General features: G+C 43.3%; 1 protein-coding gene and 1 pseudogene across 1 annotated transcript; both read left to right on the forward strand.

Annotated features, from left to right (window-relative positions):
* The first annotated feature begins 22,267 nt into the window (after positions 1 to 22,267).
* Positions 22,268 to 95,508, forward strand: LY86 (lymphocyte antigen 86). The gene is made up of 5 exons (XM_058285192.2): positions 22,268 to 22,436; positions 61,146 to 61,232; positions 62,473 to 62,601; positions 90,883 to 90,935; positions 95,083 to 95,508. The coding sequence occupies exons 1-5, from the start codon at positions 22,313 to 22,315 to the stop codon at positions 95,164 to 95,166; spliced, it is 477 nt and encodes a 158-aa protein (XP_058141175.1). The 5' UTR covers positions 22,268 to 22,312; the 3' UTR covers positions 95,167 to 95,508.
* A 31,356-nt stretch (positions 95,509 to 126,864) lies between these two features.
* LOC101429702 (RNA polymerase II elongation factor ELL2-like) lies at positions 126,865 to 129,335 on the forward strand (annotated as a pseudogene).
* The last annotated feature ends 14,844 nt before the right edge of the window (positions 129,336 to 144,179 follow it).

Genomic DNA, 144,179 nt, shown 5'->3' on the forward strand with positions numbered 1-144,179 from the left:
GTGGCAGGGTAGGGGAAATGGGGAGTTAATGCACAATGAGTGTAGGGTTTCTGTTTGAGGAGATGGGGAAGTTTTATGAATGGAAATTGGTGAGGGTACTGTGACATTGTGAATGTGATTAATCCCATTGAATGGTATACTTGGAAATGGTTGAGAAGGGAGTTTATATTGTATATATAGTCAACAATTTTAAAAAAGAAAGAAAGAACAACTAAAGAGACCATAACAGTTAAATGCAATACATGACCCTGGGTGAGATCTAGTAGTGGAGGAGAAGAAGTCTCAAAAGAACCTTATGGGTTGTATTAGTCTGCTGGGCTACCAAAAACAACATACTAGAATGGAGTTTTAGCTAAGGTCCATTCTCAGCATTTCCAAGACTGAAAAAAATTTCCAAATCAAGACATAAGCAGGTAATTCTTTCTTCCTGAAGACCAGCTGCCAGCAATCCTGGACTCCTCTGTCACATGGCAAGGCATATGGCGGTGTCTGCCATCTCTCCCCTCTCCTTCCGGCTTCCCTGCTCTCACTTCTTGCTTCCATCACTTTCTCTCCTTTCTCTCTGAATTACATCCTCTTATAAAGGACTCCAATAAGAAGTTTAAGACCCAACTTAATCATAAGGTCCCAATACAGTAGGTCCACACCCACAGGAATAGATTAACTTTAAGAACATAATATTCCAGGGTCCATTCAGCTTCAAACCAATACATGGATCATATGAAAAAAATTCAACATAGATTGTATGCTGTATATCAATGTTAAGTTTCATGAACTTGATAACTGCACTTAAGATAGTTACATAAGTGAATATCCTTTTTCTTAGGAAATATAAATGGCAGTATTAAGTGTTAAGGAATAAATTTGTGAGACTAACTCCATCTTCCCTGAAGACTTTGTGGTTGCTTTTCTCTGTTGGTCAGATATTACTGTGGGAACTGCTGTCATGGAACAAAGGAGCCTTAAACACTCTGGGGACAGTAGTATTCCAGGACAGCTGAAACCAAGTGGCAGCACTTAATCACCAAAGACAAGGTGTGTGTGGCTACCACAGTGAAAAGCAGACTCAAAGCAGCAATCAAAATAGTCTAAGTTGCATAGACCTATGGCATTGGCTAATAGATCATAGGGTACCTAGGAGTAAATTAGATAGATGGGCAGTCTACTAAATTCCTACTTGGTCTGTATAAGCAGAAGAGTTGTAGGTCAAATGAACAAAAGCCTAACCTGAATTGCAGAAACAGAGAGTCATGGCCCCTTTAATCAATTCCCAGAATTGAGACAGTTTAGAGACCAGAGCCCCTTGAATGAGAGGAAGGCCAGATCCCCTTGGGGAATGGCCCTGTTCCACTGCCAAATATTTATACTGTTAATCTTCCTCCCAGCCTTTCCCCAAGAGGAAGCAGCTATACACTGGGGAAAAGGAAATGTTCAGATAATTTATGGATTATTAGACACTGTCTCAAAAGTTACATTAATTCCAGGAGACCCAAAATGTCCCTGTGGTCCACCAGTCAGAGTAGGGGTTATGGAGGTCAAGTGATTGATGGAGTTTTAGCTCAGGTCCATTCTGTGGTTATTTTCCCAGTTCCAGAATGCATAATTGGAATCCCCACATTGGTTCACTGCTTTGTGGAGTGAAGTCTATCATGGAAAGAAAGGTCAAGTGGAAGCCACTAGAACTGCCCCTACCTAGCAAAACAGTAAATAAAAAAAAAAAAAATAACAGATTCCTGGAGGGATTGCAAAGATTAGTGCCAACATCAAGGACTTGAAGGATGCAGGGCTGGTGATGCCCACCACATCTCCATTCAACTCTATTTGGCCTGTGCAGAAAAAGGATCTTGGAAGATGACTTGGACTATCAGACTTAATCCAGTGATGACTCCAATTGCATCTGCTGTTCCAGATGTGCTATCATTGCTTCATCAAATCAACACAACCCCTGTTGTGCAGCTATTGATCTGGCAAATGCTTTTTTCTCAATAGCCATTAATAAGGACTCCCAGAAACAGTTTGCTTTCAACTGGCAAAGCCAGCAATATACCTTCACTGTCCTACCTCAGGGGTACATCAGTCCTCCAGCCCGATGTCATAGTAATATTGTCCACAGGTACCTTGATCATTTCTCCCTCCCACAAGATATTACACAGGTCCATTGCCAACTAGGTAGCAATACCTTTCAGGGCTGGAGCATTGTTATTCCCGGAGGCTGTGTACGCTCTAAATCTGTATCCACTCTATTGTGCTGTTTCTCCCATAGCCAGAATTCTCAGGTCAAGGAATCAAGGGGTGGAAATGGAAGTGGCATCACTCGCTATTACCCCTAGTGATCCACTAGGAAAGTTTTTGCTTTTGTCTCTGCAAACTAAGTTTTGCTGGTCTAAAGGTCTTAGTTGCCAAAGGAAGAGTGCTTCCACCAGGAAACATAACAATGATTCCACTGAGCTGGAAGTTGAGACTGCCACTTGGCCTCTTTGGACTTCTCCTATCTCTAAATCAACAAAGATGGGAAATATTATACTGACTGCGGTGATTTATCCTATCAATGGGAAATGGGACTGCAACTACACAATGGAGGCAAAGGAGAATTTCCTAGAATACAGGAGATCCTTAGGGCATCTCTTAATACTGCCATGCCCTGTGAGTAAAGTCAATGGAAATCTGGAGCAACCCAATCCAGGAAGGCCTAACAATGGCCCAGAATCTTCAGGAATGAAGGTTTGGGGCACCCCACCAGGCAGCAGAAGTGCTTGCTCAGGGTAAGGGAAACATGGAATGAGGATATGAACTTCAACTATGTGACCAGTTACAGAAATGAGTATGGTAATGGTTATGAATTATTTCTTCCTTGCTTTGTTGCAAGCCCCAGATTTGAGTCTCCACTCTGCCTCTATGTGACCTTGGACAAATAACTTATTCCTCCAAACTTCATTTTCCTCATCTGATTAATGGGTATTACAATGATACCTACTTCAAATCCATGTACAACACAGTGACTCAAAAGGGTAAACTCTGTATGATTGTGCTATTATGAACTAAATATATTGTGTAAACTCATGGAATTAATAATAAGAATATAGGTTATCAGAAAATAGAATAATATAATAGCAGAGCTATTATATTGGTATGACGGTGGTTGAAAGAGAAAGTCTAAGATCATGTAAATTACTAGAAGAAAAACAAAAAAATGTAACATGTGACTGTATAACAGTGAAATGTCACGTAAAATATGAATATGGATAATATTACACATATAATATAGTTTTTACAAGATATAAATACAAATACACTAGAGAGAAGGAAATGGAATAGCAGCTATATACAACAGGGGAAGCATAGAGAGATTGAGAGGTGATGAGCTTTGTTCATTTGTTTGGTTGGTTTTTGTTTTTTATTGTCATTACTGGAAAAATGAAAATGTTCTAGAAATGATTGAAGTGATGAATGCACAACTATATGATTATACTGAATACTATTGATTATGCACTTTGGATGGATTTATGCTTTAATATGTATCAATAAAATTGATTCATTTAATTAAAAAAGAAACAATAGTTTAAGCTTAAAAAAAAAAAAACCACAGTGACTGGCATCTGGATTCCCTTAAAAGAAGTTTCATTGTCATGGTCATCATCATTACTTAATCAACTAACTCTAAGGACCATGAACTACAGCCAGACATTGTTCAAGGCAGCAAGAACTCAAAGGTTAATGACGTTGCTAGAGTCACAGGGAGAAGGAGGAAGAGATGTGATATGGGGGCATTTTTGAGATTTGGAGTTGTCCTGAATGATATTGCGGGGACAGATGAAGAACATTGTATATCCCGCCTTAACCCTCTGGATGGACTGGGGGAGAGGGTCAATTACAACGTAAACTATGGTCCACGTGGCGTGGCAGTGCTCCAGGTGTATTCACCAGATGCAATGAATGTGCCTCACTGATGAAAGGGAGGTTAATGTGGGCGGAGCGGGGCAGGGGGAGTGGGGTACATGGGAACCTCTTATGTTTTTTAACCTAACATTTTGTGTGATCTGTTTATCTTTTTTTTTAAAGACTATTTTAAAAAAGGTTAATGGCAAAGATCTTTTCCTCAACAGAAAAGACAGATACATAGAATGGGAAAGACAATATCTGACTGTCTACTTTAAAGAGGTTATTACCAGGTTTAAGCAAGAAAGTATAAGGAAGCAGCCAGGGAAAAGCATAAATGTTGCTGTGTAAGTGTTCATATAGTGAGGTGTAATATTTTTTCTTTGGCAAAATATAGCAACTTGGAAAAATCATGAAAATAGTTTTAATCCAGTCGTTCTCTCCAAAAACTAGGTCTCATTCTACCACTCAATGGGAATTATTCTCATTTAACTTAAAATAGCAGTTTTCTGCTTGTTCACCAGGAAGCTCAAGCCATCTGAATCTTACTCGGTTCTGTTAGGAACTGATATATTACTGATATTTTTCTTCAGTAGCATCCTTTCTCAAAAGTATTGTGTATACTCACATATATGAGCCTGCCGCTAATTTAGAAAGTGAGAGTAATGGGGGTTACCAAGTTTTTAATGCCAAATATATAATCCATTTCCTTTTTTTTTGGAATTTTTAAATTGATAGATATTAATAAAGTGTACAATTCATCCAAAGCATACAATCAATGATATTTGGTATAATCACATAGTTTCATTTATTTCAAACCTAATGCCTAGGTTTAATAAGCTTCATTTTACAGATTAGCGAGTCTGTGACTGGCCGAGATCACAGAGTGGCCAGGGGTGGAGCTGCGTGCAGCCTCCTGTCTGACTCCACCCACCTCGTGCAATCTCTTGCTGACGGAGGAGGTTCCTCTCCTGGCAGGTGCTTAGAAGAGAGCAATTGTTGAGCAGAGATATTTCCTGTTCACTTTGATTACGCATCTTCAAGTGCTCTTATCAAAGCATTCATTCCAGAATCTCTAAATAGCAGCTGCAAGAGCAGCAACATTCCAGAATCCCGTGTTGGCTGTGAAAGAGGCAGAGGGAGCAAGGAGCCTTAAGAATTCTCCTTTTCCCACATGACCTCTATCTTAATCATCTACAAATATAGATAAATCCCGGGAGCAGATATAATATATATCAAGAATTCATTTTATTTTTATTTGTGTATTATAAGCACTGTATCATCTGCGTCATCCTCAGAATAAACCTGTCTCAAATTTCCTAGCAGGGTTTTCCTTACCTGCCCCCAGACCAGAACAAAGTTTATTCAAGGGTAAAGAGCCCTGTGCAAAACAGAGGTAACAATAAATGCTTGTTGAGTTGGATTGTCATGAAAGTTTAATTTCAACAGTCTCTTACCTTCCATATCTTTTTTTTTTTTCCAAATTGAATGTCATAACAGTAAAATGGGCAAAGCCATGCACAGGTATTTGCAAAGAAAGAAATACAAATGATCAGCAATGACATGTGAAAAAAAATGTTCAACCATTGCAGTGATGAAAGGAATACAAATAAATGGGAAGAGAAACTAATGTCTGTTAAATTGACAAAAATATTGTGAAATGATAATGCCTAGCTGCTGATGGGACCATTAAATTACTCAGTGTTTCTGGGAAACAATTTGGTGGCATGTATCAAGAGCCTTAAAAATTTGGTCATTCTTGTCACCAAGAGTTTCCTTTTAGGAATTTACCATGAGGAAAGAAGCATGGCTGTAGACAAAGATAAAACAGTAAGGAAATTCACTGTAGCAGTACCTCCTATTATTTCGCTATTAATAACAGTCTAAATGTCCCAAGTATAACCTGATAAATACATCATGGTCCATCAACAGAAGAATACAATGCAGTCATTAAAAGGCATGTTGTAAAACAATTCTAACTGGGCAGGAGCACATGGTCCTTTCTGCTGGTGCATGTATATGTGTGTATCTGCATCATTTCCACATATAAAAAATCACGGGTAATTCCCCTCATCATGATCCTTCTACTCTTTTCATTTGAAGCTATAATTTCAACATACCTGATAAGTATCTTTCTCAGATTTGTAAGTTTTCAGATTGTTCGTTTGCTGGTTGAGCCCTGAAACCCAGCAGAGTGGTGTCCTTCCACCATGACACAAGCACAAGGTGTGCATAGACCACCTCCCTGAGTTGGCCAATGAATTGAGACTTCCTGGCCATGGCGGACCAACACTGTGGTAGGTTGAATTACGTTCTTAATCTTAATCCCATTCTATGGGTGTGAACCCATTGTCAACAGGGCCTTCTGAAGATGTTATAATGTATTGAGTTAAGGGGTGGCCCACTGAAGCACGTTGGGCTTTCATCTGGATTCCTGCAGCCCTTTATAAGCAGAATGAAATTCAAGCAGAGTCATGGAGAGGAGCCAGAAGCTGGTAGTCAACAGAACCCAGGAGAGAAAGAAGAGGATGCGGCCATGTGCATTGCCATGTGATGGAAAAGCCGAGGATCGCTGGCAGCCAGCACAGAAAGCTCCGCCTTGATGACACCTCAGTTTTGGATATCTCCTAATCCCAATACCCTGAGCCTGTAAATCCATGCTGTTTAAGTGAACTCATTTCATGGTATTTGCAATCGCAGCCAGGAAACCAAGACAGCCCCTGCTAGTGAAGCTGACCTTGCTCGGTTTCTTCTCTGTGTGAGCAAACATTGCTCCATTTAGTGTCTGTGCTTTTTTGGTAACCCCACCACTGTACTGGAGTAGGCTGACATCAGTTTGGTGTCCCTTCTGACTTATAGTTTGGTGCAGGGAGCAAGACGTCCACAACATTAATTTCCAAGTGGGGAATATTTGTTTTGGTGTCCTTAGAGGGAAAGATAAGGAAGTCTAGAAACACAGTTGAGAAGAGGCCCTTATCAGCGTTACAGTTGTCAAAAGCTCAGGTTCTGGAGTCTGCCTGGCTTTCAACTTGACCCTGCCATGTGTGTGATCTTGAAAAAAGTTACTAACTGGCCTCCATTTCCTCATCTGAAGAAGGAGGATCATCAGAGAACAGGTGCAGAATCCCTTATCTGAAATCCTTGAATACGGATGTGCTGGAGAATTTAGAATTTCTTGATTTTAGAAAAGTAATAGAGTTTATATTTCATAACACCTCCCCATGGGGGTTGTGCAACACCCACCAATTGCATTAATATTTCTGCACTGAAGCAAATTAATATTCACCAAGGTGGAATAAATTAAGGCTATAAATAGTCTCATCAGAGGGGGGCGGGGCAAGATGGTGGCTGAGTGAGCTTACCTGACGGTCTCTCCTGCAAAGAAGTGGCTGGGCAGCGTTGGAGGTTCTCCGGGACCAGCTGTTTCGGGATTTTTGCAGGGCAGGAAGTGTCTGGACATCGATTTGGTGGGAAGGTAACAGAGAGGATTAGTCTATAAGATATAATTGAAACTCTATTGCACGGAGGTGAGAGCTGCGCACTTCGCTCCCTCCTGGGGTGGGTGGAGCTGCGGAACTGGCGCTTCGGCCCCGCTTTTTGGAGGCTCTGCGGTACTGGGGAATTCGCGAGCCCTGGGCAGGCTGTTAGGGGGTTGACAGGATGGGATGCCTTTGCGGACCGATTTGGGGAGAGAAACAGAGGTTTTGTTGCCAAGCAGGGAATTTTTGATTGCGGACACAAGTAATAGCGCTTCTGCCTGGAGCCCCCCCCCCCCCCCCCCCCGCCCCGCCCCGCCAAGCCTGGCTGCCGATCTGCAGTGGACTTAGATTGCTGGCAATAAATGGACGTAACCGGGAGGCTGTTACGGAGTGTGGGGGCGGGGACGGGACACGTCTGGAAGCCGATTGGGGGAATATTTTGCGAAGCGTGGGAATTTCGGGTTTGGACTCTGCTGTCGGCGTTTCTGGCTGGAGCCCCACTCCCGGGCCTGGCTTCTGATCTGCGCCATTAAATTGGCTGCAGTGTAGAGGCGCCCTCAGGTGGCCATTCCTGGGACTTACAGGGTGGGAGGTATCCTGAAGCCGAATTGATGATACATCCACAGAATAGACCCCAGTGAGTGAGTGAATTGCGGGGTTCAGACACATAAGATAGAGTTTGCGGATCTGAATTCCCCCATAGGGCTGGCACCCAGCTGCAGGGATCCCTGAAGGCTGTGATGCACTGTGGTGCTCCCAGGCTCCCTGTTGACCAGATTTGAGGTTGCCAGGTCTGAGTCCCCTAAACCCTGGTGGCCCACACCCCAGAGACTCACACCTCTTGAGTCTTCAATATCTCAGATTTTCCATCCCTGAATCCATCACGCCCTGAGGTCCATCTGAGGTCCTTGAATGTCCTAGCCCTCAACGTTTGCGTTTTTTCTTTTTTGTTTTGTTTTGTTTTTATTTTCATGTTATCTTATTTTTTATTTTTTTAATGTCCTGATTGCTAATATTGCATTATCCCCTAGTCTTTTCTCCCAGCGTATCCCCCAAAGTCTTTTTTTTTTCAGTTATTTAGGGTTTTTTTTTTGGTTGTTGTTGCTGTTGTGGTTGGTATATATCCTTTTTTTCCTTTTCCCTACCTGTTCCCCACCCTTTACCCACCCCCTTTTTTTTCTTCCTTTCTTCTCTTTTTTTTTTTTTCCTGTTTTTTCTCTCTCTCTTGTCCCTCATTTTCTTCTTATTTTATCTTAATTATACAATAGGTGCTGCAGGGAACACCTCATATTTGCTGGGTTTCCTCATCCTCCACTGCCTCATTACTGTGTGAATTGATTTTGGCTACCTACACTATCCCCTTTCCCCTACATATTGATGTCCTCCATCATCTACTGTCTCTCCTAGATTCTACCTCCCTTTCTTTGATCCACAAAGTATCTAACTCTTAATTTCTAATACCTTTGTTTTGTTTTCTGTCTGTTACCCACTCTTGAAATTATTACCTTTCTTTTCTCTTTCCCTCTCTCATGAAAATACTGGCTTTTTAATTCATACCATATTCCTCCCATATTCAGTCGACTACCTCATTATAGGTACTCTACCTACTGCTATAACTCTACACAACTTACATGAATCTAATATCCATCCTCCCATATCTCATATTGTTGCTCTGTTAACATTTATCACCAATACTACTTTACACTTTTTCCTTGCTTACACAATTGCCCTTCCCTGGCCCTAATACTTTCCTTTAAAGTGAACTCAACCAGCAATAAGAAATTAGAATAAGAAGAACAAAGTGACAAAGAGAAGATATAACACTTACGCATAAACAACTGCTAATTAATCCCCAAGACTAGACAAAGAAGCTAAGGAACTGATTAAACCCGTCAAGATAAAATGATGACCAAACAGCAACAAAAATCTACAAACCAAACCAGTAATCAGGAAAACATGGCTGAATCCAATGAACAAACTAAAAATAAGGAAGGGGAGCAGAACTTCACACAAGTAATGAAAGACCTCAGAACATTTATCAATGACAAATTTAATGAAGTAAAGGAAGAGGTTAACAACATGAAGACAACACTTGGAGGGGAAATTGCAGACATACGCAAAAAGATAACAGATATGATGGGAATGAACACCACAGTTCAAGAAATCAAAAATACACTTGCAGCAAATATCAGCAGACTAGAAGAGGCAGAGCAGAGAATTAGTGATGTGGAAGACAGTACATCGGAAATCAAACAGATAGTAGAATTGGTCGATAAAAAGATAGAAAAAATCCAGCTAGGACTTAGGTACCTGAATGATCATGCAAAATGCTCAAACATACATATTATAGGCATTCCAGAAGGAGAAGAGAAGGGAAAAGGGTCAGAAGGAGTGTTGCAGGAAATAATGGCTGAAAACTTCCCAAATCTACTGAAAGAGACAGAAGTACATATCCAAGAAGCACGGCACACCCCAATCATCATAAACCCCAACAGGCCCACCTCAAGACATATACTTGTCAAATTATCCAACACTCAAGGCAAAGAGAAAATTCTAAAAGCAGCAAGAGAAAAGAAAACCATCACATACAAGGGAAGCTCCATAAGATTAAGTGCTGATTTCTCATCTGAAACCATGGAGGCAAGAAGGCAGTGGTATGATATAGTCAAGGTACTAAAGGAAAAAAATTTCCAACCAAGAATACTCTATCCAGCTAAACTAGCATTCAAAAATGATGGAGAGTTCAAAATATTCACAGATAAACAGAAACTGAAAGAGTATGCCAACAAGAAACCTCCCCTTCAAGAAATTCTAAAAGGAGTTCTGCAGGAAGAAATGAAAAAACAGGACAGGCAGAGTTGGAGGAGAGTGTAAGAGCAACAAAAAAGACAAAAAGAGAAGGGAAAAAAAATCAAACAAAATATGACAAACACAAGTCCAATCAAAATATGGCTAACACAAATAATTCCTTGAAAGTAATAACACTGAATGTCAACAGATTAAACTCACCTATCAAAAGATTCAGACTGGGACATTGGATAAGGAAATATGACCCATCTATATGCTGTCTACAAGAGACACATCTTAGATCCAGAGACTCATGGCATGGAGGTTGAAAGTGAATGGTTGGAAAACAATCATACAAGCAAACAATAACTAAAAAAAGGCAGGAGTAGCTATATTAATATCAGACAAAATAGACTTTAAATGCAAAACAATTGTGAGAGACAAAGAAGGATACTACATTTTAGTGAAAGGGACAATCTGTCAAGAAGATCAAACAATCATAAATATTTATGCTCCTAACAAGGGCGCCTCTAAATACGTGAGGCAAACGCTGGAAAAACTAAGTGAAAGAATAGATGCATCTACAATTATAGTGGGGGATTTTAATACACCACTATCAACTCTGGACAGAACATCTCAAAAGAGAATTACTAAAGAAACAAAACATTTGAACAGTATATTAGAGGAGCTGGATCTAATAGACATATATAGATCATTACACCCAAACACAGCAGGATATACATTTTTCTCAAGTGCACATGGATCATTCTCCAAGATAGACCATATGCTAGGTCACAAAGAAAGGCTTAATGAATTCAGAAAGATCGAAATCATACAAAATAATATCTCTGACCACAGTGGAGTGAAACTGGAAATCTGCAAGGGTCAGAGGCCCAGATTTCACACAATTATTTGGAAATTAAGCAACACACTCTTAGAAAAACAGTGGGTCAAAGAGGAAATCTCAAAAGAAATCAACGGCTACCTTGAAACAAATGATAATGATAACACAACATACCAAAATTTATGGGATGCAACAAAAGCAGTACTGAGGGGGAAATTTATAGCCATAAATTCATATATCAAAAAAGAAGAAAGAGCAAAAATTGAAGAACTAACTGCACATTTGAGGGAATTAGGAAAAAAACAGCAAAGTAATCCAACAGGAAGAAGGAAGGAAATAACAAAGATAAGAGCAGAATTAAATGAAATAGAAAATAAGAAAGCACTTGAAAAGATAAACAAGACCAAGAGCTGGTTTTTTGAGAAGATCAACAAAATTGACAAACCTTTAGCAAGACTAACAAAGAAAAAAAGAGAGAAGATGCAAATACACAAAATAAGAAATGAGAAAGGAGATATCACCACTGACCCCACAGAAATAAAGACTATCATAAGAGGATACTTTGAAAAACTATATTCCAACAAAAATGACAATTCAGAGGAAATAGACAAATTCCTAGAAACACATAAGCAGCCCATATTGATGAAAGAAGAAATTGATGATCTCAACAAACCATCCGACAAGTAAAGAGATAGAATCCATCATTAAAAACCTCTCAACTAAGAAGAGACCAGGACCAGACGGCTTCACAGGTGAATTCTACAAAACATTCCGGAAAGAACTAACACCAATCCTGCTGAAACTATTCCAAAAAATCGAAACAGAAGGAACATTGCCTAACTCCTTCTATGATGCCAACATTACCCTAGTACCAAAGCCAAACAAAGACACCACAAGAAAGGAAAATTACAGACCAATTTCTCTAATGAACCTACATGCAAAAATACTTAACAAAATACTTGCTAATCATATTCAACAACACATTAAACGAATTATACACCACAACCAAGTGGGATTCATTCCAGGTATGCAAGGATGGTTCAACATAAGAAAATCAATCAATGTAATACACCATATAAACAGATTGAAGGAAAAAAAGCACATGATTCTATCTATAGATGCAGAAAAAGCATTTGACAAAATACAGCACCCTTTCTTGATAAAAACACTCCAAAAGGTTGGAATACAAGGAAATTTTTTGAACATGATAAAGAGTATATATGAAAAACCTACAGCCAACATTGTTTACAATGGAGAAATTCTAAAATCCTTCCCTCTAAAGTCAGGAACAAAACAAGGATGTCCATTGTCTCCCCTTCTATTTAACATTGTCTTAGAAGTACTTGCTCGAGCACTGAGGCAAGAACCAGATATAAAAGGCATTCAAATTGGAAAGGAAGAAGTCAAACTTTCATTATTTGCAGATGACATGATCCTACACATAGAAAACCCTGAGAGATCTACAACAAAGCTTCTAGAACTCATAAATGAGTTTAGTAAAGTTACAGGTTATAAGATCAATGCGCAAAAATCAGTAGCATTTCTGTACACCAATAATGAGCAAGATCAGAAGGAAATCAAGAAACAAATACCATTTACAATAGTAAATAAAAAAATCAAATATTTAGGAATAAATTTAACTAAAGATGTAAAAAACTTATACACTGAGAACTATACAAGACTGCTCAAGGAAATCAAAGAAGACCTAAATAAATGGAAGAATATTCCTTGTTCATGGATAGGGAGACTAAATATTATTAAGATGTCTATCCTACCAAAACTGATCTACACATTCAATGCAATCCCAATAAAAATCAACACGGCCTTCTTTAAGGAACTAGAAAAACTATGAAATTTATTTGGAAAGGAAAGAGGCTCCGAATAGCCAAAGACATATTGAAAAAGAAAAACGAAATTGGAGGAATCACACTACCTGACTTCAAAACATACTACAAAGCTACAGTAGTGAAAACAGCATGGTATTGGCATAAGGAGAGACACACAGACCAATGGAATCGAATTGAAAGTTCTGATATAGAACCTCATATATATAGCCATATAATATTCAATAAAGCCACCAAACCCTCTCAACTGGGAGAGAATGGCCTATTCAACAAATGGTGCCTGGAGAACTGGATATCCATATTGAGAAGAATGAAAGAGGATTACCATCTCACACCTTATACAAAGATCAACTCAAGATGGATCAAAGACCTAAATATAAGAGCCAAGACCATAAAGACCTTGGAAAGCAGTGTAGGGAAACATCTACAGGACTTTGTAATAGGAAATGGCTTCATGAATATCACACCAAAAGAAAGAGCACCAAAAGAACTAATAGATAAATGGGACTTCCTCAAAATTAAAGCCTTCTGCACCTCAAAGGAGTTTGTCAAGAAAGTAAAAAGGGAACCCACACAATGGGAGAAAATATTTGGCAACCATATCTCTGATAAGAGACTTATAACTTGCATATATAAAGAACTCATATATCTTGAAAATAAAAAGATAAACAACCCATTTAAAAAATGGGAAAAAGATTTAAACAGACACTTCTCCAAAGAAGAAATACAAATGGCTAAAAAGCACATGAAAAAAATGCTCCAAATCTTTACCTATCAGGGAAATGCAAATCAAAACTACAATGAGATACCATCTTACTCCCATAAGATTGGCAGCTATGAGAAAAACAAAGAATACAAATGCTGGAGAGGATGTGAAGAAAGGGGAACACTCATCCACTGCTGGTGGGAATGCAGAAGGATCCAACCATTCTGGAGGACAGTTTGGCGGTTTCTCAAAAAATTAACCATAGATTTGCCATATGACCCAGCAATACCACTGCTGGATATATACCCAGCAGAACTGAAAACAAGGACACAAACTGATATATGCACACCAATGTTCATAGCAGCATTGTTCACTATCGCCAAAAGTTGGAATCAACCCAAATGCCCATCAACAGATGAGTGGATCAATAAAATGTGCTATATACATACAATGGAATACTACTCGGCTCTAAGAACAAATACACTACAAACACGCGTGATAACATGGATGGATCTTGAGAACCTTATGCTGAGTGAAGCAACCCAGGCATTGAAGGACAAATACTACATGACCTCAATGATATGAAATAAGCAAGGTGCCTCAGAGAGCTAGAGACTGGAAGATAGGCTTACAGGAAATCGGGGGGTGGAGGAAGGATGTGAGCCGACGTCTGCAGGGGTGGAATCTATGATGAGCTGGCGGTAAGTATGAGCACAAAGAAGAGATAAAATGGGGGCAAGGGGTTGCCTTTGGGTGGGTCTTTGTGGGTTTGAAGGGGGCTGGGGATGGGCGGATGGGTAATAGTGCCCAAAAAATTGGGGGGAGGGAGGGGCAACATATGAACATAGGAGAGTGTCAGATGTTGGTTGAGAGTAAAATGCTGAGAAAACTGTATCAAAATATAATTAAGAGGGTTACCTGTTTAGGATGCTCAGAGGGGATGGTCTGATGTGGAACGGACTCCTGGGGAATGTCTGAATGCTCATTTTGCCAGAGTGGGTTGTACCATTGGGTAGAGACCCAAGTAGTGAGAGTTGGGGTGGACCCACATCCTGGGGAGGACTAATGCCATCAATAGAGGGAACTGTATCTCTCAAGAGAAAGGATGGCTCCCAGGGCATTAGGGCAGTTGAGCAAGTCAGGCCCTGAACACTGTTGCAAGTATCTCTGGATGTGGCTCCTCGGGAAATGGAGATTGGCTGTCGCTGTGGGCCCCAAGGGGAGGGGAAAATGGATGTTGAATGGATGGAACCAAGGTAAATGTGGGGGTAAGAGAGGAGTTTCGCGAGAGTACACAAGGATGGATATAAAACATGTAATATTACACCAAAAACATATAGGGGACGACAGACTAATAATGTAAACCATAATGTAAAACATAGGATAGCTAAAAATTTAGAAAACTGTATATCCTAAAGTATGGACCACAATGTAAGCACAGATGTCATCTTGTTTGAAAGCTATTGTCTCAGAGCCTGTACATCAGTTTAAATAAATATGATATGAATAAGTTATAAGAATATCGCTGTGGAAGGAAATAGGTTTTATGGTGGATGTGTGGGAGGGAGCACTGTATATTGTATATATGAATTACTGTGATCTAAGGCTCTTGTGAAGAGAAGCTCAATAATTAGGTAAAAAGAAAAGAAAAAGATAGGATGTAGAATTTTTCCAAATCAATACATATTCTATATCTAACCTTTAAACCCATCGCTATATTCCATTCTACTAGTAAGGGATCCTGACATTATATTGGGCTTCACTTTTCAGGAAGTTTTGGATCACAGAGTGGTTCAACAATGGCAGCGGAGGAATACTGGTATAGGATGTTATTGACAGGTGATATATGGTTGACAGGGAGCTATACAGGGTATATGTCCAGGGTACATGGTAATGTTTGGATATACTCATAGTGGCAACAATTAAAAACAGCAGCTGGGGGTTACTGGGTTCCTGGCTGGGGGTGCTCTGTCGTGGTCCCTAGGGGGAGCAGCAGCAGTCCCCCAGGTGCAATGGTAAGGACCAGGAAGGAATGAGGGTCCAACAGTGAGCCCCTGATACTAATGACTATGCTTGTGAGCCTATACGCCTGAAATAAGAACAAGGCCTAGAGCAGCACTGTGCCTAGGAGTTCCCTCCTGACAGCCTTCATGTTACTCAAATGTGGCCAGTCTCGAAGCCAAACTCAGCATGTAAATGCAATGCATTCCCCCCAGCGTGGGACATGACACCCGGGGATGAGCCTCCCTGGCACCGAGGGATCACTACCAAGTACCAGCTGATGATGCAACTAGAAAATGACCTTGGAGTTGTCCTGGGTGGTGCTTCAGGGACAATTACTGGACATTGTAGATCCTCCCAGGGCCCACTGGATGGAACGTGGGAGAGTATGGGCTATGATGTGGACCGTTGACCATGAGGTGCAGCGATGCCCAGAGATGTACTTACCAAATGCAATGGATGTGTCATGATGATGAGAGAGAGTGTTGCTGTGGGGAGAGTAGTGGGGTGGGGGCGGTGGGGTTGAATGGGACCTCATATTTTTTTAATGTAATATTTTTTAAAAATGAATAAAAATAAATAAATAAATAAAATAAATCACCAAGTGCTAATTAAAAAAAATAAATAGTCTCATCAGTTTAGATTAGGGTTTTCTATCAGTTAGTGTGGCAGTTTGGAGATTTCCTAGAAGATGCTGCTCTTAAAGCAAATCCATTCCTGTGCATATAAACCTATTGCAGGTGGAATCTTTTGATTACATTACTTCAGTTAAGGACCTTTGATTCAGTTGCATGACCCAGGGTGAGTCTTAATCCTCTTACTGGAGTCCTTAATAAACAGAGGAATTAAAAAGCTGCAGACACAGAAGAAAGCTGCAGAGACAGAGAAGAACCCAGAAGCTGAGAGGAAGCCACTTTAGCCAGAAGCTGAAAGTAACGAGGCCCGGAGAAGAGAGGAGAGAAAAGAGGACACTGCCATGAGCCTGATCGCCCACAGCTGCAGATCTGGGAGAATGTGAGAATGCAGGGACAGGCAGATGCTGCCATTGTGCCCCGCCATGAGCCTGATCGCCTGCAGCTGCAACTCAGGGAAGAGCATTTCCTGATGATGCCTTGATTCAGATACTTTCAGGCCTCAGGTCTGTAAGCTTTTAACCTAATAAATTCCCATTGTAAAAAACAACCCATTTCTGGTATAGTGCTCTCAGCAGCTCTTAGCAAACTAAAACAGTTGCAAAAATCAAAATCTCTCCCTTTTCAAAGTTTTGGGGGGATCTCAGAGTTGCAGGTGTGGGGATTATGGCCCAGGGCTGCCTTATAAGGCTCTTAGGAGGATTAAATAAATGCATAGTTTCTCACACATAATAGGAACTCAGTACATTTTGGCTATTCTTATTTATTCCAATAGAGAAAAGCATACAGACTACCTTAAAGATAAATATTTCTGTGCCAAAATTACTGCTAGGTCAATTTGCTACTTCAGGGAATAGAAATCTCTCCATCATACCTCTTCAGCAGAATTCTGATAGATCCAGCAGACACCACCAGTAGAGGGAAGCCAAGAAAATATACCCAGGGACCTGACCTAAAGAATGGAAAAGTTATTTTATTCCAACTACCACCTGGCAGTCCAGCAAAATGTACACTCAAATAATTTGCCTTACACGTGACAAGTGCAAATCCCATAACTAACAGCTGGAAGTCCGTGAACCAACTGGATATGGAGGAATATACTGAAACCTGAGCCTAGGGTGTAAGCTACAACATGAAATTAGGATCCTCTCTTCATAACATGTAATGAATTCCCTCCGTTCTTTACCATACTTTTGATTTCTTCCCTAATGTCTTTCCTTCAGCTTTTTAAAATCTCTGCAATTTTATCAAGATGAAATCATGAAAGCAATCTGATCTGAGGAAGAAGTTAAATAAAAGGTGCAATTTTTTCCCATGCTGCAGGGAAATTTTATACAATGTGTGTTGTTCCTTTCAAACTAGACTTTCCCTCTCAGAATCCCTGAGCAATTTGTTCTACTTTAATCAGATACTGCAATTTGTTGCCCTTTTCATCATGGGGAAATTGACCAGAATGATCTACAGAGCCCACCTCTTCCCTAGCATACATGGTCTTTAAACAAACAAAAATAATTCTGCTTGTAGTTTATCATAGAAGTTATAGATCCATTTAGAAACCATGTAATTTGCATATTGTGTCTCCAGAATAACTAAGCATTGGTTGTGATAATAAAGAGGGAAACAAGGATAGCAGATAGGTCTACTGCAACTTGCCCATTGAAGCAATTATTTGAAAGTCTTAATATCCTATCAATCTGCATCGAATTTTTAAAAAAGAAGGGAAAACTTTAGTGTCCATATTCAACAGTTGGCTGAAAATATTTCAAAAGTCTAGTCCATTTTCTACATGAAAGCCAAGCAATATTCAGAAGCAAAGTCTTTTTTCTTTCATTAAACAATTATATTAACTAAGTTGTTTATTGTCTCTCTCCTCCCTCAAGAAAGCAAGCTTCATGAGAATAAGACTTCGTTTTGGTGTAGTCCCAGTTCTTAGAACTGTATCTGGCAGGTGCTTAATAAATATTTGTTGAATAAATTAATGAATGAATCTGAAGCAAGTAGATAATTTTTCCCATTTCCTACAAAAACAGCAGGAAGCTGGGTTTCTTTTCCTTTCTATCAGATATACACATAATATATGATAACAAGAACTCAAGGACTTTGTAGGCATCTCACACTTTCCTTGGGGTGAGTCTTCCAGAAACCTGGGAGATGGTGAGAAAGACTCAACTGGAAAGCTCAGTAAGCTGGCTGGCACCAGCTCTGCAAGATGCAAGGTGGTCTTGTCCACACAGCAGGGTGTGAAAAAGGTGAAACCCTAGCTGTCAGCCAGGGAGAGGTTAAATGGTTTTACACAGGAAGTAGCATGGCTTCCTGACTTCCACATAACAAGGGAGCAATTTCCAGGTTGCACCCAATCTAGAAGACAAAGCAAGAGGAAATAAAACCTGTCTCTTCCTACTGTAGTGAGGCAGAAACACAGAGACCAGACACAGGCAGCAGTGCCACGTAAAGGGAAAGCTTTGCCCACTATAATAAATGACTAAAGGACATTAGAGGAAAGCAGCCATGGTTGAACACAAATGATGATAACGAAACATTTGCCATTGGAGATGAAAAGTGATATATCCTCAGTGCTCCGTGTTAAAGGAGAGCACTAAATGTAACTGTGGGGCTATTTGTCACCCGCTGGCATGTGAAATGTAGATAAATGGCCTGAACCCCCTTTCAGGCTCTGGGGATGTGCAGAGCCCTCCCCAAGATTGAATCACATTCCAAGGAGCTGTATTCCCACACTCTCATCCCTGTTGACACTGCATGGAACAGACAAGAAAGCCTGCCCTTTGCTAAGCTGTCCTGGCACACGTGCATGGGTAAACTCATGCATTAACACGAAGCATTCCTGGGCATACTGAAGTCTCTACTGAATGTTTGTAGGTCACAGGATAGGTAGGGATGTCCCATTGCACAGTCTCAACAAACATTTAGAATCTGTCCCAAAAAAGACTTCTCCCCCACTTTGGATAGGTTTGTCACTCCTCTGTCCCTCCTCCTCTCCACTCCTTTCTCTTCTCTTCCCCTCACTCTCTGGAGGAGAGCCCGCTCTTATTTCTCACGGGAGCAGCTTAGTCCTTTCTTAGCTTGCTTGACTCCTGCCCTCCGAGTTCCACCTTGAATTCTTAAGGTATCTCCTTAAACAAAGGAGTTTTCTTCTTAAGAACACTTTTAGTAGCAGACAATAAAATTTTTACCCTGCAAGAAATGGAAAGCAACATTCCCAAGGAAACCTCTGTGATAAGACCAGAGTAACACATAGAGAAAGATAGTTATAATTAATAATAATAATAATAATGAAAGAGATATCTGGACCAAACCAGCCCAGCATCTTCTCTATAACTCACTAAGACTATCAGGATTAGAAATAAACATCAGAGCCCTACATTGTATTTGGTTTCCTTTTACATGTATATGAAACTATATTTTTACATTCCTGTATCATCAACTCCTTCTAATTTTATCCTAAGATAAGAGCACAGGAACTCGCTAATGAAGGCCTTTGCTATCTTTATGATGCTTCTTGTTAAAGAACTCCTTAAGACATCATGATGCATTGATTCCTGAAGCAGGTGGGCCGTGGCTAATGATGTCAGCCAATTCCTGGTACTCACTCGGAAGAACAAATATCTTGAACTCCTTAGAGAAAGTGACTTACTCCTTATTTCTGCATGGGTATGCCGCATGTTCTCAAAGGTGCTGCCATGGGAAGCGGACTTGGCCCAGTGGTTAGGGCGTCCGTCTACCACATGGGAGGTCCATGGTTCAAACCCCGGGCCTCCTTGACCCATGTGCAGTTGGCCTGGCACATGTGCAGTGCTGATGCGTACAAGGAGTGCCCTGCCAAGCAGGGGTGTCCCCGCATAGGGGAGCCCCACGCACCAGGAGTGCACCCTGTAAGGCGAGCCACCCAGAGTGAATGAAAGTGCAGCCTGCCCAGGAATGGCGCTGCACACACAGAGAGCTGACACAACAAGATGATGCAACAAAAAGAGACACAGATTCTCATGCAGGTGACAACAGAAGCAGACAAAGAAGACGCAGCAAATAGACACAGAGAACAGACAACCAGGGCCGGGGGAGGGGGGGGGGGTGAGGAGGAAGGGGAGAGAGAGGAAAAAAAAGGTGCTGCCATATAACAAAAGAACATTTTATTAAGAAACAAGAGCAACTTAAAAAAAAAAGTGCACTTGCAACAGACCAAATCCTATAATCTAGAGCAGACCATTTGTGGCCCCAGACCATTTCAGCATCCCCAGGGAACTTGGTAGAAACACGAATTCTCAGGTCTACTGGGAATGGGGCCCAGCAACTGGCATCTTACTAAAGCCCGCCTCCCTTTCATCTCAGAACCACTGCTCCAGGGTCCCCCCACCCAGTTTCTCCACAGCCCATAGTGGATATTTCCAAAAGCCCCTGCTATCTCTGCATCATCCCCTTCCCTCCACCTTTTGAGCCACAAAACTCAGGGCCCCGGGCCTGCCGTGCCCACCCACGAGCTGGCACCTGCTCACAGCTCTGCGGGAAGTCTGCTCCGCATTCGCCTCTGGGTGCCCCACTGGAGGCTGGTCAGTGCTGGGCTCTGCGGGCTGGAAGTCCTTTCCTGATTGCTCTCCTTCCCTCACAGGTTCAGCACTCTCTCACCAACTCCCAACGCATGCCCCGTGTCCCTCGGGGAAGTCTCGACCCTGCCGGTGGCTCCAGCTTTTGCACCCGGGCCCTCAGCTCCAGCCATAAGCACTGGCTCTCAGGCTCCAAAGCTTTGGAGGGAATCGTCAGTTTACCTAGTGTGCTTGGAGAAATGTTTTCCCCCTGGGGAAGCAGTGTTCTCCACCGCTCCTAAAATCTGCTGGCCTTAGCCCTGACTCCAGTTCTCTAAGCTAACGTGAAGTTGGGATGGAGGAAGGAGGGTGGACTCGGGATTGGGAAGCCTTGCTGTCACTGTCTGTCATAAAGCAGGACAACAGGACCACATCGAGAATCGAGGAGCCCAGGGGCAGCTGGTGGAGCTCAGTGGGTGAACCTCTACTTTGCGTGTGTGAGGTCCTGGGTTCAATCCCGGTACCTCCTAAATAAATAAATAGATGGCCCAGTGGGCTTGAAAAAGAAGTGCCAAGTGGCATTAATAATCTCACCAATGACTGAAATAATTAAAACACTCTTAAAGGGATGCCTCCTCTGCCCCTCGCAGCCCCTGCACCCCATCTTGGGAGCCCACATCCTCTGCGCCCCAAACAAGTGAAGCAGGCTGGTAAGATAGGGAATTAACAGCTGGATCTGGAACCTGGAAGAGTCCACGTGGACATCAGTAACCCCCAAGAGGGCTGCTGGAGGACCTCCACCCCAAGATTCTGCTATTCAGAATGAAGACTTCTGGGAGAAAGGAAAAGCCCTGGATGTTCCCTAGGGACTTTACCATTAGGTCCTCACTAGGGGATTGATGGGTGGGTGATCAATCAAAGCAGCAAACAGCTGGAACCCCTCCCCTGCCATTAGCAAAGGAGTGGAATAATTACTAGTTTATAAAGCAAACCATGGGGCCTGAGTATGCCCTGCTCTCTTGCCTCTGGACCCATTCCTGTCCTCTGTGTGTTGCCCTCACCATTTTTCCTCTGCCACGTGGCCACACAAGTAAACCTGGGCATTTATCATCTATAATGGGGAATTGTAGCCTGTAAATCAGCCCTCTTCATCCCTTTTCACCCCCTTCCTCTCCACCTGGGACACCTGCTCTGTTATTTTCTCCCTTTTCTCTTCCCTCCTTTCTTGAATAAATTACTGACCTAACTCACCCAGCATGCTCTTGAAATTCATTTCTGCAGCACAGCCAAGAACCTAGACACAATCCAGTAACACAAGGCCCACCCCCACAGCTGGACAGTCTGCTGTGAGACCCCCACTCTACTCCTGCTGCCCCTCTACTTGTGAAATCAGAGACAGCATCCAGACTCCCCAAGATTCACCCCGCCTACAGATTCATGCTCCGAAGCCCCTCTCTGGAACAATATTCAAATGCTGGTGCTGACCGCCCTTGGCTTCTGGCCGTGGTTCCCAGGAGCATCAAACGTGAGAAGTGAAACTGGGCGGGGAGAGGAAGTGCCCTTGCCAGGGGCCGGCTCTTCTCTTTCGGCCCCACACGGCCCTGCGCCATGAAGGGCTCCGCGGCCGCCTGGCTGACCTGGGCTCTGCTCTCAGCTGGTGGCGGCGGCGCGGCCTGGCCCACGCACACGGCCTGCAAGGAAGGGGGCTTGGAAGTGCTCTACCAGAGCTGCGGTAAGCGCGTTAAAAGGTCCGCGCGTGCTTCTGGCGGGCAGAGGTGGGCACCTTAGTTGCTCGGCTGGGGCAGGGGAGGAGAGAGGCGAGCAGCAGCCGGGGGGGTGGTTCTCCACCCACAGCAAGGGCCCTTGGGAGAGAGAGGGGTGGGAGTGGGGGAGACGCGGATGACAGAGGTGCAGAGGACAGGAAATAGAAATCAAGAGCCTAGATGCAGCAATTCGCTAATATTGCAGAGTCTAAAATGGAATAAAACGACCAGTGGGGCCTGCAATCTCACCAGGTCAAAATGAGGAAATGATGACTCCAAATGGCAAAAAAGAAAGAAAAGAAATGTGCCCCTGAGCTACTTTCTCAGGTTTATTTAGCTTGCACATTGAGTGACAAGATCCCTGTCTCTTCTCCTATACGACACTTCTAGATCTTTAGTTGCAGCGGGAAAACTCAATGGCTCAGCATCAGCTGGTTCACACACACGCCCTGGGCAGCCAGCCGTCCCAGGTTTTTCTCTAGTGCTAGGGAGAGTCAAAAGGAATGAGCTGCACTCGCTATCCCAGGGAGCAGCTACACGTGTCAACAGAAGAAACTGCCGCCCCGTGAGTAGAAGGCAGGTAACTGCTGCGATTGGGTCTCAGCCAACATTTGGGCACATCTGAGAAGGGAAACCCAAGGACCACATTTTGAAGGAAGATTAGAGGGTCTGCTGGTGAAAAGACGTAAAACTGTGAAATCTGACACTTTGGGGGTAGAGAGGACCAAGGGGTCCTGTCTTTGCCATTGAAGCTCCAGTGTAAGCTTTAAGCTTGAGAGCCTACAAGGGACCCCCAGCCAGGTCACATGGTCAGTCTGGCCTGCGGGGCCATCCATCTGGCTTGCCTTCACTTCTTTAAAATGAAGGCTCAACTGAAGCTCACAATAAATAAGGAAATAAATAAGGGTGAACAAATGGCTGGCTGCTAAGGATGCTGGTCTCACCCTCTCCTTCTCCCCGGGGGACGAGAACCGGGGACAGCTGGCATGCCATTCATTTTAGGTGCATGATGAGAAACAAGACCTGCGATGAATGAACTGGTCGAATTTGTTTGTCCGATTCATCCTCACATAAAGGGTTGCCGTGGCTGGTCTGTCTCCCAGACGCACCGGCCCACAGCCAAGCCTGGAGGAGCCAGGGGGTTTGATGGATAACGGGAAAGTACGGGAATATTCCACCACCACTCCACCCCCCCCCCGCCCCAGGCAGAATAAGGGACGGGGGAGGCACAGCTCTCACCAGGAGCCTTGGGAGGATCAGACAATAAACAAGGTAAATGCTTTGCAGGAAGGACCTTAAGGGAGGCAAATCCGATTAATGTCCGAAGCTGCAAGAGGGAGGTTGGAGGAAGGTCTAAATGTAAAGGGGAAGGACTCATCCAGCTTGTGTTCAGGACTGGAGGATGATAAAAGCAGGAATGGCAATATCTCGTATTGATGGAGGGTTTGTGCACCATGGAATCTCTACAAAGTCTCCTCATTTTACAGATGTGTAAATGAGGGTTAAAGAAGATAGGCAACTTTTCCAAGGTCACAGAGCTAACAGTGGCCAAAGTACATCCCCTTTGACTCAGAGAAGGTGCTGAATAATATTTGTGGAATGAAAATGAACTGACCCGAGAACTATCTGCTTCCAGAGCCCATGCTTTCCATCTGCCTGCTCACCAGACAGGAAGGAAGGAGAACTTCCGGTCCCGTGGGCAATGTGGCCAGATGAAGGATGGCAGGGAGTGTGGAAGGGCTAGAGCCTGAGGGAGTTGGGGGCTGAGGGTCCAGCTCTAAGGTGGGAATGTGGGCAGTGCCCAGGAGAACAGAAAGTTTTGGGCTGCCTCCTTTGGCAATGAGAAGACTGAATTTTAGAAAGCCTTGGGCATGAGTAGAAGCATTGATGTTGGATGGACAACCGTTTGAAGATGGAGGCAGATTTATAGGCAGGATGAGCACAAGTCCAGGAAAGAAATGATGAGAACCTGAACTAGCATTTTCTCAACAGCCTTAACATCAGGGGGGATCTTTACAGTCAGCAGAAAAGAAACTGGTGTCTTGGGGGTGTCTCCAGGGATGAGCCCTGACCCATCTCTTGGGAACTATTGAGCTATTGAGGTCTGAAAGCCTGCAGACCACCCCTAACCTGAGATAGCCCCCCTTTTGCTGTTGGATTCACAGGGAGCCAGCCCATGATTGGCCTTCACATTGATAAAGAAGTGCATAGGTGTATGTTGTGATAGTTTGTCCAGCCCAGATGCTTGGACATCCCATGTGGAAACGGGAGGGCCGTCTGGCAATATACGGTCCATTGTTTCCTGGGTTAAGTGCTTGGATTTTCTCCTTTTTTTTTGCTTTGTAATTTTAGTGTTGGGGGGTGTGAATTAATTTCTTGGGGCTGCCAGTAATAATTGACCCCAAACTAGGCTTCAAACAACAAGAATTCATTCTCTCGTGAAGCTAGAGGTCTAAAATCAAGGCTTTGGTAGGACATGGCTTCCTCCAAAACCCATCAGGAGGTTCCTTCCTTGTCTCTTCCAGCTTCCAGTGGCCTCTGGTGTTCCTTGGCTTGTGGCAGCATCACTCCAATCTCTGCCTCTGTCTTCAAACAAAATCCTCAGTGACAAATATTTACTGAGCATGTAGCATGCGCCATGTACTTTCCATGTAGTCCTTTCTCCCCGCATAACTCCATCTGCAGGATGCATTCTTCTCTCTGTGTCTGTGTATCTGCCTCTGTGTTAAAATTGCCACGTCTTAGCAGGACACCAGTTGACCCTACTCTAGCATGACCTCATCTTAATTAATTGCATCTACAAAGACCCTATTTCCAAATAAGGTCCCATCCTGAGGTTCTGATAGACCTGAATTTTACAGGAACACTATTCAACATATTACTGGGAGAGGAGGAGAACTTAGGCTAGAAATTGTTCTGAATCATCCAAAACTCCTTGATGAGAAAGAAAGAATCTCATAAGGCAGTTGCCAGGGTCCGAATACTGACCAGGAAGTGAGCAACTTTTTCTGAAAAAGCAGAAGCCCTGTCTTGCCAGATTACTATTGTAGTAAATAAGAAAGCAACATTCTTTACAAAGGCAAGGAGGGGGGGAGGAGGTACAAAAGCCTTTCTTTGTTAAATCACATAGCAATTTCTAGGGCTAGACAAAGCCCAGGGACCCCTCCCATGATACAACAAATGTCCACCTTTGTATTTATTTTTACACTGCCTCTCTGATACAAAGATGTGAGCTTACCAAAATGCATATGAATGGGAGAAGAAAGGCGAGGGAGGTAAAGGGATGGGAATAACAAAGCCAGGGGAGGTCAGGGCACAGAAATGGGGATAGCATATGAGGTGGCATGAGGCATAAGGGCCTCATTCCAAGCCCTGTGCAATACTTTCTAGGCCTCATGTTCTTTGTAAGTAGGTATCAGTCTCCTATGGTTGCTATAACAAAGTACCACAAACTTGGTGGCTTAAAACCACACACCTTTATTCTCTCACCGTTCTGGAGGCCAGAAGTCTGAAATCAAAATCAGTTTCACTGGGTCAAGATGTCAGCAGGGTCATGTTCCCTACAGAGGCTCTTTATCTTTTCCAGCTTCTAGAGCTGCACTCCTTGGCTCCTGGCCCTTCCCCTTTCTTCAAAGCCAGCAGAATGTATCTCACTTCAGTCATCACATCACCTTCTGTGTCAATCTCCCCCTGCCTCCTTCTTATAAGGGAGTGTGATTGCCTTTAAAGCTCACCAAATTGTCAAGGATAATCTCTCCGTCTAAAGATTCTTAATTTAATCACATCTGCAAAATCCCTTTTGCCATATAAGGTAACTGTATTAGTCAGAATACTCCAAAGAAGCAGAACTGACAGGAGGTATAGATATAGATACTGAGGATGATATAGACAGATACAGATATAGGTATAGATATATATATATAAATATAAATATAGGTATAGATATAGATATAGGTATAGACGATGTTATAGCTATAGATGATATGGATAGAGATAGAGATACAGAGACATGGATGTAAATATTAAGAGATTTATTATAGGAATTGGATCACGTGACCGGGGGGATTGGCAAGACTGAATTCTGCAGGGTAGACTGCAAGTTGGAAAACTCAATGAAGGTGACAGTGAATTCCCCAGGAGAAGCTGGCTGTCTGGAGTAAAGATAGAAATTCTTCCTTCTAATTGCTGAAATCAACAGTTCACAATTCAAGGTCTTCAAGTGATTGGGTGAGGAGGTTCTTCTCATTACTTAAGGCAGTTTCCTTTGTTGGTTGTAGGTGTAACCAGCCAGAGATGCAATCAACTGACTAATGACTTACATCCTTCTATGAAATACCCTGACAGTAACAATCAGGCCAGTGCATGTGTGACTAAACAACTCAACCCCATAACCTGGCCAAGGAGGCACATGGACTTGACCATCACAATGATATTCATAGGTTCTGGGCATTAGGACATGGATGTCTTTGGGGGCCTTATTGTCAGCTTTTCATAGGAGGTTACTGTATAATAATTTGACCTACCTCACAGGGTTGTGAGAGAAAGAAGTGAAGGGACTTCATGGGAAATACTCGGCACATACCACGTGCTCAACAAATCTTTGTTGCTGGTGATTTTGTGAGGTATTTTACAGTTGCTAGTTTGCCTATGAGCTTCCTTGAGGCCAACTCAAATAAGGAAATGCCATGCTGTGTAAAATAAAACCACATCAGCTTTTTAGGAGATATCTGGCCTTTCCTGATAGATGGATAGATGGAATTCCTCCCTTGTCCTGATAGAGGACATGGTGTGGCAGAATACACAGGCTCCTGGGCAACATCTCATAGGATGAGCCCAGTGACTCACAATTGCTCCTTCTCACATGGCCCTTGGTGTGGGCGGAGGACTCATCACCAAAATGCAGCTCAGATGGATTCTGAAAAGGTCAACAGGAGAAGTGTCCATGAATGCAGCCCTCGCAGGTCTGGCTTAACCAGGGGAAAGTTAGACTGTCTATTGGAATGCTCAGGCTGCATGTCCTTCAGGAAGTCATCCATAAGAATTACTATTGTCATTATTATTGTTGTTGTGGGTTTTTTATAAGGGTTAGAGAGCAGAGATCTGGGTTGTAGTTTCTGGCACAGGCCTGGCATGGAGACCTCAGTATTGTCAGTTAAGGGCAGATCCACAACTATGACATCAACTGGGCATACAGAGTGGTCATAAAAGTTGAGGGACCTGGGACACATGCCTCAATGGATTTGCGTCCCTTTTTGGTCTCTCCGTCACCCAGTCAACCTGACCGTAGAAAATGTTCCTGGGAGGACTTTAGCGAGGAGGTTGATAAATGCAGCTGCAGGCCAAATCTGTCCCACTGCCTGTTTTTGTATCACCCATGAGCCGTACCATGGTTTTCTGCATTTTTAATTGGTTGAAAAATTTTTAAAAAGCAGTGTTTGGTGGCATATGAAAATTGTATGAAATTCAAATTTTTGTGTTCATCAGTAAAATTTTATTGGAAAGCAGCCACTCTCATTTATACATCTTCTGTGGCTGCTCTTCAGGGTTGAGTAGCTGTGATAGAGGCCGTGTGGCACATCATACTTAAAATATTTACTATCTGGCCCTTTACAGAAAATGTTTGCTCATCCCTGGTCAAGGGTAGGAAGGAAACTTCTGGCTCTTCACCAAATCAGATCCTCATGTTCTGGATCTTCTGGATGATTCCAGCCATCAAGAGAAAGATGCATGGACAGTCAGGGTGGCAAGTGGATTTGATGCCAAAACCATCATGATTGCCAGTAATTTGTAGGATCCCTTTGGGAAAATTATCAGTGCCATAATAATCCTTTACTTCTGCATAACATTTTACAATTCATAAAGTCCTATTTATAAAGCCTCATTTAATACTCACAAACAAACCTATGAGATAGGTACTATGTTTATTTTTGTTTTCTGTATATAGAAAACGAGTCACATCAATATTAAGTGTCTTAATAATGTAATATACCTGAGCCTCAGTACTATAATGCTGAATATACCTGAGCCTCAGTACTACATGCTGATACCAAAGTGTTCTGGTGTTAAGCCAAGTGACTTGATGCTGTAGCATGGAATTCTAAACCTGGAGAAATCCATCCCATCAGATCCCAGAAACACAGCAAGGGATAAGAGAGTTGGCATAGCTGAAAATACAAACCTTTAGGTGAAAAGGTGAAACCTTAGGCATTCTGTGAAGTAGCAAAGGAAGAGGAGAGAGAGAGAGCGAGAGAGAGAGGATGTGTCTTGATTAGTGGATTGTTCCCCTCCTTCCTTGACCACTTCTCTTTCCTGCCACCTTTCTCTGGCCTCCCACTTTCAGACACATTCAGAGTGGGGCCGGTTTTGCTCTTCCCAAATGTCCATCAGAGACTCATTGCAGCTGTAGAGGAGAAAAAGCCCCACATCTACTTTTTTACAGCCATACGTACCAAGATCTCCTTTGTTGCAAGGTTATCTGGAAGTAATGTCTTCCAAATTTAAAAAGCAAATGAGGGAAGTAGACTTGGCCCAGTGGATAGGGCATCTATCTATCTACCACATGGGAGGTCCGCAGTTCAAACCCCGGGCCTCCTTGACCTGTGTGGAGCTGGCCCATGTGCAGTGCTGATGCGTGTAAGGAGTGCCCTGCCATGCAGGGGTGTCCCCTGCATAGGGGAGCCCCATGCACAAGGAGTGCACCCTGTAAGGAGAGCCGCCCAGTGTGAAAGAAAGTGCAGCCTGCCCAGGAATGGCACCGCACAACAGAGAACTGACACAACAAGATGACATAATAAAAAGAAACAGAGATTCCTGTGCTGCTGACAGCAATAAAAGTGGGCAAAGAAGAACATGCAGCAAATAGACACAGAGAACAGACAACTGGGGGGGAAGGAGAGAGAAATAAATAAGATAAATCTTTAAAAAAATAAAAACTAAAAAGCAAATGACGTATTTTGAAAAAGCAAATGATTGGTATAAAGCCAGTGGTTGGCGGGAGTTCAGAAGGGAGGGGGAGGGACGAATGGGATGAACACAGGGCACGGTTGAGGTGGTGGCTTCTTCTGTATGATACTGCAATGACAGACGTTGGGGTTGCTGTAGGCCTGTGGAACTGTACAGGACAAAATGTAAACTGTGGTGTAAACTAAAGACTTGGTTAGTAGCAATGCTCCAGCATTGCTTCATCAACTGGAACAAATGTACCACACTAATCTAAGATGTCAATAATAGGGGAAACTATGTGTGGGTGCAGGGAGGTAAGTTATACGGGAATTCCCTATACTTTGGGTACTCCTCTGTAAATGTAAATCTAAAACTTCTCTAAAAATGAGGCATCATTCAGCCCCTTCTTTGTGTAGGAAAACCTATTTCCCACACCCACGAATAGTGAGTAGTGGGAAGGAGCAAGAGGGGCCCTAGCTCTGGCAGTACAGTGAGAGCCACCGGGAGTTCCTGGGGTCAGAGTTCGAGACGTCTGAAACCGTGCTTTAATCCATGACATTCCTATCGTGCACCTGCTCCCCTCCCCCGGGAAAGGACAAGGAGCTCCGCCTTCTCCACATCTGCTTCAGGAGGTTTCCCATGTTTCTGAAGTCTGCTGCAGACAGGCTCTTTGACCCCCCAAAAGTGCCTTCATTACAAGGTCTAAATCAGGTCAAGTGCACTCAAATAACCCATCAAGGTCATCAAACAGGACAATTAATCAGACTTTAAGAGGGCCAAACTACGCCAGCAACATCAAAACAGAGGGGGCACTGCAAGTGACCTAGCCGCTGAGCCAGTCATATTGATCAAATATTCACAGAAAACTTTTTAAAGGTTGCCCTGGGAACAGAAGGAGGGGACACCTACTTTTCTTGGAAACGAGTAAGTCTGTAGTTAATTGAGCATAAAACAAATACAAAAAAAAAAAAAAAAGACGTCAGGAAAAAGAAAGCAAGAGAGAAAGAAAGTCATAAGCCACTTAGTCGTTTAGCAATACTTTCAAATATTGCACCCAGAAAGCAATTTCTCTCTTTTTTTCCCCCAGATTAACAGGGCTTTAAATACCATCCAATTTAAAGAAAAACAAACAAAGAGCCAGAGAGATAAAGATGCAATTGCTTGGGCTCACAGAATTTAACAGTTTGGGCGGGGTGGGGATATTTTGCCCAAACCTAAAGACAGGAAATTGGTAAAGAAATACTAGATGTCAACATTGAGATGTAGATTTAAAAATAGAAAGTGAAAGTGGGTGGGAGCTGGAGGGAAGCGGCCCATATACTAGACCCAAGCTACCAAACCCCTGGGGCAGCTCCAGTTCCATTTGGTTATTACCATTTTCCAGCTAAACCTCCCAGGGGAGGTGAACTCTCCTCCCAAGCACTTTTTAAACAAGATGCTAAGAGACTTAGTAAATAGGGGCTGTGGCGGGAAAAGGCCAGAGTCTGTGGTTCTAAAGAGGCCTCTTCTGTGCAAGGAAGAAATACCTTCCTAAAAGCTGTTCACTTCTCTTTCTCTCCTCGGGCCAAATGGCACGAGCAGCTTTGCTCATATTCTGGAAAGAGAATCTTTGGAGAGGTAGAGATGGGGATGGGCTGTCCTCCAGCATCACAGTTATTTTTGAAACTACAGGCACAGACAAACCCGTTCCCAGAGCAGCGGCTAGTGTGATGTGCTCAGCAGAGCAAACCACACCTGGGCACGGCTTCAGCCTCAAAAGCCTGCAGGCAGCGAGCGGGGAAACTAAAACAGCTTTTTTCTCCAGATGCCAAAGAAAGCCAAGGGGAAGAGCCCAGACCCGCTGCAGCTTGGCAATCCGAGCACCTGGCAAAGCCCAGCAGGCACAGGTTCCCAGTGGGAAGGAGCATACGGCTGGCAGAGCCCTGACGGATGTTGGAAAGAGTGTCAGAAGGCGCAGAAGCAGGGGCAGCGTGGGGAATGCATAGGGGAGGCCCTGCTCGGAAACCCAAACAACGGGAGAGAAGTTTAATTGAAAGAAAAGGGTTACCCTCCCAGGCACTGCATCCCATTGAACTTGGCATCTGCTCCTTTTCTGGGCTGCCTTGTAAGCTGATATTCAGGCTCCTGATCTGGTAGCTTTGTTCTACAGTTCAGAAGAAGTATCTTGGGTCTACAGGGAAAGAAGTATTTGAGCATCCATATGGCTGGGGCTGATGGATAATTCATGCCCTGTGGGCAATGTGTTAAGTGAGCACGTGCCAGCCATCCTGGGTGGGCTAGAAGAAGGCATCATTGTTTGTTCCTTCTTGAAATTCTGAGCCAGCTCCACCTCTAGTGTCTCTTTGCCGTCAGAACAGGAGTAAATGGTAACCAACCAAATGGCTAGAAGGAGAAAGGAAAGAATCCCCAGCCTAGCAATCCCACTTTCCTCTTCCAAGCAAAATTTATAGCCTAAAATTCACGCAGGCTGTATGCTCAGCCAAAGTGCCATCAATGGGCTCCTTATTTGAAGCTGACATCTCTCTCTGGCCAGATGGGGAGTCCAGAGTAGAATGATTAGGATTCCCTTTACCTATTAACCATCAGACCCCTTTCCCATATGATCCCATATGGGATCTTCCATATTCAAAGGACTTCTTACACTGTATTTAAAAATGTTTCTTTTGGGAAGTGGACTTGGCCCAGTGGTTTGGGCGTCTGCCTACCATATGGGAGGTCCGCGGTTCAAACCCCGGGCCTCCTTGACCCCTGTGGAGCTGGCCCATGCGCAGTGCTGATGCGCGCAAGGAGTGCTGTGCCACGCAGGGGTGTCCCCGCATAGGGGAGCCCCACGTGCAAGGAGTGCGCCCCATAAGGAGAGCTGCCCAGCGTGAAAGAAAGCGCAGCCTGCCCAGGAATGGTGCCACCCACATGGAGAGCTGACATAACAAGATGATGCAGCAAAAAGAAACACAGATTCCCGTGCTGCTGACAACAACAGAAGCAGACAAAGAAGAGCACACAACACACAGCAAATAGACACAGAGAAGAACAGACAACTAGGGTGGGGGGGTGGGGAGGAAGGGGAGAGAAATAAATTTTAAAAAAATAAAATTAAAATAAAAATGGTCCTTTAAACAATTAAACACTACTTACACAACTAATGTATCAAGATTTGTAAATTTAACAAATTAAGTTTTTTGTAGACAGGTATACCTTGATAGCAGATTTATAAACAGAATTGTCTTAAGCATTTATTCGAATACAGCAGACTTTCTTAAATGCTTTAAGATCTTTAAAAGCAGGCAAAACACAAATCATGAAAATTGTGAACTAGTTTCAAATTTTGATACCATGGGCTTAAATTCCTTTCTTCATCACGTTTATCCTAATACTTATTCCTACCTATACTCGCCTGCCTTCTTGCAGCTGTAATACTTATTTCAGCATTTTCCTAGGAGTATAGCATCATTCAGACCAAAGATGAATACAGTCATTTCAGCCCAGACAAGGATGTGGGTTTGAGTTAGAACCAATTTATTCTGGGTTGGTGGTCAGTCAGCAGATTGAGCTCTCCTACCCTGAACTTTAACTGTTACATCCTGAAGACCCTTGAGGTCCCTTTCTGTCACAAAGTTTCCTTGTAACCTCATGCTTTTTCCCAAGTGGTGCGCTCTTTAAGTTCTGCTTGGGCATTGTCATGTAACTCATTGTCCCACCGTTATTGCCTATTGACATGGTTTCTAAGTATTGTTGGAAACTTAGACCTGCCTTGATAATATCAAAATATAATTTGAAGGGTCACTTAGAAGTTTCATCTCCCAGTAGATGATGGATTTTGTCTACACAGTTAAGGCTCATTTTTACAACAGTTAGCTCATTTGTCATCTTAGAACATAGCATTGAGCTCTCTTTCTTCTCTACTTGCATATTCTGTGTGCTTGCTGGTGTTGACTTAACTGTTGCCTGACTTTCTACATGGATGTTATACAAGAACCCTTGAGCTGGATCAGTCTTCTGTTCTATTTTTCCAGGGCTATCAGGCTCATTCACAATCCTTTTGAACTTATCCCTATCTCTATTTATAAAGACGGAGAAAAACCACATAGCTCTCTCTGGTCAGTCCATATGGATGAAGACACTCTGAATCTCTAAATAACCAAGAATGAGGCTTAGTACTCGTCTAGTCCTTGAGCCATCAGCCAATTTCCTTCCTGTCTTTGTTAAACGTGCATCACCCAGACATGCCTGCTCAAATCATTCTTAAAATCAGAATCATGGGATGGGGTGATGGTACAGTTCTGCTAACGGATGATGATGGCACTGCGACGTTGTGAATGTGATTAATTCCACTGAATGCATGTTTGGGAGTAGTGGAGATGGGACATTTATATGATATATATGTTTCTACAGTTTAAGCCAAAGTAGTCTTGGAGGACTTTGCCTTTCCAGTTGTGCCTCCCAATGGCTGGCTTTGGACGCTGCAAACAAGGAGTGGAAAAGCATCGATGTGGGGCAGAGACTCCGTGGCAGCTCTCGGGCGTCACCCTTGTGCTCTGCGAAGACAAGTGGTGAGGGCAGACTCTCGGTAGTCTGCCTTATAGGGGCTTAGGAAACACTTGGTTCCCAAAATTGGGCTGAGGGATGTTAACTGGCCCTGAACAGAGCTAGGCGGGCTGGGACTTTCACACAACTCCCTTTTTCTCCTTAGGACTGTGCCCTGCAGGCGTGTGGGGAGGGGTCTGCCTTCTGCCAGGCCTTTCCCAGGGCTCACAGGGTAGACAGAAGGTCTTTTACAGAACTGGGAAGTGTGCAGGCCAGACAGAACCTCAGGGTCCAGAAGAGGAAACTTGGAGCCAAGAGTGGCATGCCGTAACCACAATCACAAATCTAGCCTGCGGCAGAACTGGATAGAACCCTCCCAAACAAGCCTGGCCTTCTCTCTCAGCATAAAAACCAGGCTACACACTCACCCCGTTTCAGGTCAAAGATAGCACATGGACCAAGAGCAGACCCTCTCCTTCATACCTACATCCCCACAGGACACAGAACCCCCTGTCCAGGCAGCCCTTCTCTTTAAGGCAATTTGCCCACATCCTTTCTTGCCCAGCCCTCTGTAAAGCAAGAGCCCTTGTATACACAAAGCTCTAAGCGAGCTTCTTTATATAGTGAAAGGATCAACAGTTCCATAAATTTACAATCATTACATATTCATGTAATTTAATTTATGTAATATTATTATATATTATGTATGAAATGGCAGTTTCATAGGGCAGTGGAAGTTAAGAGCTTGTTTAGAGTAAGAGCTACCTTCCTTCTGTGATATGAGCCTCATCAAGGACCCTAAGAGTATTTAGTAAATAAATAACCATTAAAAACCTAATTTCAAAGTCCCTTCTCTTTATTTTTTTATTTTTTATTTTTCATGTATTTCTCTCCCCTTCCCTGCCCCAGTTGTCTGCTCTCTGTGTCCATTCTCTGTGTGTTCTTCTGTGTCTGCTTACATTTTCTCCATGTGTGTGGCACCACCCTAGGCAGGCTGCACTTTTTTCGCACTGGGCAGCTCTCCTTATGGGGCTTACTCCTTATGCGTGGGGCTCCCCTATGTGGGGGACACCCCTGTGTGGCACGGCACTCCTTGCATGCATCAACACTGCACATGGGCCAGCTCTACATGGGTCAGGAGACACGGGGTTTGAACTCTGGACCTCCCCTGTGGTAGGCGGATGCTCCATCTGATGAGCCAAATCCTCTTCCCACCCTCTCTTCAAAAAGGAGTGAAATATGACAGGTAACTTGGCCTTAAAGCTGACAACTTGTACAGAACTGACCAGTGATGCTAACAGCTCAGCAGTCTGCTTCTGGTCTTCTTCCCATTCTTGGAAAAACTCACCCAATACCACCTCTCTCCACCACCATGTAAATGTCATCATCCCTCCACCCTCCTCTGCCAGGATCATCTGCCTTGGATCTGGCTTACTGGATGGAGGACATACAAAAATGAAATCCTAGGAGCCTCAATTCTTCTCAGACTCTAAATTCCAGCCTGACCTCAACTGAGTTGTTTGGAATCCAAGTTGAGTGGACAATGAGCAGGAAGCTCATTTTTCCAGGGTAAACAATAACTTTTCCACCTCACACTAAGCTTTGGCTTTAAGGAAATTGAAGAGCAATTTGTGTGTGGTAAGTATGTGTGTTTCCAGCAGTGCCTGAAGAGAAAATTGCCTTTGGGTCTTGGTTTATTTGAATCAGCGGTTGAACAAAGCACAGGCCTGCTAACAAGTATCAAGATACCTAACAAAAATGTGTCTAAGGTTTTAGAATCACTCACACAAATAATGGAGCAGGAGGCTCCTTAGGCAAACACGGCCTGATCTTCAGGATCTAATCAGAGCTGCCTTTCTTGGGAAGCAGTGCAAGAAGAACAAGCAAGACAGAGAAGGCCACAATTACCTTCTTGCAAAATCATAGGCATCGTCCTAAATCTCACCCATTCTAGAAGATGGAAGAGGAGGCGTCAGAAACTCAAACATCCTCATGGAAGAGGCAATAGTGAATGAAGTGGGTTAGCTGTAACTAATAACAGAAAGTGGTAAGAACTATGGCACTCATATCACCTTAAAACAGAACTACTGTTCATTCCACCTGATTGGCCCAAGGGATAGAAAGATCTGTGAAGCTTCATCATCTAATTTGTCACAAGAAACTGTAGAGTTCCTTATCTATAGGTACTATCTCCTAATTTATAAATATGACAACTAATCTAAGTGTTTTTTTAAACAATGTGCAGGCCAACAAAATGTATCTGAAAGCTAGACGCAACCCAGGGGCTGGCAGTTTGCAGCATCTGCTGTAAGAGGCTTAAACTCTCTGAGAATTTGGTCTGGTCAAGTCCTTTTTTGCCACCCCTGCCTTACTACCTTCCCCTTCTATACTCACAACATTTCTGGTATCAAAGTGGCATCACCTCATGAATTCCCAATATATAATATTTCTGTATTTACTTGCTCAATTTGGAATATTCTAGAAACATCATTAAACTGTGTATTTCTAAAAGATAGCAAGACAGCAAGAATCCAAGGATGTCAGTTTCTCTGGAGATGAAATCACATCTGATTTCTGTTTGACTACACAGCATTAACAGTAAATACACATAGTCATTACTCAGTATGAATTAGAGAATTGATTAAAATATTGTTTAAGATTCAAGTTTTCTCAGAAGCAGTCCCTGAGACAAGGAATTGCGTAGAAGTTTATTTGACAGACGGTCTCAGGACCCACCAGTAGGAGAGTGGAGAAGTGAGAAAGAGAAGAAAATGAAACCAATATAGAAGCTTAGCTTGCCAGGCTGCTGTGACAAATGCCACTGAGGGCTGGCTTAAGCAGTGTGAATGGGTTGCCTACTGGCTTCTGAAGCTAGGAGGCTTGCTTCCTCTGCTGGTCAGGAGACGTTGGGTTCCTTGGTTTACTGTCATATGGCAAAGTCCTCTCCTTCCATGTCTGAGATCCCACTGCTTTTCCCCGTGACCTTCTCCGTCTTAAGCCTCCAGAAATCTGGATTAAAACCCACTTCAGTTCAATTCACCATACCTTAATCAAAAGTAACATCTTCACAAGGTGCTGCCCATAACGGGTTCACAGCCACAGGGGAGATGATAAAGGTTAAGAGCCTGTGCATCGTTCAATCTCCCACACCACATGACCGCTGTGGACAGCTGGGGCTCAGGCCTTCTGGGGACCTTTGAGAGACTCTGTGAAACATGCTTCAGAGTTGACACAACTGAGGGGGGAAAAAAGTGGGGTATTGTAAACTCCCATGTCATTGGGTAAGAGCTGTTTGTTCCTGGGAGCATTAACTTCTTGCTTGACTGTGCATGGAACAAACTTATTGCCATATCCAGGGAAAGCCCACAGGCAGAGAGTCACAGGTGGTGGCAGGAAGAAGTCTTCAGGCAGAATAAATGTCTCCTTACAAGTATCCTTGTGCATTTGAATCTCTAATGGACTTGGAAGCATCCATGATTTGGACACTGGTTAAAGACAGATCAAGATAACCCACAAAAATTGACCTGTATGCTGAGGGAAACTATAGGCAGTGGGAAATCTTTTGGTCTGTTTTCATGAAAAATTGTCTTGCTGTGAAAATGTGGCATCAATATTTTTCAATGCATAGCTGAGCTTGCAAGAATGTGCAGGAGGGCTCCAGAAGCCAAACCAAGAGGAAGTCAAAAAGCAGAATATGGAAAGCCAACACTGGAACTGTGTCTGCCCTCAGAAAATTTGTGAATCTCCATGAGCTAGGATTTTGGTTTTAATAGTTGTGCAGGAGTCAGGAAGCAATATCTTTCACCATGCAAAATGGAAAATTGATTCCTCCATGAAGCTGGGAACTTTGAAAAGTTAAATCCACAGAAAAATAAATAAATAAAAGTAGATAAGGAAAAAAAAACACTATTTAGCAAAAGCAAAAAACAAGGAAACTCATCTAACTCTGCCTGGACTCTGGAGAAAATAAATCTTCCTTGAGAATTAGTGATATCACATAGCCCAAAGGCTTACTGTTTTCCTGGTCCAGGAAATCTAAAGCTTACAAATTAAAGCTCTTCTTGATTGAGAACAACACGGGGCACATGTGGTGATGGAATGGTAAATCTTCTGTGGAGGGGCACATACCCTCAATTCAGGTTTCACAGGATTTCTAAAGACTAAACTATAAAACATTTTAAAACCAAAGGAAATAAATCACAATGAGGGAGTGTTTGCTGAAAAAAACAAACATATCCCAAAGACATTAGATTTTTAAAATATAAGATACAAACTATAAAATAAGAATATGCAATTTGTTTAAAGAAATAAAAGTGAGAATAGAAAACATGAGTAAGGAAAAATATATTATCAAAAATAAGCAGAGAAATTTGAAAAAGAATTATCTATGATTTCTTAAAGTCAAATATTTAATTGTCGAAGTAAAAAAAAAATGAGTGGGTAAAGTGGCAATTTGAGATTATTTTATGAATCCAAAAAAAAAGAAAGATTATGTTTGTAAACTATTCTTCTGGCTGTGATACCATTTGATTGCATTGAATTCAGTTGAGGAGTTTTGATTAAGTTGCTTGAGATTGCTTTAGAACTTTTGATTGGACTACATCAGTGAGGCGTGACTCAGGTTGAGTCCCCGCCCCCTGGCTGGGACTGATATAAATGGACTCACCCCCGCAGACACAGGAAAAGGAAGCCACCATTTTTTATCCTGCTGTGTAAGAGAGAGGATCACTTATGCACAAGCCCCAAGAGGCTGGGCCCGTGGAGCAGCTAAGTAGAGATGGTGAGCCCAGAGGGGAAGGTTGAGATATCAGCAGGGATCGGCAGCCATCTTACTTCACCACGTGGCAACACTCCAGGATCAATGGTAACTGACTTTGGTGAGAAAGCATCTGTGATGGTACCTCAGTCTGTACTTTTCACAGCCTTGGACCTGTTAGCTTTTACCCCAAATAAACCCCCTTTATAAAAGCCCAAGCATTTTCTGATACTTTGCATCAGCTGACCAAGGTATGGGGCAGGGCTCCATTCATCCCAAGGCTTGATGGGGGACTGTGTGCTTCAGAGCCCAGTCTCATGGCTGAATTCAAGTTCTCACTGGGTGTTGATGAGATACATCAGCTCAGTGCCATGTGGACCTCTCCATAGGGCTCCTCAGTGCCTGTCAACTTGCTTCCTCCAAAGTGAGGACTCCAAGAAAGAGAATGGGAGCGAGTAAGCAAAGCAGACTTAATAATCTATGTCTTAAAACAAGTCGCTAGCTCACTCAACGGGAGAGGCTTCCACACAAGCAAGAGTACCAAGAGTTGGAGGTCACTGGAGCCCTACTGCAGGTGCCTAACACAAGGGAATAAAACAGAGCAAAAATACCAGATAATAACAGCATGTGGGGGAAGGCGCTAGTAAGTGACCGTAAAGCATTCTAGTGGCTTTGTCCTTGTGCTTTTTGCAAGAAGAAGATAAAGATAATGTTTCAGGTTGATTAAGTAAAATATTCAAGTAAAGAACTTAAGAGTAACTACTAAATGACTGGGAATAAAGTAGGTAACTTCCAAGATAATAAAAGAAAAAAATGATTAAAATATGTCAGTCAATCCAAAATGAAGGGAGGAAAGGAACATAGAAAGCACAGAGAAAGAAAACTCAAAATAAGATGATTAAAAATAATTCCCCCAATTTTGCAGATCCTAATAAACATAAATTGGATAAATTAGCCTGATTTTAAAAAGAAGCCAAAGAATTCCAGAATTTATTATAAAAAATCAGTCATCTGCACTTTATAAAGAGGTACACTGAAAATATAGATCTACAGTGAATACGATTTTGAATGGTGAAACATTGGAAGCATCCCCTTTAAAATCAAGGTTGAGATAAAGATGTTCACCATCACCATTTCTATTAGCCATTGTATTGATGGTTCTAACCATCATAGTAAGACAAGGAAAGTGAAATGTTTAAGGATTTGAAGGAAGAAACAAAATTATTACTATATACATGCAATGTGACTGTCTACACATGCACAAAAAAAAGTCTACAAATTATTGGAATTAGCAAGATAGCTGAATATAAGATCAATATACAAAATTCAATTGCATATCTACAAATGTAATTTTAAAAAGATACCATTGAAAACAACAAAAATATAAGGTACTTAGGAATAAATCTATAAAACTATGTAGGAGTTTTATAGAGAAATGTATCATATTTTATTAAAATAAATTAATGAGAAACTATATGCATATTGTGTTTATTAATAGAAAGTCTCAATATCATAAAGCTGTCAGTTCTCTCCAAGTTAATCTAAAGATTCAAGCAATTCTAGTTAAAATCCTAATGGTTTTATTTTTTCCTTTCTATTTTCTGCATTTTAAAAATTAAAACTCAATGAGCTGACTCTAAATTTTACGTGGAAGAGCCAAGTGTCAAGAGTAGCTAATGGGAAGCAGACTTGGCTCAACAGTGAGAGTGTCTGCCTACCACATGGGACGTCCGCGGTTCAAACCCCGGGACTCCTGACCTGTGTGATGAGCTGGCCCACACGCAGTGCTGATGCACGCAAGGAGTGCCGTGCCACACAGGCGTGTCCCCCGCGTGGGGGAGCCCCACGCACAAGGAGTGCACCCGCAAGGAATGCCACCAATCGCGAAAGAAAGTTCAGCCTGCCCAGGAATGGCGCCGCACACATGGAGAGCTGACACAGCAAGATGATGCAACAAAAAAGAGATACAGATTCCTGGTGCCGCTAACAAGAATAGAAGCGGACACAGATGAACACACAGCGAATGGACACAGATAAGAGACAACTGGGGCCGGGGGGAGAGAAATAAGTAAATAAATAAATCTTAAAAAAAAGAGTAGCTAAGGCATTCCCTAAAGAGAAAAAGGTACTATCACGTATCAATACATATTGTAAGGTTATAGTAATTGCTACTGGTATTAGCATGGAGATTCACAAATAGATTTATGAAACAAAAACTGTCCAAAAATAGAACTCACAGACATGGAAACTTGTGTAGCATTGTGGTTTGGTGGGGGGAATGGCACTGGAACAATTGGTTATCGACATAGAAAAAGAAAATTGAATTCCTGCACCGCAAGCCATATGAAAAAATTCCATTCACATTAGGTAAGATTAAAAAGAATGCTTCCAAACTCTTTAAAGAATTTACAGGAGACCATCTCTATGTCCTTGATACAGTGGAAGGGTTTTTTAACAAGACACAAAAAGCAAACAAAAGACTGATAAATCTGACACATTAATTTACTTTTGTTCATCAAACGACTCAATAAAAAATGTGATAAGCCATAGAGTAAAATATATTTGCCAAGCATAAAGCTTAAAAAGACTGTGTCCAAAAGTATAAAGAACTCCCACAAAGCATGTAAGTAACAGACAAATGCCCAATTTTTTTTTTAATGGGACAAAGATAGGAACAGGCCGTTTACAGAAGGAGAAGCATGGGTGACCAGTAAACGATGAAAAGTTCCTGTCTCACAAGTAATCAATCATAGGTGAAAAGGAGAAGCAGAGCCAGATGCAATTTCACTCCCAGCAGACGGGAAAAATTTAAGCCTGCTAATAATAAATGTTAATGAGAACTATCACACACCACCCATAGGCAAGGAAGCTGGCAGAGGCCCTTTGAGGAGAAATGCACAATAGCTAGTAAAGGTGATGACATGTGTTCATCTGACTCATAATTATTCCCCTAGTGAAGATCCCCAGAGCCACACCTACATGTGCCCAAGGAGACATAAATAATAGACGGTCACAGCAGTTTATAATTGTGAACAATTGGAAGCAACCTAAGTACTCATCAAAATGAAAATGGATGCAATTATGATCTTTTACATTTAATGATATACTACACATCAGTGAACGTAAGTTAACTAAAGCACCACATCCCAATATGGGTGAATCTCACAAAATAAGGATGAGTGACAAAAGCAAGTAATGGATGATTATACAAAGGATGATACCATATTTAAAGTAAAAAAAAAAAAAAAAGGATAGACGTTTGTTAAATTATTCTTTATAGCTTTGTATATGACAAAGCTGTTTGTTTTTTATGTCTCTTCATATCAGAAAATGTTTCCCAGCTCCAGGACTTTTCTTTCTCCACTTTTTGGAAGCTTAAGTCCGGGCAAAGGTATTTAGAGCAGCTACTCCAGTTTCACAAGTTTTGCCTTGTAATGTTTCCATTCACACTGAGAGTTTTAAAATGTTATGTTCTGAAAACACATGAACAGATGGCAGGAAACGGCTGAACAATATCCAAACATTGATGGCAACAGCGTAGAAAGGAAGGTCAAAATGCTTGCAGGCCTCCCTGAAACTTTGCTGGGAAGCTGAGGATAAACTTGTGCGTGGCTTTGAACTTGTGTGTGGGGTCAGAGGGGAGCAGGAAGGCTGTGGCTATTTGGCAGGTGCACTGTTCTCATTTATTAATCCGAAGCCAGGCTTCCCATCTTAATTTTCAAGGCAGCTTGCTGTCTTTCAATGTGATTCTTTTTTAAATTTTTTTGAGAAGTTGTCAGTTAACCATACATCGATGCATACCCTACATTGCCCCACCACCTCCACCTTACCTTGTTGTGACACAATTGTTACAAGTGATGAAAGAACATCCTCATATTACAGCTATCTATAGACCATAGCTTATAGGTGGTGTGTTTTTCCCACAAACCATCCTATTATTAACACGATGTATGAGTATTGCATGTTTGTTACTGTTCATGAGAGAAGGTTCTCACATTTTACTGTTAACCACAATCCATTATTCACCATGGGGTTCGCTGTGTTATATGGTCCCTGCCTTGTTCCATCCACCCCAAAGTGCACACTCAGTGGCTCTGTTTCATCACAGAGTTGTGCTGTCAATCAGCTCATTCTACTGCAGAACATATTCATTAATCCAAAAGGAAAAATCTTATACCCCGTTTTATATCCCATTATTGACCCTTAGCACTGATACAGTGCCTCCTTTGTCATTGCTGTAAAAATACTACAGTATCACTGTATACTATAGTCTGTGTTACCTGAGTTGTATTTTTCTCATGTATCTACATATTCTTAACATCTAGTAAAAGAAGTACATTCTTGTATTTGTACTGTTTGTTTATTTTAAGATTTATTTTTATTTATTTCTCTCCCCATGCCCCCTCCCCACGTTGTCTGCTCTCGTGTCCATTCGCTGTATGCTCTGTGTCCGCTTGCATTCTCGGCACCACCAGGAATCTGTGTCTCTTTTGTTGCGTCATCTTGCTGCGTCAGCTCTGCATGCATGCAGCACCACTCCTGGGCAGGCTGCACTTTTCACACAGGCCGGCTCTCCTTGAGGGGCGCACTCCTTGCACGTGGGGCTCCCCTACGCGGGGGACATCCCTGCGTGGCACGGCACTCCTTGTGCGCAGCAGCACTGCGCGTGGGCCAGCTCACCACATGTGCCAGGAGGCCCTGGGTTTGAGCCCTGGACCTCCCATATGGTAGGCGGATGCGCTATCAGTTGAGCTACTTCCACTTCCCTGTATTTGTACTGTTAACTAACGTCATCATCCACCACTGAAATCACTATATTATAAACGGTCCCTCAATTATCCTCTAGCTTTCTTTCAATTGACATTAACTAGACTACTACCCCTTTCAGCCACAATCACTTTTCTAAATCAGCAGTGTTAATTATACTCATTATTTTGTTACCATCTATATGATTCTTTTTATATTTTTAGAAAAAGTACATGTATGACCTACACTTGCATATTTAGATTACTTCCAATTGTTTACAACTATAAACCACTGTGAATATCTGTTTTTTATGTCTCTTCATATCAGAAAATGTTTCCCAGCTCCAGGACTTTTCTTTCTCCACTTTTTAGAAGCTTAAGTCTGGGCAAAGGTACTTAGAGCAGCTACTCCAGTTTCACCAGTTTTGCCTTGTAATGTTTCCATTCGCACTGTTGATTTGGCCTTGTTGATTTGGGAAGCAGGGAAACAGGTCCTTTCCTTGGTTAGGAATTTATTTTGCTGGCTGAGGACCCAAGCCTACGGCAGCTGGCCCTTTTCTCCTCCAGCATCGGCCTGTAGGCATTCGCAGTCTCTAGCATTCATACCCGCCATTTCCTACTCCCTGATGATCTGTTACTTAAAGGACTCACGTGCCAATGGGAAATGCAGATTCCCAGGGAAACAGCTCCCTCCTTTCTGTCCGGAAGATTTTTACTGCAGAGCTGGAATCTCCACGGAGCGCTCCTGGCTCCACCTCGATGCTGTAGGAGATGCAGGGTCTGAGGTGGTGAAACCGTCCTGGGAACAGGGAATTCTGCTTCCTGGACTTCTGTTCAAGACACCTGGTGGACAGGCCCGTCGGGCATGCACGTGGCTTCCTCAGGAAATCTCCACGGTACCTTTAGGTAGAGCCGGCTTCTCCTGCCTCCCATTCCCTGGCAGAGAAGGAGAGCTGCGATCTTCCTGAAACCAAGTGCGTCTCTGCTCACTCATCCTTCATCAAGGGTCATCACATTTCAGAAGCAGTTTGACTCCCCGGTCCCTTTGCTGACATGTTCACAGGAAAGACGAGGCTCTCTAGATGCCAGCCCTTTCAGCAGCATGGCTTCCTAGGAAAAGCATAAATTGGATTTTCTCTCGTGGGTCCAAGGCGGGGATCAGAGGCGGCAGTGGATAATTCATTACCACTCCACACGTGTGGGGAGAGCAGTACCGAGGGGAAGAAGATGTTAAGTGGCTCTCATCCTAGAAAGCCTTTGGGAACAATCTCAAGAATTAAGGCTTGTGTTCAAAAAAAAAAAAAGATTTGATCTTCAGACCAAGGTATGAAGGAATGTGGCCAGAATTGCCTCAGGGGCCCTGAACGCAGGCTGAGAAGAAAGGGGTGGCTAAGTCAGGACGGTGACCACGGTGACGCACCTGTCCCCATCCCCCACTCTGTAGTGACATTATAAAAATACAGTAACTGCTGCGCATGCCCCTCACTGCATCCGCTGTTTGAACCACTTCTCATTTCAAGAGGGAGTCTTGCCATAACATCAAAACAACTTTATTTGGGAAGTGGATTTGTCTCAACTGATAGAACATCCGCCTACCATACAGGGGGTCCAGGGTTCAAACCCAGGGCCTCCTGATCCGTGTGGAGCTGGCCCACGTGCAGTGCTGATGCGTGCAAGGAGTGCCCTGCCACGCAGGGGTGTCCCCCACATAGGGGAGCCCCATGTGCAAGCAGTGTGCACTGTAAGGAAAGCCACCCCATGCGAAGAAATTGCAGCCTACCCAGGAATGGTGCCGCACACACGGAGAGCTGATATAGCAAGATGACGCAAGAAAACAGAGATGCAGTTTCCCAGTGTCGCTGACAAGAATACAAGCGGACACAGAAGAACACACAGCGAATGGACACAGAGAGCAGACAATCAGCAGGGAGAGAAGGGGAGAGAAATAAATCAATAAATAAAAATAAATCTTTAAAAAAAAAAAACAGCTTTATTTATAATAACCCCAAACTGGTCCATGTCCTTCCGTGGGTGAGTGGTTAAATAAACCGAGGTACACACGCACCATGGAATACTACTCAGCAATGAAAAGAAATGAACTACTGGTCCATAGAACAGCCTGGATGGATCTCACGATCATTATGTTGATTGAAAAAAGCCCATTTCAAAAGGTGACCTACTGTACAGCTCCATTTATACGAGATTCTCAAAATGATAAAAAAAAAAAAAAACAGAGAACAGATTAGTGGATGTCAGGGGTTAGGGATGGGGGTGAAGGGTGGTTACCAAAGGGGCAGCTCCAGGGATCCCCTGTGGTGATGGAACAGCTCTGTGTCCTGAAGGCGGTGGCGGCTCCCGGTGATAAACCGCACAGGACTCCACACACGGGTGCACGCACACTTACGCAGATGAGGGCAGGTTAAAGCTGGTGACATCAGAATATGCTCTGCAGGTCGTCCCAACCTCAGTTCCCTGGTTTTGATGTTGCACTGCAGTTATGTAAGAGGCTGCCATGCCAGGGAAGCTGGGTCACGGGTGAAGGGTGCACCAGACCTCTCTCTACTCTTTTTGCTACTTCCTGTGTGAGTTAATCATTATTTCTAGATAAAAAGTTAAAAAAAAAAAAAAAAAAGTCATGCCTGTAGCCCCTGAGCCTAAGGCCCTGCATCTTTCTTGTGTAGATACTGGACACACAGGCCTGTGCCCCAGAAACCCTGGTCTCCGGGGCAATCTAAAAGCTGGCTGGCCCCAGAAGGGATTTTAAAAGCCTCTAATGAGACCACATTCTCATCATGCAGGGGAGGAAACAGAAACTCAGTGGAGCAGGGTGACTGCCAGCCATCACCCTGATTTAATTTCTGGGTTAAGTAGAAGCTGCTGTCCCTGGGGGCGCCTGAAGAAAAGTGAGACAGGGCTGGATTTGTTGGTTTGGGCGGTAGGTGCGGGGAGGGTGTATCCATCAAAGGATACAGTGATTCCCCTGTCAAACTGTAGGGATCAGTGCTGCGGTCATTTAGTTCCATGTGATGGGAAGAATGTTTATGTGCAGCAAAGCCAGTAAGTCGGGGCTCTCCCTGCAAGATGAGGACACATGGTGACAGCAGAAACTCTTCCTAACCCCAACAGTCACAGAATTACAAATAGTTTATCCTCCCCCACCCCCACCCCAAGACGGCTCCCTTGTTGGTCTGCTCATCGTCTTCTCCTCTTCTTTAGGAGGCACCGGGAACCAAACCCGGGGCCTCCCGTGTGGGAGACGGGCACCCCATTGCTTGAGCCGTATCTGCTCCCCTGCCAATGGTCTTTTATTGCCCAAGTTGCAGAACCTTGTTTGCTGAATTCTTAACTGATGTAATGCCAAAAATAGGAGTTCTTAACTTTTATTTCTTTTTCTTGTATATCGTGGGCACATTTAGCTGTCTGTCGAACATTTTTGGAAATGCTTCTGAGGATAATGTTTTAAATGAATGAAATGCAAAGACTACAAAGGGTGAAAACAGCACACAATTCTATTCTATTGCAGTTGTCAAATGATTTTAAAAAATAAGTTCAAGATTGATGTAAAAAAATGAAAAGTCAGGGGGCTATGTCTAAAACTAAATAATCTTTTTTCCCTATTGCCTAGTACAGTTTTCAGCACCAAAAAAGGGGTTCAAAAATGTTTGTAGGTGCAATGGATGTGTCATGATGATGGGGGAGAGTGTTGCTGTGGGGGGTGTGTGGGGACCTCATAGTTTTTAATGTAATATTTTTAAAAAATGAATTTTTAAAAAATGTTTGTAGGGAAGTGGACTTGGCCCAGTGGTTAGGGCATCCATCTACCACATGGGAGGTCCAAGGTTCAAACCCCGGGCCTCCATGACCCGTGTGGAGCTGGCCCACGCACAGTGCTGATGCTCACAAGGAGTGCCGTGCCACACTGGGGTGTCCCCCATGTAGGGGAGTCCCACGTACAAGGAGTGCACCCCATAAGGAGAGCTGCCCAGTGCTAAAGAAAGTGCAGCCTGCCCAGGAATAGGCGCCGCACACACGGAGAGCTGACACAACAAGATGACACAACAAAAAGAAACACAGATTTCCGTGCCGCCGACAACAACAGAAGTGGACAAAGAAGAACACGCAGCAAATAGACACAGAGAACAGACAACTGGGGTGGGTGGGGGGAAAGGGGAGAGAAATAAATAAAATAAGTAAATCTTTTAAAAAATATATTTGTAATTGTCTCATTGTGTTGATTTGAGTCTTTTGTAGGCCCCAAAAAGTTTTGTTTTTAAAGTGAACCTATTGTGAACCTTTGATTAGATCACATCAGTTAAGGGCCATTTGACCAGATTTTTCCAGTAGGGCATGGCCCAGGGCAGGTCTTAATCCTGTGACTGGGTCCTTTATATGTGGAGGAATGAAAGCCACAGGCACAGGGCGGGAAAAGGCTGCAGTGGTAGAGGAAAGTCTAGAGAAATCAAGGAACCTGGGGGAAAGAAAAGCTACAGGTGGAGGAGCCCGACGCAGAGCTAGTGATGAGACCTGGAGAAGGCTGAAACTTCAGGGCCACCATTGTGCCTTGCCCTGTAGTAGGAGTCCAGGATCATCAGCAGGCAAACTTCAGGGAGACAGCATCTCTGATGATGCCTGGATTTGGACGTTTTCCCAACCTCAGAACTATAAGCTTTTAACCCAAGAAATTTCCATTGTAAAAGCCAACCCACTTCTGGTATGTTGCATTGGCAGCCTTTAGCAAGCTAAAGCACCCAGTAAACCATGGCAAATTAGCCTATCTCCCTCTATTTTCTCTGCATCTACCAAAAATAGGAAAAATCAGATTGCTGCTATGTTCTGATATCTGTTCTGACTTCATATATGTCTCAAATGTAATCTAACTGCAGGAACATTTACCCCTGAGCCTGAGCAGTGACTATTCTGAGAAGAAAGGTGATCTTTAATTCCCCTAGTACAGGAAAGAACAAATTGAGGTTCAGAAGTGTGTTGGCAAAACATTTGAGGAGATAAAGGAGCAGATGGGCAATTTCCAAAATTCAGAATAATTCTGCTAAGGGGATATGGTCCCTTATGGTCCCTCTGTCTGATTGTTTACTGACATTCCTTCATTCACTCAGAAAACATTTTTCTAGCATTTCTCATACAGTACAGTGAACCAAACAAAGTATTGTCAGGGTGAAGAACTAAGAAATAGTAAAAGCTTTTTTGTAGTTTAAAATTCTTAAGGAGAGATTGCTTAAAGAGTGTAGAGTGTAGAATTCTTCTACCTCCCTCCAAAAAAGAGAAGGCTATTTCTGCCCCTGTGCCCAAGAGCAGAGGCAGACTCTGGAAAAGAAACATAGTGTTTGGGACACAAAGATGATGCTTTACCCCTACAGGCAGTGGATGTTTGTGAGGATACACCAGGGACTCAATATAACACTCTACCCAAGTCCCCGCCACAGCAAAACTGATACGCAGAGATCCCGAGCGGGTGAACACTGGCCAACTTTATGAACAAAGATCAATCTGACTGGGCTGGAAAGGATGCTTCTGGTGTCCTATTTCTTTTATGAAGCCCCAAATGTCTTATTTATCATTACAAGCCCCACCCCTTTTGGGTTTTTTGTTTGTTTGTTTGTTTGATTGTTTAATTTCAGGGATTGCTTACGTTGCTGTCTGCCTAAGGTGGCGCTCTGAGTGAGCCCAGCAGGTAGACCAGGAGTCCTGAGCAAGCCTGGGCTTTTCAGGTCTCTCTCCCAGGCTCACCCAGCCCCACATCTCCCACACACGTCTGCCAAAACACTGCTGGCTCTTCCTCATTCTTCTCTACCTTGGGAGTTGTTGATGGACGTGTCCTGTGTTATGCTCCCAACCCTTGCTAGCTCTCACGGTTCATCTTTTTAGCTCTAACCTCTTCGTCTTTGAGCTCCCATCTCAAACCCCTCCGTATCCTGCATAGTGTATGTATAGTTGATGCTCATGAAGTGAAATAGAGGAAACTTTCCTTTCCAAGGGGCTGTTCAAAAAAGTTCTGTGGAAGCAGAGACCTGCCTTTCCTGAAAGAATTCCTTGACAAGCTGCTTGGGTAGAGGTTCCAGGAGGCTTGGGTGTGAGTCCAAGTCAGCACTGAGACAAGGGGAAGCATTTAGTTCTTTCTCTGAAGAAAGAAGAAGTTATAGAGATGAGAAAAGAATTAAGGGTAGAGCCAGGAACAGAAGAAAGCAACGTGGGGGGAGGTTATAGCTCCTTGAAACCCCCTAAATCTTCATAAATCCTATCAAAACCATGAAATAATATGTAAGGAGAGTTCTTAGGAACTCTAGGGAGGGGCTAAACTTTGAGCCTGGAGCAATGCAGAATCTATGAGCCAAGCTAATGATTGTACACCCAAGGCATTAGTCAAAAACTTGGTGTGGTTTGTAACAGTGATTTTCAAACTAGGCCATGCAAGAGAGTTACCTGGAGAGCTTTTAAAACTTCTGATGCCCAGGTTTCACCCAGACCTATTAAATCAGGAGCTCAGGTGTTTTTTGGTTCTTTGGTTTTTTGTGTTTTTTTGGGGGGGAGGGGGTATGTTTTCTTGGCATTTAAAATTTATTTTTTTAATTAGAGCCGTTATTGGTCTACAGAAAAAATCATGCAGAAAGTAGAATTCCTATGCACCCTTCTCATACATGAAGTCTTCCCTACTATTAACAATCTGCATTCATGTGGTATTTTTATTATAACTGATAAAACAACACTATTATAACTATATAATTAACTATAATCCATAGTTTACATTAGGGTTCATTCTTTGTATTGGATAGTTCTATGTTGTTGTTTTGCTTTTATACTGGTAACATATATGCAACTAAAATTTCCCATTTTAACTACTTTCCAATATAGAATTCAGTGGTGTCACCTATAGTCACAATATTGTGCTACCATCACCACCATCCATTGCCAAAACTTTTCCATCATCCCCCCAAAAAACTCTGTCCCAATTAAGCATTAACTCGTCACTCCACACCCCCTCCCCTTCCCCTGGAAACCTGTATTCTAGATTCTGACTCTGCGAATAAGCTTATTTTAATAACTTCCTGTCGGTGAGATCATACACTATTTGCTCTTTTGTGTCTGGCTTATTTTACTCAACATGGTGTCTTGAAGTTTCATCTCTGTCGTAGCATATACTAGCACTTCATTCCCTTTTATGACTGAATAATACTCCATTACGTGTATATATCACATTTTGTTTGTTCAAGGCTTGTCTCTCTCCCTGGGGCTCCAGCGTCCCAAACTAAACTCTGCGTTCTCCTTGTCTGTGTATTTACTTCCCTGTCTTTGGTTGAGCATCCATTTACATTGCTCACAAAGGGGGCATAGTCAGATAAAAGCCCTAATCTTGATTTAATAAAGTAAAAGTGAAACCTCTGAATCTAATACAATCTAATACACTCAGAGGAACAGACCAGTTTACAGACACAATCCAAAATCTATTTTTGGAATTCATCAACAGTACCAAACTGCCACACCGGGGCATTTGGTAATTCTATACAGTATTTAACTTTCTGAGGAACTGCCAAACTGCTTCCCACAGAGTCTCGGTGTTGGTGGTTTTTAAAAGCTCCCCAGATGATTCCAACGTGCAGCCAAGTTCAAGAACCAGTGCCGTAGACCATGCCCAGCCATTGGATCGTGTTCAGTACAACCCTTCTCTTATCTCAAGGGCCAGGGTATCCAGGTTTTACTTAAGAACTATCTACTGAATTTACCTGAATTATCTTTGAGTGCTCTTACATTAAAAAAGAATTTTTTTAAAAAGTCTTGCTTTCATTTTCTGCAATGTCAATTTTGCCCTTCTCTCAGAATCCACCCTCTCTCTCTTTTTTTTTTTTTTTTTTTGGCTCAATTATTGAGTGTTACTATGTGCCTAACACTGGAGTAGGTGTTTCTCATATATTATTCCTCTGGATTCCTACAAAAAAACAAACAATAACCACCAAAAATACACAAAGGGAGCTATACAGGCATACCTCGATATTTCAGGTTCAGTTCCAGACTGCTGTAACAAAATTAATATGGCAATAAAGTGAGTCACACAAATGTTCTGGTTTCCCATATAAACATTGGGTTTGTACTATACTGTAGAATATTCAGTGTGCATAGACATATTCAGAGTGCATAGACATTTTCAGCATTGTGTCTTAAAAAATGTACAAACTTTAATTAAAATGTGACAGTTTTAATTAAGTGAGCATATGCTGTTGGAAAATGGTACCCACAGCCTTGCTTGACACTAGGTTGCTACATACCTTCCATTTGTAAAAAAATGCCATGTCTGCAAAGCGCAGTAAAGCAAACCATGATAAAACAAGGTATCCCTGTAATTATTCTCATTTTATAGATGTGAAAACTGAAATCACTTAGATTCTAAGGCCTCTGCATTGTCTTCAGCTGCCCCTTTGCAGAGTCACAGTGACCTGTGCTTGGAAACAGTCCTAGTGAAATGGGGAAGCTGGATTCATCTTGTCCTTCCTTGTAACCAATGAGAAGCTTCAGAGGAGCAGGGCCTTGGAATATGTGCTTGGACTCATTTGGGCTCTGTCCCCAGCTCTGCTTCTTTCCTTTAGTTGCACCACCTCACATACAAGTCCTCTCTTACACACAGCCATGAGAGCTGAGAGCCACACAGAAGGCAGTACAAAGCATGCTGGGTCTGGACACCTTTGGAAGGTCACTTGTCTCTCTTGTTGCAAAGCAGGGATGTTAAGACCTGACACTTAGGAAGCGGGCTTGGACCAGTGGTTAGGGCATCCGTCTACCACATGGGAGGTCCGCCGTTCAAATCCTGGGCCTCCTTGACCCATGTGGAGCTGGCCTACGCACCATGCTGATGCGTGCAAGGAGTGCAACGCCACGCGGGGGTGTCCCCACGTAGGGAGCCCCACACGCAAGGAGTGTGTCCCATAAGGAGAGCTGCCCAGAGCGAAAGAAATTGCAACCTGCCCAGGAATGGTGCCACACACACGGAGAACTGACACGACAAGATGACGCAACAAAAAGAGACACAGATTCCCATGCTGCTGACAGCAACAGAAGCAGACAAAGAAGAACATGCAGCAAATAGACACAGAGAATAGACAACTGGAAGGGGGGCAAGGGGAGAGAAAAAAAAACACACACACAAAGAAAGACCTGATGCTCTGGCTACTCATGAGGCTGGTGAGAAGATCGATAAGTCAAATACCTTTTTTTTTTAAGATTTTTTTTTTCTCCCCTTCTTCCCTCCTCCTCCCAGTTTTCTGCTCTCTGTGTCCATTTGCTGTGTGTTCTTTTGTGTCCATTTCTATTCTTGTTAGCAGCCCCAGGAATCTGGGTCTCTTTTTTTGTTGCATCATCTTGCTACATCAGCTCTCCGTGTGTGCAGCACGACTCCTGGGCAGGCTGCCTTTTTTTGCACAGGGCACACTCCTTGTGCGTGGGGCTCCCCTACATGGGGGACACCCCTGAGTGGCATGGCACTCTTTGCACAGATCAGCACTGCATGTGGGCCAGCTCACCACACGGGTCAAGAGGCCCTGGGTTTGAACTCTGGACCTCCCATGTGGTAGGCAGACACTCTATGAGTTGAGCCAAATCCACCTCCCCAAATGTGTTTTAGGTCTTCTTGGTACATTTGGTTCAAATACAGTTCTATAAATGAGCAAAGACAGGGCTGGTTTCAGACGCATCTACCACCCAGGTTACCAATACCTGCTCACTTGTCCATTGTTTTCCATGGTACCAGGAGCTAACAACAAATACCTTAGCTTTTTCTTTTAAATCATACCCAGTTAACTATTTTGAAAATAAGGATACTGTTATGACTTGAAACCATGTTCTTAAATCATGTTCTTAAAGCTAATCCATTCCTATAAGTGTAAACCTATTTTTGGTAGAGCATTTTGGTTAGGTTTCTTCTGTTAAGGCCTAGCCCAGGGTGAGTCTTAATCCTCTTACTGGAGTTCTTTATAAATGGCATAAATATGGAGGGGAGGGGAGGGGAGAGAGAGAGAGTGACCCATGGAAACAAGAAATTGAAAACAGCAAAACCTAGAAGAGAAAGGAGAGACCAGCAGATGCCACCATGTGCCTTGCCATGTGACAGAAGAGTCCAGGAGCACTGGCAGCCAGGCTTTAGAAAGAAAGTATCACTTGATGAGGCCTTGATTTTGACATTTTTCTCAGCCTCAAACTGTAAACTTGTAAGGTAATAAATTCCCATGGTTAAAGCCAACACATTTTGTGGTATCTGCTTCGAGCAGCTTAGCAAACTAAAACAGGAAGGTATTCCTTGTCAGCACGCCCAGCATTTAAAGAAGAGTCACAGAGTTCATCTTCACATCTACACACACCGTCAAGTAAGCCTCTCTGTTCCATCATGCCCTGTTCTTGTCCTCCCTTCAAAAGATAAGCAGACGTGAAGAAAATGTAGAAAGGAAATGTGACAGGTATATCATGGTCTGTCTCTGTGTCACTGCACACGGATCTGGTTCCTGTGATTCCCAAGTAAAGGATTGTATGTAGAAGGGAATCTCTTACAGTAGACGGCTGAATTAGTCAGCCAAAGGAATGCTAATGCAGAACACCAGAAATCTGCTGGGCATTACAAAGGGTATATATTTGGGATAGGAGCTTACAGATACCAGGCCATAAAGCATAAGTTACTTCCCTCACCAAAGTCTATTTTCACGTGTTGGAGCAAGATGGCTGCAAGGGTTCAGGCTTCCTGGGTTCCTCCCTTCCAGGGTTGTACTTCTCTCTGGGCTCAGGGTTTCTCTCTTCCTGGAGCTGGCTTCTCTCTCCTCTGTGAGCTTACTTCCTGGGGTTCCAGCTTAAGGCTTCTAGCATCAAACTCCAACATCAAAATTCCAACACCAAAAGCCCCCAACTCTGTCCTTTGCCATGCCTTTTATCTGTGAGTCCCGACTCAATGCCCTAATGACGTGGCCCAATCAAAGCCCCAGTCATAACTCAGTCATGCCCAGGTACAGACCAGATTACAAACATAATCCAATAGCTATTTTTGGAATTCATAACCATTTCAAACTGCTACAATGGCCTATAAGTAAAATTCAAGTCTGTACCCTTCAGATGTAGGAGAGGCAGATCCTAAAGGCGAATCTTCCATATGAAAGAACAGCAGGCTCACTTTTTAAAGTTTTTCTGTTCCAGATGGCTCTGTTGGGGATTGATGGATGTCCCCCACAAAAAGACACCTTCAGGTTTTCCTTCACTTTCCTGTGGGTGTGAACCCATTTGTAAATAACACCTTTGAAGGAGCTATTATTAGCTTAGGTGTGGTCTCGTCAGTGAATAGGGTCTTGGAATATCCTATTTAGATAATGCCAGATTGAACCAGACCGGCCTTAATCCAGGTGACTGGAGGCTTTATAAAGAAAGGAAATGCAGGCTCACTCGGTACAACCCAGAAACCAGAAGAAGCCATGAGAATGCAGCAGATTCCCCTGTGTGGGAGGCCGGGAGGCGAGCCGAGGAACCTCAAGGCTTGTGGCAAGTCAGCACTAGAATGCTATAGACTCTGGAAGAAAGCACTGCCTCTTAAGAGCTTGATTTGGATTTCTGGCCTCCAAAATCATGAGACAATAAATTCCTGTTGCTTAGGCCAACCATTGTGAGGTATTTGTCATAGCAGCCCTACTGAGCCAGCAACCTGAGGCATGGGTGGGCTCCAGATTAATAACAAGCGAAACAACCATGGCAACCAAACAGAAGAGGCACGTTTTCCTGAAGCCCCACTCGTCTGGTCACTTAAGCAGCCACAGAGCTGTGGGAAACTGGTCTCGTATAGACTTTTTGCCACTTTGTTCTCCCCACAGCTAGCAGTGCCTGACACATATTAGACAGTAAATACTGTTGAAAGAATGTGTAGTAACACTCCCACTAAAATCGTGTTTAAAATGAAGAGTGGCTAAGCCACGTGATGCGCGGTAAATCCATAGAAGACTTGCCTTGCACCTAGGAGGCAATCAATAAATCTATGTCGACTACAAAACAAGCGACTTTGAGTATACATGCATCTTTTACCGAGTGTATTATTTGATTGTGTAATATTAACCTAAAGGAAGAAGTCAAACATAGGGTGTGACTTTTTTCAAGGGAAGCACTGCTATGAACTTTGTTTTGTAATAATATAACACCCTTCTAGAGTAGGTCTGTTTTCTACCAACGGCACGAAGGAGACACAATCGTAGCTCTTAAAGTAATGTGGGTTTCCAGAGATTGAACCCCAGGGTTAAGTTGTGTTAGAAGAAAAGTCAGTGTTCTGAGTCTCACCGTGTAGCCTGACCTAAATATAGGAGGAGGGGGGCAGAAAAAGAGAAAGAAGGAGAAAAAAGAAGAGACACAAAGACACAACCTTCCCGGAGCAGAAAGGGACCTGGACAAGTCGATGGGGTGGGTGGGGAAGGCGGTGGGGCTCAGGCTGGAGGGGTACCTGCCCTTTCCATGGTAACGCTGGTGAAAGAATTCTGCCCTCCCGCAAGAGCAGGGAAGCCAGCGCTTCACTGACTTGGCCACAGTTTTTAAAATCCAAGCCATAGAACTGGGTGAAGGATGCATGGACTGCTCTGTGCCCTTTTTGCAACTTCCCATGAGTCTATAATCATTTCAAAATAAAAAGTTAAAAAAAAAAAAACTCAAGCATAGCTACGAAATCTGAAAAAGGGGATTTGTTTACCATATGAGAGCTGCCCCCACCCCTCTATCCCTCAAGTCACCCAACTGGCAGAACAGAAGCTGCAGGGGTTGTGCTCCATCCACGCACACCAGGATTTAGGGTGACGTCCATGTAAGCACAATGATTTGCCTAAAACCAAACTGAGCAGGAGGGCGCAGCACAGCCCTGCCCCGGGGAGCCATCAGGTTTCCCACAGCCTCCCACCGGCCTTTGGGGAGGGACTGCAGCTCCCAAGGCTGTGCTGCTGGGTTTTGTTTTCTTCCCGCTGATCGCAGTGGAAAGCTCAACACTGGCTAGATGTTACCAAGGCAAACATTCTTTTTCCTCCTCTCCTGGACCACCGCCTGGTTCTAGCCCAGCCCAAGAGAGTATGCAGAGCATTAATTGAGCTCAGCACAAAAAAAAATGGTGCGGGAGCTGAGCTTTGTGGAGCCCCTGCTCACTTTAAGCCCTGAGCATTTGCCCAAGTCTACTCTCCTCCACGAATGTGCAAGGAAGCTGCCCTGGGGAATGGATTGGTTGCTGCAGCCTCCAGTATGCAATTCAGCTGCTGCTGGCTGCCTTCCCGGAGCGTGTTTTCCACCACCGCAGGATTTACAGAGTTGGTTCAGAGAAGCTTGATTTCCACGCACACACGTCCCAAGGGGATGGGGCCAGTTTGGAGGGCAGCCTGGGTGCACTCACAATAACTACTGCCCTCCCTTTGGCTCCAGCAATAGACGGTGACGAGAACAGAGGGCAAGAAGGGGGCGACGACAGAGAGGCTGGGGAAAAAAAAAAAGTTTAAAATGAGATATCGCTTATATTTCATGGTGAAGTTTTTACTTCTTTCCTCAACGCATTGGCCACTATACAATGGAGAGTCTGGAGGAAATATTTGTCGCTGCCATCGAAGCTCTGGAATACCGACTCTCATTAAATGTTCAGCTTTATGGTTTCAGAAGATCCAGATGCCAATCACTCGATTTACAGGTCTTAAAAATTACCCGAGGCAAGTGTCCATAGAGGAAGTTTCTCCTCTCCACCCCCCCCCCCCCGTCGAGTCTTATAAAATGGAAGAACTACTTCAAAAATATAACCCACCACCTTTTATTTGGGGGGTGTTTCTGAAGCATTTGCAGTACAAGTGAAGCCTACTCATTGAGTAAGTAATTCTTTAAAGCAGCAGTTCTCCACCAGGGCTGACTTTTGTCCTCCAGGGGACATGAGACGATGTCTAGAGACGTTTTTTGGTTGTTACAACTTGGGGGTGCCGGGGATGCTACTGGCCTCTAATGGGCAGAAGCCAAAAAATGCTGCTAAACATCCTACAAAGTACCCAGCAGTCCTCATCGCAAAGAATCATCCGGCCCAAAATGCCAAGAGCGACAAAGCGAAGGAACCACGCTTAAAAGTTCTCAAGAAATTTGCTACCAATAACCTTCATTATTCTTCAGCACATACTTATTGGGAATTTAGGATAATCTTAAGATATATATGCTAGGCCCTGGGGCTGGGGACCCCACCTCCACAGCATCGAGTAGAGGGATGACAAAGGTAGATAAAAACATATAATGTAATACAAAGTGGGCTGAGTGCCTGCCTGGAAGTCCATTTACATAGAGGGAGGGATACGAGTTTGTGAGGATGGACTTGGGGACTGGGCAGGAGCTGACGCCCTTTGCCGAAACCACATGCTCACTCTCAAAAACATCGCAATCAAATGTGGAATTGAAATAATTGCTAGGAAAGATCACCAACCTGTGAAGCATGTTTAAAGCAATCTTTCTGCTTTTACCCACACACGCACACATCTTTAGAGAAAAGAGACCTATTGCTTTCTTTGTGAATTTGTTCCTTAACAATATTTTCCTAACAATAAATGTTTCTCCTGCATCAAGGAAATGCTTTTGTTCTTTATTTCCTTCTCCTGCCCTTGGTTTACTCCTCTTATCTATCTTTTAAAATGTTGATAAACATGCAGAGAAATTCTAATTCACTAAGTAATTCATACTGAGCTTCTTTTATCTTTCCTCAGAATGCACCTTATATTTATTCATTAATTTGGGGCATGCACTCTCCTACATGTCCCTATCTTTTTCAATACTATGATGCAAGTATGTGGCAAAAGCTATTGTCTTCATACCCCCCACCCCCGCTTTTATTTCACAAACTGATAGAGGTCGTGAATTAGAAAAATGTTGGGATGGCACAAAGATGCTTACAAAGGAATAAAATGAGTGTAAGAAAAGAGGGCTTTTCCTCCAGGAAAATCAGCGACCAGATCAAAGGAGTTTTGATCAAACAAAAGTGCCTCTACATTAGATTTGAGAGGCTGAAATTGCCTGGGGATCGTTCCCATGGCAAATAGCATAGACAATTATGTATCTTCCGGGTCAGCGATGTGGGTGATAAAACTGTCTGGAACAATATCAATGGCAAATGTGAGCTCGTAGCAAAGCTGAAACTGAAATATGTTATGAAACAGTCCTACCAGATGCCATATGCCTGCACACGAAACTAGACGATATTCTGGGCAATCTCAAAAGTCAAATAATAAACATACGCATTTGAGCCTCTGCTCTGTGAATTCTTCTGTGCAATAGCAGGCAGCATTTTTATCAGTGCTTTTATTTATATTAAGTCTCTGTTTGAATCATCTCTCTGACATCTTCTAGTCCTGAGACCTGGGCAAGCTAATCTAACCTCTCTGAGTCTACCTTTTCCCAGCTGTAAAATGTGGACAATCATACCTTTCTCTTAAGGTTGTTATTTGTTGTATCAATCTGACTCTGTCTGGGGAAAACAGAGACCATGTCAATTACTTTAAAAGAGAGAATTTAATATAGGGAATTAGTTAAGCAGCTGTTACAAATCCCCTCACCGCCCCCCTGCCCCCAACACACACACCAAAAGCAAAAAAGGGACACTGAGGGAGCAGCCACCACCCCTAGAGCTGGGAGAACAGAGAACAGAGATTGGGTTATTAGAGCTTGGAGGCCTACTGGAAGGGTCTTGGGAAATGGAGACTAAGGCTTCTGAAGAAGAAATACCAGTCTCCGGGATGCTATAATCTCAGAAGCATAAGAGGCCTGCAGAACTGAGCCTCAGCTGATGCTGGGGGTTCCAGAAGGAGCTGGCCACTGGAACTGCCTCCTCCTGCAGAGTGGTGGGCCGTAGAGGATGACACTCTTAGGGAACAGTGAGTGAGCAAGACGGAGACAACTTCTGCCTCATCTCCTTCTGTCATCTCTGCTGGCAGATGTCAAAGCAGAAATGTGATTGCAAAGATCCCAGCTTCACAAAGTAGAGAACAGAAGGCTGCGTTTGGTGCTGAGAGACAAGAGCTTTCCTATATGGTACATCATTCATCCACTATGAATATTCATGGTATGTGTACTATGGGCCAGACTATGTGGCTCTGTGTTAGGTCCTGGAAAGTCTGGAAAAGTAAGTGGAAAATTTTTTATAAAGTACATAGCTCAGTGGCTAGCACAGCGTAGACCCTTAGTTAAAATGATCTCTCCTCTCTCAGGCCCAGGGGGAAGCATAATGGAAAAGGAAATGGAAAACAAAACAAAACAAAAATCCAGCGCCTGTCTTTAAGGAGTTTCATGTTTAGATTAAGTGTTGTGGGATAAGCCAAACAGCCAAGTATAAAGTAATACATGTTTGCATGCTCTAAAAATATTTCAGATGGTAACTTTTTCAGAAAAGCAAAAGAATACTTGGCAACTCTTAGGGAAGCCTTCATAAAGAAGATGGAAATGGAGCAAGTTCTTAATATTTAAGCGATGGCCAAAGGGGTAAGACCACTTGGGATGGGAGAAAATGCGTGAGCGAATCAATGACAGTGGGAATTTGCTGGATGTGCATGTGACCACCCCAGGCTCCAAGAACGGGGATGGATTCGTAATGTGGAATTTGGAACAAGAGACAGTAGGACATTTCTGGACTTTCTTCTGAGGCATAGAGGAAGCATCGGAGCCTTCTGAACGAGCAGGATAATGCGTTATAAATATTGTTTATTTGTGTAGTCCATATTATACCTAACACAATGCCTGACAGATAGTGACTCTGAAAAAAAAAATTACATGGGATAGGATGGAAGGGAATAGGGTTGCATGAGATGGCATGAGATGGAGCTAGGTCCTGATTTTGAAACTCTGCATTTATCTCCCTCTGTTTTAGTGGCTATAATAACAAAGAAATACATTTATGAAATGTTCTGTGCAATCAATAAGCAATTTTATTTTTTTTAAAGATTTATTTATTTATTTATTTCTCTCCCCTTCCCCTCCCCTCCCCCCCCCCCAGTTGTCTGCTCTCTGTGTCCATTCACTGTGTGTTCTTCTGTGACCGCTTCTATCCTTACCAGCGGCACTGGGAATCTGTGTTTCTTTTTGTTGCGTCATCTTGCAGTGTCAGCTCTCCTTGTGTGTGGCGCCATTCTTGGGCAGGCTGTACTTTCTTTCGCGCTAAGCGGCTCTCCTTATGCAGCACACTCCTTGCGCATGAGGCTCCTCTACGCGGGGGACACTCCTGCGTGGCAGGGCACTCCTTGCGCGCATCAGCACTGCGTGTGGGCCAGCTCCACACAGGTCAAGGAGGCCCAGGGTTTGAACCATGGACCTCCCATGTGGTAGGCGGACGCCCTATCCACTGGGCCAAGTCTGCTTCCCCAATGAGCAATCTTCATACCAAAAGTTCAGGAACTAAATTCAAATGATGATGAGAATTTTAACAAGTAGAGCTGTAACCTACCCACCCACCAACAAGCCACTATGCTCTTCTCCCAGGTGAGACCCTAACATGAGAGTGAACCTGATAAAGATCAATGTTGACCTTGGACAACCTGGGAGGGGCTGGTTAAAAATGTCCTGGGCTTATAAAAAAATTGCTGGGCCAGTATGTTTTTGAATCATGTTTTCATTTATGTAGAAAAAATAAAAATTGGCGCAAATTTTGAATATGAGTTTGCAGCATATACAATATACTCACAGCTGAACTGTTGTTTTCTTCTTGGCAGATCCATTACAAGATTTTGGCTTTTCTGCTGACCAGTGTTCCAAACAATTAAAACCAAACCTTAATGTTAGGTTTGGAATCATTCTGAGTAAGTAAAAATTATTAAATTGAAATAAAGGATTGCAAGACCCTCCATGCTCCACACACCCAACGAGTTGTATTAATTACAGTGGCTAGCTAAACTACTCTATACCACCACTGTCTGGAATTAACTCTATTTCCATCTTTGTTTTCAATTCCCTCTCTGGGTAATATCCAGAGAGAGGAGAACTCTCATTTAATGCTGAGCTGTTGTACTAAAAAGACTCTAGGCACTCATTGGGACGATATAAACACCTGGAATCAGTATACCCAGCAAAAAAGAACATATTTTGAGCCTGTATATTGATGTCTACCAGGAGAGAGCTTGTGCCTACTTATTTCAGCAACAAACAAATCTACTACCAGCAGCTTGGTTTGTCATTTGCGTCATTTTGTTTTTCCCACATAGCTAATATAAGTTTTTAAACCTGGACACAGCAATAAAGACATGTGATGTCTTCTCCCTCTCCCTCAGTCAATGAGCTAAAAACACCTGATTGTTTAATTTGCATATGATTGTGCCATTATAGTCAGTCAATATATTTGTTGTAGTTGCTAGAACAACTTCTTTTTAAAAACAGTTTTATCAAAACTGGAGTTGAAGGATTTAATAAACTTAGCATGTGGAATCATTCCAAAGGAATGGAGGGAACTTTCCCAGAGGCCAAGGGCTCTCATGGATCTTTGCTTTTCCAGAACCTTCCACAATATCTGACTCTAGCCACAGCTCAGTAAATATTTGAGGAGAGAAAGTGAGAGATAAAAGAGGAATGGAAGGAGGGATGAGAGGAAGATAAAAGTGAGTAGCAAAGAAAAAAGCAGAGAGTATCAGAAGCCACCACTGCAGCACAGCCAGTACCTTCCTTGTAACCTCAGTGGACTATCTGCCCAGCAACAGGAGTTTGGTGTGTGTAGTTCTGACCACGTCCCACTGCTGTAATGTGGAATATAGAGCTGAGACATTCTAGAAGCCAGATCATCAGACATTGCACTAGGGGGCCCCAGCATCGGGATAGGGGAGTGCAGCAGACTACCTGAGGCAAATGTAGGGCCCTGTTTCATTCTCAGGGCTGTGATCAGAATCCTCTGTAGCATTGCCTCAACACTGCTTTACCAAGAATAGAAGATAACTTTTCCCCAGACCTCTAAAAGTGAAAGGTCCTTTGGCTCAGGCTGCTGTAACTTTGAGTGTGTTTGAATATACAGCAAAATACATACTGTTGGTAAGCTCTTCTCTTTCCCTTTAGGAGAGGACATCAAAGGGCTGTTTCTGGACATAGCTCTCATCAGTAAAGGATCACCTATCGTGAATTATTCCTATCCCATCTGTGAAGGGGATCTACCCAAGTTTACTTTCTGTGGAAAAAGGAAAGGGGGTAAGCTGTCCATGTTGCTAACGGCTTGCTAAGGCCCGGAGCGAAATGGTCAAGGGCTTGGATCTGGGGTCGGCACACAGGTGGAGTCCTGGCTCCACCACTCACCTGTGGACAAAATGAGCTTCCCTTAAAGGCATCTGTGAAATTAAAAATAGGATATGGCCCAGCCCACAGAGCCAGCCCTACAGGGCTGAGGCAAATATTAAGTGAAGTGACGCATCTAAGGTGCTTTGCACACGGCAAATTGTTACGGTTGGTGATTAAAAGGGCCGGAAATAGAATGAATCAAGAGCTTCCAAAAATCCATGGAGATCCAAAGGTTTTCCAGCTTTCTCCTCAGGCACCCCTTTCATGGCAGGCTCTCCCTGAGAGGATGATGGACTTTGGAGGAAAAAAAATCAGCTTACTAAATGTCACCGTTTTCCTGTGGTCTTTCCCATTTGGATCATTGGTTAATAGGGGCATCAGATAAGTAGACACAAAGTATAGAAGCAGAAAATCCCTTCTTCTTATCTCTCCCCTCCAGTTCACTAACGCCATGTCCTCCTGCTGCACAGATCCAAAGAGCGGAGGCAACCCGCCCCGGCCTATCCCTGCTTCTCCTCCCCAACCTGCCCTCCATCTTGACCAAGGTCCTGGGATTCCTTTGTTAATTTAACTAAAACGTGCGTCTGTTTTGTGACTGCCCTCTTCCAACTGCTCCCACAGTCTCCTTCCTACTCCCACTGGCCAAGGAGAAGCATAACCCACACCCTGTTCTAGTCTGGTAGGCTGAAGTGCAGATGCCATAGATGGGTTGGCTCTTAACAAAGGGGATTTATCAGCTTATAAGATTATAGTCTCGAGATGAAAAAATGTCCAAATCAAGGCATTATCGGGTGCTGCTTTCTCCTCAAAGACAGGCTGCCCTCAATCCTGGACTTCTCTGTCACATGGCGAGGCACGTGGTAGCACCTACTGGTCTCTCCCTTCTCTTCCAGGTTTCGTTGTTTGGCTTTCTCTCTTTGTCTGAATTTCATTCCCTTACAAAGGACTCCAGTAAAATGCTCAAGACCCGCCCTGAATGAGTGGGTCACCATCTTAAGATCCTACACACCAAAAAATCCTCCTTACCACAGGAATGGATTAACTCTAAGAGCAGACTTTTCTGGGGTCCATACAGCTTTGAACCATCACACACATGCTAGTTGGTTCCCCCGTTCAAGGAAGCTAGGATTGAAAAGTCACCTGTGAAATCACCCAATTATCTTTCCTAAACAAAGATCTGGAAGAAATTGGAATCCTTCCCCAAACTGAGGAATGCAGATAAAGGAAATTTGTCTGTGCGAGAAAAGAAAGCAGGGAATTCAAGAGAGTATAGGTCAGATGGAAGAGCAAGCTTTTCTGAAAGGTGGGACTCGGCTGGGTTGAGGCGGGTGCACTTTGCTGTGCTCTGCTGAAGTCTGGCCTCAGCCCAGCTCTCCCCCTCCCCCCTCCTCCCTGCTCCCTTGAAGGGTCTGTGTGGTGTATGTTACTCTATTTTCTTATTTGCCATGTTGGATAAACATTTATTTCTCATTTGTCAACCCCTCTCAACTATGAGCTTTCTCAAGACCAAGGTAGTGTCATCTTCATCTTCTTTCCCAGTATTTTGAATGTGCTGATACACAGGGAATGTAAATACAGGTGCACAGGTGGAGTAAAGTAGTTAACATCTATTAAGCGTTTGTCCCAGGCCTTGTTCTAAGAGCTTTACCATCCACCAACCATTTGCTTCCCACCACAACTTCATAGGTTCGGAAACCGAGACAGGATTTAAGGAACTTGTGCCAAGTCACAGAGCTGATAAGGCATCTGGGATTCACATCCAGGCAGTTTGGCTCCAGAACTTGTAAGCTTAGCTCCTCATGAATGAACCAACAAAAGAACGCACAACAGAAAGCCTGAATGTGCCTTGTGACCAGGACTTTATCAAAAATTGCCATTTAAGAGCTCTTTCTGGTCATGATCTGACTTGGTTTTAAATCAGGACAGTGTCTTCCCTTCTTAGCTGACCCACTCAAGAATTATTAGTCAGTTTTCCTCTCTGAACTTATGGGAAATAGTTCTGATTAATCAAGTTGTCTATGCATTTCCTTACCACGGTTAACTATTTGTTGGATGGGCCCTGTTTAACCTTTCTACCTGCCCTCTGACATGTCTATCCCCAACTCTTCACCCCTCAGTCACCCCGTCATTCCTTCTTTCCTCCCTTCTGCCCTTCTTTCCTGGGTTTTGTTCCAATGGTCTCCTCATCTCTACTACCCATTCCCTATTTCCCTTCCATCAAGACCTAGCTCGAAAGTGCGATTCCTCTCAGCTGCCTACCTGCAACTCCAGTCAAAAGACTAGCCCTCGTCCCCGGTTCTCCTGTAGTGTTATATTCTCACTTCCATAAGAAGCCTGGATTGTAATACATCCTTTAGATAACGTGCCTGTGTCTCCCCCATTAAACTGTCAACTCCTTAGGGGCAGGAATATTTCTCTGCCTCTAGCAAAGAGAGCCTGGCACAGAGTAAAGACACAATGAACAGTTGCTGAATTGAATTTGCATTTGCTGAGTTGAATTTGCAATATGAACATATGATGGATCGGAGTACTAGTATATCAACCCACCTCAAAAGGGACTATCTAATGATGTTTATGCTTGGCACAAAGACAAAAATACATCAAATCCAGCAAATAGTAAATTTCCTTGATCCTCCAAGTTTCAGAAAGCCTTACAATTTTTCCCTCTTTGTGTGGTTTCTATAGAGTTTTAAAAACAGAAGAGATATAGTTACCCCACCACAATATGAGTTTTAGCAGCTCAAAAGCCTGGTGCTTACCTTATCTGAATACTGAGCAGCTCTGCATCCTTTTATTTGCTTTATTGCTGTGAAGATGATAACTGCATAGGCAGGCTGATAAGGTGGCACTTGGGGAATTGCCAGGAAATTTCATATCATATAAAACGATCTGAAGAGTGATACACAAATGCTGCAAGAACAAGTAATTATGCAAATTTTGTAAGCTGGAGAAACTAAAATCCTAAATTTGGAGGTTTCTTGGATTATTAAATTTTTTCAACCACCCACAAACCTACTGCAAGAATAATTCTATACCCCAGAAATGATTAATATTAAGACCATGAGGGGGAAAAATGGCCGGGAAGGGAGCTGAAGTCGATCTGAAAGCAATCCCAAGCTGCTGCATACATATTAAGCACAAACCCTAGTCCCTCTGGAGCTTGCCTAGCAAAGGAGTAAGAAAACTCTCACTGAGGTGTGGTTATGGTATGAGTTGTGTGATATTAACTTCTGTGGAATTAATATGCATTTCCCTGCAACCCAAACTCCTCTGGTTCTTCTCTAAGCAAAGAAAAAACTATAGGATGGGTCAGGCTTAGTGACACATTGTATGTATGATTTTATTTTATTTTCCTCTGCTTCTTCCTCAGCCAGCTGTCAGGTAAGAAATGCATTGGATTAGAAGACCACAGTGATGCTATTTTGGTGTTATCCCTTAAGGCATAATTGACAATTTGGGGGAAATAATGTGCATGTCCAATAGTAGGGGATTGACTAAATTGATCATTGCTAATCCAAACAAAGGTACAATATGCTGTGATTGGAAATGAAATAGTAGGATATTATTCAATTAAATGAAAATATATTCACATGAGAATGTGGTTAAGTGAAAAGAAGAGCATGTTATAAAAGAGTCCTCACTATTGAATCCTGTTTTTGACAAAATATTTATATATAGGGAGTGGATGGGGCTCAAGAAGTTGAGCTTCTGCCTCCCACATTGGAAGTCCTGGATTTGGTTCCCCATACCTCCTGAAAAAATAAAAACAAATGAAAAAAAAAAAAAAGACTCAAGGGAGCCAATGTGGCTCAGTGGTAGAGCGCCAGCTTCCCACATACAAGGTCCCAGGTTCAATCCAACATCTAAAAAAAAAATTTTTTTAATTGTGTGTTTGTATATACCAAAAAACTATGAGAAACTAGACACCTAGGAGTTAATAGTCGTTAACTCTAAATGGTAGGCCTGCAAATTTTTATCTTCATCTTTTATGGAAATCTGTTTTATAATAAATTGACAAGGTTACTTTTGTTAACATGTTATTTGATCATTGCAGGCAAGAATAGAGAGGATAAAATGTCTTTCTCTGTGGGGTAAACCTAAGAGTTTTCAAAGGGAATCATAGCCTAATAGTCAATGACATGTTGAGAGAAACAGAAGGTTCTGGATCAAAGAGTTGTGTAGAATGTTGAGGGGACATCTGGCACCTGCTCTGTATACTTTCTGTGGGATACCCACCACCCCCTTATCAAAACCATCACTTCATTGCGAAGGAGCCAAAATGGGTCTCTGTTTACTTGTATGTTGTTAATACTACTCCGGGGGAAAAAAAGCTGCCACTCACATCCCTTTTCCTCCTCCAGTAGCATCCCGTCATAGGGACACAACTGCTTCACTTGATCTAGATGCTTTCAAATTGGCTCCATCCACTCTGTAGGAATTTTTAAGACTAATTTGGGATTAAATTGAATTACCTTCATGGCCATACCAAATTTCTAACCCTGATGCTAAGGAGTGCAGCTGCAGTAAACTTCCTTAATAATCAAATTAGGACCGGCAATGCGGGTTAAATCCCCATGTAGTTAGCTAGCTTTGGTTTGGTCCAAACCACCAACCCTGCCCTTAACCCAGCGGTTCTCAGCATTAGTTAGCGCTATTCTAGGTGATAGCCATATCCACAGGCCACACATGGCTGCTGAGCTCTCAGAATTGAGATGCACTGTAGGTGTAAAATGCATACTGGATTTCAAAGACTCAGTAGTGAAAGAAACGTAGAATATTCAATAATCACTTTATTGATTATATGTTGATAATGATAATATTTTGGTACATTGGGTGAAACAGAGTCTATTTAATTAATTATCAATAATAAACATATTATTGAAGTTAATTTCCCCTTTTTTAATGTGGCTACAAGAAAACTTAAAAGCACACAAGTTGCTTTCATTCCATTAAGACTTCTATTGAGCAGCACTAGATAGTAGAATCTCCTGTTAAGATTTGACAGTCTCAACACTCAGCCCACAGTCCAGTCCTATTAAAGCAGAATCTCTGGGGTCAGACCCAAGCCAGATGACTCCTCATTCCCCCAGTACCTGAAGGACTTCTAAAGCAGTTTGGAAAGCAGGCCTTGGAGGCAGTCTAGCTTCTGTAGCTCCTGCTGCAAACTCCAGGTAGGGCCTTCCGTAGAAAGCTCGAGGCCCTTGAGGATTCTAGCAGCTCATCTGGCAACCAGGACACTGCTCACTCCCTCCTCCGTCTGTCCTGCATCCCAGGTTTCCCCATGAGTTCTGCCTGAGGAAGGTTTTCACATTTATTTTGTTCTATTCTGTTTTGTTTTTCTCCCCTCACTCTAAAGTCGACCTCTAAAGTTCTCATTTTCTGCCCCCTGAATGGGCTCTTTCCCAGAATGGGTGGCAGTGGGAAATGTCCACTTCCTTTGGGGGCGACTCATAGAGTGCACTCTGTCTCTATGACCCCAAGACTATCCTATAATAATCTGACATAGGGGCTTCTCCACAAGTCTTTTTCCAACTCTAGTGAAGACCTCACAAATGAGATACTCATACCCCACCTGGCTTGGATCAAGTCAAGTTCAACCCAGGCCCTTTCAATCTCTTCTGATATATCAAGAATTCAACACATCTTGATGTCCAGGGTTGGTTCATGTTTCTGCTGTCTAGAATATTCTGCTGTCTAGAATATTTCTATATAGAATAGGTCTATATAGAAAAGAAACTCTCAATTGGAAATGCACCAGGAGATGTGGTCAAAGACCCAGATTAAGGTCTGAAAGTAAGTGGAATGAACCATCATTTTTCACTCTTGGTAACAAGAGACATGTCAATCACCAAACCTGGTTCTGCTCAAACTTCTATTGGTTCTGCCCAGGATAGGTCAACCCAGGCACATTGGCTTTGGTTTCCCAGCACTGGGGGCATAACTGACATTTGTATTAATCTCCTGGGACTGCTGTTATCAAATCACCACCACTTTGTGGTTTAAACAACAGAAATTTATTCTCTCACAGATCGAGAAGTCCAAAATCAAGATATCAGCAGGGCCAAGCTCTCCCTGAAGGCTCTAGGAGAAAATCCATCATTGTCTTTTTCTAGATTCTGGTGGTTTGGCATTCCTTGGCTTCTAGATGCATCACTCCAATCTCTGCCTCAGTCATCTCATGGTCTTAAGTGCGTGTGTGTGTGTGTGTGTGAGTGTATACACTGGGAATGTATGATCTGTGTGTCCCTCTTCTTTGAGACCTCAGCAGCTGTGATTGACATGATGCGATGAAACACAGTGAAAGGCTGAGAGGACTTAATGATGTAATACGTGTATCAGAATCCCAGAGAGGCGTGGAAGACAGTTCTCACAGCAGAGGCAGGACTCACTAGAACTGCTGGCTCACAGCTTGTCCATTCCTGTGCGTGGGAGCTAGCCACTTTCTAGACCAAGCAAAATCTATTATGAAATATGCAGAACAAAAATAGATATACCTCACCTCATGAAATACGTGAGCTACAGGAAAAAAATCAGCATGGACCTCTTTTAAATGAATCTAGGTGGTCTACAATTAAGAGAAATATTGTAGTGCCTTCTCTTGCAAACTGAAGAGTAGCTCCCTGCTTTTTCTGTTGTATCTGTCTAAACTTACCAGCTTTAAGTGTTTGTCCAAAAAGAGGAATACCTCATTCCTAGATCTCTGTCTCTAAATTTTTCATGACAATGCCACAAGATAGGTAGTAGCCCTATCCCCAGGCACCAACTAAGGGCTTCTATGATAATACTAATAGACTTTATGTATACACATATGATAAAGGTGTGACCATGTTGGGCACTCATGGAAGTCAGCTGTTCTTTTTTCCTTTATGGTAGCGAAGGTATTTTTCTTCTGGTCCTGGTGCATGCTGAACACATGGAACTGGTTTTCCTCATAACATCATCAATGGCAGAGCCTTCTCAATCTCAGAATTTAATCTTGACTGTTCTATCTAGATGGCAATATAAATGCCATTAGCTAGATTCCCATGGCCTCAGTTATTTCAGTCTCTAAATTTGAGAGAAGCAATGGGAATGCAATCTGTTCATTGGCCTAGATTTGTAAAACAGTCCCATAAAATCTTTCTGCACCAGGCCTTCTTTCCTACCCTACCACAGTAAAAGAGAGGGCAGAAGCCATCTTCTGGGCAGGTGTTGTTTTGAAGAAGTTCCACCTTTCATCGAGGCTGACCACCTGAAAAGCTCTGTAAGACAGGGCATGGCGGGCATGGGGCTTACTATTCAGGTATTTCTTGTTTACTGCACAAGTGTCGACAAATGCAACCCTCAGCCTCTGGTCACTGACTTCTGCTGTAACAGAAAAGTCATGAGCAACTCCCATCTGAGGCTTCCATTCTAAAATATGTCTTCTCTGGAGCAGCACCTCTGCCCTACCTGTCGGCTCACCTTTGATTTCCAGGGCCCTTTCAGACCACCTGCTTCCTCCAACTCCTTGATTTCAAGCTCTCTTTGCTGGCCCCTGCACTTCATCTCCAAGCACTGCATTGCTTCTGCCAACAGCAGCTTCTAGTCCTGCCCTTCTCCAACCACTGCATAGCCCAGAGGGCAAAGCAGCTCAGATGGGAACAAGTACACCTGGGAGCGTCTTCTCAAATATATGGATCAGTAGATTCATGGGAGGATGATAGTTCTCTGCCACCTGGAAAACAGTAGAAGGTCTCCTGCCATCCTTCTTGTAGCTGCCGGCAACAAGCTATAAAAACCAATGCTATTCTGGAAGAATGTTCTGCTACCTGCCTCATCGCACTGCAAAGCTGCCTGGAGAGCAGGCAGTTTAGCTCATCCCAGCCCAGTGGTTCTCAAGCTTGGTCATGCATCAGAATCCCCTGGAGGGCTTATTCACACACAAATTGCTGCCCTAACCACCCCATCCCACCCCCAGAGTTTCCAATTCCAGACATCTGGAGTGGAGACTGAGAATTTGCACTTCCTGCAAGTTCCAAGGTGAGACTGCCGATGCTGCTTCAGGGACCAGATGTCTGAGAACCACTAGCATGTGCACAAGCACACAGGGTTTGAAGGCAGAGGTAAGACCTGAACTTTGACACTCTTCAGTTCCGTGATTTCAGGCAAGTTTGTAAACTCTCTGGGCATCCGTTTCCTTTTCTGCACACTGAGGAAAATACAAACGCCCTCACAGGATTGTTTTCAGGAGCAATGGGATAAAATATGGAAATACCTTAGAACGGAGTTTGGCACACAGTAAACGCTCAATAAGAGATAAATGGAAGTCACTTCTTGTAGCTGATTGGGGATTTCTCAAGCAAGGGCTCTGAGGCTCTGAAGTCATCAATCTCAGAGCAGAACCCTGCATTTTAACGAGGCACCCGGAAAGGCAGTGAAACCTTTGAGGCTGAGAAGTCTTTAGACCTTTTTCCTCAAGAAGAGCAGAATGACCTTGGTCCAAACTGCTTATTCTCTGGTGGTTGACAGCGTTCGAGCCCTCTGGCATCTCTGGGGAGAGAGCCACATTAGCATTTCTCATGGAATTAGAAATTTGAAGCATCATCTCTTAGGCTTCCAGCCCTTTCTTCTCTTCATGTTTTATTCTTTGTCTGCATGCTTCAAGCAGTGGTGGGTTTCCTGCTTGCACTTACTGGTCAGCCCCTGCTTCTGCAAACTCATGGCGAATCAGGAAAATAACAGTGGTTTCATTATTGCATTAGCAGAAACCTCCCGCTTTGGGCGTGCAAAAAATATAGAACTAAAACAACAGCCGCCCTAGCAAGGTACCAGCAACGACCATGCAAAAGCGAATTTTTTTTTCCTTGCTCAACAACAGAAAAGGAAATCGTTGGCTATTAAGGAATTCTACAGTCCTGAGGGCTTTCTCTCCATCCTCAAATACAATCCCATTTGTAAATGAGCCAACAATGAAACTGTCCATAGCTATGGGTCAGTCCTTTATTTTTGTTGAGCCCAGCCTATTAAAATTAATGATGACCCAGGACAAGAAGCATTTGTTATATTTTTAGCCCTTCTGTGCTCCTTTTGCAAATTCTTTGCCTGCTAAATTTTATGAATCTAGCATAATGACTCATGTACTTTGGTGTAATAATCACTTAGAAAGCTAATTTAAAACACCAATTCCCAGCTTCCCCATAAGACCCAAAAACTCTGGTAGAATGGATCTCTGGTATTTGCAATTTAACAAACACAGAGGGCTCCACGTGAGGGGACCATGGAGATCCCCAGTCTGGAAAATGTGGCCATCTCCATTCACACTGCTGTTTCCTAAGACGGCCCCAGATTTCCGAGAGCAAGTCAGTGTCTTCTCGTTTCTTCCCTTACATCACCATCTTTATTTCCATTTCTGGGAATGCAATCAGCCCACAAATTCACAAGTTGTATTTTGAGGGCTATTTTAAAGGTTTGTCCACAGCAATCCAGAAATAGTTTGGGGAGGGAAAACGCTTAAATCTTCTTTCCCTTCTTATTGCCAGAAGTTATATATCTTTCAAAAGGAATGTGGGCAGCAAAAACGAGCAGGCCCTGTAGGAGGAATGAAGTGAAAAACAAGTCATTTCACATTCTGGGTCTCAGTTCCTCTCAATAAACTTTGAGAGTTAGATTTAATAATTCGCACTGTCCAGGCCAGCGGCTATTAGCCAAACGCAACTGAACACTTGACATGAGATGTGCTGTAAGTGTAGAAAACACAGTGGATTTTGAAGACTTACTAGTATGAGGAAAAGAATCTAAAATCTCATTAATAATTTTTTATGTTGGTCACATGTCTACACGGTAATCTTTTTACATGTCAATTGGTAATCTTTTAAAATTACTGAGTTAAATATATTCTTAAAATTAATTTCACTTGTTTCTTTTACCTTTTCCAATGTGGCTACTAGAACATTTTAAATTACCTCGGTGGCTCACATTATATTTCTATTGGGTAGTTGACCTGGAACTGTATATCCAATGTGATAGCACTTGTCATGTATGGCTATCTAAATTATTTAAAATTAGAATGAATTTAAATTAAAATTTCAGTTCATCACTCACACTAGCCACATTTGCAGTTTTTAATAGCCACACGTAGGCACCATATTTGATGGTTTAGATATAGAGCATTTCCTTCTTCACAGAATATTCTACTGCAAAGCACTGACCTGGTAGGTTCTTTTAGTGCTCTAAAAAAATTTTAACAGTCTGTTCTGAACTCACTTGTTAGAAATTTCACTCCCTAGCATAGCGGTAGGCCCAAGTACCTTCCCTTCCACTCAAATCCTGGGTAAGTTTGTGTCATGGTTGTGAAGGTCCTTTGTTGGGAGCACAAATCCACACAAGCCACCACCCTCAGCCTCTTCTCAGGTCCACCACCTTAGGTCGATCTTAAATCCAAGATCCCTGTATTAGTGACCAATAGCTGCTATAACAAATGTAGCCACAAAGGCAGTGGCTTAAAACCGTACAAATGTATTCTTTTACCCTTGTGAAGGTCAGAAGTCTAAAGTCAAGGCGTCAACGGGGCTGCTTCATTCAGTCTCTGCTTCCATCTTTACATTGTCTTCTCCTCCTCTTATCTCTTGTCTCCCTCTTAGAAGGACCCTCGTGATTACACTGGACCCATCCAGATTAATCCAGGATAATCTCCCCCACCAAAAGGTCCTTAACTCAATCACATTTGCAAAGTCCCTTTTGCCATATAAGGTAATAGTCACAGTTTCTGAGGATTAGGGCCTGGACAACCTTGGGGTGCTCTGCCAACCACCACCCCAACTGGAAAAACAGCACACCGTGTCTGACCTACACATACCATGTGAAGAGGCTAAAGAGTTGTGCATAATCCAAGATAAACTCGAATGCTACGTTTTCAACTAAAATGACCTCATAGAAATCAAAAAATTCAGAGCACTTTACAGGAGATATGCTTGCTCATGTCCCTGAGGTGGGGTGCCAGTTTTTTTTTTTTTTTAATGTTGAAAGGTCATATCATTGCTCAGAAGAGGTGTGCCTTGTTGGCCACCGCTGTCATCTTTTCCTAGATTCCCTAAAGTCCTCAGGAATGTATTCTCCTTCCTGGTTTTTGGACAAACGTTGTTGAAAAGGTTCCAGAGGGTCCAGATTCAGTTCCTAGGCTGGAAGGCCCCATCTTCAGGAGCAGATCCGAACACATCAGCCTCCAGAAAAAGAGACATGCTAGTTTTCAAGGACCACCACCAGCTCATACGGCTTTTGTACAAATCAGAAAAAGGTGCACCTTCTGCCAGGGAAATGGTCTTAGTTTGCCCCCCACCCCAACCCTGAAGCAAAGCCAGAGACAAGGCTTTGGATATGGTGGTTTATTTGGGACATAATGCCAGGAGGCGAGAGTGAGCAAGGAGTAAGAATGACTCAGAACAGTTAGAAACGCCAATAAATGGTGTGTCAGGGGGCAGGGACCACTGTGGTAAACCAGGGCTCAGGCTCCCTGGGACCCTTGGAGGACTGTGGTGTGTGCCCCAGAGCTGTCCTTGTATTTACCTGGTGTTTCTAGTCCTCCTAGTTTGAGGCTTCCTCCAGGGGTTAGCCTCTTGGCATTTCCTGCTGCCCTGCCAGGAAGGGCCGAGCAAGCTCCCACGGCTTCGAGGAAGCTCCAAAGCACGTCAAGAGGTGCAGACACTTGCCACAGGCTGGTGTTAGATGGCCTGGGTGACACGCCCCATGGCCGCAGTGATTCCTCAGGGGACTGAGGGGATGGGGCAAGGCCATCAAAGGTATTCACTAGCTGGACCTAGCCCAGTTCAGCCCAGGTGCATGCCCAGCCAGGGGAGGAACAGTCGATTTCAGTGGACGCACCTGCAGGTGGACTCACCCCTGGGTTCCTTTCTAGACGACACATCCACACCTGTGATGCCAGAGTCCTTCAGATGGCTTCAGGAAAGACTTAAAGAACTGCAGAGTTTCTAGCAAAGAGGAGGAAAAACGGATGGGGAGATAGAGATGCTGCCAAATTAGGATACACCAAAAAATGAAAATAATAAATAAAATAATGAAATATTAAATGAAATCATAAAATAGCAGAGACGGTGCAGCTCAGTGGTTGAGCGCCTGCTCTTCACATTCAGGGTTCTAGGTTCAATCCCCAGGACCTCCTAAATAATATAATATAATATAATATAATATAATATAATATAATATAATATAATATAATGTATAGTATAGTATGGTATAATACAATACAATACAATAAATACAATGTAATATATATAATAAATATAATATAATATAGTATAATACTGTTGTTGAGAAGTCGGGTGTAAGCAGTATTGAAGGCCAGGACACGAGAACTCTGAGAAGGAAGTTGATTTATTTCAACTGGTCGGACTCGGGGAACTCCTGTCCTAATAAAAACTGAGCCCCAAATAGAATTTTTTGGTCCCTTTTATAGAGGAAATAAGAGTAGGGAGACAAACGGTGGTTGTATGCAAAAAGACTTTTTGTTAGTTTCTTTAAGCGTTTTATCTGAGTGTCAGATAGGTTATTTCCTCCAGGTAAGTTTGATTTAACACATATTCCCCACATTCCAAGCCAGCCTGGATTTAGCACATCCTCCACATTTCATCTGGGTGCAACCTTGACTACACATTCAGTCTTACATCCTTTCTGAACATTCAAAGACAGTAGGGCCTATAGTACTTATTTGGATTTCTAAAGACTAGGCACACTTGGAAACAATTTTGAATTTACGCACAGGCTGTATTAATACAATACAATAAATACGATGTAATGTAATGTAATATGATATAATACAATACAATACAATATAATACAATTCAATACCTGGGCCTAGCCTGGGGCCACCTCCCTATACTCCCCAAAATCTTTGAATTCTTAATACAAGACTTGAGGGCCCCAGGGGATTCTACCCACAGCTGCTTTCATCCCGGGTGTAGCTGGACACTCTTCTACTCTCCACCCCCAGGCAAGGCCACTATTTTTCAATTACTCTCTGCGGGTAGCAGTGGCTCAGTGTCTCGTGGGAGTGGGAAACCCTGCACCCTCGAGGGCCCGAGAGGAAGCAGAACTGCAGGTCGGGGAGGGAAGAGCGCCGAGGTGCCTGGGCCTTCACCGGCTCCGGGTCTCTTTAAGGCAATGCCGGAGGCCACGAGCAAAGATTATATTTGGAACTCGCTCCCTCTCGCTCCTGAGACTGCTGTTCCGGGCGGCCTGGCACACTCTCCCCCAGTCGCCTCCTGCTCCTCCCTCAGGCACCTGCGCGAGTGGGGACCTCCCTGCGGGGAGAGGCCACCCTGGGAAGAGCAAGCACATGCGCTCCCTCCCGCTGCACCTTTACTCAGTGTCTGCTTCCTCGCCAGAGGGCAAAGAGAAGGCTCCAGCCCCCTTGCTTCAGGCATACACCACCGGGCCTGGCAGACAGTAAAAGGGCTCAGAAAATGCTGAGTCAATGAATAAATTATAATTTTTAAAAAAATCTTTGTTCTAAATATACTAATTCCACGTGTTTATGATAAATTTTGTGACCCCAGGAATTTTTACAGTCAAGCATAATTACAGATGACTATTTTGCGATCAATGTGGAAAATTGGAGGGAACTCCAATAAAATACCAACAAAAGCTAGGAAATGCCTAGAACGCTACTGACCAGAAAGCACACATCCCACTGGGATGCCAGCATCTGTCCTAGAAACTGAACACCAAGAGACAGGAGAGCAAGAGGCACCCTTAGTCTCACGTGCGTCTAATCGGAAACCCTCTGGGGCCCTTTATTTCAACTACTTAAAATCCATTTCCTCTCTAAAGAGGACTATGAACAAAGTCTGGGTTAAAACAAAGAACAAAAAACTGATTTACCAGTAAAGACTGCTTGGCTTCAGAACCAACAAGGTGAATTTCTTTAATCCACTGCACATTAAAAACTGATAAAGATTTCAAACGAAAGGAAGGAAGAAGTGGGTGCAGAGACACTGGGCCTCTTTTTTTTTATAGCACTGGAGTGTGAGAATGTTAATTAAAGGAATCTCAGAATTGGAGAGGGTTTTGAGAAAGGAAGGAGCGAAAATTTAATTTTAGGTGTTGTTTCATCAGGTTAAAAAAAAAAAAAGAGGACAGTTTCATGAGTGACTTGAAGCAATTCTCAGGAACTTCACAGACCCCCAAAAAGCTCAGTGGAGACTGTAACGTGAAAGAGACCTGTTTAATGACAATCTCTCACCCCAGGAAGAAACCTGTTAATAGCGAAGGGCACAAATTAGCAAATCTCAAAGCATTAAATGAACATCAGGAAATGGTAGATAGCTGAATGGTATTCCTCCAAGCGCTGTATTGGCCAGTTTTTAAAAAACAGCCATTTTGAAAAAATGCCTTGACAGAGCTCAGTAGTTTTGCACATTGGCGTAGCAAAAACTAGTCTCTGTGTACCTCGGTAGCCACCAACGGAGTGTTCGTACCCTTCTTCACAGCCAGTGAACAATAAAACCAATAACAAAGGATTGTGAGGAGATGGTGGAGTAGGAAGCTCCAGGAATCAGTGCTTCCACCAAAACAACTATTGAACAGGCAGGAACTGTGTGAAGCAACCACTTTGAAACTCCAGAATCTAGTGCAGCCCTGTGCACCCTCCAGAGAAGAGCAAGAGAAGAGGCTGGTAAATTGTGATACATACCAGTGAGTTTCACCCTCCCTGCAGCGCCTACCATCCCTGCCCCCCAGAGTCACAGCCGGTAGCAATGGGGACCAGAGCTCAGGCTCCCAGCACAGCTTGCTGAGCTAGTCCTCCAAACTCCAGGGGTGTGTGGTCTGATCACAGATCTGTCCCTAAGATCCTGGGGGCTGATGTTGAAGGCAGCCACTGTTCCTTCCCCCTCAGGCAAAGGGGGCAGAGGGTTCTTAAAGAAACTTCCTCAAAATTATGGAAAACAGTTAAAGATCTGCTTTAACCCTGCAAGTACTCAAGAAAATGCAGCTTTGATCTTTTTTTTAAATTTTTTAAGAAGATGGAGGATTAGAGAGATGCAGGACTCACTTATCTCTTAGAAAAATAACTAGAGGACAGGGAGAAAATGTTCTAGGGCTTAGGCCACCAGGGGAAGGCAGGGCACCACCCAGGAGAGAGAGGGGGGCAAATAAAAAGAATCTTGTTGGGAAAATGTCTGTGAGTAAAAGCTGCAGGTGCAGCTGCCAGCATCCATTAGAGCAGACAGCTTTGAGTCTTCCAGTCTCTGGCCAGTAGCTATGGACAGAGGTGGAGTGCAGGGGTCTACTTCCCCAGAAAAGGGGAGAAAAAGGGATGCTGCCTAAGGCTGGTTCAGCTTTTGGCCAACACATTTTGTCTGCTGTGCCCCAGGAGCCCTCCCTGGCCAGATGGGGCTGGGCCATTGCTTGTTCTGGGAGCCTTCAGGGAACTAAAGAGATCCAACCCTCCCATTCACCCTCCCTACTGACCTGGACTAATACTGTTCAGGACACAGAAGGGAGGAGAATGATTTACTACCCAGGAAAGGGGAGGGGGCTGCAGGCAAAGCGTGAACAGCCTCTGAGAAAGTTTGATTTGCAGGACTCTGAATAGCCCTGAGGCAGGAAAAGCATCCTTCAAAAGATAAGAATAGAAGGGAAGTTCCTCAGTATGATAAAGGGCATATATGAAAAACTCACAGCCAACATCCTACTCAAAGGGGAAAGTTTAAAAACTTTCCTTCTAAGACTGGGAACAAGATCAGGATGCCCACTGTCACCACTGTTATTCAACATTATACTTGAAGTTCTAGCTAGAGCAATTAGACAAGATAATAAAATAAATGACATTCAGGTAGGAAAAGAGGAAGGAACACTGTCACTCTTCACAGATGACATGATCCTATATTTTGAAAATTCTGAAATGTCCGCAACAAAGCTACTTGAGCTGATAAATGAGTTCAGCAAAGTGGTGGGATACAAGATCAACACACAAAAATCAGTAACGTTTCTGTACACTAGCATCGAACAATCTAAGGAGGAAATAAGGAAAAATATTCCATTTACAATAGCAACAGAAAGACTCAAATACCTAGGAATCAATTTAACCAAAGATGTAAAGAAGCTGTATTCAGAAAACTACAGGACACTACGAAAAGAAATCAAAGTAGACTGTATTAGTCAGCCAAAGAGGTGCTGCTGCGAAGTACCAGAAATCTGTTGGCTTTTATAAAGAGCATTTATTTTGGGGTAAAAGCTTACAGTTACATCCTTTCTACCTCAAGGCAGGACCAAAATGGCAAAGTTCTCTCCTCTTCTATGTCTATGGAGCTCTCTCTCTCTTCCCATGGGAGTATCCATCAGCCCTGAGTCATGCCCTACTGACCTGTTGAATCAAAGCCCTAAACTTTTAAAATCTTTTGAATTTAATATGAACAAAGGGTATGACACCCAGAGGAACAGATGAGTTTACAAATATAATTTTTCTCTTTTTGGGAGGATTCATAAATAACATCAAACTGCCACGGAGACCTAAACAAATGGGAGACATTGTGTTCATGGACTGGAAGACTAAATATCATAACACTGTCAATCCTACCCAAAACAATTTATAGATTCAAAGCAACATCAATCAAAATTCCAACAGTCTACTTTTCAGAAATAGAAATATCAATTACCAAGTTAATTTGGAAGGGAAAATGCACCTGAATAGTCAAAAACATCCTAAAAAAGAAGTGTGAAGTAGGACTCTCACTGCCAGACCTTGAAACATATTACAAAGCTACAGTGGTCAAACTATCTTGGTGTCGGCATCAAGCTAGACACATTGATCAGTGGAATAGAATTGAGAGTCCAGAAATAAACCCTCACTTCTATAACCAGCTGGTTTTTGATACACCTGCCAAGTCCATATTACTGGGAGAAAACAGTCTCTTCAAAAAATGGTCCGGGGAGAACTGGATATCCATAAGCAAAGGAATGAGAGAGGACCCTCCCTCACTCCCTATACAAGAACCAATTCAGAAAGGCTCCAAGACCTAAATATAAAAGCCAGAACTAGAAAACTACTGTAAGATAATGTAAGGAAATACCTTCAAGATCTGGTGGGGATCTCTTAAATCTTATACTTAACGCTTGAGCAATGAGATAAAAAATAGATACATGGGACATCCACAAAATTAAACACTTTTGCACTTCAAAGGACTTTGTCAAAAGGCTGAAAGGACAGCTAACTCAATAGGAGAAAATATTTGGAAATCATATACCTGATAAGGGTTTAATATCCATGATATATAAAGAGATTCTACAACTCAACAATAAAAAGACAAATGGCCTGATTAAAAATTGGACAAAATACTTGGATAGACATTTGTCCATTGTCAAATGGTGAAAAAATACATGAAAAACTGTTCAACATCATTAGCAATTAGGGAAATGCAACTCAAAGCTACAATAAGATATCATTTCACACCTATTAGAATGGCCACTATTAAAAAGACAGAAAACTACAAGTGTTGGAGAGGATGTGGAGAGATAGGAACACTTATTCACTACTGGTGGGAATATAGAATGGCACAGTCATGGCGGAGGACTGTTTGGCAGTTCCTAAAGAAGCTGAATATAGATTTTTCACATAACCCAGCAATACCACTACTAGGTATATACTCAGAAGAAGTGAGAGTAGTGACATGAACAGACATCTGCACACCGATGTTTATCACAGCATTATTCACAATTGTCAAAAGATGGAAACAACCCAAGGTGTCCCTCAACTGAGGAATGGATAAACAAATCGTCGTGTGTACATATGATGGAATATTATTCAGCTGTAAGAAGAAATGAAGTTGTGAAGAATATAACAACATGGATGAACCTGGAGGACATAATGTTGAGTGAAGCAAGTCAGAAACAAATGGACAAATACTGTATGATTGTGCTATTATGCACTGAATATATTGTGTAAATTCATGAAGTTTATAACTAGAATATAGGTCTCCCTAAATAGAATGAGGTTAGTGATTGGAAAGCTGAGGTTTAATCAGTGCAGAATTGGTAAAAATGTTGTTTATAAATCTTTGGAAATAAATAGAAATGGTGAAAGCACACATAGCCTTTGTAACTAGCAGTGCTAATATATGGATATGAAAGTGGTTGAAAGGGAAAGTCTAAGGACATGTATATTACTAGAAGTAAAGCTATAAATGTAACATGGGACTGTATAACAGTGAAACCTCGTGTGAAATATAAGTATGGGTAATATTGCATATATAAGACTGTTTTGATTTGAAACAGAACAAATGTATGTTAATGTTAGAAGATGTTAATACTGGACACAAATACAACCAAAGCAAACAATGGACAGTCGTGTATAGTAATATATCAAAAATCTTCCATTAAGAGTAAAAATAAAAGGAAATATACTAAGTGAAGGAAACTGGACAAAAGGTACTATGGAATGTTTGACTCTGCCTATACAAAATATAAATACAAATAATTTAGAGAGACAGAAACAGAATAACACCTATGTAGAACAGGAGAAGGATAGCAAGATTGAAAGGTCATTATTAAGAGGTAGAGTTTTTTGTTTGTTTGTTTGTTTTATTATTATTGGAGTAATAAAAACATTCTAATATTGATTGAAGTGGTGAGTGCACAACTGTGTGATTATACTAAATACCATTATTGTACATTTTTGATGGATCATAAGCTATGAATGTGTATCAATAAAATTGATTTTTTTTATTTTAAATTTAAAAAAAGCCATAGGACTGTACAACACAACAGTTAACCCTAATGTAATCCCTGGACTATATATATATATAGTTAATTATACAATTATAATATTATTTCTTCATTTGTAGCAAATGTAGTGCACTAATACAAGATGTTAATAACAAGATGGTATGTGGGAACTCTATTTCTGTGTGAGTTTTCTGTAAACCTATCACTTCTCTAATTTAAAAAATCAAAAAAGAAAATACAAAACACAGCTTCAAAAGGCATAGAAGGAGGTCCTGGCACTCTTACTGGCCTCTCCCACATCCACTCCTCAATGCAGGGTAGAGTCAGCTTGCACTCTCACTGTCCCTGCCCCTGTTCCAGAGGGAGAAAAGTGGTCCCTGTGTACCTAGTGGGGTGCATGTATGCCAGAGCCAATATATCCAATGGAAGTCTGAGCCAGGGAACATGTCTCAGATTCCTTCCCTCTTACCCCTCGGAATTTGTCCTGAGGGCAGAGAATCTGCCTGCAGAATGCTGGAACCAACTGAGTTGAGGTAAAGGACTATCTGCATTAAGTTCCTGGAGGGATCCCCCAGGAGGGAGAGGAAGTCTCTGTCAAAGGAACTAAAGGGGGCATTCACTTGAACTCCTATATACTGTGAACATAGAATTCTTAAGGTCTCTAGAAAGCGCAAACGCAAGAAGAGAAACAGACTCAGTGGCTTTGATTCCATGTAGACCCAGATAAGACAGGATTGCCCCAGGCAATGGAAATCTGGTTCAGATGCTAAAGCAGAACCAATTTGCAAAGATAATGAAAGGTGTCTTTTGCCTTGGTTTGTTTGTTTTGATTAGCTCTGAGCATACAAGAAAATCTCTGTCATATCATTAGCTGGATACAAACTTAAGAAACAGCTCAAGGACTATATCCCAGAGGTAACACTTTAAGATATTAAAATGTACAGGGTGCAAAAAAAGATTACAGAACAAACAAAGAAACAGGAAATGATGGCACATCTAAAGGAACAACATAAAAATCCAGAAACCATAAATGAAGAGGATCAGATTTTGGACTTACTGGACAGAGTAACTCAAAGAGAGCCATACATTACATATAGTAATCAAATTTTCCAATGCCAACGACAGAGATCTGAAACCTGCAATAGAAAAACAAGAAGGCAGTGGCACAAAATATTTAAAGTGCTGAAAGAAAGCAATTCAAAGCCAAGAATTTCATATCCTGCAGTACTATCTTTCAAAAATGAGAAGAGGAGACAAGCAGTAAGATGGCAACAGTGTAAGGAACTCCTAGAGTCAGCTCCTGCTGTAGGGCAGTTAGTAATCACCCAGAGCTAACTAAAGTATCTGTTTGCGGGCTCCAGGAGATAAGAAGAGCATCCTGCAACATCCTTGAAAGAATGGAAGAAGACTGCGCATCTGCAGAGAAGATAAGTAGAGCACTCCACATCATGGAGACTGGTGCCCATCCTCCACTGGAGGCACGAGCCACCTTGGGAGCTGTTCCACAGCTAGAATCAGAAGCTCCACTTCCCAGAAACAAGGGAGGAATATACAGTTGGGCACCAACTTTGGGAACTGATTAGTAAATTTGGTGGGCTAAAATATAATCTTAAGAACAGCTAAAGTTTCAGCCTGTCCAAGTTGGAAAGAGGCTGGTAGCCACCATTTTGACTCTGCCCTCAGGATGAGGGAAAGCAGGGGGAACTGAAAATCACAATGATGGTAGAGACCATTTTCTTTCATCCAGATTGGCCTGCAGCTCTAGCCTAAGCTTCAGCCCCACCTCTGGCAGGGAGGAGGCTGGCAGACTCTGCACCAGCCTATCCAGGTAACTGCAGGTAACTTTGGCTGGCACAGACTGAATAAACAGAAGTCTACCTGGTCAACTGCAGTCATCTTGGACCTGCACTGCATAGATTGCTGCCCACACCTGCAGCTCCATCCCTGCCCCAGGCAGGGGAAAAAGGGGCATGAGGCTTCATCAGTCTTTCTGGGCAACTATAGTCTAGGCCTGTACAACTTGAATTATTCTACACAGCTGTGGCTCTGTCCCTACCCCTGGCAAAGGAGAAAGTTAGGAGTGAATTCATTGGTCCTTGGGGCAATGAAGGCAGCTTGAGCCTCCACAGCTGATGGCACCAACAATATCCTTGGCTCCTACTACACAACCAGCAAGGGAGAAAGGGCAGGAAGCCCTAAACTAAAGAAAGAAACTGCACCCAGAATAAATACTCTAGTAAGCCATATGCCAAAACACCAACAAAAAATTACAATCCATACCAAGAAATAAGAAGATATGTCCTAGTTAAAGGGACAAGATAAGCCTACAGATGACATAATGGATTTGAAACAACTAATCATAGATTTTCAAACAAATATCCTTAATAAATTCAATGAGATGCCTAAAGAGATTAAGAATATTAAGAAGACATAGGATGGGGAAGCAGATGTGACTCATGTGATAAGACCTTAGCCAAATCATATGGGAGGACCTGGGTTCAGTCCCTGGGGCCTCCTGGTGAAAAAGAAGAAAAAGCATGCCTGTGTGGCGAGCCAGTGTCTGCATTATGAGCTGAGTGCCTGCTCACTGAGCCAAGTGCCCATATGGTGAGCCAATCCCCATTTGAATGCCCACATGGTGAGCCAAGTGCCCACACAGAAAGCCAATGCTTGCATGGTGAGCCAAGTGCCTGCACAGCAAACCAAGTGCCCACATGATGAGCAGTGCCCATGCAAGTGAGTCATGTAGCAAGATGATGACACAACAAAAGAGAGATGAAGGGGATAGTCAAGGTGAAGCACAGCATGGACCAGGAACTGAGGTGGCACAGCTGACAAGGAACCTCTCTCCTCATCAGAGGCCCCCAAGATTGAATCCCAGTGAATCCTAGAGGAGAAACATGCGAAGAGAAGACAAAAAGAGAAATAGATACAAAAGATCACACAGCAAATGGACAAAGATAGCAAAAACAGTTGGGTGGGGGAAGGAGAGGGGGAGGAGAAGAAAAAATAAAATAAAGTATACATAAAAAAAGAAAGCATTGGATAAGCACAAAGAAGAATTTGAAAGCATACATAGAAAAATAGCAGGGAAGCAGATTTGGCCCAATGGATAGGGCATCTGCCTACCACATGGGAAGTCCAAGGTTCAAACCCAGGGCCTCCTGACCCATGTGATGAGTTGGCCCACACGCAGTGCTGATGCATGCAAGGAGTGCCATGCCACCCAGGTGTCCCCAGAGTAGGGGTGTCCGCCACATAGGGGCGCCCCATGCACAAGGAGTGCACCCCATAAGGAGAGACACCCAGCACGAAAAAAGTGCAGCCTATCCAGGAATGGCAGCACACACACACAGAGCTGATGCAGCAAGATGATGCAACAAAAAAGAGACACAGATTCCAGGTGCTGCTGACAAGCATACAAACAGACACAGAAGAACACACAGCGAATGGACACAGAGAGCAGACAACCAGGGAGGGGGGATAGAAATACATATAAAAAATAAATTAAAGAAAAGAAAGAAAGAAAAATAGCAGATCCTATGGGAATGAAATTTGCAATAAATGAAATTTTAGAAACATTGGAACCATATAATAGCAGATTTGAGGAGGCAAAAGAAAAGATTGATGAGCTTGAAGAAATAGACTCTGAAAGTGAACATACAAAACAACAGGTGAAGAAGAGAATGGAAAAAATTGAACAAGATCTCAGGGAACTAAATGGCAGCAAGAAATGTGCAAACAAATGTGTCATGGATGTCCCAGAAGGAGAAGAAAAGGGATAGGGGCAGAAGAAATATTTGAAGAAATAATGGTAGAAAATTTCCTACCTGATGGTAGAGTGTGGACTCTTAAAGGAGATAAGAGGAGGACTAAGATGGACTACTGGTGTTTAATGTATGTAGTTTTCATTAGCTTTACTGTAAAAGTGTGGAAATGTACAGAGTTGATGGTAACACAATATAGTAATTAACAGCTGGTTTATGGATGGGGATATGGCTGAAAATGGTAGTCTAGGGATGTAGATGCCAATTGACAGAATGCTGAGAATAATCTAGGAACTGAATAGGACAGTAAACCCAGAGATGGATGGGAATTGTGGTTGATGGTACAGATGCAAGAGTGCCCTTTGTCAGCTAGAGCAAAAGTACATCACTATTGCAGGGTGGTGGGAATGTGGAGAAGCATGGGAAAAGTACAACTGGAGTGACCTATGGACTGTGGTTAGCAGTAATAGTGTAGTATTCTTGCATCTATGCCAAAGATGTACTGTTTTTGATAATGGGGGAGTATGGAAAATGTGTGTCAAATGTACACTATGGACCTGGTAATAATCTGATGATATTATCTCATAATCTATAACAAATGTTCCACCACAGTGTGGTGTGTTGATAGAGGGGTGCTGTTTGGGAGTTCTGCACATGTGCGTGATTGTTTTGTAAGTTTACAACTTCTGTCATAAAAATATATTTTAAAAATAATAATAAGGTAGGTTGGGGGCGGGGAATACACCAAGTGTAAGATAGGGGCTATAATTAGTAGTAAGATTTTGTTCAATATTCTTTCATAATTTGTAACAAATGTCTCACAACAATACAAAGTGTTGGTGGAGGGTTGATACATGGGGCCCTGTATGATGTTATGCATGTTTGCTTTAAGTTCACAACTTTTACTATATACTTATTGTTTATGTACATTAATATATACATGATATAAAAATAATAATAATTGGGTGGGTTGGGGGAAAATATTTTGTTTAGTAATATTTTGAGGATGTTCTTTAATCATTGGTTAAAAATGTTTAACAACAATACAAGGTATCAGTGGTAGGATGAGGTGTGTGAACCCTGTATGATGTTATGTGTGTTTGTTTTGTAAATTCACAACTATTACTACACACTAATTGTTTATGCATGTTTATGTATGAGTTATATATTTTAATAAAATTAATTAATAGTTTTTTAAATGAGAAAGAGATTAAGACATACCCAGATTTTTTTTTAATGGCTGAGGGAATTTGTCACCAATAGACATACCCTACAAGCAACTCTAAAGGGAATTCTTCAGATTGAAAGGAGAGTACACTAGACAGTGGTTCAGAGCAGCTTAAAGAAATAAAGACCTCTGGTAAAGGTAACAATATGGTTAAATTAGAAATGTCAGTACTATTGTATTGTATTTTTGTTGAGAAGTTCCATTTCTTCTTACAGTTGCTAAAATGCAAATGCATTAAAAAGTAATGGCAAATCAATGGTTTTGAGCATACAATGTACAAAGATGTAATTTGTAACAAGTCCAAGAAAAAGTTGGCAGATGGAGTGGTAGAGGACCTGTGTATGTATATGCTATTGAAGAAAACTTGGTACCAAGGCAAATAGGATTGCTACATTTTAAGATGCTCTCGTAGTAATCACACACACACACACACAAAAAAATACCTGACAGGTATATTTAGAAAGAAATGGAAAGTTTGAGGGTCAAAAAAAGTTATAAGATTACAAAGTCAAAATAACAAAATGGCAAAAGAAACTACTGCATTATCAGTAGTTACTTTAAAGGTAAATAGATTAAACTCTCCAGTCAAAAGACATAGAATGATAGAATGGATTGAAAAAAAGCCTAACCCAACTATGTGTTGTTTATTAGAGGCTTCCCTCAAATTCAAAGACTTAAGTAGGTTAAAAGTGAGAGGATGGGGAAAATATACCATGCAATAATAACCAAAAGAAAGCTGGGATAGCTATACTGACATCTGATAAAATAAACTTTCAGTAAAGAAATTTTACAAGGGACAAAGATTATCATCATGATACTAATAAAGGATCCAATGCAAGAAAAAGATGTAACAATTATAAATATATATGCACCTCACAGCAAAACCCCAAAATATATGAAGCAAATAATGACAGATTGGAAGGGAGAAATAGATGGTGCTACATTAATAGTAGGTATGTCAATACACCAATTTCCAAAATGGATAGAACATCTAAACAGAAGATCAAGAATGAAATAGGGTTAGTGGAGTGGGTGTAGCTCAATAGTTGAGCACATGTTCTAAGTCCTGGGTTCAATCCCTGGGACTTCCTAAAAAAGAAAAAGAAAAAAGAATGAAATAGAAGACTTCAATGATACTCTAAACCAACTAGACTTAACAGCCATATATAGAACACTATACCCAACAGCAGGAAAATGCATATTCTTTTGTAGTGCACATAGATCATTCTCCAGGATAGATCATCTCTATCATATCTAATGGTCACATGTGCAGATGACATGATCCTACATAGAGAAAATCCTGAAAAATCCACAACAAAGTTTACTGGAATTAATAAATTCATTCAGCAAAGTGCCAGGGTACAAGATTAACATGCAAAATTAGCAGTTTTTCTATACACTATGAAAGAACACTCTGAAGAAATCAATTTTAAGATTCCACTCAAAGTATCAAATGTCAAGGAATAACCCCAACTGAGGATGTAAAGCATTTGCATGCAGAAAACTACTAAACATTGCTAAAAAAAATCAAAGAAGATCTAAATAAATGGAAGGACATTCCATGTTCATGGATTGGAAGTCTAAATATTGTTAAGGTCAGATCTATCCAAAGCAATGTACAGATTCAAAACAATCCCAATCAAAATTCCTACAGCCTTCTTAGCAGAAAAGGAAAAAACAGTCATTAAATTCATATGGGGGAAGCGGACATGGCTCAACTGATAGAGTGTCTGCCTACCATATAGGAGGTCCAGGGTTCAAACTCAGGGCCTCCTGGCCTGTGTGGTAAGCTGGTCCATGCACAGTGCTGCTGTGCTTTAGGAGTGCCCTGCCACACAGGGGTGTCCCCCGCATAGGGGAGCCCCATGTGCAAGGAGTGCATCCTGCAAGAGAGCCACCCCTTGCAAAAAAATTGCAGCCTGCCCAGGAGTGGTGCCACACACACGGAGAGCTGACGTAGCAAGATAACACAACAAAAAGAGACACAGATTCCCAGTGCCACCAAGAAGGCAAGTGGACACAGAATACACAGTGAATGGACACAAGAGAACAAACAACAGGAGTGGGGGCGGGGGAGAGGGGAGGGGAGAGAAATAAATAAAATAAATCTTTTAAAAAAATGTATATGGAAGGGTAAGGGGCCCTGAATAGCCAAAGCCATCTTGAAAAAGAAGAACAAAGTTGAAAATCTCACACTTCTTGATCTTAAAACTTATTACAAAGCCATAGTAATAAAAACAGCATGATACTTGCGCAGGGACAGACATACAAAGCAAATGAAATTGAATTGAGAGTTCAGAAATCAACCCTCACATTTACGGCCAACTGATTTTAGAGAAGCATGCCAAGTCCACTCAGTGTGGAAAAAATAGTCTCATTAACAAATTGTGCCAGGAAAATTGGATGTCCATATGTGAAAAAAAAAAAACAAAGGTGGATCCCTTCTCACACCATGTACAAAAATCAACTCAAAATGGATCAAATACCTGAATATAAGGACCAAAACTATAAAACTCCTCAAAAAAAATGTAGAGAATCATCTTCAATAACTTGTGCTTAGCCAATGGTTTCTTAGACTTCACACCCAAAACACAAGCAACAAAAGAAAAAAATAGATAAATAGAATCTTCTCAAAATTAAAAATGTTGATTCATTAAAGGACTTTTTCATGAAAATAAAAAGAGAACATATTCAATGGGAGAAACTATTTGGAAACCACATGTCCTATAAGGGTTTAATATCCAGAATGTATGAAGAAACTCTACAATTCAACAAGAAGAGAAACAACCCAAATTAAAAATGAGCAAAAGACTTGTATGGACATTTCTCAAAAAACATATGCAAATGGCCAAAAGCACATGAAAAGATGGTCAACCTCATTAGCTATTAGGGAAATCAAATCAAAACCATAATAAGATACCATTTCATACTCACTAGGTTGGCTACTATCAAAAGAAAAAGAAAAAGAAAAAAGAAAAGGAAGGAAGGAAGGAAGGAAGGAAGGAAGGAAGGAAGGAAGGAAGGAAGGAAGGAAGGAAGGAAGGAAGGAAGGAAGGAAGGAAGGAAGGAAGGAAGGAAGGAAGGAAGGAAGGAAGGAAGGAAGGAAGGAAGGAAGGAAGGAAGGAAGGGAGAAAGAGAGAGAGAAAGAGAGAGAGAGAAAGAGAGAGAAAGAAAGAGAATTACATATGTGGGACAGGATGTAGAGAAATAGTCACAGTCATTTATTGTTAAAAATGATGCAGTAGGGAAGCAGATATGACTCAAGTGGTTGAGCACCTACTTCCCAATGGGAGGTCCCAGGTTTGATTCCAAGTGCCTCCTAGAAACAAGGACAAAACAACAAGCAAACAGTGAAAGAAACCAACTCAGGGATGCTGATGTGGCTCAGTAGTTGAGCACTGGCTTCCCAGCCCTAGAATGCCACAGTCTGTAGAAGGAAAGCATTGCCTTGCTGGGAAGAAAGCACTGGCCTGCTGATGCCTTGATGTTGGACCTCTCCTAGGTTCAAAACTGTGAGCCAGTGATTCCTACTGGTTAATCCAACCCATTGGATGGATTTTGTTTGTTTGTTTTTAGCAGTTGGGAAACTAAACGACTGGGCCATGCCGTATCCCATACCCTGATGCCAAGCCTGAGTGATATTGACGGGTTCATGACCATAGCAGTCAATTGCTTAATTTGCAAGGAGCAGAAGACCATTCCAGTCAACAAAAGCAAAAGGGACATTCTTGAAAGGATATTCAGAAATCATAGAATCCTTGAGAAGTTTGAAAAGCCAAACAGAAAGTGCACAGCTCTAGAGACTAGAGAATTGAAATGAAACAATCTCGTTTTCACCTCTTGGCTATTGAATAAGGCCACCAAGAACATTGGTGTACAAATATCTGTCCAAGTTCCTGCTTTCAATTTTTTTGAGTATGTATCAAGAAGTGGAATTGCTGTGTCAACACCGAGGACTCATCAAGCTGATTTCCACAGTGGAGCTCCACCATTATTGTCATCATATTCTTCTTACAAATGAGGAAACTGAGGCCAAAATGGAATAATGGCTAACCAAGAACCCAGAGTGATAGGAATTAATTTTGGGATTTAACTCTGGATATCCTGGCTCCAGTCTTAACTCCCTATAATCAGCCCATCCTGCCTCATTCACATTACTTCCATGTCTCTTCCTAACACTTAGGCAATCTGTAATTTTCTTGTTTAATTACTTAAGTATTGCCAATCGCCCAGTAAAATACAAGCAACATGTGGACAGAGATTTTTTACCCATCAGTGAATCCCCAGTGCCTGCCCCATGGCAACTTTTCAAATATTTGTTAAATGAATGAATGAATGAACAAATGAATGGTAAAGCTGGGATCAGCTAATACAAATGTTTATATAATGGCTACTATTATTTTGTTGTCAACAATTGTTACAGAATAACCACAGACAATATCTGCAATTCATTTTCATTTTAAATGCTTGAATAAAGTTATCTGTGTTTTCTGTGTTTTTCAGAGCAGTTTTACTATGCTGGCCCTGTTAGTAATCCTGGATTTGCCATTCCTGAGGTAAGGCTTTTGTTTTCTGCTTTGTTTTGTCTTGATTTGGTTGCTTGGTCATTGTATTGAATGGTTTCTTGAAGAAGGAGCAGTAGAGAAGAAGGAAGAGGAGGAAAGAGAGAGGAAGAAAAGGAAGAAGAAGAGGAAGAGGAGGTAGAAGAAAAGGGAATTCAATCATCTAAAACTTTCCCAATGGGCTGTCACTGAGAAAACCTTTTCTCAACTACACTCTTGCTTCTGTAGAATGCCTGGCACATAGGGGGCACTTGAAATGTTTAACACACTAGTCTTGTCATCTTGCTGCTTAGCATCTCCTGTCCCACTGGGTCCTCTGAGTTAAAGCCCCCACTGATGGATGCTGTGTGTCTGGTCCTGCTTGGCTGCCGTGTCCTTAGGAATTTCACGGGGCTTGAGCTGCTTGGATGTGGGAGAGAATCAATGCACGCTTTAATCTTAGACAAGACTGCATCTTCAGAGAAAGGAATAAACACAAAGCCATAAGGGCTTCAGTCTCCTTCTAATTGTCGTCCCTGTGCTACTCACACTTGAATGTTCACTGGGCAGGCTCACAGCAAAGAGTAGAATTTTCCATGAATTCATTTTCCTTCAAAATCATGACTTTATTAAATGGTCGAATTCATGCAACTCTGACATAAGCAATAAAGCTTCAATCTGTTTCTCCCGAGAGAATCTCATGGAACATAAAAAGTTCACAAAATTAGAATAGTTAAAAAAAATTTATTTTCATTGCCACCCTTTAAGTCTTCCAAAACCAGCCAATAGCTATAGAAACGAGTCTCCTTCACCATAAAGAATCTCTCTAATTGGTTTTAATTGTCCTGCAGGTTGGCTTTCTGCCCCAGCTTCTGAGTTCCTAAGTTTAGAGTGTCATCTCTAGATCTCCTGGGACATTTACGGGTGATTTCTCCCAGCTGCAGTGTTTCCAGTCTGGCCCCTCCAGAGTTTTCTCTTCTGGCCTCTCAGTATATGAAAATTTTGCAGGAAAGCAAAATACAGACACCCCTCACTTTTAGTAGTAGAGGGTGTAGATCCCCTAAACTCTCCCAGACAGCTGACTTTTGAAAAAATATTTGCTACTGAATTGTTTTTCTTTGCTCATTTTCTTCTCGACTCACTTTCCCACTGGAAAGTGATGTGAAATGGCAAACAATTGATTTTCACTTAATCGCTTTTCTTTTTTTTAACTTTCACAATTGCTATGAAACAGAGGAGGACAAGAGTTTCTTAATGGCACAGAAACCCTTTGAAAGAAAATGTACCAGAAATATAAAGAGCTTTACCGCCATCCCCAAAGACATTTGGGCAAAGTGCAGTGATGGCCTTCTCTGACCAATAACGATGCTCCAGGAGATACCGGCCCAAGTAGGGCAAAGAGAGTGGTCAGAAGTTGTGCCCCTGGACCCGTGTTGTCTAAGGACGTCAGAGCCCATCTGCCTGCCTCTGTCCTTTGACCCGTTGAGACCTCAGCCTGTGAAGAAGAAACCTTGTCAGCCCTGACCCAGTCCCCAGCCTGCTGACCCCGGGCAGCCCTGCGGGGGACTCACCCAAGAGGGGCACTTTTGTGCAACAGGGGCGGCTGACCGCAAGATGGGCACACTTCTCTGGCCAACAGCCAGCCCACAACACTCAGAGACTTTGCTTTCCTACTGTGGGACAGACACAGTTCTAGGAACCCCTGCTCCAACCAGATCCCCCAAGGATGGGCACTGTGCTAATGGCAATCCCTGCTTGCCTGAGAGCTTTTCAACACAACACTCCATCTTCAGTCTCTTGGTATTATTTTCTTTTTTTTTTTTTTAAAGATTTATTTTTATTTATTTAATTCCCCTCCCCTCCCCCGGTTGTCTGTTCTCTGTGTCTATTTGCTGCGTCTTGTTTCTTTGTCCGCTTCTGTTGTCGTCAGCGGCACGGGAAGTGTGGGCGGCGCCATTCCTCGGCAGGCTGCTCCCTCCTTCGCGCTGGGCGGCTCTCCTTATGGGCGCACTCCTTGCGCGTGGGGCTCCCCTACGCGGGGGACACCCCTGTGTAGCACGGCACTCCTTGCGCGCATCAGCACTGCGCATGGGCCAGCTCCACACGGGTCAAGGGGGCCCGGGGCTTGAACCGCGGACCTCCCATGTGGTAGACGGACACCCTAACCACTGGGCCAAAGTCCGTTTCCCTTATTTTCTTTTTAGGGAACCCATTTCCCGGGCCCAGAGTCTCACTGCCTGGAGGCCTGCATTGTTTTATGACTGCTATTTTCTGAATTAGTATTTAGAGCTCCTTTGGGCTCCCAGAGCATACGGGCAACTTGTAGGTACAGTCTGCACCATGCCATTGCCAAGAATACCACTCCTGATTCCTCACTCATAAATTCTGCGCTCTCCTCCATGGCAGGTAGACCAGCTGTTTTCTCTCCATTATCCCTGCTCTGCCTCTCCTTGTAGCACGTGCCTGAATATACCAGCCCTTAAATTTGAGCATGTACAGGTCCACAGTCTATACCGTCCTCTCTGCAAATACTGCATCCTTTCCTAGGCTTATGAAACAGGGAAGAAAAATTCTTCCGGCTTTCAGTAATTTCATAGGATATATATTCAAATGCTCATGAAAAGATAAAAGGAAGACAGTTTTGTTTTTTTATTATTATCATTATTAATGTTATCAATATTAAAGAATCAGATACAAATTTGAGCCGAACTTTACTCATAATTAATTCTCTACCTTTTACACTGCTTTGGTTAAATTCCTGGCTCTGCTTCTGAAATTACAACTGCACAGTATTTCAGCAGTAAGCCTCATGGGAGCCTAAAGGATCTCAGGCTCTTTAAGTTTAATGATGCCTTAGTGATGTTCTAATCAATCCTCACCCCTGGGCTGTGAACAAGACCGAAACCGCTCAACTCCTGAAACTCTAAGGGCTGAAAGACTAGCTGCACTGCACAATCCCTGCGGAGCAGTCCTTACCAGAAAGGAAACTTGAACGTGCCCGGTGCCTTCCTGGGAGAGCATGTGGTGTAGCACCACTGACTTGTGCTGCCATCTCAGCAAATGACACCGCACCCTCCTAGATGCTTGGGTCAGTGTTTGGAATCCCCGTTCACCACCTCTTCGCTTCCCACCCCCATGGGTTTCCTTGTCACATCATGCTGGCTCTTCTTTCAACACCTACCCAGAATCCACCCACTTCTCCCCATCTCCACTTTGGGGTCCAAGCCCTGCCCACCCCTGTCGTCTCTCACCTGGATGACTGCCACAGCCTTCGACCTGCTCTTCTGGTGTCCACCCTCTCACCCTGCAGCAGCTTCCATTGCAGCAGCCAGAGGGATCCTGTTAGCATGCGCTCCAGATCAGGCCCTCCTCTGCTTGGAATTCTCTGATGGCCGCATGCATTCCAGGGTGGAGGTCAGGCCCTGCAGGCCTGTCCCCGGCCTCCTCACCCTGAAGCCACACTGGCCTCCTTGCTGCTGGGTACCCCCTCCCCTGCCAGGACCCCATCCCTCAAAGAGCAGTGTGGCTCACACCTGCACCTCCTTCAGGGCTTTGCCCAAGTGTCACCCGCCTCGACCAACCCCATTGGTCAAACAAAGAGAGAGTAGACCACAACATAAACTATAATCCATGCCGTGTAGCCGTGCTCCAAAATGTTCTCATCAAATGCAATGAATGTGCCACACTCATGAAAGAAGCTGTCGAAATGGGAGGAGTGGAGGGGTGTGGGGAGTGGGGTATATGGGAACCTCTCACATTTTTTAGTGTAACATTTTGTATGACCTATGTATCTTTAAAAAAAAACCATAAAAATAATTAAAAAATTTTTTTGATTGCAAACTAGCACTAGTCCCGACCCCCCACCCTAACCTGCACACCAAATGCAACCCACCCACCCCCTTCTCTGCTTGCTTTTCCTCCATAGCACGTGCCATCACCCGACAGGGCATGCATATTTAATGATTGTGTAAGAGAGTCTGTCTATCCCCAGCAAAACTGGAAACTCCACAGGGCAGGGGTTTTATTTGTCTCATTCTATTTTATCCCCCGTTCCTGCACATGTGCCTACAACATGTATACTAGAGGATGCTCAACAAATACTTCTTAAAAGGCTGGTTTAATACAGTTCATAGGCCTCACTCTGGCATTTCGTCCCTTACAGGGAGAATACCAGGTTTTGCTGAAATTGTACAATGAAAATGGTTCCACTGTGGCTTGTGCCAATGCCACTGTCATTTGCTCCTGACGGGGTCCAGCGGCTCGGAGACACGGCTAGCTCCATCCCGTGGGAACGCCGAGCGCCTAGACCCTGCGCGGAGAGAGCCAGCCGGTGACAGAGAAGCGGTACAGAGAGCCTCACCCAAGAGCTCAGGTGCTCATTTAAGCCCCAAGACCAGATGTCCTCCGATTTCACAGATGTAATGAAGATGTAATTATCTGTTTCTAATGAGCCTGGGCTAGTCACTGAGCCGTCGGGAGGGTCACGCATGCTCCTCTAATTGGTCACTTCACTGCTGTCTCACCTGCTTTTCAGATCCTCGGGGGCCTTTCTTTGCCTTTACTGAGAATAAAGAGAGCTGGCCCACGATTGTTAGTCACGGTGTGTTCAAAGGCTCCCTTAGTGCAGCGCTCGGTTTAAAATGCAATTCCCTCCAGGTGCAGGGGGCTGCTGCTGGCGCACCATAAGCAGCTCTAAGACATTCAGGAGGTGACAGCCTGGCCAAAATGAGAGGAAAATGTGCCATTCCCCCCTGGGTGGGGCCTCGTGAAGAGTGACGTCATCACCTCCCTTGCTAGGAAACGTCCAAACCCAAGGCTCACTTTCCCTACACTGGGATTTATCCAAAAGCTTGACTAGGCCTGGACTCAGCCCACAATGGCTCGCATTAATCCATTCATTAAGTCCTTGGATGAATAACTTCTGAACCAGGCCCTGTGCTCAGCACGTGGGGAACTCTGGGGAATAAAACCAAAACAGACACTGCCCGGGCCCTGGTGGAACACGCATCCCAGAAATATTAAAAAGCCGCACATCTACCTGTGGGTGCATTCATGCACACAGAGAATGCCTGCTGCAAAGCCTCCTGTGAAGGCGCAGGCTGCCTAGCCTGTGCGGGGAGCCCTGCCTGCTCCTGCAGCGTCCCGTGCCTCTCCAGGCACGCGCTGAATCCCCCGGCGCCTTCGGCAGATCCTTCCCCACCCCACCCCCCCTTCCAGCGCGTGCCCCAGAACCCAGGGCCTGTCCCCTTGCTCCTGCATGGGCTGGCTTTGCCATTTTCAGTTCTTTAATATCCAGGAAAGCGCCACGATATTTCAGATCCAAAGAGGAAACAAATCCCTAATTAAAAAAAAGAAAAAGAAAATCTTCGTTGCTATTAACTGTTGTGCATAATTAAACCACTCGGAAGAGCAGACCGTAAAGGCCTGGTGAATCAAAATCTTAAAAGCAGCCTCTGGGTTATGGGGAGACCAAATTATAGGAGGCCCAGAACACAGGAGAGAAAAGGCCGGCGGTGGGCGTGCCAGGCCCAGGAGCAAGCCCCCAGCCCTCCTGAGGGGCGGCGCTGCCAGGGCACAGACAGTAAACTGAACATCGGGTCCTTCACCACCTTTCCAGCTGGAGACACGCCAGGCTCCCTTTTCAGGAAGCCTCCCGGAGTCAGTGGAGGCCCCGGGGAGACTCTGTACCCAGCACGTCCTGGCAGCTCAGGATCCTGGTCCCTGAGACCAAGTTTATTTCCTTATTCATTTATTTTAAACATATTCTCTTAAGAAAGAGACCTCTTTTTTTTTTAAGATTTATTTTTTATTTACTTCTCTCCTCTCCCCCCTCCCCCCCAGTTGTCTGCTCTCTGTGTCCATTCGCTGTGTGTTCTTCTCTGTCCGCTTGTATTCTTGTCAGCGGCACCGGGAATCTGTGTCTCTTCGTTGCGTCATCTTGCTGTGTCACTTCTCTGTATGTGCAGTGCTATTCCTGGGCAGGCAGCACTTTCTTTCACGCTGGGTGGCTCTCCTTACGGGGCGCACTCCTTGCGCGTGGGGCTCCCCTACGCGGGGGTCACCCCTGCGTGGCAGGGCACTCCTTGCACATCAGCACTGCGCACGGGGCAGCTCCACACGGGTCAGGAGGCCCAGGGCTTGAACCCTGGACCTCCCATGTGGTAGACGGACACTCTTTCTGCTGAGCCACATCTGCTTCCCTGACATCAAGTTTGGAATTGCCTCCTCGGTAGCCAGGAAGCTTTTAGGAGGGAGATGGGGAACCCACGTGGAGCTCTTCCAGCACATTTTTGACAGGCTGTCTGTGGCCAGCGGGAGGTGGGGGCAGGGGTAGACTTAGAATCTGCCAGACTTGCATGAAGAAGAGGGAATTGGTCTCACTTTTTATATTTTCTAAAACCCAGCTATTTCTTTCTTTGTCCCTTTGCCCTTTTTTAACACCCACTGAAAAATGTGTGTGTGTGAGAGAAAGGGAAGGAGGGAGGAGAGGAGGAAGAAGAAGGAAGGGAGGAAGGGAGAGGAGAGAAGAGGGAAAGAGAGAAAGAAGAAAAGGTATAAGACACCCCAGGACTTCCTTGAGCAGGGATTTCCGCTGTGGGGCTGACCCAGCCATTAGCCCTGGCTGAGGTCACAGCAGTTTCACTAAGAGAGTGATTTGAGAGGCAAAAAAAAAAGTTTCTGTTCCCCAAGTTATGTCTGTTCTGTCCTGCCACAGGCCTTGAATTCACTATTAATTTCGCTCTTGCAAGTGGAGGAAAATTTTCAATGTTCGGGAGTCTCTTATTAAAACACAAACAACCCTGCGAGGAGAAAGGCCCCAGTGATTATCATTCCTAAGCATTCTGCCCGAACCTGGTCACTAAGATCAAGTGCGGAATTGCCTCCTCGGGAACCAGGAAGTTTTTAAGGGGGAGGTGGGGAACCCCAGGTCACGCTCTTGTGTTCGCTGTTAACTCAAATTCTCTAAGCCTCGGAGCGGGCGTGGCTCAGTGGTTTGGCACCTGCCTCACACGTACGAGTTCCCGGGGCTCAATCCCCGGTACCTCCTAAAAAAAAATTCTCTAAGCCTCAGTTTCCTCAACTGTAAATGCGGACTATAATAACGCCGGCCTTAGAGAGAGACTGGGAGAATTCAGTGAGAGAATGCTCACAAAGCGCCTAAACAGCGCCTGCCCAGTCACTCGCTGAGAGTGAGCTGTCACTGTGGCGGTGCTGATGTCACCTGTGGAGCTAAAGCCAATGTTCTCTCGCGTCCCTCCTACATCAACAGAACGAATGACCACGAGCCTCTCACACACACAATCTTAAAAGCCAGGCCCTCACCCAAAGCTCGCACTCCCTTTTAGGTCCTGAAACAGTTTTTGGAGACCATCGTTTCCAGTCAGTTTGGCTGGTTTTATCGGGGGGGAGGGGGCAGTGTCAATGAGCAACCTGCTCGGACCATGGACTCCCAAAAGAATTCAAGGGGAACATTCAGGTACAATTTCCCCAAAACAGAAACATCATCACCAGGCCAAAAGAGCCGGTGAAAGAAAATGGGTGTATTTTTAAATTAAACTTGTTTCCTGCAAAAAGCACACACACACACAGGCCAGAGTGAAGAAATAAATGGAACATCTTCAAATTTAACAATAGCATCTGCCTTCAGAAAAAAAATAACCCAAAATAGCTCCTGAGAGAACTGAAAGGGCCACATCCTGCTTATACCCCCAACTCGTGAGGAGGGAGCGCTGTCATCTCAGCAGTTCCATCTCACGTTTGGATTTGGCTGTATTTTTCTCAGTCAGCAAAACAAGTTCCTCTGTCTAATTTCCCAATCATTTTATTTGGAATTCAGGCAATCTCTGGGAAATGGAAAGCATCTATTTTACATCTAGTTTGGAAATTACTTTGAAAAGTTATTTCAAACTGAACCCTGAATCTACCTTCAAATATACCAGCCTAAATTTTTTTCCCCTGCCCTCTCACCGTGCTTTCTTTTACGGTGTAGTGACAAAACCAGATTGTTTTCCTCTGATGTCTTGATCTCTTCACTCCTGAGAAAAAGAGTTTCTACCTTGGTCTTACTTCAGCTGAAAATAATCATTTCTTTCTCCAGCTTCTATTTTTCTGGAGTCTCTGAAAACCAGGGTGGGAAAAAATAAAGCATCTATGCCGTTTAAGCCGTTATCATTTCATTGTGATTTTCCTTCCTTCTCTTCAACTCGGAAGTTGTGGAATAAAAATTTGAGAGGGGGCCAAAGCAAATCATTAAAATGATCAAAGATAGGCAACACAGTTTGCACATGAGGATAGATTTAAAAGGTCAAACTGCGTCAGTATGAAAAGACGTCTGAGAAGGTGGAACTATAATTAACAATTTTTTAAAGGCTGACTGCGATCTGAGCAGCCTCAGGGCTGGGCCACCTGGTGGTCCATGTTACTGAAGAAGAAGGTGGGCTTAGAGAAGCTAGATAGCTGGCTCGGGGTGACATGAGCCCGGGAGCTGGGATTCTAATCCGTCTGACTCCAAACCCTTACCTCCGCTGCCGGAGGCCACCCTGGAGCTTTGGTTGGAGGCTATATAAAGGGGCACTTTATGAATTTAGTTGTGGGCCTGCAGAATCTGCTAACTTGATCATCAACTAGGCTAAAAAATAAAGGTACGCCGAAAGTGTTTAGATGCGTTCACAGACAAGAGTGCCATAACAAGCAGGGGGAATAAAAGACTACAGATACTGAAGGAATGCATAGAGCTACTGAGTTTCATGGCCCGGAGGAAACCTGTCATGCTTTTCAATTTAACCTTTGTGAGCTACCTGGTGGCTGGCCCACAATAGTCTAGCTTTCAAGCTTTCTCCTTCCCTCCTTCCTTCCTTCCCTCCCTCCTTCCCTCCTTCCTTCCTTCCCTCCCTCCCTCCTTCCTTCCTTCCTTCCTTCCTTCCTTCCTTCCTTCCTTCCTTCCTTCCTTCCTTCCTTCCTTCCCTCCTTCCTTCCCTCCTTTCTCCCTCCCTCCCTCCCTATCTTTCTCCCTTCCCTCCTTCCTTCCATAAATATTTATTCACCTCAACCAACTACTTGTCAAACACTATATTAAGCACAATACAGAGAATATATAATCCCTGACAAAAATTAGCTTATATTTCAGGGAAAGGGAAGGCAGAAAGTATAAAAAAAAAGAATAAAAAAGTCTTCTAAGGATAAATTATTTTAAGTAACAAAAGAGAGGAACACAGTATTGCTATAGTTTAAGTTGAGAGCTGATGTATGGGTTGGCTTTGCAGTGGGGGAGCATGGGAGCTGGGCCTTGCAGGATGGATAGGAGCTCGGTGCTTGTGATACATATGAGGGAAGGTAGTCCCAGCTCTGATGATCCAGCTATCAGCACTTAGTGTTTCATTCCAGAGAACTGGGAGACACTATTTCTGCTGCCACCAGGCAATGAATTAGATTTTAGACTAAATAAAGTATGTAAGAAAAGTGGGAAGCGGATGTGGCTCAAGTGATAGAGCTTCTGCCTACCATATGAGAGGACCCGGGTTTGATCCCTAAGGCCACCTGGTGAAAAAGAAGAAGAGAAAGCATGTCTGCACAGCAAGCCAGTGCCTGCATGGTGAGCCAGTCTCTGCACGAGTGCCCGCATTGCAAGCCAGTGCCCACATGGCAAGCCAGTGCCTGCGTGGTGAGCCTCGTGTCCTCGTAAGTCCCCACGTGGCGAGCCAGTGCCCCACGCAAGTGAGTCACGCAGCTGGATGATGATGCATAAAAGTGAGACAAGGGACAAATCAAGGTGAAGCACAGCAGAAACCAGGAACTGAGGTGGTACAATTGACAGGGAACCTCTCTCCCCATCAGAGGTCTCCAGGATCAAATCCCGGTGAATCCTAGAGGAGAAAGACAAGAAGAGAAGACAACACAGACAGCAAGAACAGCAGGGCGGGAAGAGGGGGAAAATAGATAAATAAATCTTAAAAAAAAAAAAAAGTTTGCCAAGCTCAGGCTTGTGTGCTAATAGTTAGCTGTGATTTCTGAAACTCAACTCTCCCCACTCTAAGCCAGTCCTGCTTGTCAGAGGAGTCTCTCGTCACCCTCCTAAATGACTCCTTTGCAGCCCCACCTGGCCACAGCTCAGTGCCCTGTGATGTTGGAATCCCCTTCGGCTGTGGAGGGTGTGGGGCCAACCCCACTGGGAGGGGTCCATGAAGAGGAGGCGGGGGGGAGGAAGGAGCCAGCAGACAGGCAGCCTGAGAAGGGGACAGACCCAGGAGGCAAAGTCCAGAACGAAGCTGGGGGAGGCTGGGGGAGAGGTAGGGGTCAGACTGGAGGGTCAGGGTACAGGAGGCAGGGCTTGCCTTGGAGGGTTGCTGAGCAAGAGGTGTCGAGCCAGCATGCAGGGGCCAGGCGCCTGGGACCCCACGTCTCCAGCTTTCTTCCCACACTTACTTTCCAAAGCCTGAGTTCAATTAACAATAACACTCAGTGAAGCAAACCAGAAACAAAAGGACAAATATTGTATGATCTCACTGATATGAATTAGAGTAAGCAAACTCACAGAGTCAGAATCTAGAATATAAGTTACCAGGGGATGGGGTGGGGGTAGGGAACAGGGAGTTAAGGCTGAAAGTGTATCGCACTCCTATTTGGGGTGATGGGAAAGTTTTGGTAACGGCAGCACAACATCGTGAATGTAATTAACGCCATTGACATAGATATATATAATCTGCATAAAAGGAGGACTAAGTTACATATATAGTAATAGGATAAAAAAAAATGTTTTTAATCTATGGAACTGCATTACACAATGAACCCCAGGTTTAACCATGGATTATAAAATTATAAAATTTTAAGGGAAGTGGCTGTGGCTCAATCAGTTGGGCTCCCATCTACCATATGGAGGGTCCAGGGTTCGATGCCCAGGGCCTCCTGGAGAGGGCGAGCTGGCCCATATGGCGAGCTGGTCCACATGGAGTGCTGGCCTGTGCAGGAGTGCTGCCCACACGGAGAGCTGGCACAGCAAGATGATGCCACAAAAAAAGAGACACAGAGGAGAGATAATAAGAGGCACGGCAGAACAGGGAGCTGAGGTGGCACAAGAGAATGATCGCCTCTCTCCCACTTTGGAAGGCCCCAGGATGGGTTCCTGGAACCGCCTAATGAGAAGACAAGCAGACACAGAAGCACACACAGCAAATGGACACAGAGAGCAGACAACGGGGAGAGGGGGAGAGAAATAAATACGTCTTTAAAAAAACTGTGCTTACATCAATGGTAACAAATGCTCCACCAATGCAAGGTGTTAATAATAGGGTGGTATATGGGAATCCTGTATTTTATGCACGATCGTTCTGTAAACCCACAACTTCTCCAGTTAAAAAAAAATATGCCTAGCCATAACTTTTACCTGAGCCAGCATAGTGGTCTTTGGAACGTCTCCTCCTCCCTTCTCTTTTTCCTTCCCAGTCCCAAATTTTGGTAATGAAATGAAAGCAATTGCAAGAGAGTTTAACTCAGAAACTCCCCTGACTGATGACCTGGGGTCCAGTCCGCGCTGGCCGGCCTCTGCAGTTCTTGGTAGCCGCTCTCTTCGCTGCCCCAGGGGAGCTGTGTATCTCGAGTCCTTTGTAAGGGAAAGGATGGTTTACTTGCCCAAAATTTCTCATCTACATAGTGGATTTGCCCGGGTTGCTTCCCATCCTACCAAACTATTCATTTGATCTTGTTTTTCTTTTTTGTTTTTGCTTTTCTTCACAGTCTTACCCTAAGAGCTACCTGACTGCAGTTGTTTGGATTCAATGTTTTAATTGACTTTCACTGTCCAATACTTTAGGTGGTTTTGACTTCAATATTTCTCAGCAATATGCATACTTCCAGAGTCTTAGAATTGGGAACAAATTACTACAGAAATAAAAAAACTGAGAGCGAGGTTACTACCGTTGTAGATCTCAAATAATTATCCCCCGGACCTCTTCAAGCTGCATCCCTGAGAAAGATCAACCAACCAAAGGTGGCATAACTTTTAAATTATTTTTTTATTGGAAATAGGTTTAAAAGAGCCCTTGGTCATGCCATTTAACCAATCTGCACTCATTTATTCATCTTTTGAAACACTGGAGAAACAATTAAGTTTGTTTTTAGGATTAAATAAGATAAATGTGCCTGGACAGGATTTTTTAAAAAATAATGTTTCCATGACTCATTAAGCTGCCTTTAGTCTATTACTTTATTTTTTGAAGTTGAAATAAAGTTTTAAAAAAAGAAGTAGTGTTATAGAAAAATCATGCAGAAAAGGCAGAGTTCTGGTATAGTCCACCTAACACAGTTTTCCCTATTATTAACAGTTTGCATTAGTGTGGCAACTTTGTTACAATTAATGTAACAATATTAGTATAATTATATAATTAACTATAATCCATAGGTTATATTAAGTTCACTGTGTTGTGGAAACCTATGGTTTTTTATTATTTTTTAATTCTAGAAATATATATATACAACCTATAATTTCCCCTTTTAACCACATTCACATATATAATTCATTGGTGTTAATCACAGTTCCAATTTTGTGCTATCATCACCACCATCCATTACCAAAACATTACCCTCAGTAGAAACTTTGTACCAAGTATACATTGACTCCCATTCCCTACCCACCACTCTGGATTCTAGTAACCTGTATTCTACTTTTTGACACTATGCATTTGCCTATTCTAATTATTTTATATGAGTGAGATAATACAACATCTGTACTTTTGTGTCTAGTTTATTTCATGTAACACAATGTCTTCAAGATTCACCCAAGATGTTATACATATCAGAACTTCATTTCTTTTAATGGTTGAATAATATTCCATGGTATGCCTATACCACATTTTATTTATCCATCCATCAGTTGATGGGCACTTGGGTTGCTTCCATTTTGGCAATTGTGAATAATGTGGCTATCAACATTGGCATGCAAATATCTGTTCGAGTCCCAGTTTCAATCCTTTTGGGTATACACCTAGAAGTGGGGTTGCCAGGTCAAATGATTATTCTAAATTTAACTATCTGAAGAACCACCAAACTATTTTCCATAGCAGCTGCACCATTTTACTTTTTTTTTTTAAGATTTATTTATTTCTCTTCCCTCCCTCCATTGTCTGCTCTCTGTGTCCATTTGCTGTGTGTTTTTCTGTGCCTGCTCGTATTCTCATTAGGTGGCTCTGGGAACTGATCCCGGGACCTTATAGAGTGGGAGAGAGGCGATCATTCTCTCGTGCCAGCTCAGCTCCCTGGTCTGCCACGTCTCATTATTTCTCCTGTGTCTCTTTTTCTTGTGTCATCTTGCTGTGCTAGCTCTCCGTATGGGCCAGCACTCCTTGTGGGGTATCTCTCCACATGGGCCAGCTTGCCCTCACCAGGAGGCCCTGGGCATCAAACCCTGGACCTCCTATATGGTAGATGGGAGCCCAATTGCTTGAGCCGCATCTGCTTCCTCATTTTACATTCTTAACAATAAATGAGTGTTCCTGTTTCTCCACATCTTGTAAAATGTTTATTTTCTGGTTTTTTAGTAGTCATTCTAGTGGGTTTGAAATTGTGTCTCACTGTTGTTTTGATTTGCATTTCCCGAATAGCTAATGATGTTGAACATCTTTTCATGTGCGTTTGGCTATTTGTATAAGATTTTTTTTGGAGAAATGTCCATCCAAGTCTTCTGCCCATTTTTTAATTGGGTTGCCTTTCTATTGTTGAGTTGTAAGATTTCTTTACATATTCTGGATATTAAACCCTTAGCAGATAGGTGATTTCTAAATATTTTCTTCCATTTAGCACATTGTCTTTTTACTTTCATGATCAAGTCCTTTGATGCACAAACATCTTTAATTTTGATGAGGTCCCATTATTCTATTTTTTTGCTTTGCACATGCTTTTGGAGTGAAGTGTAAGAAACCATTGCCTAACACAAGGTTCTGAAGATGCTTTCCTATGTTATCTTCTAGGAGTTTTATACTTTTGGTTCTTGAAATCAGGCCTTTGATCCATTTTGAGCTAATTTTTGCATATAGTGTGAGGTTGGATTCCATCTTCATTCTTTTGCATATGGATTTCTAGTTTTCCCAGTACCATTTGTTGAAGAGACTATTCTTTCCCCATTGAGTGGACTTGGCACCCTAGTGAAAAATCGATTGGTCATGATATGTGGGTTGATTTCTGAACTCTCCATTAGATTCCATTTGTCTGTTTCTGTCCTTGTACCAGTATCATGCTGTTTTGATTACACAGATTTGTAAAAAGTTTTAAGATCAGCAAGTGTGAGTCTTCCAAATTCATTCTTATTTTTCAAGATGGCTTTGACTCTTCAGGGCCCCTTACCCTTCCATATAAATTTGGTGATTGGTTTTTCCATTTCTGCAGAGAAGTCTGTTGGGATTTTGATAGGGATTACACTGAATTTGTAAATCACTTTGGGTAGAAATAACATCTTAATTATACTTAGTCTTCCAGTCCATGAATGCAGGATGTCCTTCCATTTGTTTAGATCTTCTTTAATTTCTTTTAGTGATGTTTTGTATTTTCCCATGTTCTAAGTCTTTTACATCCTTTTTTGATATTTGATTCTTTCAGTTGCTATTGTATATGGATTTTTTGCCTTAATTTCTTTTTTCAGATGGTTCATTACTAGTACATAAAAACACTATTGATATTTGTGTGTTGATCTTACACCACTATTTTCTGAATTCCTTTATTAGCTCTATAAACTTTGTTATGGATTTTTCAGAATTCTCTCTTATAGGATCATATCATCTGCAAATAAGGAAAGTTTTACTTCTTTCTTTCCAATTTGAATATCTTTAATGTCTTTTTCTTGCCTACTTGGTTAGAACCTCTAGTTTAATGCTGAATAACAATGGTGGCTGTGGGCATTCTTGTCCTGTCCTGACTTTAGAGGGAAAGTTCTCAATCTTTCACCATCATATACAATGTTAGTTTTGGTTTTTCAGATATCCCCTTTATCATGTTGAGGAATTTTCCTTCTATTCCTAATTTTCTAAGTGTTTTTATCAAGAAGAGATATGGATTTTTTCAAATGTCTTTTCCGAGTCAATTAAAATGATCATATGTTTTTTTTTTTCCTTCATTCTCTTAACGTGGTATACTGCATTGATTAATTTTCTTATGCTGAACTCCCCTGTATACCTGGGACAAATCCCACTTGATCATGGAGTATGATTATTTTAATGTGCTGTTGAATTTCATTTGCAGTATTTTGTTGAGGATTCTTGCAACTGTAATCACAAGAGATGTTGAATTGTAAGTTTCTCTTCCTGTGATATCTTTTGGTATTAGGGTTGTGCTGGCCTCATAGAATGAGTTAGGATGTGTTCTTTTCTCTTCAATGTTTTTGGAGGAGTTTGAGCAGGATTTGTATGAACTCTTAGAATGTTTGTTAAAACTCACCATGAAAGCCATTTTGTCCTGGGCTTTCCTTTGTCAGATGGCTTTTGATTACTGATTCAATCTCTCCATTTGTTATTGGTCTATTGAGATCTTCTATTTTTTCTGAATCAATTTATGTCCTTTGTGTGTTTCCAGGAAGTTGTCCAATTCATACAGGTTTTCTAATTTGTTGGTGTATAGTTGTTAATAGTATCCTCTTATCATCCTTTTTATTTCTGTGAGGTCAGTAGTAATATTTCCCCTTTTAATTCTGACTGTAGTTATTTGTGTCTTCACTATTTTTTTCTTTGTCAGTCTAGCTACAATTTGTCAATTTTATTGATCTCTTCAAAGAATCAACTTTCTGTTTTGTTAGATTCTCTCTATTGTTTTTTTTTTTCCTCCAAAGATAAGTTATTTATTTAAGCCATCTCCTGCCGCAAGCAAAGGAATGGGAAGAGCATCATCATTTGGTCATCATTTGATGAAGGTGAGTAGAAGGTCCCATACACTTTTCTGGTCCATGTGCAGAGTGGTTCCACCCAGTGCTGTGGTCCCAGTGCCTCCATAGTGGTCCAAGTTCTCTTTACTCATCTTCACAGCCAGTCGGAAGCAGATTCACATGAGGGTTATGGAATAGAGTATGGTTACCATCTCCCCAGGGAAAGGGCTTGGATCTGATGTGGAGATGGGGGTAGGTGATGAAATCACATCTTGAGTGCTCTCCATGTTGCCCTTCAGGAAGACACTCAGCATGCTCACTCCCACCCCAGGAAGTGCAACAAAGTAGGTGAGGGTCTTCCACATGGGAGCTGAGCCCTTCTCGCCGTGGGCACCACTCGACATAGGCCGCCACACCTGGGGCCGAGCCCAAGCTAGCAGCCCAGAAACCCGAAATCCATTTAACCACCGCCATTTTCGACCTGGACCGTCTCTATTGTTTTTTGATTCTCTATTTCATTTATCTCTACTCTAATCATTATTTCCTTCCTTCCTTCTACTTGCTTTTGCTTTAGGTTGTGCTTCTTTTTCTGGATTCTCCAGTTGTGAGATATTTCTTCATGTTTAATGTAAGCATTTGGAGCTATAAATTTCCCTCTCAGCACTTCATTTGCTGCATCCCATAACTTTTGGTATGTTGTATTTTCTCATTTTCGTTTGCCTCAAGTTACTTTCTAATTCCTTCTGTGATTCTTGTGTGACACATTGGTTGTTGAAGAGTGCATTATTTAAATTCCATGCATTTGTGAAATTTCCATTCTGCCTCTGTTATTGATTTCTAACTCCATCATATTGTGATCAAAGAAGAAAGATTTTGATTTTTTTTTTAATTTGTTAAGACTTATTTTATGACTAAACATATGTTCTCTACTGGAGAATTATGCATGTACACTAGAGAAGAATGTGTATTCTTCTGTGTAGGGTGAAGTGTTCTATATATGTCTCTTACCTTATTGGTTTATAGTACTGTGCAAGTCTTCCATTTCTTTATTGGTCTTCTGTCTAGGTATTGAAGTCTCCTATAATTAGTGTTAAGCCATCTATATCTATTTCAAATTTGTCAATATTTGCTTCATATCTTTTGGGGCTCTTCCATTAGGTGCCTATATTTATAATTGCTATTTCGTCTTTTTGAGTTGACCCCTATATTGGTTTATAGTGGCCTTTTTTGTCCCTCATAAGAGTTTTTGACCTACAGTCTTTTTAATCTGATATCAGTATAACTCTCTTTTGGTTATTGTTTGCATATATTTTTTTCCATCCTTTCATTTTCAACATACTTGTGTCCTTGAATTTATGGTAATTACCTTGTAAATAGCATATAATTGGGTCATGCTTTTGTCTCCATTTTGCCATTCTTTTGTCTTTTGACTGGAGAGTTTAATCCACTTACATTTGACGTACCAACTGATAATGCAGCACTTTCTTCTGCCTTTTGTTATATGACCTTTGTAAGTCTTAAAACTTAGTCCTTGGGAAGCAGACTTGGCCCAGTAGTTAGGGCGTCCATCTACCACATGGGAGGTCCGTGGTTCAAACCCCGGGCCTCCTTGACCCACGTGGAGCTGGCCCATGCGCAGTGCTGATGCACACAAGGAGTGCCCTGCCACTCAGGGGTGTCCCCCGCGTAGGGGAGCCCCACGCGCAAGGAGTGCGCCCAGTAAGGAGAGCCGCCCAGCGGGAAAGAAAGTGCAGCCTGCCCAGGAATGGCACCGCACACACGGAGAGCTGACACAACAAGATGACGCAACAAAAAGAAACACTGATTCCCGTGCCGCTGACGACAACAGAATTGAACAAAGAAAAACACACAGCAAATAGACACAGAGAACAGACAACTGGGATGGGGAGGGGGAAGGGGAGATAAATAAATAAATAAATAAATCTTTAAAAAATTAAAAAAAATTAAAAATTTGTCCTTCAATTCTTCCATTAATGTGTAGTTTCATATTTATTTGATTTTTTTGTATTTTACCATTTGAGTCCCTTCTCATTTATTTCTGTATATGTTTTCAGATATTTTCTTTGTGGTTACCAAGGGGCTTAAATTTAGCATCCTAAATCTATAATAATCACATTTGGTTTGACACCAATGTATCTTCTTTTTTTTTTTAAGATTTATTTATGTATTTTATTTTATTTCTCTCCCCTTCCCACCTCCCCACCCCAGTTGTCTGTTCTCTGTGTCTATTTGCTGCGTGTTCTTCTTTGTCCACTTCTGCTGTTCTCAGCGGCACAGGAATCTGTGGCTCTTTTTGTTGCGTCATCTTGCTGCGTCAGCTCTTTGTGTGTGCGGCGCCATTCCTGGGCAGGCTGCACTTTCTTTTGCGCTGGACGGCTCTCCTTACAGGGTACACTCCTTGTGCATGGGGCTCCCTTACGCGGGGACACCCCTGAGTGGCACGGCACTCCTTGCACGCATCAGCACTGTGCATGGGCCAGCTGCACACAGGTCAAGGAGGCCCGGGGTTTGAACCATGGACCTTCCATGTGGTAGACAGATGCCCTATCCACTGGGTCAAGTCTGCTTCCCCTACCTATGTATCTTCAATAGCATGCACATATACTGTTCCTATAATCCTCTGTCCACCCACTTTTTGGTTGTACTTGTAACAGATTTTATCATCATACATTTTATGTCCAAAATCATAGATTTATCTTTTCTTATGTATTTGCATTTTAACTTGTAAGAGGTAAAAAGTGTTTTTATCTACCAAAAATGCAATACAACAGTACTGGCATTTATAATCACTCATATAGTTGCCTTTACCTGAGGTCTTTATTTCTTCATGCCATTTCAGTCCACTGTCTGGTGTCCTTTCCCTTCAGTCTGATGGACTCCCTTTAGCATTACTTGTTAGGCAGATCTAGTGGGAATGCTCTCCCTTGGCTTTTGTTAATCTGGGAATGTCATAAACCCTCTCTCATTTTTGAAAGACAGTCTCACCAGATGTAAAATTCTTGGTTGGCAATTGTTTTCTTTCAGTACTTGCATTAGTCTGCCAAGGGGTGCTGATGCAAAGTACCAGAAATCTATTGGCTTTTATAAAGGGTATTTACTTGGGGGTAAAACTTACAATTTCCAGGCTGTGAAAAGTCTAGCTCAAGGCACTGTAAGAGGTGCTTTCTCACCAAAGGCAGTGGCCACGTGTTGAAGCAAGATAGTAGTTGATCTCTGCTTGGTCTCTCCTTCCCTTCAGGCATTCTCTCGGGAGCTCAGCTATCCGCTTTCTTCCAGATTTCAGCTGCAAGCTGGCATAGGGCTTGTTTCTTTCCCTGGCCTCCTGTATAAGTCTCAGTTGTTCTGCTCTCTTCTTTATTTCAGCTGTGGTGATCAGGCAAATGGCTCATCTCTCTCCAGGGCCTCAGCTGGAGGAGGCTTCTCCTTTCTATCATTTGGCAGGATCAAAAATGACAGGGGTCTCTTTTCTTTTGTCGGTCTCTGTGAGTGTCTGTTTATATCAGTCCCAGCAAGGGGGCAGGGACTCAACCTGAGTCACACCCACTGCCTTAATGGAATCAAAAGCTAAAAGCAATCTTACCAAATAATCTTACCAACGCTCCCTCAGCTGAATCTAATGTACTCAAAGGGCATCCCACCCAGAGGAATTAGTTTATAAACATAATAGTTTTCCTTTGGGATTTATAAAATAATCTCAAACTGCCACAGAACTTTACATAATTTATTCCACTGTCTTTTTTTTCAGGAGGTAGTAGGAAATGAACCCAGGACCTTGTGCATGGGAAGCAAGCACTTAAACACTGAGCGACATCTGCTCCCAGATAAGAGTTGTTTTTTTATTTGTTTGTTTGCTTGTTTTTAGGAGGTAACGGGATTGAACCCAGGACTTCATACATGGAAAGCAGGTGCTCAACCACTTTGAGTTACATCTGCTCCCCTCCACTGCCTTCTTTTTTCCGTGTTTTCCAGTGAGAAATGGGCACTTAATCATATTGAGACTCCCTTGCTCAGAGCACATTGCTTTGCTTGTCTCTTATAGCTACCAAAAGTCTCTCCTCATCTTTTGCTGTCAACAATTTGGCCACTTTGAGTCTAGGTGTAGTTCTCTTTAGGTTTATACTGTTTGAATATTGGGCTTCTTGTATGTTTAGGTCTTTCATTAAATTTGAGAAATTATCTGCCATTATTTCTTTGATTAGTCCTTCTGATTCTCTCTTTCTTTCTTCTCCTTCTGAGACTCTCATAATGCATATATTGGCATGCTTGATGGTGTCCCACAGGTCCTGAGGCTGAGTTCACTTCTTTAATATTATTTTTTTCTTTCTGATCCTCAGCCTGAATCAATTAATTGAAGTCACTGGTTCTTTTTTTCTGTCCGTTCCAGTCTTCTGTTGAAACCCTTTAGGTAATTTTTAATTTCAGTTATTGTGGTCTTTAACTCTATTATTTCTACGTAGTTCCTTTTTTAATTTTTCTGTCTCTTTATTGAGATTCTTATGTTGTTCATTCATCATTTTCCTGATGTCCTTTAGTTATTTTGTGTTTTCCTTTATCCCTTTGAGCATATTCAGGATCATTTTTTAAAAGTCTTTGTCCCATATTTACAAAGTCTGGTTTTCTTCCTTGATGATTTCTGGATTTTTATCTTGTTCCTTTGTATGGGTCATCACTTCCTCTTTCTTTTTTTGGTAATCTTTTGTTGCACACTGCACATTTTAATATTTTGAAATGTTAACTCTGGGATTTAGTCTCTCAGCTGTTATTTGTTAATTTTGTGTACAGTTAATGATATGACAGAGATTTCCTTGAGTGCCAGGAGCTAACAAAAAACAACAAGCCACACAAAAATACATTTTGCAGTCTTTGCAAATTGACTGCACTTGGCTGGTGGTCTCCACCAGAATTTAGGTCTCCCATCAAAAACATCAGCCTGGGATTAGATGTGGTTCAAGTGATAGGGCTTCCACTTATACCATATGGGAGGACCTGGGTTCGATCCCTGGGGCCTCCTGGTGAAAAAGAAGGAGAGAAAGTGTGCCTGTGTGGCAAGCCGAGTGCCCGCATGGCAAATCAGTGCCCACACAGCGAGCCAGTGTCTGCATGGTGAGCTGAGTGCCCATGCGGTGAGCCAAGTGCCTGGGCAGCGAGCCAGTGCCCACATGGTGAGCCAAGTGCCTGCACAGCAAGCCGAGTCCCCGTGCAGTGAGCCAGTGCCCGCGCAAGTGAATCACACAGCCAGATGATGACACAAAAAAAGAGAGATGAAGAGGAGAGTCAAGGTGAAGTGCAACAGAAACCAGAAACTGAGCTGGCGCAGCTTACAGGGAACTTGAGAGGACAAAAAGAGAAATAGATACAGAAGATCACACAGCAAATGAAAACAGACAGCAAAAGCAGCGGGGCAGGGGGAGAGGGAGGAGAAGGGGGCAAAATAAATAAATAAATCTTACATCAGCTTAATATGAACGTGAACTGCAGGTTCCTCTCCACCTGGACCTCGTCCTGGGCTTGTGCTTGCAAGTCACTTCAGGAGTTCCCCCATTTACAGGAATTTGAATAGCCCCATTTACTCCCTATTAAATAGACTTCGCCTTCAGCTTGTGGGCTTTATTTCATTTCTTAAATTAGGTCATCTTTGACCCAGCTGCTTTGTCTTAATTTTTTCTTACACTGCTTTAGGTGTCTGCAAGCTGCTTCTGCCTGAAGCATAAGTTCTGTGAGGGTGAACCAGAGAGAAGTTTCCGAGTTCAGTCGTTCATGCTACCGCCTGGTAGATAGGCATCGACATACAGTCACCCCAGCATGCACGTAGCGGTTACTCTGCTCCCTCCTGATCTAGAGCACAGTGTGGTTCCACATTGTGCCAGGGACGAGTTGGAGGGGCGGGCAACAAAATCTTCTCCCGCCATTTTTCAAAGCTGCATTTTCTTGATTTGGCACTTGCCAAATCTGAGGTTCTTATGAAGATGTCTTTTCCAGTTTTTGCTAGATGTTCAAAGACTAGAGTAGCCTAGGGCATCCTACACAGCCATCTTGGTCAACCAGCAAGACACATCTTTTGGGAGGAAACCCATACCCACCTGTGTGAGTAAAGCAAAGGATATCATCTTTCGTGGATATTGTTTGGAATAGAAGTGAGTACATTGGCGGCATTTTGTGGGCGAGCTCAGAGCAGGGGTGGAGGTGGAGGTGGAAGAGGCTGCTGGTATTTCTCCCCAGACCAGGCCTTGCTGGGTGGTAGCTCCCATGGAGAGAGGAGCTGAGGGAGGTGACTTTATAAAGGATTTGGTGGAACTGCAGGGCACCTGCTGCATTTTGTGGTGCCAATGGCAGAGGGTAGAGTAGAGCCCACTTATTCTATGCACCCCAGGGAGATATAGCACAAAGTGGGGCCAGGGCAAACCAGACCTGGGCCCATGTGTGGTTCTGCCCCAAACATACAACGTGGCAAAGCTCTGACTTCAAGCAGCCCAGAGAGCTGAGACATTGCCTTGGGAGGGCACCATTGCTGTGGAAGAGGAAAAAACTATTCTTGAGTTGACAGGCGAGAGTTTCTATAATAGGCAAATGGACTGTGATTCAGTAATACTTCATTTAGTTACTGCCAGTAGAGTATCTTCATATGAATCCATGGAGTGCTGACACAGAAAGAAATTCTGATTCTGCTGAGAGTAGGGTTTCCTTTGGTGAGACGTCAGCATGGGAATCAACTTCTATAGTTTCCACTCCCAGCTCCTTCTGTTCCCCCACTGACACCTGGCTCCATCCCACACCGATTGTCCTGCTCTGAGATGAACAGGAGATGTTGTTCCTGTTGTGAATAAAGCCCCCCTCACTGCCCTCCTGGACGAAAAGCATTAGAGCCAATTATCAGTTTATATTCTAGGCTGAAGCCCACCTCACCCCAGCCCCACTAGCATATACTTTAAAAAAAAACACTTTTTATTATAATAGCATACATAAACTCAAAATTTCCCATTGCAACCACTTTCCAGCATACAATGCAATGATGTTAGATACATTCCCAATGCTGTGCTACTTTCACTACCATCCATTTCCAAAACTTTTCCATCACCTCGAACAGAAACTCTGTACCCATTAAATAATAATTCGCCATTCTTCATTCCTACCTCTAGCTCCTGGTGACCTGTAATCTACTTTCTGTTTCTATGAATTTCCTTCTTCCAAGTAATTCATATAAGTGAGGCCATACAATATTTGTTTTTTGTGTCTGGTTTCTTTCATTTAACATGCTGTCTTCAAGATTCATCCAGGTTGTGTCATGCATCAGAACTTCAGTCTTTCTTATGGCTAAATAATAGTCCATTGTATATATACACCACATTTTTTTTTTGTCCATTGATCTGTTGATGAACCCTTGCGTTGCTTCCATCTTTGGGCAATTATAAATAATGCTGCTCTGAACATTGATGTACAGATATCTGTCCATGAATTTTAACTCATCATTCCCAAATCACATCTTTTGGTAGAGTCCAGAGAAGAAGAAACTCCAAACTCATGGTCTTTTACAAAATATTAGACACTGAAATGTATGACAAGAATGTAATCTTCAGAGAACATTGTCCTACCAGGACAGATAATATTTAGAGCTAACATTTATTTGATAAACATTTGTGGTTTTATTGTGTGGCTGCCTCACTAGACTCCACAAAAACCACAAATGGTCTCGATTTCAGGTGCATGAGCCAAAAGCTGTGCAACAGACATGCAGATTAGCAAGGAAACTGGGAAGCAGTAACGTAGATATTTAAATGGGAATTAGAGCGGGTATGGAAGCAGTCTCTGGCTGTGTAAGGTGGGCTCCTGGGGCAGCCTTCCAATTGTGCAACAGGTTTGGTTTCAAAGAAATACTGCCATGTCATGGGGCCAGATCCAAGCACCACGTTTAGACCTACAGTAGTGTAGATGGCACATTTTGTGAATTAAAAAAAGAACCTCCTCTGGATGGACCCAGGACCAGTGGTCTGTGATTTGGTAAGCAGATGGCACCTTTGTGCAAAGGAAAGTAGTACCTTCTTCTGGGCAGACACGGGCCTATGCCCAGGCACGTGGCCTGGCAAGCTGTACACATGGTAGATTCCTGCTCCACCTTCCCCTTAGTTAGGAGGTCCCAGTGCAGTCTGCAACCTACACAGCTTTACCTGGTAGCCCTGGCCGAGTTTTAGAATCTGCTCCCACCGCATCACATATGTTGAAGAAAGAGAGCCTAATTAACAGATATATTCTGCTCCAAGAAGACATCGTTCCCTGCCTGCCGATTCCCTGATCTCATCACCACCCACCCTACCCAAGTGCCTCTTCACCACCACCAAGCACCCCTCTAAAATTACTAGGGAGAGGGAAGCGGATTTGGCTCAACTGATAGAGCGTCCACCTACCACATGGGAGGTCCAGAGTCCAGGGCCTCCTGACCTGTGTGGTGAGCTGGCCCACATGCAGTGCTGATGTGTGCAAGGAGTGCCATGCCACGCAGAGGTGCCCCCCATGTAGGGAAGCCCCACGCACAAGGAGTGTGCCCTGTAAGGAGAGCTGCCCAGCATGAAAAAAGTGCAGCCTGCCCAGGAGTGGGGCTGCACATATGGAGAGCTGAGGCAGCAAGACGATGCAACAAAAAAGAGACACAGATTCCTGGTGCCACTGACAAGAATGCAAGCGGACACAGAACACACAGAGAACGGACTCAGAGAGCAGACAACTGGGTGGGGGTGGGGAAGGGGAGAAAAATAAATAAAAATAAATAATAAAATAAAAATCTTTTTTAAAAATAAAATTGAAGTAATAGGGAGGAAACCTAGCTCAAAGTTATTCTAGAAGCAAAACTTCTAAGCGAAACAAACACATTTGCTTCTCTCTATTCTTTCTTATCCCCTGTCATTTTTCTTATCTAACAGGAATGGAGTTTGTTCCATTATAACAACAAAAAGTCATGAACTCCCTGACTCCATGACAGTATTTTCCTTATCCAAAAAACTACTACTTTCTCATTTAACACTCTTCCTGGTTAGAATTTTGGAATATCACTTTCTCCAAAACTGTCCTTCTTGATCTGACGGCTGGGTTCAGAACACCTCTTTAGGGCCCCCAAAGCTTTCTTAACCATTACATGATGCTCTCCACACTCTACTGTAATGGCTTGTTTACGTCCTTTCTTCCTTATGAGGACATCAGCAACCTGAGAGAGAAACTGGGTCGCCCCTGCGTCAGCACTTAGCTCCATCACTTAGCTTAAAATATTTGTTGAATGAATGGTTTAATGAAGAAGAATAACATCGATCGTGTGCCTATGATGTAGCCAACATGTTCACAGAGGTCATTGTGCTAAGCCTCCTAGCAATCTCGTGAAGCAGGGAGTATAATTCCTGGTATTCATGTTAGGAAACTTAGACTCAAAGTTAGAACCCATGTGAATGTGAATCCAACGCTAGAGAGCCACATTGCCATGGTAGAAAGGAGTGTGGACTTGCACTTCAATTAGGATTCTTGGACATGAATCCGTGTCTTCACAACATATGGAAATAAATACAAGAAGAACAATTACCATGCAATGTCTAGCACAGAGATTAACAAAAATTATTTAAAATCATGTCATGATATCTTGCTAAGGCTTCCTAAGGAGGACAAAAACTGAAAAGGAAGTGACGTATCTCTATGGGGGTGAACTCTTCCTGTGAAGCCCACCTATCTTTTTCTTCATGTAGAAGCCACCTGCTTCCTTTCAGCACACCCCTCCTCCAGTGGTCCTCTGCTCAGATAACCTTCCTCTAGCTTCCCATTGCTACAAGCTCTTATATCTGTCCCTTCCTCGTCTTTGTCCACATGGTCCTTAAAGAACTTTCCAGAAGACAGGTAATGATGGGGCTATTGTAGCCAGAGGAGCCCTTTAGAGATCCTTTCAGTCAATGGATATGTATTAGTCAGGGTTTTCCAGAGAAGCAAATCCGTCAGGACATTCTGTGTGTGTGTAGTGTGTGTGTGCGTGTGTGAAGAACAGAGATTATAGGAAATGGTTCATGCCATTGTAGGGATTGGTAAAGCTCAATTCTTTAGGGCAAGCTGCAAGTTGGACACTTGATGAAGAGGAAGCTGAATTCTCCAAGAGAAGGTGACTGGCTCAAATAGAGGAATTCTTTCTCCTGACTCCTGAAATCCTATTATCTCTTTAAGTCCTCCAAATGGTTGGATGAGGAGACCCTCCTCATTGCCAAGGGCAATCTCCTTTGTTGACTGTAGATGCAATCAAATGACCAATGATTCTGATCAAATTACCAATGATTTAAATCCATCTGTGAAATACCCTCATGGTAACCATCAGGCCAGTCATTTCTTGACCAAACAGTTGGACACCATAACCTGGCCAAGTTGACACATGAATTTAACCATCACAGTATTCTCCAGCTAAGAGAAGAACTGAGTAATTCTCCTTTAAAAGGAGAGAAATTTTAAAGGTTCTGTCTTTAGAGAGTCCTTAAAAATCTCTAAGAAAGGAAGACCCATATTTTTTTTTTTTTTACTTTTGGGAACCAGCAATCCTGCAGTCCTCAAGCTCTCCACATCTAACCCATTCCTCATTTTTTCCCCTTTTTGCCTAAGGTCATCTAAACTTGATCCAGGAGAGTCAATACAACACAGATTGTTGACTTTCAACCCCATGGGTTCCTACTTAACTCTTCTGTGCCTCAGCTCCCTCATCTGTAAATGGTATGGCAGTTTCTGTCTAATAGATCATTGTATGGTATATGCAACATGTCAAGCTCAGTAGCACTGACCCAATATTCCATCTTCTCTTCCCTTCTTCCTTCAAGTCAGCTTTAAATGCTTACATTAAAACAAGCCCAGGAGATGTATAAAAGGACAAAAAGCATATGAAAAGATGACCAACATCATCAGTCATTAATGAAAGGCAAATCAAAGCCACAATGGGATAGCACGTCACACCCACTAAGATTCTATTATTAAAAAAAAAAAAAGCAAAATAACAAGTGGTATGTGGATTATACATTGCTGGTGGGAATGTATTAATAAATGGTGCAGCCACAGTAGAAGACAGTTTGGCGGTTCCTCGAAATGTTAAACGTAGAATTATTGGATTACCATATGCCCCCGCAACCTCACTTCTTAGTATATACCCAAAAGAACTGAAAAAGATGCTCAAACAAATACTTATACACAAATGTTCATATCAGTATTATTTATAATAGCCAAAGGTGGAAACAATCCCAGTATTCATAAGCAGGTGAATGGATAAACAAAATGTGGTATATATAGTACATACATACAGTGGAATATAATTCAGCCATACAAAGAACTAAGTTCTGATACACGGATAAACTTTGAAAGCATTGTACTAAGTGCGAGAAGCCAGATACACAATGACAAATATTTATGATCCCACTTACATGAAACCTGTGAAGTGAGAAAATCTATACAAACAAAGTAGATTAGAGGTTACCAGGGGCTAGGGGTAAGAGGAACTGGAGGTTATTTCTTGAAGGGTACAAAGTTCTTGCTTTTATATGTTACCAAAAGAAAAATAGTGAAGTAAAGCCATTTGAGTTGATAAAGAAAGTGCTTAGATATGTTAAATTTAAAAGGAAAAGCACAATATGCTTCAGGCTCCCTTTTGTATGCATTAAAAGGAAACACAATATGTTTCTATTTGCACCACAATAAAATTAAGTCCATGATATTTATATAGAACATTCGAACAATGTTAAGTTTAGGCAAAGAGAAAATGTGAATTTTAAATTGACTTTTAAAGGATTTTTAAAATTATTATAATTTTTAAATTATCTTTAAAAATAAAAAGGAGTTATTTCTGAGTTTATTTTCCTTATGAGCAAGGAAAACAAAATGGCTCCATGAATGTTCAATACTGATGTGCACTTCCCAATAATCTAACAGTTTAACAAAGCGTTCAATATGTATAAGTCTACTTAGATTTCTTTGATGCTGAAATTTTGGCAGACATGGATACTATCATAAAAACTTGTTCATAGGCATTCTTTAAATGTTTCTCAAAATACTTTGCTCTTTGCTTGAGTAACAGTCCTTTTAACTGAAGCTGGGAACAGATTCAAACTCTCTTAATGGGACAGGAAAATATATCTTATCGGCGAAATACAGAGAACAATGGTCTTGTCTTCTTATGCTTCATAATACTGAATATGTGGGAAGCGGACTTGGCGCAGTGGTTAGGGCGCTCGCCTACCACATCGGAGGTCCATGGTTCAAACCCCGGGCCTCCTTGACCCGTGTGCAGCTGGCCCATGCGCAGTGCTGATGCGCTCAAGGAGTGCCCTGCCACGCAGGGGTGTCCCCCACGTAGGGGAGCCCCATGTGCAAGGCGTGTGCCCTGTAAGGAGAGCCGCCCAGCGCTAAAGAAAGTGCAGGCTGCCCAGGAATGGTGCTGCACACATGGAGAGCTGACACAACAATGTGACGCAGCAAGGTGACGCAGCAAAAGAAACACAGATTCCCGTGCCACTGACAACAACAGAAGTGGACAGAGAAGAGCACGCAGCAAGTGGACACAGAGAACAGACAACTGGGGTGGAGGAAGGGGAGAGAAATAAAAATAAATAAATCTTTTTTAAAAATACTGAATAAGTCTCACTCGCTCTTCCCCCTCTTCTCTTACTCTCTCTTTTTCGGGGGAAAGAAAGGAAGGAACAAAAGGCTTTGGGTGCAAGACAAGCAAACTAATTTGTCCAAATACTTCAAAAAGAGCAAAAAAGTGGAGAAAAGTCATACTTCACTGAGAAACAATGAACTTGAGCACCTTAATCCTGATATACCTGAAGCGGTCTCTTCAGTCCATAAATGCTTCTCATGAGCTTACTCTCAAGGACACGGTGGTAGGTATATTTTCTCATAAATTAGGTCATTAAAATTCACGACCTCCCTAGGATACAATCAATGCCATCCCCATTTTAAAGATTTTTTAAAAATGAAGCACAAGGAGGTTAAATACGTTTTCCACTTACCATGATTGAAGTTAATATCCTAACAGAGTAACTTCAGAAGGGCTATACTTAGCAGAACCACATTTTCGATAAAGTTTGGAAACCAAGAGAATGTCTGTGAGCCTGAAAAGACCTTTCCCTTGCAGAGTGCACAAAGTCACATGTTTTTTAGGCAGAGTCCATTAAGCCTTACCCACAAGCCCTGCGAAGGAAACGGGGACTACCCGGTAAGCAAGAAGCACATGGCGTCCGCCTCCAGGACACTTCCAGTTTGACACGGATAATAGCGACTAAAGACTTAGGGTGAACACAGGGCATCCTGGTACCCACACGTCTACCAGCACCAACTGGGGAACACTGAGGAGAGCTGAGACCTTCCCAGCCTTTCAAAAGTATGAAATAAAGCTCTTTTTTTAAGTTAAAATACTCAAGCCCAGTACTACCAAGTAACAGCAAATCATAGATCTTGTTGGATTGTGTCTAGTCCGTTGTAACAGATTTGTTTAAGCTGGTAGAGTCAAGGGTAACAGTCTTTGGGGGTTGGGCTTGTCTATTTGTTTGGCTGATTGGTGGGTTTGGTTTGGTTTGGGTCGTTGATTAAGAAATGACGCCCAAACACTGCACAGAGAAGCTCTGACGAATTGTGCTGTCTTTTTGTCAACGTTTAGTTTGTTTTTATCAGCTCTTCTATTCCTGAAGGTTGGTTGTCAAACCAGGCAGAGATGGCCCAAGGTGGCATCCACGTGCCTTGTCTTAGTTTCTAGAGCTGCCGTCGTGGGGCGCGGCAGCCTGGTGACTTACACCGTCAGGAAAGCGTTGTCTAGCAGTTCTGGAAGTTGCTCCTGCTCAAGTGTGCAGGAAAGAATCTGCTCCACAACTCTCCCCTGATTTCCCACAACCCGTGGCATTCTAACCTCCATCTCTCTCTGCCTCCTGTGCCCAATTTCCTCTTCCTATAACGGCTCCAATCATGTTGGATTAGGACGTGTCCTAATCGACTTTGACCTCCTCTTCATCAGTACCTTCAAGATCAAGATCAAGATCAGTACCTTCAAAGATCATCTTTCCAAACCGGCTCAGCATTCACTGGGGGTTGAGACTTTTGCGAGGAGGACACAATTCAATGCATAATACCAGGTTTTCTTCTTTTCTTTCTTATTTTTTTCCCTTTGAATCTCCCATTGCAGTCAGTTTCTTGGTGGTTCTTTCGCAGCTCAGCCATCCACCTCCTCGGACATCTGCTGTCACGCTATTCGCCTCTCTGAGTAGTGCCAGGCAATTTGCAAGCTGTTTGCTCTTCTGAAGGGGCACACAGAACCCCAAATTGTATCGTGTAGACAATGAACCCAGATTACTTTACACGCAGTTCTTTCTGTCATGTTTGTGCCTCCAGAAGATTAAATGTCTTTTAAACATTTCTAATTTTTAGTCAGTGCCTCCGTTCTGCCCCACTCTTTGTTGAAAACAAGAACACGAGTCTCTCTAAAGCAGCTCACCAGACTTGCACACAAGCCAACCAAGAGTTCCAAATCCACTTAAAGCAGCAAGCTTGGGCTTGGCCGAGCGAGGGCCCAGGCCCCAATCCCCGAGGGCCTGCCAAGCCCTCCAGAAGCACAGGCGTGCAATGGGGGGAGAAGGCGTGGACCACTGAGGCAGCCACCTGAAGCTCAGCTGCTGGGGGGATTGGTCGGTCACACAGATATACAGAGGTTTACAGAGGTATAGAGAGAGAACAGGTCATAGATGGCGTGGAAGACCATACTCTGGATGCAAACTAGTCAAAACTAGTCAACCCTAAGAGATGGTCTGTAAATCTGCTGATAAAGAAATACAGCCTGTAAAACACTTGTGGTGGATTGAATTAGGTACCCCAATTTCGACATGTTTCCAACCTGCATTCCTGTGACTGTGAACCCCTTCTAAATAGGGCCTCTTGAAGATGTTATTTTATTTTATTTCATTTTATTTTTTTAAACAGAGAACTACTATTTATTTTAAGATTTATTTTTTATTTATTTCTCTCCCCTCCTTCCCCCCCCTCCACAGAAACTTTAAGAAGGCGGTAGACTTGGCCCAGTGGTTAGGGCTTCCGTCTAACACATGGGAGGTCTGCGGTTCAAACCCCGGGCCTCCTTGACCTGTGTGGAGCTGGCCCATGCGCAGTGCTGATGCACGCAAGGAGTGCCCTGCCACGCAGGGGTGTCCCCCGCGTAGAGGAGCCCCACATTCAAGGAGCGCGTCCCATAAGGAGAGCCGCCCAGTGCGAAAAAAAGTGCTGCCTGCCCAGGAATGGTGCTGCACACACAGAATGCTGACACAAGATGATGCAACAAAAAGAAACACAGATTCCCGTGCCACTGACAACAACAGAAGAGGACAAAGAAGATGCAGCAAATAGACACAGAGAACAGACGACCGGGGTGGGGGGGGAAGGGGAGAGAAATAAATAAATAAATAAATCTTTTTTTTAAAAAAAGAAAGAAACCTTAAGAATCGCAAACAAGTAGCACCAGTATGCCACAGACTTTGGGGACAGAGCATCGTCTTCCTGCCATCTTGATTTTGGACTTCTGGCCTCAAAATTGCAAGCTAACACATACTCATTGCTTGAGTCAACCCACTGTGTGGTCTCCATCACAGCAGTAAGTAAATGCTTGATAATGGTAGTTATTATTATCTGTTGTCAATTTTTTTTTTTAATTCTTTTTATTGGAACTCATTTGAACATCAGCTATACCTGGCGATGGTTAGCAAGAACCATGTGTACACTGGATGTTGATGGTGCCAAAACCAACACAGAGACTGGACACAATGCTGTGAACAAAACCCTGATTTGGGAGAGGAAAATAAAAGTCAGTCAGATTCAATTAGGATGCAAAACCTTCTACAACAAATCCTCTTATGAAATATAAATTTAAGAAAACTTGAAAGGGTAATCGGAGAAAGGGAAAGAAAGATAAAAAGGAGGCTGACAGGATGGTGGCAGGAAGAAGGAGAAAGGGAAAAACAAAAAGAGGAGCTGAGAGGAAGAAGAAAGTAACAGGTGAGCACCACAAAGGTACAGAAGTTTTTCTGCCCAAACAGCATTAAAGCCTGGCTGTGTAATTTCATCATAAAATAAGGCATGCTGGCCTGCAGTGCTCTACCTCCCGACCGTTTGAATTCAAGAGGTAAATGGGGGCGGTGGACTTGGCCCAGTGCTTAGGGCGTCTGTCTACCACTTGGGAGGTCCGCGGTTCAAACCCTGGGCCTCCTTGACCCGTGTGGAGCTGGCCCATGTGCAGTGCTGATGCGCACAAGGAGTGCCCTGCCACGCAGGGGTGTCCCCCACGTAGGGGAGTCCCACACGCAAGGAGTGCGCCCCGTAAGGAGAGCCACCCAGCGCGAAAGAAAGTGCAGCCTGCCCAGGAATGGCGCCGCACACACGGAGAGTTGACACAACAAGATGACGCAACAAAAAAGAAACACAGATTCCCATGCCACTGACAACAACAGAAGCGGACAAAGAAGACGCAGCAAACAGACAATCAGGGTAGGGGGGAAGGGGAGAGAAACAAATAAATAAATAAATCTTTAAAAAAAAAAGAGGTAAATGGGGGAACAGATGTGGCTCAAGCAGTCAGTTGAGCACCTGCTTCCCACATGGGAAGTCCTGGGTTCAGTTCCTGATGCCTCCTAAAAACAAAAAAACAAATGAAAATAAAAACCAACTCAGGGAAGTCGATGTGGCTCAGTGGTTGAGTGCCAGTTTCCCACATACGAGGTCCTGATGTAGTTCAGGGGTTGAGCACCAGCTTCCCACCTAATGAGGTCCCAGGTTCAATCCCCAGCCCCGGTGCCTGAAAAAAAAAAAGAGAGAGAGAAACGTTAAGTGAAGAAGTGAACTAGAAAGTGGACATGACATTCTCGAAAACCCAAGAAAAATTAAAAAACCATACCCCACAGTCTCATTTCTGATGTTCATTGTCTAAAAAAAGGAATAAATCCATCTGACAGGGATTAAAACTGATGGATTTCAGACACCTGGGCCAGGGGTGCGGGGGGAGAATGACACATGTGGGGAGCTCCAGGCTGAGAGAGGAGAAAGGGAAAGGAGAGAGAAAAGAGGAGAGGGGAGGGACAACTAAAACTCTGGGGTGTAATCCAGTTTATTGGGCTAAAAAGAAAAGCCACGTGCACAGCAGGCCCCTGGGGCTAAGGACGCACTCGGCTCGCTGTGTCGCCAGGGCTGGACAATAGCTCTAGTCCTGCCTTCAACTCCATCCCTTCACAGGTCAGAGAGGAGCCAGGCAGGTGCTGTGGCAGGGCAGAACCATCTAGCAAGTCTGCTGGAGCCGCTGTCAGGGAAGGGGCCGGAGGACAAGCCGTATGACCGGGGAAAACACACTGAAATGCCTCGTTTCAAACGAAAAACTAGCAGTCCATACACAGCTGCTTGTTTTGGTTCAGGACAAATGGAATACAAATCCGTTGCTTTTTGATGGTCAGCAAACCCAGTTCTGAAAGACAGGTGACACCCAGTGGGTGAACTAGCACCCCAGTGGTTGGCGGGATGCCTGGCTTTACAGCCTTCCATCAGGAGGCAGCGAGCACAGCTTTAGTTTTCCTTTTATTTAGAACAACGTTCACATGCACCCCTTTGTTTTAAAGCAATTTCCCCACTCCCAAGTTGGGCCAGTAAAGATTACCTGAAAACTGGCACACCTATCAGCTAGAATACAGATGCACCAAATGAGGATTTAAAAACTTCCCAGGCAAAAAGTAGAACAGAAAGAAAAAAAAAATCTCCCAGCATTTTCCTCAAGGGTTTATACTAAATAATTTGGGACATACCTAAATCCAATCCAGATAAGGAAAGTGTGTGCTGGGTTTAGCATTTAACTCAAGAATCACATATCCTAATGTGATGAACAAGGGAAATTTTAGGTAGTATATATGTTGCTAGAATAAAAACGTTCAAAAAATAGGACTGGGAAACAGATGTGGCTCAATCAATTGGGCTCCCGTCTACCATATGGGAGGTCCAAGTTCAATGTCCAGGGCCTCCTGGTGAGGGCGAGCTGGCCCACGCAGAGTGCCAGCCCACACGGGAGTGCCACCCCACTCAGGAATGCCGGCCGATGTGGAGAACTGGTGTGACAGATGACTCAACAAGAGGGACGGAGGGGGCGAAATAAGAAGATGTAGCAGAACAGGGAGCTGAGGTGGTACAAGAGAGTAATCACCTCTCTCCCACTCCAAAAGGTCCAGGATGAGTTCCCAGAGAATACAAGCAGACACAGAAGAACACAGAGCAAACGGAGTAGACAACGGGGGGATGGGAGGAGGGGGAGAAATAAATAAAATAAATCTTTAAAAAAAATAAAATTAAAATGAAAAATAGGACTGTACAAAACAGTGCACCCTATTACAAATGATGGATTATATAGTACAATTAAAATGTTCTTTCATGAATTATAACAAATGTGCCACATTAATGCAAAGTGTTAATAATATGGTGGTATATGGGAATGTTGTGTTTTATGTATGATTTTTCTGAAAAATTCACAACTTCTCTCATTTAAAAAAAAAAAAAAAGAATCACACATCCTAATTAAGCATTTTATGGCCTTGGTGAAACCCAGTGGTCTTCCTTCATGGAGTGTCAGAAAAAGAAAACAGATGAGTCAGAATTTGTATCTCTGATAGACGGGCTCATGGGAGATGTCCCCTCTGCTTGGCTCGTGGAATTAAAGTCTTGTTCTAATTTCATAATCGTTAAGGTACTCCAGTTATGACTTGGTTTCTCATACAGATTCTTCTAAGAAGAAGGGGCCCTTGAACCCTAGAGTCCTTATATATAATGGGGGGTGGACTCAGGCTTTGAGGGCTAACCCTGCCAGGGACATGCTGCCTGACTTTGGGTACATGTTTTCACATCTCTGGGTCTCAGCTTCCTGGACTAAATGGTTTCAAATATCTCTTGGGCCCTAGCGTCCAACCACTTTGAGCTTTGCAACCCTTGGGCAGCTACCTTTTCCCCAGCAATTAAATGAACTCAGCCTTCTGCTCTATCAGTTTGCTTTTCCTTGGTTTGATTAAGATGAACCACTTCCTCTAATCCTGATTATTCCACGGAGAAATGATAAAAAGTAAAAACTTTACTTTTTGAACTTAGCCTGGGAACAATGTCCCACCTTATGAAGCAGCCCCCAAGATGTTTCTGTCTTCACATCCCTTCCAACGTCATAAAGCCCCAGCCCCTTTCCCATCTGCAAAAGCAAAGTGGTCCAAGAATGACTGAACTTTTAAAAAAAATCTTCATGTATTATACATTCAAGTAAGCACAAGTCCTGGGGATTGAATAATGCCCCCCACAGAAGGCATGTTCAGACCTCAACCTCTGGACCTATGGGAATGAACCCATTCATAAATATTCCTTTTGAGGAAGACCCCTCAGTTAAGGTGTGGCATGACTGATTCAGGATGGATCTTAATCCTATTACTGTGGCTTTATAGAGAAGAACACGGAGAGATGAGCCAAGAGGAGCAGCCAAAAGCTGCTCCAGGTCAATGGACCCTGGAAGGGAAAGGAGCAGGCGTCACCATGTGCATTGCCAAGCCATGGAGAAGCCGAGGAACCCCAAAGATTGCCGGCCGGCCAGAAGATACCCACCCCGGGAGGATGCAAGCCTTCCAGTCTCTAAAACTGCGAGCCAATAAATTCTCATGGTTAAGCCAATTTCACTGGCTCTTTCTTCTGAATCTCCAGTCTGCTATTGAACCCATCTAAGTGTTTTTTTCTTTTTAATTATGATTGTTGCATTTTTCAGCTCTAAAATTTCCATTCAGTTCTTACCATTTGGTATCTTCTATTTATGTACTGAGACTTTTTATCTTTTCAATAACGTGTACTTGGGGCATTTTTTATATTCACTGCTTTCAAGTCATTGTTAGATCGTCCCAACATCAGTGACATCCTGGCCCTAGCACCAGTTGATTCTTTTCTGGGGCAAGTTGAGATTCTCCTGGTTCTTTGCATGCTAAATAATGTGATACAAAGTTTCATCCAAATCTGTTACAGGAATGTGACAGTAAGTCAGCAAGGGGGGTGGCTGTAGCGATGGCGGCTGCATACGTCCGGGCAGCCGCAGCTGCAGGGGAGGCGGCGCCCGGTGGGGCTGGGGGAGGAGCACCGTTACAGCCTGTCGTGCAGGTGGCAGGGGCTGACAACCTCACCACCGCACTGCCTGTGAAGGTCACCACACTGCCTGTGAAGGTCACCGCTCTGCATGTGAAGGTCACTGAGACGGTGAGCTGGGCGCCCTAGACCTACCAAAGCCACGAGATTTTAATTCCTTTTCAGCCTTCAATTCATTTCCAAGGGCTCTAAGGGCTTGTCAAAATCCCCCAAAATTATCCCCTGCCCCCCATGAAGTGCACAACTTTAACTTCCCTGTGTCAAATGTGGGCAACTTTGACTGCCTCCAGCAAACATTTTCCAGCTCTGAGTCTCCCGGCTCAATTGCCTGGGATTTAGACGAGATAAGATTACAGGGTGGGTAACAAGCAGCTCGGATCAGATGACACCAGAGAGAATGGCCAGGCGGAGGAGGAATCCTGCAACCGGAGCACAAATGTTATCAAACCCCGCAGAACAAATGCAGGCAAAAGAGTGCAGATTCGGAAAGCACTACAAGCTGTTCCAGATGCAGTGCCTGAGAGGAAAACGCCAACTCCCATGAGCCCTGCAAAATGCGACTCAGAAAGACACACAGCAGCAGTAGTGCTTCTCGGCTGTCTGATGTACCAACTGCTTCTTAGGGACAGAGTGATTCACCTCCTGTCACTGAAGCAAGAAAACTGAGCTGCTTGCTCGATTGCAGAAAGATGGCATCAATCAAAAAGACAGGAACGCCCTCGGAGCAATTCTGCAACAGGTAGCCAATCGGAATCCTAAGGTCCTCTCATATGCCTTAAAGGATTATGTTTTTAAAGAGCTTCAAAGAGACTGGCCTGGATAGAGCGATACAGACAGACGGTCACTGGCGTCTGTGCTCTCTAGAAAACTAAATCCATCTCAGAATACTGCTGGCACCAGCCGTTCAGAATCTCCCCAATGTTCTTGTAGAGACGCTGCATCTCCTCCTTTTCAGAAACGGTTTTTGGATTTGGATTCAGTTTTCATTGCTCCTTCAATGAATAAAAAAGCTTGAATATCTCACCTGACAACGGATACCACCGACATTAAATGGTCATTTGAATCCCACCAGTGAGAAGTCTGCTGCAGGTCTCCTCCTGCAGCTGCTGCCATGCCCACCCTCCCACCGCTGCCTTCGATGCACTCGAATTCTCCTCAGACTGCAAATGCTAACTCCAGTTCCCCCAGCCCTCCAGAAGGCCGGGGAACTCGAGACCTACTTGTTGAGAGCTTCTGTCCAAACGGTAATATCTGTTAAGGACAGCAAGACAAACACATCTCTAGGACTTCTCTGGAAACCTTAGCCGCTGGCTCGGTTCTCCTAAAGGGTCCAGAACCTAGGGAAGAAAACCATTCAGTATCTCACAAAAAGTCCAAGAAGAAATCTAAAAAAAAACACAAAGGAAAGGACCAAATAAAAAAGCATAACCTTGAGACCGTTGAAGAAAAGGGGGAGACCTTAAAAGAGAAGAGGAAATTGCCAAGGTAAATAACCGGTCTGAATTCCAATGCAGCTGTGCTGCCTCCGCAGAGCCTCCGCAGAGCCTCCTTCAACAGCTGAACCCCCAGCTGATTTGATCACATATATTGCTGTTGGCTCCTACGAGGGATGCCAGAATTTCAAGGAGGACTTCAATGCCAAGTGTGAGGAGTATACATGCCAGGGTAGACACCATAGCCAGAAGATTTATCAAACTGGATACAAAAAGAAAGCACCTTTCTTTGGGCTCAGAAGAGTATCAGAATGTCCATGAAGGGAAGCGGAATTTGCCCAATGGATAAGGCATCCACCTACCACATGGGAGGTCCATGGTTCAAACCCAGGGCCTCCTTGACCCGTGTGGAGCTGGCCTGTGCACAGTGCTGATGCACGCAAGGAGTGTCATGCCATGCAAGGGTGTCCCCCGCATAGGGGAGCCCCACGCGTAAGGAGTGCGCCCCATAAGGAGAGCCGCCCAGCGTGAAAGAAAGTTCAGCCTGCTCAAGAATGGCGCCACCCACATGGAGAGCTGACACAACAAGATGATGCAGCAAAAAGAAACACAGAGTCCTGGTGCCACTGATAAGGATAGAAGCAGTCACAGAAGAGCACACAGCGAATGGACACAGAGAGCAGACAACTGCGGTGGGGGCGGGAGGAGAGAAATAAATTTTTTAAAAAAAGAATGTTCATGAAGAAGTTTTACAGGAATATCAGAAGTTCAAGCAGACTTGAAAACATAGAAATATATGGATACAAGTGTCTTCATAACAAGCTGACTCACATCAAAAGAGTAATAGGTGAATTTGACCAACATGGCATGGGAACTCTGCTGGAGCCCGAAGATGTGAATAAACTGAAGCTTATTGATTCAAAATTCCAAATGAGTTGCTCTAAGATTCTAAAAAGATGAAACCGCACCTGTCAAAAGTTTCAATATTAGTAAATATCTGAGCTCCTTTTTTTTTTTAATTTACTTTACTTCCTTGCGTTTTTGAAGCTGCTTTTTCTAGTCCTTTTTCTCCCCCTTAAGACTTGTGTTTGTCAATGAGAAATGATTGCTTTTATATATATATTGGAGATTCAGTAGCTATACTTCAAATTATTTTTTTACTCAAAAACTTAGGTTTGCCACTAGAGATGATTTTGGATAAACATAAGCCTATTTTCTGACCTTCCTTAATACAAAATCTGCCTTAAATGGTAGAATATTTAGAAATTTGCAAAAAATACAAAAAAAAAATTAAACATTGCTTTGGAAGGTTAAGAAATAGAAAATTGTGCATATGCATATGTAGAGATACACATGCACATAGGTATGCACAGGCTGACTTGATCTAGAACAGTACACCTGCCCTGCAAGTTAAGCTCTCATTACAATGGTTGCCTTAAGATGTTTGCTAGTTGTGTCCATAGAGTGGTTAATCAGTAACTACACTGCTTCCCACTTAAATGCGGCAATGGGAAGCCGCACACTGTGGCCCTCCAGCGTCTGAAGTGTGTGCTTGAACTGTGTGTGCAGAGGTTGTGTGGAAGTGAGCCTGCGTGCAGGAAAGAAACCTGATGCTCTTCGTGGGCCAAACGTTCAGGTTAAGCCACTGACAAGTGTTACTGTAGGAATTGCTACTTCTATTGTGACAAACAAAATCTTTTCCATTTCAACAGTTTGTCAGCTTTATGAATGATCAGCAAAATTGATATGCTATGAAAATGAAACAGATCTATAGTTTGGGGGCAAAATTATAAAACTAAATGTGTAGATAACCCATACTACTATAAATTATTTTTTTGAAGAGAGATATGCAAAGAAGCTATTACTTACATGAAATGTATAATTAATTTTTTTTTCCCATCCTGGAAACCAGGAATATAAAAAAGAGCAGATGTATTTAACCACACCATACTGTGATTCATCAAACAGCACAACCTTTCGTTCACGGAGCGTATCTGTTGTCATTGATTTAAACTATCACTATTTTATCATGTGGGAACATAAGTTAGGTGGATTTTACATTAAACTTAATTCAAGTTGTGTTGTGTTGCCTTTTCAAAGTGCTGCCAGTTGAAAAAGGAAGCATTATGTTTACAAATAAGTTTTGAAATTCGTAAATATTGCTAATTGGTTCCATATTCAGTTAAACCCTCACATGGAGCATTAGTCTCTGGGAACTCAGTTTCCAGAAGCTCTGAATTTTCCACACTATCGATTTCTGTTTTCTTTGTGCCCAGGAGTTCATTTCTTGGCTTATCCCTTTTCTTTCAAATTTTACTATAAGCCACAAGAAGAAACCAGGCTGCACTTTCCACACTTAACCTGGAAATCTCCTCAGTTAAAAATCCAAGCTCACTGAATTCAGCTAAATATCCAAGCTCACCTAATTCTGCCTTCCATACATCAGAACTCAATTTTCTCAATGTCTCTTCCACTTTAAAACAAGGATCACCTTTCCTCCAGTTTCCAATAACACATTCGTCATTTTCTTCAAAAGCCTCATTGGAAGTACTTTTAGCATTCACATTTCTATCTGCAGTCTCCTTAAAGCAATCCAGGCCTACTCTACCAAAAACCTCACAATTCTTCCAGTCTCTACCCATTACCCACCCTAAAGCTGCTTCTACCTTTTTGGTATTTGCAAGAGCAGCACCCCACTCTCCTGGTACCAAAATCTGTTGTGATTTCTTAGGCTGCTTAAAGCAATACCATGAATGAGTTGGCTGAAACAATGGGAATTTATTTGCTCATGGTTGAGGCTGGGGAAATGTCCAAATCAAGGCACCATCAAGGCAATGCTTTCCTCCCCAAGAAGAAAGGCTGGTGATCCTTGGCTCCTCTGTCACGTGGCTTGGCACCTGGCAAGGGTCTCTGGTCTCACCCTTCTCTTCCAGGTTTCATTGCTTTCAGCTTGTTTCCATGGCTTTCTCTCTCTTTGTCTGAATTTCATTCCATGTATAAAGGACTCCTGTAATGGGATTAAGCTCAACCTGAAGGAGGTGGATCCTACCTTAACTGAAGTAGCCTCCTCAAAAGGTCGTACTTAGAATGGGTCCACACCCACAGGAATGGATTCCATTTAAGAACCTGTTTCTCTGGGGGTGGTACAGCTGCAAACCACCACACTGACTGCTGGTTCCATAGTACTTCAAATTCTGGTCTTCTCCTCGGTCTACCTATTTACTTCTCAGGGTCCTCAAAGAGCTGCTCCGTGCATTCTGCCCATGTTTTATAACTGGTTTCAGTTAAAAAACAAAAACAAAAACAGGGGAGAGTATGCTTAATCCATCTTACCCAGAACCAGAACCTCCAAGTCGTAAGCAGAAAGAGCTCTCTAAAACACAAATCTGGTCATGTCACTGGCCTGCTTAAAGTTCTACCACACCCTCAAGCCCCCCAATCTGTTGCACCAAGCCCTATGCAATCTCCTATCTCCAGCTCCTGGCCTTTCCCAGCCCTCACTCTACTGGGCAGCAGTACTGAACCACTTGCAGTTCCTGGAATGCACAATGCTCTCTCCAGCTCCCAGACTCTGCACCTGCTGTTCCCACTGCCCAGAATACCCTTCTCCCACTTCCCTGGATACTTTCCTACCAGTCTTAGTCGAAACATTGTTTTCGCTAGGAAACTTTTCCTTATCCACATGAATGGATTAGCTTTCTTACTGTGCACTCCCATGGCATTTTGTTACAGTACATGATCACTCTGTGATGTAATTGTCTGTTTTTCTCTCTTGTTTTCATGCTAGATACAGCTTCTTGAAGGCAGATACTGTGTTTTCATGAGTTTCTAATATAGGGTCTGGTATATAGTAGGTTCTCAACAAATATCTGTGGAATTGTATTGTGTTGGTATTGACATAAGCCCCTGGGAAGTTGTAGTCTTTGTCAGAGCCCCTAATAACTACCAGATATTGATAAATAAACCATGTTTACTTGGTTCACTTTGCCCACCCATCCCATTTGTCTGCCAAGCCCAGTGCTGTCCAAAAGAAATCTGATATGCAAGACATATACATAATTTTAAATTTCCTGGTAGCCACATTAAAAAAAAAAGAAAGTAGGTAACATTAATTTCAATAATATATTTTATTTATATTATAAATATATCCCAAATATCATCTCAACATGCAATCAATATAAAAATTATTAATGAGATATTAAACATGACTTTTTTTTCATAGCGGTTCTTCAAAATCCAGTGTCTGTTTTCCACTTGCCTCACATCTAAATTCGGACAAGTCCCATCTCAAGTGCTTAGTGAGCACATGTAGCCAATGGACGCCATATTAGATAGCACACAACTGCACCATTAACTCTGACCCAAGACTAAATATTAATAATAATAATAGTAGTTAATACTGTTTGTGTACTTAGTAATATGAGTAGCTACTGTCCAGCAGCTAATCCTGCCCAGCATGCATTATCATCTACAAGCATTTTTAAGCAATCCTGACAGTAATCTCATGAAGTAAGGCCTGTTATTAACCCCTTATTTTAGATGAGGAAATGGAGTCTCACAGAGTAAACACTTGCCCATGGTGACACAAGATATTTAGTGGCATAACCAAGGCTAGAACAAGATTAGTGTTACTCTAAGCTCATGCATTTATTCTTTCTCCTAACATTGCCTCTTAACCAATGCAAAAGTTAGTAAATTTATGAAACTTGCCAACCCTGAGATGCCACACACTGAAAATACATGTAAACTCTAAAGTGTATGAAGGGAAGCAGATGTGGCTCAACCAGTTGGGCACCCACCTACCACAATGAATGTACCAGGTTCAGGTCCGGGGTTCTGGTCCCTGTGCCTCCTAAAAGAAGACAAGCAAATGTCACACCCACTGCAACAAGCTAGTTGCCACCCTGGCCACAAAGAGCAGAGGCCACAAGTCAGCAAATGCCACAGCCCATGGGGAGCAGATGTGGCTCAGGCGGTTGGGCACTCACATCCAATGTGGGAGGTCCTGGGTTTGGTTCCTGGTGCCTCCTGGGGAAGGCGAGCAGACAATGAGCAGACAGATGAGAGAACCAGGGGAGGTGGAGAGAAATAAAGAAAGAAAAATAAAGTAAATAAATAAAACATCTTTTTAAAAGATAAAATAAAATGTATGGATAATATAGACAAAGAATTTTAATGGGTCCATTTTCATATTTGAAAGTCATCAGAGAGGCCAACCATATCCTTCTAGAAATCACTACCACTGCCCAAGAGCAGTACTGGATTAAATAAATGACAAGCCAGACAAAGAGTCACATCTATCATGTTCTCAAGCTTCAAAAGCTTCAAAAAGAATTCGTTCAGAGAAAGTCAGTTTCCAACAGATTTTACGGACAATTAAAATCAAGCTGGTTTCTTGGTCCTGTCATTCAACAAACTCCGTTAGCCTTGGGCCAATATTCTTAGCCTGGCACACAGTGGGGAGAGTTTATCTGCTTTGTTGGGTGCTGTTTTCAAAGGCTTCTCCATGACGATCCTCAGTGGTCCTTCTCCTGTCCCTGCCTCCTAAGAGGGACCCCCTCCTAGCTACAGGAAGGTGAGGTTTGCCATGCCTTCACCATATGGGACAAACATCAGCTCCCAGTAACATCTTTAAATAAACGTTTCTTTTTGCCCTGATCTACCCTCTGGAAATACTTACTCCTCTAACCTTCAGCCCTTATAAATAAAATGTAGTTTTTTGTGGATTTTTTTCCCCCATTAGGATTAAGGTCAGTTGCAAGTGACAGAAAATCCAAAATAACAGTGACTTTCACAAGTTAGCAGTTTTTCTTTCACATGTAAACTGTTTCAGTTTCCTCGCTGTTAAATATCAGACAACGGGTTGGCTTAACAACGGGAATTGATGGGCTCACGGTTTCCGAGGCGAGAAGGCTTGCTTCTGGCTGACCAGCAATCTTTGGGGTTCCTTGGCTTTTCTGTCACAAGGCAAGGCACGTGGTGGCATGTTCTTCTTTCTCTTCTGGGTCCCGCTGATTTCCAGAATCTGGCTCCTCTCCATGGTTTCTTCTCTCTGTCTCCAATCTCCTTTGTTTATAAAGTCTTCAGCCATACTGGATGAAGGCCCACCCTCCTTCGGTTTGGGGACACCCTAACTAATAACATCTTCAAAGGTCCTAAGGTTCACACCCGCAGGACCAGGGGTTGGGATCTAAACACTCCTTCAGACATGCTTCAACCCCCAGCATGACCCTAGGAAGCCCCTGGTGGCTCCATGACCATCAGTGCTCTGATTCCTTTTATTTTGGACCCCATAATCTTCCACATATGGCTTCCACCTCATAGTCACAGATAGCTGTCCAAGATCCAGCCATCTCATCACATTCTAGCCAGTAAGAGAGCAGGAAAGATGTGGCAGTTTGATACTATTTATGAATTCCAAAGATATTTGATTATGCATGTAAACTGGTCTGTTTCTCTGGGCATGATAACCTTTGATTGTATTAGATTCAGCTGAGATGTCTTTGATTCATTATGTTACAATCAGGGCTTTGATTTGACCACATCATTAGGGCATGCAGGGTTAAGTCCCCACCCCTTTGGTGGGGATAAAACAGAGACTCTCACATAGAAGTAGATACATGGAGAAGCAGATATGTAAGGAAAGAGAGAAAGCTCCATCAGACACAGTAGAGGCCCCAGGAAGAGAGATGAGCCTGATATTCTACAGCTGACCTTGTGAAAAGAGCAGAGCATCTGAGCCTGGAAAGAAACAAGCCTTGTGGAGAAACATGAGCCTTATGTCAGTTTACAAATGAGGTCAGAAGAACTGGGACCATGGAGCCTTAAGAGGAAGAGGAAGGCTGAACCCTCACAGATATGGCCCGCCATCTTGCTTCAACATGTGGCAACAGACTTTGGGTGAGAAAGTACCTCCTATGGTACCTTGAGTTGGGTTTTTTAGGGCCTTGTGACTGTAAGCTTCTACCCCAAATAAATACTCTTTATAAAATTTAATAGAGTTCTGGTACTTTGCATAAGCACTCCTTTGGCAGATTAACAAAGAAGGGAAAGGAAAGGATAATCCCCCACTTTTTAAAGAACCTTCCTGGAAGTTGTATGTAACTTAATCATAAGCACACCCAAGATTCAAAGGAGGGAAGCAGATGTGGTTCAAGCAGTTGGGTGCCTGCTTGCCACATGAGAGGGCCCAGGTTGAGTCCCCAGTGACTCCTAAAGAAGATGAGCAAGACTGTGAGCTGTTGCAATGGGTTGGTGCAGTGAGCTGATGCAACAAGATAAAGCAATGAGATGACACAATGACGAGACACAACAAGAAAGCACAATGAAAGACACAACAAAGTGGAGAGTGAAGGTGGCTCAAGTGATTTGGCACCTTCCTCTCCCATGGGAGGTCCTGGGTTTGATTCCCAGTGCCTCCTAAAAAAAAGAAAATGAGCACACACTGAATGGGCAGAGAACAGACAGCAAGAGCAGACAGCGAGAACTAACGAGTGGGGGGAAATAAATAAATAATAAATCTTAAAAAAAAAAGAAAAAGATTCATAGGAGACTTGGAAATGTACTCTTTGCTTTTGGGTGTTTGCAGCAGCCATGAGAATATCCTCTCAGATCTCCAATGGCAGCGAGCATAGGGCCCAGCTGTTGTACTCTGAAGTCCATCTCCACGTTTGTAGTGAGGCCATCTCCCCAGAGGCTGCTCTCAACCAATGACTAAGGCAGTCCCATTCCTAGGAGTCAAGAGACTTCTCTGATGGCAACTTTGGCTCAAGGACTGTATTAGTTACTTGTTGCTGTGTAACAAGTGACCCCAAATCTTAGCAGTTTAAAAAAGACACATTTATTATCTCATGGTTTTTGTGGGTCAGAAATTCAAGCACAGCTTGGCTGGGTCATTTGCTTCAGAATGGTTCACAAAGCTGCAAATAAGACTTCATCTCAAGATCCAACACAAACAGGATTTCCTTCCAGGTTCACACAGTGGTTGTTGTCAGCATTTGGCTCCTCACAGAATATGAGCTTGAAGGCTTCATTTGCTTGCTGACTGTTGGCTGTTGGCTGTTGTCCTCAGTTGCTTGTTACATAGACTTCCCCGATGTGGCAGCTCTGCTCCGTCAAAACCAGCAAGATACACAGATATGTTCAGATGATCATTGGGTATTGTCATAGTGGATAGAGTTACACACAACAACTGAGGGAGTGCTAAGTTCCCATCCTGGGGAGCTCCGTCACATTCCCCAATGGAACAGCAACAATCTCCCAAGAGCAAGAGCAAAAACCAGCAAAGGAGGATGGTCCAATGAATGGCCCTTGACATTGATGACTATGTTTATGAGCCTGTGTGCCTGAAATTTCAACTATGCCTACAGCTGCAGGGTGCCTAAAAGTTACCTCCTGAGAACCTCCACGTTGCTCAAATATGGCCACTCTCTAAGCAAAACTCAGCACATAAATGCATTACCTTCCTCCCAGCATAGGATATGACTCCTGGGGATGGGCCTCCCTGGTGCCAAGAGATTAGTACCAAGCACCAGCTGGTGATGCAACTTGAAAAAGACCTTGAATAAAAAGGGGAAACGGTAAAGACAAATGAGTTTATATGGCTAAGAGACTTCAAAGTGAGCCAGGGGGTCATCAGAGAGGTTTCAATTATGCATGTTTCAACAGGATCCCAGAGACAGCCAAAGTAGATACAACCCCAAGTAGTGGTGCTCCTGAAGGCTATGGAGACTCCCAGGTCCTATGGTCATGGCAGATGTCTCTCAAGTTCAGTGCCTTGCCAGTGGGCCCTACTTTGGAATTTGTGCTCCTGAGGATGGTGGAGTTGGACTCAGATGTGATCTCTCTATGCATGCCTCTTCTGTCACTTTTACTGAACCTGTGGTTGGTGCTGGTGTTGGTGTATACCCAGGAGACTTGAATCTCTGCACTGTCCATGTGCCAGCTGAGCCCTGAGCCTCAGCAGAGTTGCAACTCCTACTCTCCTGTTCGTTGAAATTACCCAGGTCGGCTAACGGGGAAGTGAGGATGGTCAACCACCACACCAGGGAAACGAGAGTGCCTACGATTGCAAGCAGGAGAATTCCATCCATCAGTCATGTGGGATCTAAGTCCCCTCTCGATTTTGAAGTGAAGTGGACATCACCATCCCTGGGTCCTCAGGATGGAGGAATAAAATATGGATTAGAGTGGACTTATGGTATTCTACTATAGAATTATTGTGACTCTAGCAATGGAAGAAATTGTATCACTGATGTGGAGACAGTGGTAACAGGAGTTGCTGAGGGCAGGGAGAGGGAAGAAGAGGTGTGATATAGAGGCATTTTCGAGACTTGAAGTTGTCCTGAATGATATTGTAGGGACAGATGCAGGACATTTTATATCCTGCCATAACCACTGAATGGACTGGGGGAGAGTGAAAACTACAGTGTAAGCTATAATCCATGCAGTATTGCAGTGCTCCAAAATGTATTCATCAAATGCAATGAATGTGCCACACTGATGATAGAAGTTGTTGATGTGGGAGGAGTGGGGGGTGTGGGGAGTGGGGTATATGAGAACCTCTTATATTTTTTAATGTAACATTTTGTGTAATCTATGTATCTTTTTTAAAAAAAGACAATTTTTAAAAAAACAGGAAGAGAATTCAGCAAGATGGAAGTCACAGCCTTTTATAAACTAATCATAGAAATGACATCCATCACTTTAGCCAGTCTATTCATTAGGAACTTGTTACTGCAGCCAGCCCAACCTCAATGGGAAGGGATTCCACAAGGCAGTGGATCCCAGGAGATGTGGATCATTGAGGGTCATCTTAGAAAGTTGCTGTTCTTGTTTGCTGCCAAAGCAATATACCAGAAATGGGTTGGCTTTTACAGTGGGTACTTATTAACTTACAAGCCTACAGTTCTGAGGCTGAGGAAAATGCCCAAATCAAGGCATCGGGCAAAGCTCTCCCCCCGAAGGTCAGCTGTCAGCGATCCTGGACTCTGGCCCGTGGCAGGGCACAGTGGTGGCTCTACTGGTCCCTGCCTTGTCCTCTGAGCCCCGTTGCCTTCAGCTTCTGACTGCTCCATCTTTGGCTTTTTCTCTCAGCTTCTGGGGGGCTCTCTCTGTGCCTCTGTGCTCTGCTGATGCCAGCCTCCAGCCTCCAGGACCCTTTCTCTCAGCCTCTGGGCATTTCTCTCCTCTCTGCAGCTTTTTATTCCTGTTAATAAAGGACCCCAGTAAGAGGATTAAGACCAACCCTGGGTCATGCAATCTAATCAAAGGCCCTTAACGGAAGTGATTTAATCAAAAGGTCCTGCCTCCAATAGATTTACATGGACAGGAATGGATTAGCCCTAAGGACATGATATTCTGGGGTCCACAAAAGCTTCAAACTGCCACAATTTCCTACCATAAGGACTCCCTCCCAGCCTTGAAGAACTTTCCATAGAGCCACACTGTAGTCTGAGATGCTCCCACCCAACCTTCCCTCCCTTTCTCCTTCATTTGGGTTCAGACTTGTATTGTAGCCTGATTGTCTTCCAAGCCTTCCTTTAGATCCCCTTCCTGTCTTTTCTCCCAGACATTCCCTTAATAATTTCTTACATGTTTAACCCTTTCATGGCATCTGCTTCTCAGAGGACCCAGACTAACACAATGCCATGTGGCCAGCTGGAACCCAGGATTTCTGTTACTGAGGAAGAAAGGATTCTGGGGATTTATTGCCATTATCCTAAATATACTTCTGAAATTGCCCATGTAAGGGTATTGGCCCATTCAATATTAAAGGCTAAAATACAACCTCCTCCCCCTAAAAAATATGATTTAAATAACTGAAAAAAACTTGCTTCTAACTCTGCCAGTATATGAGTATTATATGGGCATGATAAAAATCCTTTATCTAATTTAAATTTAAATTTCTGAAGGATAAAGTCTTAAGTGTAAACAAGTATGAAATAATAATGAGGACTGATATCAAAATCCTAATTAGGTTGTTTCATTGCATAACTTAAAAATGTGCCCTGGGCCCAATAATTTTTTGCCTTGGAATTTTCACATTGACACCATAATTTTGCACTGATTTTCCAAAATGACTGGTAAATTTCCCAAAATTTTATAAACCGGCTTTAGAGAGTTGAAAGGGAATCTTAGAAACTCATATAAGAGCTTAACATTTACTTTGATCAAGTATAACACTAAGGCAGAAGGTATAATAAAGTGCACTATTTTTTTTTTTTGCCTCAGATGAGAAAATTCCACGACTATCGTTTTATCAAGCATTTTGTGTCTGTTTTATCATCATTGTTCACATGAAGCATACCAAGAAACACTCTATCTGAAAGAATAATTCTTCTCATTTCCCATTCACACCACACAGAACTTGTGACCAGGGGACCGAGTGAGATTTTTAAAATCTCCCTAAATACAGTTTATTCAGGAAGCTCATCCTGTGTAGTTCACAGGCTCAGCCAGGAGGTGGCAGTAGTAACCAATGACAAAATCCGGATGCTCTGCCTCTATCAGCTTTTCATTGTCCTGCGGATACTTCCTGGATTTAATCTGATGCTTATGAAAGCGATTTCCTTCTTTCACGAACACCAGGCCCAAACAGAAACTAACCTCATCCTGCCGATAAAGAATGTTTGTGCCTTACAACTTGTCAAACTCTCCCAGCTTTAGCCAGACCTTCAATAAATATTTTCCCAGCAGCAAAATGCAGCTGTGCATTGGGGGAAGCAGAGTGAGTGACCTCAGGGTGGGAAGGACTAAAAAAAGGGGAGCATTAAGCCAAACTGCTAAACCGATCCCCACCTCTAGGAGGCTGAGTCCAAGGAAGGATTCTGCAGGGAATAACAAGGAGCTGAATAATATGTTCTATAGAGGTAAGAGTAGTGTTCCCAAGTCCTGAGTCCCTCAAACCAAGTGCTCTCACAGTGGCAGCAGCCACTGGGTCCCTGGCTGCAAACACAGGTCAGATGGAGAGATGCTTAATTAAAATGGCACTACAGCCACCTTTTAACCTGCAGGATATTACTATGTCGAAACGTGCTCAGACAACGAAGGGCTCTGGAGGATTATGGAAGCCACTTTAAGAAGCTGGGACCATATCTCAAGGGTAATAGGTGTCACTAAAAGGTTTAAGGCAAGGAAGTGAGTGGTGGCTACATGAGAAAGAAGGCAGTAGAAAAAGACTTCTTTCTCTGATAATCCGCATCAAGCCATTTTTATTGTACTTCTGATACTGTATCTTTAAAAAGTCTGGAAACGTGTTCTTAGTCTCCTCTCTGGGCTGCAAAAGCCTTTAGAACCTTATTAGTTAGCATCTTTGAAGCAAAACTCCACCCCCTTCATTTCCATATGATCCCCAGGGAGAAAGAAGATGGCACAATGGGCTGTGGATTTAGATGGAGTTGAGTTCCAATCTTCACTCCTAGAGTTTTACTAGTTTCAGGTTCTGAAAAAAATAGCTTCAGCTCTCAAAACCTCATGTATTAAATAGGGAACTTGTACTTACCTCAGGGGGTGTTAGGATTGAATGAGATCTTATATAAGAAGTACTGAGAGGGAAGCAGATATGGCTCAACGGATAGAGCTTCTACCTACCATGTAGGAAGTCCAGGATTCAATACCCAGGGCCTCCTGGCCCATGTGACGAGCTGGCCCACGTGGAAGGCTGCCGTGTGCAAGGAGGGTCGCCCCACACAGGGGTACCCCCATGCAAGGAGTGGCCCCTGTGCAAGGAGTACAGCCCCACGCAGGAGAGCAGAGTACCCAGGAGTGGAGCCGCCCACATGGAGAGGTGAAGCAGCAAAATGACACAACAGAAAAGAGACACAGAGAAGAGACAATATGAGATGCAGCAAACTAGGGAGCTGAGGTGGAGCAAGAGAATGATCACCTCTCTCCCACTCCAGAAGGTCTCAGAATGGGTTCCCAGAGCCGCCTAATGAGAATACAACAGACACACAAGAACACACAGTGAATGGACACAGAGAGCAGACAATGGGGGGGATAGGGGAGAAATAAGGAAAAAATTAAAAAATAAAAATAAATTAAAAATTACTTTAAAAAAAGAAGTACCGAGAACAGTGCTCAACTAACAGTACTAGTTCAATAAATGGGAGTTATACATGAACTTGATCTGAGGAGATGATCAAAAAGCAGAGCCAACATGCCCAGAGAGGCTGAGAGAGCCGTAAGGCTCTTTACACCCATCAATTTACGGAGTCTACAGAGAGAACGAGGCTGGGGCAGCCCCTTCTCCATCCTAAATACACCCACAGCCTTAGAGTCACTTCTTTGCTTTAACCAATATGCCCTTGAGGTTCTCCTCCTGCCACCTTCTTGAAGATGCTTCCAGAGTGCTGGCCAGTCCCCTCGGACTCAGAGCCCCAGCCCCGGTGCACCGTGCCAGGCTGGCCCGAGAGGCTTCTGCTCTCACTGCGGCCAGAGAAAAGTCTCTCTCGGGCGGATTTTGATCAGCATCACTAAGAACTATTGGCTTAAATGGCATCAGAAACCTTGAGTCTCAGCTGAGGCCAGAGCACGCGCCTGAAGTGCGGGAAGGAAAGGTACCCTGCCTGGGTTAGAAAGAAGGTGGAAGGGAAGCAGATTTGGCTCAACTGATAGAGGGTCCGTCTACCACACGGGAGGTCCATGGTTCAAACCCCAGGCCTCCTTGACCCGTGTGGAGCTGGTCCATGCGCAGTGCTGATGTGCGCAAGGAGTGCCATGCCATGCGGGGGTGTCCCCACGTAGGAGAGGCCCACACACGAGGACTGCGCCCCGTAAGGAGAGCCGCCCAGCGTGAAAAAAGCACAGCCTGCCCAGGAATGGCGCCGCCCACACGGAGAGCTGACGCAGCAAGATGACGCAACAAAATGAGACACAGATTCCGGATGCCACTGACAAGAATACAAGCGGTCACGGAGGAACACACAGTGAATGGACACAGAGAGCAGACCACGCCGGCAGGCGGGGGGGGGGGGGGGGGGGGAGGGGTTGGGAAGAGGAGAGAAATAAATAAAAAATAAATCTTAACCAGAAAAAAAGTACTATATTTGAAAAAGAGAGAGAAGGTGGGAACTCACCAAGGCCGCACAGTGGAAAGTCACAGCTGGTGGCAACTACAAATTTCACACCTACTAACCACAGAGAACCAGCCCGCACCCAGCCCAGGTGTCTTCTGCAGGTACACTAGGCATGCCATACACCCACTGTTGCAAAGCCGGTGGCAAGCTGACCCCGTGCTTGCCAGCAGGTCCCCGAGAACTTGTGCTATTGACTAGAGCCAAGCCAGGGGTCATTCGCCTTCTCCCAGGTCTAGTCCAAGTGACTTCCTGTGCCAAGCAAGATCCCAATGCTCTAGAGACGGGGTCTGCAGGAGGAGAGAGCTAGCTGCCAGACTCAAACGCTTCGTGTAACACATACCATGGATTGTGCTCCAAGCCCTGCTGTGCAAGCCCCGTGTTCAGAGTGCTTCCCCCAGAAACAATGAGGCCGGGTGAGCATGCCTCCAGGCGCTCCCTCGAAAGCTCCCTGAGTCCACAGAGTCCTCCTGCAGAGACCTGAAGACAAAGAAGGCCGTCAAGTTTGGGGAAGAGAACCAAGTTCAGGTGGCCAGAGGATTGATGGAGGATCAAGAAGATTGGCGCGGTAGAGCAGGAGGATCGATGGGGAGGACCAGGAGGGTTGATGGGAAGGATCAGGAGGGTCGATGGGGCCAGGAGGGCCTATGGGGAGGACCACGAGGATCGATGGGGAGGATCAGGAGGGTCGATGGGGCCAGGAGGGTTGATGGGGAGGACCATGAGGATTGATGGGGAGGACCAGGAGGGTCGATGGGGAGGACCAGCAGGACTAATGGGAGATTGATGGGGCAGACCAAGAAGATTGATGGGGAGGACCAGGAGGGTTGGTGGGGACGACCAGGAAGGTTGATGGGGAGGACCAGGAAGGTCGATGGGGAGGGCTGAGAGGATTAGTGTGGAGGACCAGGAAGATTTGTGGGGAGGACCAGCAGGATTGATGGGGAGGATCATGAGGATTGATGGGGAGGACTAAGAAGATTGGTGGGGAGGAGCAGGAGGGTCAATGGGGAAGACCAGAAGGCTCGATGGGGAGGACCGGCAAGACTAATGGGAGATTGATGGGGCAGACCAAGAAGATTGATGGGGAGGACCAGGAGGGTTGATGGGAAGGACCAAGAGGATTGGTGTGGAGGACCAGGAAGATTTATGGGGAGGATCATCAGGATTGTTGGGGAGGATCAGGAGCACTGATGGGGAGGATCACCAGCATCGATAGGGAGGACCTTGGTATTAATAGGGAGAACCAGGGGGATTGATGGAGAGGGCGAGGAGGATTGGTGGGAAGACCAAGATTTATGGAGAGGACCAGCAGTACTGACGGGGAAGACTAAGAGGATTGATGGGGAGGATCAGAAGGACTGAAGGGGAGAATCAGAGAATTGATAGAGAGGACTAGGAGAACTGATGGGGAGGACCAAGAGGATTGATGAGGAGGATGAGCAGGATTTATAGGGAGGATCAGGAGGATCAGTGGGGAGGATGAGGAGCACTGATGGGAGGATCACCAGCATTGATAGGGAGGACCTGGGTATTAATAGAGAGGACCAGGTGATTAATGGAGAGGACCTGGAGGATTGGTGGGAAGACCAGGAAGATGTATGGAGAGTAACAGGACTGATGGGGAGGACTAGGAGGGTTAAGGGGGAGGAGAGGACTCGGAGAGAGGTGACCCTGGAAGATACTCAGAAGCCCAACCAGATAAGAAGGATTTTGGAAACTGTCTTAA

Source organism: Dasypus novemcinctus, chromosome 22, assembly GCF_030445035.2.
Source record: "Dasypus novemcinctus isolate mDasNov1 chromosome 22, mDasNov1.1.hap2, whole genome shotgun sequence".
Lineage (NCBI taxonomy): Eukaryota > Metazoa > Chordata > Mammalia > Cingulata > Dasypodidae > Dasypus > Dasypus novemcinctus.

Excerpts from the sequence above, each read along its gene's own strand:
- LY86 (XM_058285192.2), top strand. The coding sequence starts at position 22,313 with ATGAAGGGCTCCGCGGCCGCCTGGCTGACCTGGGCTCTGCTCTCAGCT. Across the intron at positions 62,602-90,882 it reads CTGTGGAAAAAGGAAAGGGG|AGCAGTTTTACTATGCTGGC; the intron begins GTAAGCTGTCCA and ends TGTGTTTTTCAG. Across the intron at positions 90,936-95,082 it reads CTGGATTTGCCATTCCTGAG|GGAGAATACCAGGTTTTGCT; the intron begins GTAAGGCTTTTG and ends CGTCCCTTACAG.